The sequence below is a fragment of the Gymnogyps californianus genome, chromosome 6, assembly GCF_018139145.2.
Source record: "Gymnogyps californianus isolate 813 chromosome 6, ASM1813914v2, whole genome shotgun sequence".
NCBI classification, from domain to species: domain Eukaryota; kingdom Metazoa; phylum Chordata; class Aves; order Accipitriformes; family Cathartidae; genus Gymnogyps; species Gymnogyps californianus.
The window spans coordinates 24253700-24397878 of NC_059476.1; the positions used below are offsets into that span (position 1 = coordinate 24253700).

The following is a 144179-nucleotide window of genomic DNA, read 5'->3' on the forward strand; positions in this document are numbered from 1 at the left end:
TCCGCTGCTCAAGCTGCCTCCTTTTTTGCTCTCCCTCTCTCTTTCTCTCTCCTTCACTTTTGCTTTCCCCCTCACTTCATTTCTGAAAGATGTTCCAGCTGCTGCCATTTTCTTAGCCCTGGGGGAGGGGGCATGTTGGATAATCTGTCATTTATTTAGCATTATTCCTGGTTTTTATTATTTTATACAAACAACATGTCTTTTTTTTTTTTTAGATTTAAAAACACCTTCGTACAGCAGAAACAGACACGATGGATCCATGGAAAACAACAGAAAGGCAGCGCCTGGAGCATCAGATGCATGCAGGGTTTCGTGCATTTGGCTGCTGCCTGTTTGTAATTTGTATTTATTTTTTTTTAACGTCAAAACAGACATGACTGTTGCTGTCACTCAGGCACTCCAGAGCTGCTTGCTAAGAAGATATTGCCCTCCAGCTGAGTATCTCCACAAGTTGCTGCAGTCAGGAAGAGGTAGTGTCCGCCCAGAAAGGAGAGGGGAGAACAGGATGGAAGATGGAAGGAAATAAAGCCAAACATTAGCTGTACACAATTAATAAAACACATTTTCTACAGGCTAATTATTCGGTGCAGGCAGAAACCCTTCCCAGCACAACACAGATTGGGGCTCACAAGGAGAGCCCTGAACAGAAGAGGCACACACTTTCCCTTCCACGTGGCTGAGTGCGCCAATGAAAACGAACTACTTGCTAAAATGAATTACTTGCTTGATTGGAGCAGACCTGGGCCCACTATCTAATAGTGACATCCCACTAGTTGAAGAAGTTTCCCAAGGGGTGATCAAAGGCTCTGGTCCTAAGGAACAGTTTCTGCCTCACTTCCCATTGGCTTTTGCCTTGAACTGAAAGATCATTCTTTTTTTTGTTTTCTCTTTTTTTTTTTTTTTTAAGTCTTCAGTAATTTTGTCTCTGAATGTTCTTAATATTTAAACAAATGTATGAGCTTTTCTGCAGTTTTGCAAAGTTATAGCCCTAGTGACTGCTTTTAGCAAAGGCTCCTCCTGGCTAATCTTCTTGTGTCAAATTACTGGATTTATTTTGATCAGTTTTAAGTTTGGGTTTTTTCCATGTTTGTTTAGCATTGTCCTGCCATGAAAGTGTAGCCAAAAATCTTCTTTCTACCATTTCTTCATTTACAAATCTTTGTCGCAAACTCTCTTATTAGTCTTCTCCCTTCTCGGTTCCTATACTCTCTCCTTACACGGAATTCCTCTGATCAACCTCAAACTTCTTTTACGGCTGCAGTTTCCTTTTAAGATGACTTACCCAAAACTGAACTCTGCCTTCCAGGTGAGAACAAACCACTGATTTGTATTTAAGCATTCTTATTCACCTCATTCCTTCTTCATCCTTACCCTTCACTGCACACGGGCCAATGCTGCTCCAAAATGATTCAGTGTGTTCAGATGAGGGCTGCCCACACTGACCTCACTCGTAATTGCACGTGGTTACACCTCCTTCAGAACCCAGAAATGCATGCAAATATTTCAACTTCAATTTAGTTTATAGGTTTTTTAAAATATTGTTTTAACCAACATTTTGTGGTTTGGAAATGGCTTCTGCTCTGCAGTTTTCAGAAACCCTCCAACACATACTTTTGGAGGAGGTGCAACATTTCAGCAGCCAAGTCAAGGAAACATACCTCTTCTGTAGCAGCTAAGACTCTCCATTCCTAAGCTTCCTCAGAACTCCTAGGCATAGCCACTGAGCCATGCCAATCTTTAATTTAATAATTTCTTCTGCATCTTTTTTGGACTAAATCCAGGACAGAAGTCTCCCTCAACACCTCTGATGAAAACTGATGCAAGTAAGTTATTTTTTGTTTCCCTGCAAAGGCTTTATCCTTCTTACTGCCTTACTCCCTGGAAATTCAGCTGATTGTCCGGCTGTCTTGAAAGCTTCCCTGCTTCTGGTGCCCCCAACTGGCTTTTGCTTTTCAAATTCCATCTGTGACCTCTGCAGTTTGCTTGTGACAGTTCACATTCCTTTCCACTGCCTTCAGTAGGGTTGAATCCCTCGTAACACATAAGAATAAAAACTGCTCTTGGCTTAGTCCCAAGTAGTACACAAGACTCAAGTAGCAACTATACTTGAGTGGTTCATCCTCAAATGACCACATTAAAAAAAAGCTTGTCTCCCAGGTGTAGATGTTTTTTGTGTTTGCTCTTAAATAGAGAATCTTTAGTAAAAAGGTCCTAAGATTAGGAAACTTAGATCTTTAAAATGAACGTGACAAACTTCAGCATAAAACAAAAGGAGGCAGAAAAACTTTGTACATCTAACTAAAAGAAACCAGTAAGGCAATAAACAAGAATGCCTAAATGCTGCAGAAGTAAATGGATCTGCTGTCCTTCAGGAGCAAGCAACAACCATTTCTTCACGTCAAATTTTACAATCAAAGTTTCCTCCAATGCTGAATTGTGGCAAGCTAATTGGGGGATATTTTAAATCCTCTGATATTATTTGTTTAGATTTTTTTTCCTCTGAGTTTTCTCAACATTGTATGCTAAATAGCTTCTGCTAATCAGAAAATCGGTAGTAAAATTTATATGAATAAATCTTTGCCCTTATGACGTAGAAATTGTTCTGTATAGATTTTACAATATCCTCTCTAGAATATGACATTCTCATCAAAAAAGTTCTTTGAAATCAGCCCCAGCATGTAAAGGTAGATACCTGACAGCTGGGAAACAGCAAACCTCTTCCTCTCTGCTCTGGATTAGCACTCTGTCTGAGCACAGAGCTGAGTACCTGGGAGGAAGCACTGCTACCAAGGGTAGCTATGCTCTGGAACAACTGCCTGGCACATGACTCCAGTTTGTCAGGAGTAGCAGCTAATCCTACTGAGTCCACAGGACAGGGCTTAGAGAAAGGAACACCAACTGATCCGCAGAAGTTTTTAGCCTACAGGCAACGAAAAATAGTTCTCTCACAGCCAGCTAAACAACCTTGAATACCCAATTCGCACACAGAGCAGCCTTAGCTGTTTGCATGATATACTCCTCCCCTGACAGTCCGTACCCGTATTTGATCCTCACTGGAGAGGTGCTGCAGGAGCTCCAGAGCAATGGTAGTGGACATTCAGCCACTTGCCATCTCGGCGGTGCCAGACGCGGGTCTCTTCAGACTGCGTGGTGCGGGGCCGGCCTTGGCCGTCGATGTACTGTGTCAGGCGGATGTACGCGATGCAGGCAGCATCCTCACCAATGACATGGACGTGAGGGTTCAGGATGGTGGTGTGTATTGGCTTGCTGTTCTTCGACAGTACTGGCAGAACATGCAAACCCATCAGCTTCATTTGACTACTAAGAAGGAACAGCCCCCTGCATCCTCCAACCTCTTTTGTATTCTACTCACCTTCCACTGGATTCTGGGATACAATAAAAATTGCTCCTGCAATTTTCCAGGCAAAATCCAAGCAATTCTTTTCCCTATCACCTGTTGTTCTCCTTAGGAACTGCGCACTTATTATTGCCTAGAATCCCCTGGCCCCTTTGCTCCCACTTCTTCTGCAAAGCATACTCGCCACTTTTTCAACATCAGTGCTGCTGTTTCTTCAGTTACAGGAAAAGATCTTTTAATTACAGAATATTGTTGCAAAGGAGTCAATAATCAAGAGATCTTTAAGCTAGGCCTGCATTAAATATGAACAAGCCTCAGAGAAGTGTAAAAATCACTCCAGAACAGGCTTTTGAGAGACAAAGTCTCTGCATACTTAGAGCACTAGGAATTGCCTATACTAAGGACCTTGACCTAACCCCCAAAATAAAACAAATTGAACAGCTCAGGATTTAAATTTCAATTATCTCATCCTGTGGAGACATCCAGGAAGGGAGGCAAATCCACTAGCATAAATGACAACATTTCTCCCAACTCTTTTTCCTGCCCCAGGCTGACAAGGTGACCCTTGTATCCATGTAAGGGGTTCATTAGGTGTTAGAGATCTGAAACCGTCCAGGGAAAACTCAAAGCACACGCATGACTGATTTGTGCATGACTGTCTTTATGTCTGACCATTTGGTATGTCTAACCCAAACATACATGTTGTTTCCATCAAAATATGCTCATTTTTTCCATTTCTGTATCAGTAGGAAATCTGGTGCCTCAAACTTTTAAAACTCCTGCAGTCCATGCTTACAAAATATTTGCACCAGGCAAATTGTATGCCTACAGTGAAGGGATCTGGGGGTTAGAACTGAAATTGTTGCTGAAAAAGGATTTTGAGAGAGAGCATGCTGGCTCTTATGAATGCATCATAACCCATGCACAATCAAATTCTTGCTGGTTCTGATAGCCACTAAAAACAAGGGCAATTTTCCCCCAAAAATGTGGCATAAAGGAAGATTAGAGAGAAAGCTGTTGGTGTTACCAAATCTACCCACTCACAGTTCTCAAAGTAAAACTTATGGAAATCCATTCCTTCAACCAGGTTCCCCAGTGCTTCAGGTTCAAATGAGGTCAAGCCAGGATCACAGATTTTTCTGCAAAGAAAAGCACCACAGGCTTACAGTCTGCATTTGAGCCCAAGGGCTATTTACACAATGAAGCGCTGGTACGGCATTTGACTCGCACCCTGTGTCCACCTAACTATTCCCCTACTCCATGGAGTAAGTTCCTGGAGGACTCAGTCCTACTGCAACAACACGGAGTTGGTGCTAGTTGGCATTTGACATAAAACAAGCCTCTAGGTTTCTAGCTTTTGTCTTATTCTTTTTCTGCCCATATCACTGCCCTCTCGCCTACACTTCTTACAAAGCCAGGACATTTTGCTTTTGTCGCTCCTGTTGCTGTTTGATACCTGACCTCTACTTGATGTTCATTTAGAGAGCTCTACCATATCCCTACTCCTAACTGATGGAGGCTAAAAAGCATAAAACTTTTTACCATCCCTGACTGAATGACAACTCCTCATACCCAGGAGCCAAAACATCACTTGCACATAAACTGATAAACAACCCGTCAGAAGACATCTGTACTTACGTATAAGCCTCAAAGTCTCCATTGTTGATGGCTTCTATGAGCTGCTCTGTTATCTTAATGATCTCTTGCTTACGCACTGCGAACAAGAAGAAAGAGCAATTTAACTGTGCATAAGACTTCAACGGGAATATGGGGCTAGTGAGTGCTTCCTACAAGCAATTTGCGGAGCACCGTTAGTCTAAGATCTCATAGGATGCTGCTCACTGCATTCTGGAGATATGCAGTAATGACAGCCATCCACATGAGAGTAGAGGGGCAGTGGTATGAAAGGGGAATGGTGATCCCATAATGCAGGGAGAAAATAAATAAAGATGTCATATTTGATTTTTTTCTTCTAGAAAGGTCTAAGGCACCAGAGGTGTCTCCTGAATGACAGCCTGAGGTGCTTCTGAGGAGGCTGACCAATGAATGTCAGTGAACCTGCCAATGTGAAGCACTTGTCTGGCAGCTTAAGATGTGCAAACCCTTCACCATAGTAGTCATATACAAATGGCCACCACACAGAGCAAGCCAATTGGAAAAAGTCTCCCAACAACTCGCCTATCACCATCACCAACACCTCAACTATTACGAATGCTGCAAACAAGCAACTGGGACATGTAGGGATGACTTCCGCAAGCTAGAAAGACAACCACAGCAGGATGGATGGGTTGGATGAACAGGTCCTAGCTATATACTAGTGTGCACTCTTTTCCTCAGGCAGTTAGCTTCTCCCAGTCCCTACAGCACAATTCTTTTCAGCACTCTTGACAACACTGCCATTAATCCAACCCAGCACACTGGACTTCAAGATGAATAAAGACGGGGGCTAGCTGTCTACCGGTATTTGGCCCCTCCCTGGCCAGCACCTCTGCGCTCTCTTCTCTTGGTTTCCCACAGCTGATTGCCCAGGCTCCATCCCTTCTGAGGTGTTCCATCACCCATGCTGATCTCAAGAGTTCTTAACACTTGCAAAGTTTGGGTCGGCTCTGTTAAATAACACAATTCTAGTTCTACGACTATATGTGCACCATATATATGCCTGAGCCTATATGCACACCCTCACACCTCTTCAGCCTTCCCCACACTTTCCCTGTAGGTAGAATATCCTGCACATCATACAAGCATTTAGGAGGTGCTCTAGCATTATCTTCAATGTTACCAAATAATTTACAATTCCTACCATCAGAAGTGAAATTTATCTCCCCTTAGGCATCTAAAATGCAGGTGTCTGAAATGGAACCAGTCGCCTGACTGTTCCTCCTTTAGGTCCTGAAAGAAATAGGCACTTCTGGAAGTCTCACCTGAGGCATCTCAGATGCCTATCATTAGGGGGACGGTGTTTAAATCCAACTTACTGTCTTTAGATGTCCAAGTCAGGGAAGCTGAATTCCACTCTAAATGCCAGAAGATGTTAGTGTGAACTGCCCTCCCCTGTAAACTTTCATCCACATGTGCATCTTATCCCACCATTGATAAGTGCAGCTGAAGAGCAACAAGATGATAATCTCACTGGCTATGAGAGATGTCTGCACCCACTCTAGAAATCAATTAAGAGAATTATACTACCCAGCCAGCCACAGAAACATCTCAGATAGGGGTCAACTGGCTCATAATAGTAAGAGAGCTGGTTTTGCCACTCAGGCTGTATACATTTTCACACACTGAAAGATGTATACAAGGAATGGATCAAAACGACAGTGGGCTATATCGTGAAAAACGTCCTTACAAGCAAGTCGTCTGGAATTGCTTCTGCATGAAGCAGGGCTACTTGTTGGACCTCCCTCCCATGCAGGGCACACATCAATGTGTGCAATGTCCAGAAGATGGAGTCCATGGGAAAGGCTCCATTTGGGATGAGTGAGGAATCCTGCAGACCACAGCCACCATGTGCTGACTCATCTCAAGGAGATTTGCACCCCCTTCCCAAGTGTGACTATGCAGCAGCATCGACCCCATCCTTCAACACACGTCCATTCCATCAGACTGTGCTCGTCTTCTTGCTTTTACTACATGTCCCGAGCTACAACCAGCACACAGGAGGCGATCCACTTTTTCTGAAGGACAGAGCCTTGGGATGTCACGGGGGAAGGCATTCACACCTGCCGCTCCACACGGGGCCTCCTAACTTACACTGCAGAGAAGCACAAAAGGGAGGCAAGCACGCACCGGGATGGATATACAAGTGTGACTCACGGCTATTCTACTGTGTTTTTTGAGTAACCCAAGAGGCAGCCCCGCTACAGCAGCCTGCCAGCACTGCTGCAGCACGACCGCCAACAGGAGACCGCAGATGGGCACACCGCGGGCGCGGCGGGGCCCGCCGCAGCACTTTTAGCGGAGTTCAGTTTGAACACCGGGGCAGCGTTTACAAGCGGGCTCTCCCCGGCGGCGGGAGGGAGCCGGCGGGCCGGCTTCGGGGCACCCGCGCTCCCTCCCGCCTCCCCACGGCCCCGGCCCGCGGCGCCGCGGCGCCCCCCGGCGGCCACCGCTGCTCCCTGCAGCCGGCGCCGCCCGCGGCCGGAGCGGCCCCGGGGCGCGGCGGGCGGAGGCGCGGCGGGGAGGCGGCGGCCCTGCCGTGCCTGCGCCTGGCTGCCAGCAGCCGTGCCTCTCGCCGGTACCAGCTCGCGTCAGCGGTTAGCTCAGAGGGGCGCTCCGTCCCTTCTCGGACGGACGGGGGGTGAGGGGCACAGAGGTGGAGAGAAGAAGGGGGGGAGCTTTACAGCTACGGTAACTAGTATTAGTTGCACTACTCCACTACTGCTACCCAGCTGCTAACTTACACGGTGCACGGTTAAGTACAAAGGGAACTACTGGAGTTAGCAAAGGCTCCGACTGAGCATGCTCTAACTCCAATGTCTGCCCTGGGCTGTCCCAGGCAAGAAGCTTCTCTTCACAAGACTGTGTAGCTGCAAAACAAACGTAAGCATTAAAATAATAAACAAACAAAAACCAGAAAGCAAAATAAAAACCAACAAAGAAGTACAAACACACACAGCCCCAACCCCGGTCGGCACACAGGAGACATCCACATCCCATCAACCTCTACCCGCTCTCCTGCCTCTGTCACACATCAGCTGGGCTGGACACAGCTCAGAGGGGACCACCCTGGCACCAGTGCAGAAGACCCCTCAGAGCACAGTAGGAATCGCACTAATGCTGCTGGAGGTAGTTTGAGGGTGACCCAAAACACTGGTCGGAGTAGTGACAGAGCAGCACGAGGGCAAGTACGAGATGTGAGTGAAAGGGAAAGAAAGTAGGGCATCCAAATCACTGCAAATCTCAACTCGGAGGGGAGCAGGGTGGGAGAATGCTGCCCCACTTGACAGAGAAGTGATTTGGCACTCCTCAGCGTACCAAGCAGGGCCTTGCTATGAGCAAGAGGAAGGAGTTAATAAGAAAGCAGTGATGGACAGTTCACAGCAAAAAGGACTTCAGGAGAGATCATTTCCCTTCCGTTCTGGCTGGGCAAAACACCTTTCCCATTGCACCTCACGAACCAGCAGTTTGACATCCTTAGAGCTACTTCAAAAATAAGTAACAGAGAGGCTCTGACTGCTGCATCATATGAGATACTGGTGCTGTGTGCAGGAAACCAGGGAAGGAAGACAGGAGGAGACAGAAGAGGGCATGCCTGTTCCTTCCTTCCCAGACTGACCTGAACAGAATCAAATACTCCAGATGTTCCCAACTCACATTAAGGATCCTTCTGTTATAGCTTTAAACAGCCAGGCAGCTAGTACGGTATGTCTGTGTAGGGGAAGGGCTGGGAATCCTACCTAGATTTTCTCCAACCTACTAGCTCTTTTCATATCCATTTTCAGAGTTTTCAGCCACAGGCTCCTCTACGGAGGCAGCCAATTCAGGAGAGATCAGGCAGACGGTACCATAACTGGCAGACTAACCATGGTACCAGCTAACTGAGCTAGCAAGACAGACATGCAAGGTAAAGCTCACAACAGAGAAATGCCCCTCAGAGCCAACATTATCCAAGGATTTTCCCTCAGAGCACCTGACAATGGATTCAGAAATGCTGTGGGGTCTTCCAGCAGCCACAGACTCCCTTCCACAGCATCCTTGACGCAGTCTGTAAAAACTGTTTTTCGTTCCTTTTGTACTTCCTGAGCACCATCCATGTCTGGGGTGCTCAGAAGTTCTTGACAAGCGAGACTGAATTCAGCCTTGCGCATCCCCTCCATAAGCAGACCTGCACCACTGACCCCATTTACCACAAGGAAAACTAAGAGATGCAGTGACTTGCCCAAGGAAACCCCAAAAGGCAGTGTCTCTGCAGACCACTCCACGTCTCGCCCAGATGAAAGCAAGGGAATGAAATTAGCTAGGATGAGGTTCAGGTTTTTTTCCAAAAAGGGAAGGAAAGGTTTGGAAATTTTCAGTGTGCGAAGGAGGGTATTTTGCAGGAAGGGAGATGATTTCTTTTTATTCTGGAGTACTGGAAATGAAAAATCAACATTCTGGAAGGAAGTTGAGGAAAGGAAAAATCTTGGGGAAGGAGAAATGGGAGAGGAGGAGGGAGGGGTGGGAAGAAGATGCCGTGAAGCACTGCACCCCTGGACTTACTGGCTGAGAAACAGAGAGAAAGCTGGGACTGCATGGACTCAGTCTGTGTTTTGCTCTCACTGTGCCTCCGTCCTTCAAGCACTGAGCTGCCGTCCCCGGTGGAGAGAGGGGGAGCTAGCATGGCAGGGAATTAAAACACAAACACAAACAAAACACGCAAGTTCAGTAAATAAAAAAAGAGAAAGGAAATAGGAGAACATTAAAGAAACCACAATGCTGGGCACAAAGCATGCAGGAGTATCCTCCAGGGCAAAGCCAAGTAGACAGCTCTACAACACGGACCTGCGGTGCAATTCAGAATGACACAGGGGTGGGGGGGTGGGGGGGGCGCCGCCTTTAGCCCCACCACAGTGGAAAGAACGTATCCCTGAGGCAACTGTCACTGATGGATCAAGATGATGTTTCCTACACCACAGCAGAACAGATCTGCGTAACCTGTTGTCTATTGAAAATAAGAAGTTGGCAGAGGAATTGCACAAGCACTTCCCTTTTCCCAGAGTCATGGCTATGCAGAACACCAAGAACTCCAACACGCCCAAACCTTTTGGTCTATTTAGTTTTGCTTAAGTGCTTGCTTAGCTTAAAACATGGAGGGGCAGGAGCTGAAAAAGAACACTGGTGAACACTGCTACACTTGAAACTGAAGCACTAAAATTACCAGAGCCGGCCATAGCACAAACCATTACTGTGCAAGCTCCTTCCCTCCCAACCACCACTGAAACGCTCCCTTCTGTTAAAATCATAACAAAATTTTCTAGCCTCTGCCAAAAAAAAAAAAAACCCCAACCCTCAGTTTTGATCTGCAGCAATGTAGCCCTATACAATTCTTCATAGATTTAGCCCTGGCCAGCTGTCCTCCATCCCCCCCACCTTCTGTTCCAGTCCTAACCTTCCTCTCCTCACAGCATTCATAGTCCTGACTTAGAGGACCCACTGGCTCAACTGGCTCAAGCCTGGGACCTCTCCAAAGGAGACAAGGTTCTGGACAAATATCTGTTCTGGACGGATATCCAGCAGAGATTAGATAAATCAATTTCATAACCACACTACCAAAACCATCCAGTTCTGTTCCCTTAAACCTAGGTTCTTAAATCATGGCTTACTCTGGCAAAAAGGTGGGAGCTAGAATACTGTCCTGTAGTGAGGTCAGGTCTTATCTGAAACAATACTGCAAAGCTCATTCACTCACTGGCATGTGCTTCTCCTCCCTGTGACTCCTCAGAAGAGGAGCCAGCAGCTTGTGATAAGCCACAGGAAAAGCCTTAGGAACTAGCCCAGCTGACAGCGGTGACACTGCTGCTACACCACAGGGTCAGCATTGACTTTTCCCTGGATATGTAACTTAGCCTGACTACAGGGAGAATGAGAATACCTCTGCCTCAAAATGCAAACTATTAACACATTTGCCTCAGAATACAAACTGCATTCACCCATCCTGAACCTGCTCATTCAGGAAAACGTCTGCTCGTCCTTCTTTAGAAAGGTTAGGAAAAGGACAGCTGCTCAAACAACATGAGCAGATATGGGACTCGGAGCTCCTTCATCTAAAGAGTTTTACAAGCACAGAATATTTATGATATGATCACTGAAAGGTGTGAAATCTCTTCTCAGCCTCTCCCTCTACTGATATCTCAGTCAAGGACATGAAAAATCATTACCATTCAGAGATGACAGGCTGAGAATGATCTTCATCTTAGAAACAAAAATAGACCCAAAGAGAGAAAAATAAAGAGGGAAGCGTGTGCATGTCACTAAAGAGATTCCCAGAAAGGGGTGAGAAGGGAGACTGAGCAGTAACAGAGAGGCTTCAACTCCCTGTAACCTACAGGGAAGCACAAAAACACAACCAGACTCCAAACCTCAAGGGACTGGTAGGGATTTTCCATGCCTAGAAATGGACTGGAGATGAACAGATTATGATATTTGCAAGAAAAGAATTCCAACTCTGAGACAAAAACAAACTAGCTCAGGGCCAACAGTGTTTATATACCACAGAGGCCATGTCAGCTCATTCCCCAACGCATGGCCCCACTGTGACAGGAATGACAGCGTCATGGTGAATTTATGAACTGAGTCAGACACAGAAATCTGGGAAGCTAGTTCAAGGCAATGATCAAATCTCCAGGATCCCCTGCCTGCACTTAACTGTATTAGAAGTTACAGGTAAAACACCTACCTTTCAGATCCTCATCTTCGGTCGTGGTGTTACAGCTCTCTGTGGAACCCTGCATGGCAGAACAGAGCATTACCAGGCATCAGCAGTCGGGAGCATGAGTAGTTTGATTTGTTTGTGAAGAAAGATGTGGAAAAGCGCAAAAACATTGGCAGGGATGGCAGGGAGAGGATGATACAAGGAAGATTTGGATGGAAGCAGGCCAAATATTAAGCAAAGCTTAACAGCATCTCTGCTCAGCTTTTGCGTGTTCAAGCCATCCAAGCCATCCACTCAGAACTTTTACAAGGACAGAAGTTACCAAACTCTGTCAAATGAGATCAAATGGGAGTTGCTTCTGTTTGGAAGAAGAATAGCCACAAGAAGCTAGAGTATGGCTCCTAGGCTTTCTCACAGGAACAGGTCTCAATTTCCAGAAGAAAAAAAAAAAAAACAAACTGCATAAGTGCCTGTATCTTCTCTTCCACCCCACATACAAAAGAGAGTGGTGATTACACACCGCAGTAGGAAAGAGATGATAATATTTGAATAGTTGTCCCTACTCAGCCTCTTCCAGAGATCCACAGCCATACAACACAACCCTCCCAGTCTACTGCCAGCAGTATTCAGGAGCATGCTACAAACCAGACGTCGGAAAGGTAGAAACTGAAGTAAGACACACGAAGACGAGAATGACAAGAAAGAAGCAGAGGTTTCTCTGGCAACTCTCCCATCCCTTACCTTTATGCCATCTGTAGCATTATGGACAACAGTTGTTTGAGGCTCCTAGGAAAGGACGGAAGAATCATTAAACTCCAGTTCCAAAGCATTCTCTCATTTCTTTTCACTCCCCAGCAAGTGGAGAAAAGGTGACTGACCAAAAAAAAAAAATAATCAAACCACAAACTCCAAACAGCACACGTGTGCTTGCGTGCGCACGCACACACTTCCCGCACAGAAGGTTTCCTGAAGAGAAGCTGCACTAAAAGCTACAGTCACAAGGACACAAAGCCCCCAGCTTCCCTGCAATTGCCCCTAATTCCCAATTTGCCTCAGTGAACCAGGCTGGCACAAACGCCAGACAGCAACCGAGCAGCCAGTCTGCGCGCTCTGCAGCCATTTATGAAGTAATGAGCCCTCAGCAGTGTCCTCACTGAAAAATGCTTCAGAAGAGGGAGAGGGGGAGGAAAGGATAATACTGCGCTGGGGCCTTTGTCTCCCAGTTTTTTTGGAAAGTTTGTCAGGTATTTTACCCTAAAAAAGGGACATTCATAATTTCCATAATAAAAAGGGGATAAGCCAGACCACCTCAATGCCTCTCAGAGAGAAGTTGCTAAGGGAACTGGGCTGTGAAAAAAGGAACATTTTTCTAAAAGTCTCTAAAATGAGATCCAATTTCAATAACAACAACAATAATTAATAATTTAGAAAGGCTCCCTCAGTATCAAAACCATCATGAACAAAGCCAGTTAAGGGAAAGCAGAAAATTATGAAGTGTCCCAAGAACGCTTCATCCTACAACAAACAACAAAAATATCAAATCCCACCCTCCCACCCCGCAAAAAATGCCAAATCCAACTCTCCAGAGACACACAACAAAGAGCAGCTACCAGGCCTACGGGTGCTAACTAGCTCCTGCACTCATCCCTTCATTACCAGACAAGGCTTCAGGATCCTGCACCATCTCCTCCCACTGCTGTCACTCTTGCAGGGTGGCTCAGCGAGGGCACCAGGAACTGTGATGGTGCAGTGATGTACACTCACCCACCCACCTCTGTCACCCACTGCACTTCTGCCTGATCTTCTAAGCATACTGAGGCAGACCACACCAAGCTGTGCCATTAAATTTACCAGGCACAGGGCATCCTATGAAGCCCGCTGCACACAGCCCAAACAGAAAATGCTAGCCCAGCAAGTCACTGAGCTGCAGAGGATCAACCACACAACTGAGCAGGCCAAATGGGCCATCAAAGGATTCCTCTAAAAACCCTTTGCCTGTCCTTTCTTCCGTGGTGTCCTGAAGTCCATCCTCCATTTCCTGAGTGTTGGAGAGTGGATGGAGCTTGCCACTCTCTTCTTCCAAACCAGCCTCCCCAAAGCCAGCAGGAACAGTTGAACGGGACACACAGAACTATACAGAGATGGCACACGGGGAAGTCCAGGCAAGCTGCGATCCCCACATCCAACCACAGCTCTGCTCAGCACCCCCACCCCAAAGCCTGTGAGGCTGTGATCAGGCCCCACAGCAGCACAGGGACACAGACAGAACAAAGCCAAAACACAAGCTGAAACAGAGCAGCACAAGCAGCACTCAGGATGGGGGGGGGAAGGAGAGAAGGGGAGAGGACAGAATAAAAATTAAACCAAACAGGAAAAAAAATAGTGGTTGGGGAAGATACCATGGACGTCTGCACTGGGGGTGTTTCTTTTGCAGTGCTTACTATACTGGTTTTGTTGTTGCTCTGTGGCTGAGACAGAAAAACATGGTTTTAGTTCCCCTGCTGGGCAGCAGAGGCAGCAAGAAAATGACAGTATTGCTTCAACCCCAACCATCTCCTCAGACCCTCCCCTCCCCACAGGCTCGATCACCAAGAAGAGGGAGGAGGAAGGAGTGCTGCCCAGGTTGCTGGACATCATTCTTCCCTCAGAAGCAACAGATGTTGTAAGGGATGTACCAAAACCCAAATGTGCATGGACTGCTAGAGCTATATGGAAGGAAAACAGAAGGGAAAAAGGCAGCAGCCCAAAGGGATGGGGAGAATCCTGCAATGAGCATCAACAAAAGTATTTGGTGAAGAAGAATGAGAGATGGCAGCAGTCCTGAGAGAAAGACTACAGAAGTGAGACACACACAATAGTCATGGTGCAGTCTCAAACAGGGGACAAATGGGAGTCACGTCTGAGAAGTCCCAAAGTGTGCAGGAACAGTCCTAGGTATGTGATGATGCTGAGGGTCCCAGGGAATCTACTGATGCAAGAAAAAGTGTGGTCAGCCCTAGAAAATGTAGAGGAAAGGTGAGGTATGGTGTGTTGTGTTCCTGCTGTGACCTGAACAAAGAGACTTCAGGACCAAAATACGGAAAGGGATGGTGGTGGGACACAAGGAAAAGGCCATATAGTTCCCCAAGTAGCAAGTCCTCTGGACGGTGCCTAGTAGTTTTTCATCTTTCCCCTCTTCATTCTCTCTTGTAGCTGTGGTAGAAGAATAAAATCTCCATTTCCTGCATTCACACAGCACAACAGTGGAGCAGTCACCAGCTTGCTGCAAAGAAACACCCCATTGAGTCATATATGTCAGTTACGTCAGGAATGAGCGAAGTCTTATGTTTTTAGGAAGCCAAACCTGTGTCCACTAGTATAGAGTTCCTAGCCCACAAATCCAGGCAGTTGTTGGAGAATTAGGCCCACAGTTACACTGCTGTGTAACCTCCACACCAGGTATATAGCTCTCTTGCTGCCAGACACCAGCAACAATGTCAAAATCAGCACTGCAGGAGCCTCACTCAAACTCCTTGGTTTACAGATCAGGGGTACTAGATGGGAGCTCACAGCAGTGTGACCTCATTGCAGCTGCTCTCCATCCCACCGTTCTTGGGGAGTGCAAACTCATACTGCAAAACATCAGGCCCTCATCACCCGGTAACTACCACAAAGAATGCAGAAGTCAAATGCTGAGCTGGAAAACATCTGCCAAAGGTTTAATTATGTCAACCAGAGACGGATCCTATGAGGTTGAGACTTCACACACACCTACTAATACTTCAGTTTTTCTTCACAAGCAGCATGCCTTGGCTTAGCTATCCCTTTTGGAGAGGGAGAGTGGAGAAATAGAAGAGGAAGATGGGACAGGTGGAGAGGGGAGGAAGTAGAAGATAGAGGCAGGAAAGAATTCTTTAAAAGTCCATGGGGAAAAAAAAAAAAGCATATGACACACTCATCCCCAAAGCTAAGAAAGGAGAAACACTTCACAGATTACTGTTTACTGCCTGTTCCTATACATCCCCACATTGTCCTAAGACTTTGTCCTTCCAAGAGCTTTGCTTCCTGCATGTATTTCCAGCCTGATGGCAGAAGAGATGACAGGCCACTGTGGATGTAAGAGAGGAGCAGATCAACCTGAAAAAATGAATCCCAAGCTATTTTGTGGCATAAACACAACCAAACTTCTGGCAACGCCTGGGTCCACCCCTCCACACAGCACTGAGGTTCCCATACTTCTTCAGAAACAGTGACCTAATGCAGAGATCTATCTTCCAAACCTCTTCCAGTGAGAAGAGCACAGCCCATTTTTCTTAGTCCACTGGGATAAGAACATAAAGTTAGCATGAAAGAAGCTATACAAAAATACTTCCGATTTTTTGGAAGGCTTTGTAACTGAGGCCAAATGGGAAAAAACCCCACCATCCAGGAAGCCACTGTTCTGAAAAAAAGTTAACAGCAGCTTGTTAGGTGTGGGACGTCACCTTACAAAGCGCAAACCCATGCACACCCAAAGCACATAGCCTACCCTCCAGGCTGCAGTGAACACCCAGTTCATCCGCCATACTCTTCCCCAGCCAGTGGGCTGAAGAAGACCAAGTATCATGTTTGCTAGTCCAGAATCACATAGCATTTTACTCCAGGACAGAGTCCCAAGGAAATAAGAGGCAGAAGACTTAGCCTAAGCATTTTTCACAGCTTTCTCAAATGGAGGTACCTGACATACTGAGCTTCCCGCACACGCTTGTGTCTTGCGGCCACCTAACCAACTGCCCTTCCCTGGAAAAGACTGGCCTGCCCTTCCCAGAGCCCCAGGTGGCACAGCCAACTCCCACCACCCCTTCCCCTCCTACTGCCAGCCAACATCACAGTCACTGGGCAGGCTATGATCCTTGGTACTTCACAGCGGTACAGCTCAAGTTAAAAGAGGCTAATTCACCTAAAAAGGTGCCAGGCCCTTCTTAAAATCTATGTAACACAATTAGTTTTGGCACAGCAGTTGGCAGCGCTTCCTGAGCTAGACAAGAGACAGACAGACAGGCACAAACAACACAGAGGGTGCAAGAGAAAGAAAACAGACCAGTGATCATATCGCTAGGGACACACATTTCTAGCCAACTAAAAGAAAGTAAGTACCAACACATAGGTCGTCTCTGGTTATTTAGTCACCTTCACTGCTTCGATGTTTTCTGAGGCTGACACTTACGTGGTTTACATATCCCAGCTGCTTTAAAACAACATGCAGAGGAAATTTAAGTATTGCTAGCAGTGGGCAGAAAAGAAGGGCAAGAAAGGCACAATGAACTCCTGCCCTAGAGTTTCATAAAAGCAGGGCTGGTGAAAAGTCAGTCCCTCACATCAGATTTTCCAAGCGGTACTTTGGGATTACTTTTTTGTGTTTACATAGTTTTAAGGTGTCATTGCAGGAGGAAGAGGAGAAATATCTTCTAGATAGTAATGTAGAAACAAATTATTCTGCTTTCTCAGTAGTACAACATTCCTGTTCCTACCTGCAACAGGGGAGAAATATTTTCCGTTCTTTTTCTGTGTAAAGGAGATAATGCAATAACTAATTTTTTTACTTTAGTTACTGTTCATATCTCAGTGTCAGAGACAAAGGCATCATCTAATGGGCTGTGTATGACTCCTTACAATATGGCACTGGCCAATTTTCTCTCTGATCCCCTGAGAGTGGATTTGACTACTTTTCTGACAAATTCTATGGATGTCAAACATCTGGATGGATGAAAAAAGGAAATGAACAGGAGAGGGGAGGCAGTTACTGGGGATTTGGTCATGCTGGGATACATAAACGAGATCAGGACAAAAGGAAGTTTTGGATTATAAAGGCTCTGACAAACCTTTTCAGTAAGTATGCTAAAAAAAGAAGTGACCAGCAGCTCTGAGCTGCCCGGCGGTGCTGTGCCCACACATTTCATCTGAACAGAGGAGCCCCATCAGTCTCTGCCACATTTGGAGCGACTCCCAGTTTGTTCTACAGTGCAGGGCTCCCATCAAGGATGACGGCACCAACACCAGGCAAAGCACCTGCTCCTCTTTTTGGCACCTCTGCAACAGAATGACAAAGCCCCATGTCCAGGCAAGGCACGCACCTGCTCTGCTGAGCCCAGGAGAACCACTGCCTTTTTTCGTTTCACACTCAGAGCAGGCAAGGTCAAACTGCATTGCCAGCAGTTGATTTTCTGCACAAAATGGGAACTGTATGACTGGCTGGGGGCCAGACGATCACAGGGCCCTTTTAGTGAGGACATGGACCTTTCAGTGCACAATGATCCCCCTCCCCGCCCCCCCCGCCCCCCTGCACAGACATGCTATGTAGGGTGATGAGCACAAGCCGAGCGTGCATGGCATGAGAATGGCGGACGCACGAATCGCAGGCAGCTTACGGGAGGTGCTCACCATCAAATGCACACTGGAGCTCGACTTCCTTTTCTGGACACACCATTGAGAGAGGGAAAGAGAAGGGAAGAGAGGAGATGAGAAGAAAAGCACAGAAACTATTCACACATTAGTGTGCCAGCAAGGGCCCCCCTGCCAATAATGTTCCCCTAGAGGCAGGTATAAGCAGCAGCAGAAATGCATAGACACGTGAGAAGGTCCAGAGAGAAGTCACCATTAAAGAACATGACTACACACCAGGCGAAAGGGCAGGGTTGAAGACCCCCATCCACTCAGATATGGAGGTCAGAACATAGGTGCCCCACACACTGATATAAGGAGAGCAGAAGAGAGAGGAATATATATGCACAAGATGTGGGATGCAGGGGGGTGCCTCTGTGTGCTCTCCCATCTCAGAAAACTGTGCAGCTTCCCCAGCCACACTGAAGAGGTAGGCAGAAAGAGGTGTGTTTGCAACTAGAATCAGAGGGTAGGGAGGAGGGCACAACGCGAGGGGCATCCCCAAGGGCTAAAGAAAGAGGAGGGAACTTCTGTGCATAGCATGGGGAGGAGAAAGGCTCCCTCACACAGAAATTGGGGCTGACTGGAGAGGCAAGGTGCACCCATGCTCAGACACAGAGGAAAGGCAAGAAAGACAGAGGCACTCAACAGCCAGAACACCTTGCACTCTCAGATACTGGGAGGAGAACAAACAGGGAGCAATGCTCAAACACTACCCAACCTTCTTGGACTCTACTCTTATTCAAAGGCATCTTCAGTCATCTTCAAAGACACCTTCACACCAAACCGCACTCTCCAGTAAACCAGGCTCCGCATGCATTTCTCTGCTCTTTCACTACACTCTTAGTGTCACCCTGTCCAATCTGAGCCTGGCAGGTTTTCCAGCATTACAATGCTACCCCTTCCCCCTGCTGTCTCCGCATATATTTTCCATCTGCCCTTCTCCATTGGTACTATCTAGGCTATTTCTCTGCTGCTTACTACAGAGTCTAGCTCAGAGTAGTGTAGGACAGCATGTCCCAGCCAAAAACCACGATGGCGTGGGCTCAGCTACATAGCTCTAGACTCCTGCACACTACCATGGCCCACCTCTGGAGCAGCCCTTGAACTCAGTACAGGCCATGGACTTGTACCTCCCCATTTCATACACTTACTGAGCCTTCACAGCTTTCACTTTGAATATTGCCTTCCTCCCTGCTATCCTCACATCAGAGCTCAAGCACACATACAGACTAGCATGTCTTTGAGAGCAGAAGTGCCCATGTTCACCTCATACCCATAACCACATTCCTAATCACACCATACAGTCCAGACTCACGCAGCCACTGCATGAACAGACTCAAACTAGCAAAGCTTCTGCCTCATCTGATCTTTAATTCCAGTATGGACAGACTCCGAACACTGATCTGTTCAGCATTTGGCTCATGAATCTTCCACTTCATGGAGGCACAACATAGGGCTTGCCATTACCTGGTTTACAAACTTGTGATTCCTCTTATCTTTTAGGACAATTTAGCTTCTCCACAGGCTTTTCCTCAAGCTAGAGCTAAAATAGGATGTACTACCAGTGCATGAATAGAATGCTTAGACCACCAACAACCCAGAGGAATCCTTGTACCCAGTCACAACAGGGAATTTTTAACTGGGAGAAGTGGAAATTCACACCAGCTGAGAAACTGCTACAAAACTTCAGTTTTTATTTTTAGTATATCCTATAAGTTGCAGCAGACAAACAGAGGCTATACAGATACTGCAGGGAAACTTATCTCTAAGGAAGACAGTCTCATTTGAAGTTCATACAGATTTCCAATGAGTTACAGAAACAAGAAAAGGGGCAGAAAATGTTAAGAGACAAGCAAAAGGTTCAATATGAAAGGAGAGTCAACTAAGTCATACTGAAAACAATCACCCTCCTATATTAGAGGCACAAGTAACACTGACACAGGAGGAAACAGAACCCTCTGCAGATCAGAATTTAATTGGAGTACAATCTAAATTTAAAACAGCGTTGGTCTATTAACACGGCATGATGTATTGTAGAATTACTGGCTACTATAATAACAGGCGGAAGAAAAGCTAGCTAGGCAGTATGAAAAGGGTGGGGAGTGAGGTCTGTGTTAAGACCAGAGCATGAAAGTACAATTACAACTCAAGACAGGTTGGATAATGCCAACATGAGGCACCGGCAGTAAGTGCTAAAGCATCAGAACTGAAGTCAAAACATACACAAGGAAATTACTGAAACCAGATCAGTCTCCCAATCCCCTCTAACAGCTGCATCAGAGCCATCTATGTCACCTTCCCAAGGTGACTGAGTGAGCAAAACTTTTTGTTCTTCTTGTAATGCAACTGCAACTTAGCAAAGTAAATAAGATAACAGAAGTTTAGTTACAGACAGAGTTCTCTTTCCCTTCCATAACACAGCTACATCTCTAAGTATTTCTAGGCAGTGCAGAGACGTCGCAGGGAATGCAAAAAAATTGTTAAAGGCAGACATAGCCTATGGTAGAGTACCTTACTGATCACTTTAAGGATTTCCCTACATCTGAGTGACAAAACGTTCTCCCAAAGCAGTACAGACAACATTTTCCTCTCAAACCCAGGGATGAATGTTTGTTAAAGTTCTGTTTCTGTATTTGTGTGAAATTCAGGTGTTCATCTCAAAAGAGGAGCAGATTCTCTACAAAGAAACTTAAGGAAGACTCTCGCTTTAGGTAACAATAAACAGAAGTCAGCAGGTGACAGAAGACAACCTGAAGAATCACTGTCCATTCAGCATAGCAGCAATACTAGAAATGGCAAGTGTAAATCATTCCGAGCACCTATAGAAAATACAACACCCACCAGAAGATGCTATAGGAAGTAGAGTGATTCCAGGCAAGGTTCCATTCACAGTTCTGGGCACTTAACATGGATATCTTCTCACAACAGCTTTTTGCGTTTCTATCTTCTACATGCAGTTCTCCCCTAGTTTGATACTGACAGTATATTTACGTTAAAATATCACACTTGCTGCAACTCCTATTCCAATAGAGAGTATAGTCATTTCAGGACTTAAGGTAGGAAAAAAAAAATGTTGAACTCAAAGCAGATCAGTGAGAGGCAGCAACTAGCAGATTTGAGATCCTATTTCTACTTCTGCTTTAGCCCTTTTGTGTGATGCTGAGCAAATCATTTCATCTTTGTCAATCCATCTTCTCTCTTGCCCTTTGTCAGCTTGTCTATTTAAATTGTAAGCTAAGAGGCAGGGATTTTCTGCTTAGGCATCGCTACAGTGCTAAGCACACTGGACCCTTGATCTCAGTTGGAGTTTCTAGGCGTTACAACAATGCAGTGAAAAAAGTGAATGCATCAAAGGTGGGTAGAAAGTGTTACTGGATGTCAGCACTTAAACAGATCTGAAGTGCTCCCCAAGCATCTTGCATAAAACAGTTCAGCATAAAACTATGCTGTTCAGGTGAACTTGGGTTCTCCTCATTTAGCTTCACCATAACAATCTTTAAACAGCATGGCTTTAAGATCATAACAAGTCCAGATACAGAAATAGGAGCATTAACTCCTGTTGGTCACCGCATGGATATTACTTGACCCTTGCAGATTTCCAGACCCTTGCAGATTTTCTAAGGATTCCCTCTTGGTTCACCTTGCTATTGTGCCTTCTCTGTCTAAGGCACGCTTTCACAAACTGCTTTCCCAGCAGCCATGCCAGCTTACAGAGCATCCTGCCTTCCCCACATACTCTTTACTGGGCAAGGGGCAGGGAAAGCTGCTACCCATCAGGCATAAAATGTACACTTACCACAATACTCCTTACAAACAGCAGAACAAATGGTATTTGGTGCCTCTTTGCAGTTATGTAAGATGAAGGGTAGGCTTTACAACATTAACTTTGTCACACCAAAAATCTGGATTTTTACTTTTTCAGCTGAGTTCTCCTTTCAGCTATGCTATTCAGCTTTTACTGGGAAAGAAAACAGTGTGCAGCAGAGAGACAAGGTAGAAAATCAACAAATTTTGCAGAGCATTGCAAGTGAATGCTGTTAAAATCTCCTGCATCCCATAGCATTCTCCACAAGTTACTATTTACATAGAGTGTTACACTGGGCCTGAAAAACATTATTGATATCGTTTTGTATCCCCTAATCACAAACCAAAGTTCTCAGAAAAAAAAAAAGAAAGAAAAGAAGAAGAAACTGACAAAGAGCTTAGAGAACTAATTTTAAAATACTTACAATTACATACTTAACTAAAAATAGCGCTTTGTGCATTAACAAATTCTGATTATAAAGATGGATCTGACAGGCCCTGCTAGAACTGGAAACACACACATCCTCTCACACCAGTAGGAAGGGAAATTACCCTTTGGGAAAAAAGGGAACACAACTGTTTGAAGTGCTGCCCAGAGAAAAAAAGAAATCAACAGTAGGACTGTAACACTAATTACAGGGAGTCCAGAACCTGACAAGGTCAGAGAAAGGACATTCACCATAAAGTGTCCTTAATCTTAACCCAGGTGTCTGCCCCAGCCCATTCCTTAACCCCTCCCTCACCTTGCAGTGGATGGCAAGTCCAGATTACAGGCAGAAAGGGGATCAAGAAAGCAAGTAGATTTGACATGAAACTATCTAAAGTAAATTTTAAAATGGCAGCTGCACAATGTTGTTCATAAATTTAGAATCTTAAAAAAAAAATACCTGGGACCTACAGTGGTGGCCACAAGATACGTGGTATGTTACATGGCTCTGCAATTCGTCACCCAGTATCTTCTAGCCTCAATTTCTGGATTTGAAAGCAGAAAAGCATGTTCCTTGGAGATAAAACCTGGGCCTTCCTTGTTGCTACTCCATCAGCTTGGATCCAAATTCTGCCTGAAGAAAGTGAGTGCAGCACTACCAAAGGTTTGGTGAGCAGGGACAATTTAAGATTCAAGGCAGTTTAAATCATTCATTATTTAAGATAATGGAAAAGTTCTCAAGTGCCAAGCTGATGAAATATCTACCAATTAGCAGAATTAGTACTTGAAATAGAAGCAGCAGTGCAAAATGAAAGCCAGGAATGCTTCAAATAGATTTTGGAAAGGAATTTGCTAGAGGAGAGGGTCATACACATGGAAATTTATCAAAATAACCCCAGTGTGGACACACCTATATTGAAATTTAAAAAAAAAAGGTTTCCTTCCTGTCCTCCCCTCCTGATTTAAGCTTCCCCCCCCCTCCTCCCAAAATGGTCTGAAGCAAGTAAAATGCATGCATCCCCATTGCTTCAGTGTGTTAGGCTTCCTTCAGCACAGGATTAAAGCCAGTTCCTATAGAAACAAAAATTGTGGGTTTTTTCTTACACGTCAGCTCAACACGACTCACACTAGATGCTCATATCACCACATATGACTAATATATCTTTCCTCTCTCATTTATGCTAAATCAGCAACAACATGATGCATGTTGCATCAGATATTCACCAACACACATTTTCATGGAGTTCTTGGGAATAAAGCATGAGAAAGACATATAGGCCTCACTCAAACTTGCCTAATACTATGTAATAGAAATTCCTACTGTATTTGTCAAATAATGCAGGATTCTAGCACAGATAGCTCTGAATACCAGCCAAAAGGATGGGAAAGTTACCTTGAACAGAAAGTAAATTAAGACAAACTGGTTATGTTTTTTCCTCAATGTGCTTAAAGCCATTAATTTTTACACTAGTGTAATCATCAGTTTGTGGAAGAAATATTCTTTCCATTCTCATCTGCTGTGTGGATATCTGTGGCAACACTCTCATGAACCACAGTCACCCTGGACCAGATAAAGCCAGTGAGGAAACTGAAACATATTTTCTCTCAAATCGCCATAAGGAATTAATTTCCAAGAAGGTTTTAAGAAACAAGCAAACAAAACAAACAAACAAAAACCCAAACCCAACCTCCAAACAAACCAGGAGTCTCCATATCTGGAGGGAACATGAGAAACAGCCTAACTACATGGCATGTGGTCAGCAGCAGACTACAGTTAAAAATACAGCATGCAATGCTTGTTCTAAACCTACATCTGATGTAAAATTATTTATATAGGAAGCGGGAGTGAAAAGGATACCACAAAGCTGAAAATCTGTTTGCTGTTCAAGTCGTGGTATCTGTGCTCTGCACTACTGCAATGGGCAGAAAATCACAGTTTGCTACAAGTAATGCAAGACCAGATGCTCTTAACTCAACCAGTCATTGGTACAAGTTGTTTGTCAGAACTGTCTAGGATGAGAAAATCAGTGGGGCCAAAATTACAAGTTTCCTGCATAAGGAGCAACGCATGAAAAGCAGGCTGGTCACAACGGTGAGGCCACCAACCAGACAGTGACCAGCACAGAGACTGCTGCACAGCAGCCAAATATGCCCGTACTGCTCCAATAAGCAAATGGAAGTGGTAAAAGGCTACGCCTCCACGGGATAACTAATGGGAAGCAGCACTGTACATGTAGGCAGTAAGGGCAAGGAGGGAGATAAGCATGTAGCCATAGAAATCCTACAACGGAAGTGTTAAGGATGTACTACAAACACACGCAGACCACTACCTGCTCTCTATCTTGTCCAAACTTAGCACTGGGGGGAAGCGACCTATACTTTTAAAAGTCTGCATTATTGAACAAGAGGGTTACTCAAAACACCAGCTTTAAGAAGAAATACATAACTTCTTTCTGAGTTTTAAAGCTTATAGAAATGAGGACTCAAAAGCCACACCTGAAGATAGATGCTGTTTGGGGAAAATGGGAAGCTTAAACAACTCTTCAGAGGGCCCTCAGCCCAGGTTGAAAGTGTGCGATGCCCCTCGGGAACACCACTCAGGTTCATACTGCAGAGCAAGACTGCTCTAACACTTAGGAGAAAGGAAGTTGCATGCAGACTCCTGACTGCAGGTCTGCAGTGTCAAGCAGAAGTAGAGAAGAGGTTCCCAGAGGGCAACCCCATTCACCATGTACAGAGAATTCTATGCTCTCTGATCTACCTTTCACTTTATCACAAGTATTCAATTATATATATATCAGGAACAACATATACTGTGAGGAGTTCAAGAATACTTCAAATCAGCTAGAAAAGCAAATCCAGCATTACCCTTTTCACAGAGGAAGACACCGTGTTCTCAATGAACCAAACACCACAAGCTTTCTATGGAGCTGGAAGTCTCTAACATATAGGTCTCCTTGCAACTACATGACCAGGAAGCTGTGCCTCAAAACCCGTGTGCGCATCATCTGTCCATTTCTGGAAGATTTTGACCCAAGTTGTATCACTCCCTGAGAGCCTGTTGGAAATCAAGAATCCTGAGAAGAAAGCCAGTTTTCTCTAGGTAGGTGACAAAAACTATGTAGACATGTTGTTATCTGCTGCTTTTCCAGTTGCTTCTCCCCTACCACATTGGGATTTTGAAGCAAGTATCTGCTGGTTCTCAGTTCACAACATTTGGGATCATCTATTCTTATTCCACTGGGATTTTACTGTAATGTTTTCCATATCAACAGATGTGACAACTCAAACACACCTGCTGTATTAGCGTGCATGTGTTCAATGCATGTCTGTACAAGAGGCAGGCATGTGCAAAGGCACAAAAGCTCACTCTTGCATGCACATTTCAAAGATAAGTATCCTAGGGCAAGAACAGCAGTTCCACGCAGCATTTTGGTCAAAAAACCCCAAAGACTTGGGTGTCATTAGGGCAGAACAAAGCAGAACTGCAAGAATGCAGGTTTTACTAGAGCAGTCCCCAAAATAAACACAATTCCTCTGAAAACACCTCTTTTTCCAGCAGCCTGCTTGTATTGTGAGCCCTCTGGAAACAGAGCCTCATTAAAATGGAAAAGGGCTAAGACAGCAGGAGAGAACAAGCATGCTGGTCCTGCAGTGTGCATGTCAACCCCCCAGCATGGGGAGAATGAAGACTGTCCACAGTGCAAAACCAGGAGATGAACTATTCTGCCTAACAGCTGTGGAGAAAGGTTTGGACTTCAAATGGAGACGCAAGCAAATAAACCAAACCCTACTTTCCCATGTGGAAGACAGTTATCCTTTGGAACAGTTAGGGGAAGACAGTGCTCTAGCCCATAACTGTCTACTCCAGTACCAGATGGTAAAGGGCTACTGCCTGCAACAACATACAGCCTTGGAAATGGCCTGTTTGGCCTCCAGAACTAAAGGATGACCATGCACACAAAGAGTGAAATTGAAGTGGGGAAAAATAATTCCCGTCAGAAGGGAACAGGAGAGTGCCCAGCCCTCAGGGATGTGGACTGAACTCTAACACAAGACTCAGTTTCCATTCTGTCCAAACATGAACATCTGGAGGCTCCTCCTTCCCCACCCGTCTTCCCAGCTCAACGTTCAGCATCTGTCCAAGGTGGGAGACAAAGAGATTTCCATGGGGTCTGCTGGGTGTCATCAGTCATTGACAATTGCTCTGTGCAATTTCAATACCCAGAAGCATTCTGCACTGAACAGAACAGACTAGTCAGAGGCATGTGTCACACTTGAGCAAGTCCTTGGTCTTTCTAAACCACAGCATTGACCAGTTCTCCATACTTCAGAGAAAGGGGAAAAAGAAATCTTGCTGGTACAACAGTGCACTTGGCTAGTTGTGTGATATATAAGGTGCATGTAAGGAAAATTAAGATCCCACCCAGGGCACCATAACAATACACTGAACATAACAATCCCAGCCACAAGACAGGGCTGTGGTTTTACCCTGGAAGGGGATGAGCACCAGAGAAAACGGCTGCCTTCTGTTCAGATGGTGGGAGAGACAGTGAAATGGGAAAGCAAGAACTTACCTTCACTCCGTCTGACTTCTTGTTCAGTAGGCTTTTGGCAGCTGTGGAAAGAAGCAGGAGAAGTAGGTCAGAATTGGTTTCAGGACTATTCTCTCTCTCTCTCTCCACTTCCCTCAAAACTGCACGAGACTTCAGAAGGACAACCATTCTGCTAACTCCTCTCTAACAGCAAGAGACCTCGAAAACAGGCCGACTCACTCATCAAATCCATTCTGATAGCAGAGGGTCATCCATCCTATCTATTGTTCACCTATTTAGGCAAAAATGCTCCCACTTTCATCATCTGAGGAAGTCCAAGTCTGAAATGAGACTTTAGAGCTCCTCTGTTTCAATCCTCCACTCACACACTGTGACCCCATCCAGAAGTACCAGCAGTTACAGGGGGAAAAGCTAAAGAAATCTGCCAGATCTTTGCAAGAGGATAAAGGCTTTACCCTCAAGTGCAACCATTCACATAACAGACTTTACTTATAAAGGAGGCACTGATAACACAGAGGCCTCCTAATCACTGCTATTCACAGTTACTCTAGGGAAACATCTGGATAGCTGAAAGGAAGAGACTGGAAAAGTACAAAAGGCAGTGTCTGATAACTGTTTTAAAAAAAAAAAAAGAGAATTAGAAAAGAGACAGGAACTAGGCTGAATTTCTTCACTGTAAGATAAAGATGCTCTGCTGTGCTCAACTTGAACAACTGGCACTAGCAATGAAAGCGAGAGCATGATAAGCACAGACCGGGAGCCCACAACAAATGCCTGGCAGAAGGCACACTTGGGACTGATGAAGGAGTTGCTCCATCTATTACAGGAAAGTGGTATGTTGACAATGACTGTCAACAGTAAGACCCCATCGACAACCTCAACAAATATAAAACATAGCTTGCCTACTCATGAAGAATGTATTCAGTTGTTGCAACTTCTGTAAACAGCATGCTAGAGACCTACTGGACCAACACACTGATACACCTCTCCTAACCAGCTACTGGGAAGCATATGAGTCTGGGTACTTGACCTGGATTTTAGCTCCAGCAAAGATGAGGCCTAGAGAAAAGGCAAGTCCTAAGACAACGCTCACATGACCGTTGAAATGCTTCACTCCCAAAGACATGCTGACCAACTTGTGCACAGAGTGCTCAGTCTCTCTCTAGAAGCAGCAACGTTAGGCAAAAATGTTTTTGCAATATCCAAGCAACTGTTCCAAGTTTTATGTCAAAAGCATTTTCCACCCTGCCTTCCCTACCACATGAACCTCCAGATATGGATTAACTAGACAATATTAGCTGAGCTGGTGCACATGACTACAGCATCTCCTCACAATAAAGAGGTGGCAGCCCATATAAGTTTATTACAATCTCTGAATTGGTCTTCCTAATTCTAATCTCTGAATTGGTCTTCCTAATTCTACTCCCTAATGCAAGCATAAAGCTAGATCAGGATTTTGTCTTCATTCCTGCTCTCAGAAACCATCCAAGACCACTGGAAGAACCTCATGCAAAGGTTTTCTGAACATGACGTGTCAAAACACAATGGTCTAATGTGCATACATGAAGGTGGGCAAAGTGATCCAAGCAACTCATCTGTCCTCCAACAGTTTCTTTGCTGAGTGTACACATACTAAAGCATTGCAAGACTGAATCTAACAGATAAATTCTTGCCACCTTCAAGGCATGATGAAGACCAGCTTGATTCCACATGCAAGTGAGAAGGAGAACAAGGTGACCACAGGGTCAAAAGAGGTTCACTGTTTATACCACATATACATCAAGGCATCTCACACAACAACCGTTGAAAACAAGAAACTGTTATGGCCTTACAACACTTCAGGAGAAGTAAAGGATTCTGCAACTTAACAAATATCACAAATGGGATATCCTTGAAGTGAAAAAAACCCACCAAACCATCAGAGAAGGGAAACAGCACCACCATATGTCCTGGGAATAACCCGGACACAAGCTGGGAAGCAATATTTTTTCATACTTTCTGCAGTTTCCCCAGAACCTCACATTTGTCTTTGTGGACAGAAGACAGCTAAAATCACGTTCTACAGCATTAAAGCCCCTCTGCACGGCCCAGCACTATATAATGCTGACCCAGTGCTCCCCAGCACAGCCTGCCCATCTAGCCCCCTTCCCTGCTTGTACGTCTGCACGGCACACACTGTTCTCCCACAGGCCTGTCAGTATCCCAGCACTGCAGAAGGAAACTCAGTCTGTGGTTTGTTTAGTTCATGCAGCATACTGTGGTTTGTAAGGACAACTGCAGAGCCCATGAAATGCATTCACACACAAAGATGACTGCAGACACCTCAAGAAAAAGGAAGGCATGCAGATTTACCCGCAGGTCAACCTGTACATGTTACGAGACAGAAATTAAAGGGGATGCAAGTGGAATTTCTGCAGCAAGTGACAGACAAGACTTCCTGCAACAAGAATCATTTTAGAAGACAGGCAGCACCACCCAACATGCAGCTTAGCAAAGGGACAACAGGAGGGGGAAAATCCAAGGACACATAAAGGCAGATTCTTTACTGTTCAGGAAATGGTCTTGTACCCATGCTCTGCAGTTTTCCAGGCATGAGATACTAGTATTTATTTTCACCATCCTTCCCGCTCCCTCTACATGTTAAAGGGATTAAATTCTCTCTTCTCAGTGGAGTTAAGAGTTCCTCTACAATGAAGCAATACAAAGGCATATGCTGCTAACCCGGTAACTTGAAAGCACAGTTCTGTTCCTGGTTTAACAAGACACCCTCCAGTTAATCTCTGAAGAGAAACACAAAAGGCCTCCCCTGCACATACCCCATATACCCCTCCCTCTTCCCACATTTCTCAGTTTTGGCCTCCATAGGAAACAGCCTAGGCTCTGGACCACGCTCCTGGCAGAAACACAAATCCCTAATGCTGAACTCATCAGCAATAAAAACTAGACACTCTGCATGTACCAGAGCCAAGGGGAGGCAGCGGAGGAAGGAATTTCCAACAGGGACTGAAATACCCACTCCAAACACGGCCATGGATAGTGCCTCCCCCCTTGCCAGCCCCACTCCTCCTCTTCCAGAGACAGCAGGCTTTCACCCAGCCTGCCCTGGGTTTGCCCTGTCCCCAGCTGTCAAATCTCAGTTATGTTTCTCATCTCAGTTAAGCTTCCAGAGAGTATTTTTTAGGATGCAGGGATAAACACTAAGATTGTTTTTATTAAGCCTGACTAACTAATGATGCTAGTCTAACAGACAAGCCAAGTTCTGACTTCTAAACACAAGCATTTACACCACAAAGAACTCTGGACTTTGCTGAGACTTGATTATTAAAATAAAAATCATATCATACCAATACAGAATTCCCAATGACACAGAGCTGCAGCTTGTCATCCTCATATTCTCAGTTCAAAGTCAGATTAACGAATTCTCAACTTGATGTCACTTCTGGGGCTCACCACAAACCAAGTGACAGTCAGTATATAGCCAAAGAGGCACCTCTGGCTACCATTACAAACTATGCCCACAAATGCAGTGTAACTTCAAGAACACCTATTTATTAAGGACAAGAGGGAGCAAAGACTGACGCTTAACACTCTGCCATGATGGCTACTTAAGCACAAGTCACTCCAGCAGCGGCCATTTAAACACAGCAGAGTGATTTCACAGAATAGAGGGGAGTTGTTGTCTTGTGTTCCCTACCCTCACTTTGACTTGCTATGGGAACTTGTTGCAATAGCAATTGCACAGGAACGCTATGCACTAAGTGAGAGAGCAATACAAAGACAACCTATCTGCATGGGATAACTGCCTGGCAGAATTGAAACGTGGAGTCTTTCTCTTGCTGAAAAGTTGATTTTTATTTTTTTTTTAATCCTGCTTTGCTATTAACTCCCTCTGCCCCCTAAATGACACCACTGTTCCTGGTGTACCTGAGCAACAGACGAGCAGCAACATTTAACATTTCCCCCCCTCAATGAAAAGCCTTCCATGAGGGCTTCTATTCCTCAGTAAGACTAGAATGATTCTGTTCAAAGAACAGCTACAGGATAAACAAAGGGTCATGAAAACCAGTCAGTCACTTCAAAACACTCTTTTTAAAACCAGCAGAGAGAGAAGGGTAGAACCAGGTGGAAAGGCAGGTAAAAACCCCAACCCATTACACAATGCAAGCCTTTATGTGATCTGGACCCATAGGATCTCTAAACATAGCAGACACCTTCTTTCCTATCCAATTCGTCTCATCAGGCACAGCCAATGCCTAGCACTGTGCACATACTTCCAATGCCTTCGGAAAATCTCAAGGGTAGATACTGTTTGAAGATGCAAACTCATCTCCCAGACATGCCCCAATGGTTTTCAGAGAAAGATTAAAAGAGGCAGCATTAATTAAAACTAAAGCCTGAAATACACAACCCAGTGGTATCCTCTTGGCATGAGCCACAGAGCTCCCAGTTCTCCCACTAGTGAATAATGGAGAAATTGTGTGGGAGCCAGGTGATTTCCTTCTGCTTTTTTCACCTCTGCCAGCCTCAGAAAACCAAAACATTTTACAGCAAGACTATGTACAAAAAGCCAAAAACCAGGAGCCAGCCTGATAGTTTGTGACATTTCAGTTAATGTTTTCAAACACCTTCCTGCCAGTGCAGAAATCTCACATCCTGAAAGACACTCTCTTTGCAGGTATGCATATGTACACACAAACAGGAGCAGAACCTTAAAAGGGTTGAAACAGTCTGAACACCCATCCTAGACTTTCGAGCCTGAATGCCCCAGTCAGTCCCAAATTCAAGAGTTGATAAAAATATGAGAGCACCTTTCTTGCAGCATTACAAAAACTCAATTTCCCGACAAATCAAGAAACGAAGGGGTGAAGGGCAAACACCACAAGAAAAGGCATTCAGAGTTCTCCTGAACTTTAGAGAGAGGAAGATAAAAATAAAGGGAATTATTATAATAATTTAAATCCATTTTTGATGATAAATTAGACTCTCAGTCCATAGTGATAAACATTTAAATGCAGCAGTGAAATCCATGTGATTCTGGGAAGCGGCAAAATGGAAGTTTACTTACTGAAGTACACTACTTCAGCAGGTCCATACTGTAGTAGTTGAGCACCATTCTCTGAAACCCCTGACTGTTTCTTAAGCAACTTAGTAGATACAGAAAAATCACTTAAAAACAACTCAGTTTTTCATTAAATGTGACCTCCTCATCTGCTTTGGAAATGTGGTTCCCAGTGATCTCATACTCATTTATTCAAAGCTCTCTGGAAACATCTTGATAAATTTTTCCCTCCATATTTTCGTCCTTTGAATTCACACCAGGAGGTTAGTGTTCACACGAGTCAGGTGATACAAATTTCTGGTCCTGAATGGGTATCTACATAACTAACACAACACAGCAGAAACTTCAAATATATTACTCACACAATTTTAACTTTACTTTGGTTCAAGGAAAGAACCCAAATTCCAATCTGAGTATAAATATATATATGTATACACACACAAAATAACAAAAATTCAGTTTCACAAGGACTTCTGGAAGGCAGGTATAACAGGACAGTGAAATATTTCAGTACCACTTCAGTATTTGTATTATTTCCTTCTTCTTGCTCTGTGGTCATCTCAAAAACATCTCTGTACAGGTTACACCAAATGTGCACAGGCATATTCAGCCCATATTTACTTAGTTAGAAAGCACTCTGCTCCCTGGATCTGCCTCCAGCCTCTCTCAACCTCACCTATCTAGTTAAAAACCCAAAACTGCACATCGCAGAGTTAATAAGGATCTGTAGAGACATGTAATGAATTGCAGCTATTGTCACAAGCTGCCATAATAGCTCCCTCACAAAACTGACTTGAGCAAGCAGTGACAATTCCCAAGAAAAAAGCTCAGCATCAGTTAAAGATAGAAGTTTCAGGCATAAGGCTTAATTACTTGCAATGTCTGCCTTAGGATCTATTTCGAACACAGGGTAGCACACAGGACTTGTGCTGAACCACTTGAGAGAAGTGAATTTCATAGAGCGTGAAAGCTTGTTGAACAACTCCTCCCCAAATTAACAGTTGTGATCCAGTTAGGAAAAAGAGTGCTAAGAATTTCATGTAGTCCACTCATAAGTCTTGCATAAAAATTAACTTATGAAGAAAAGCCACTTCTCAGCACTTTGTGAAGATGGCTGTTTCTAAGATGAAAACCAATTTTGTCCATCTTTTCACTTAGTTTATAGCAGGCTTACTTACAAAGTTCTATCTACGTAAATGACTCCAGGCACCCTTAAATACTGCAGTTATTAGGAATCTCTGAAAACCTTGCCAACTTTCTCCTAGTAATAAATTTACATTTACTTCTCAGAAGATGATTTAGGTGTTCCTTGCATATGATCTAATTAATTGATTTACCTGACTGAACTTCTATATTCTGTAAGTGAATGCAGATCAGATCAGTGTTTGCTTGGATCATCTGAACATCAAAAGCCACAAGTGAGCACCCAAATCATCCTGTGTATACCCTGGTGTGACTCTAAAGATCCCACAGCAAAGTTTAGATTGAAATGTCCTCTCTTGCAGCTGAGTGAATACCTACCACAGTGTGGACTACAAACCCCTTATTCTAACCAGGTCTCAATTTCCTGACTTATATTGAAAGGAGTGCAACTGTATCTGCTTTTAACAAATAGCTTACAGCTGACCTGAGACACAATCTTTTAAAAAGAACCACAAACAGCCAATATTAAATTATTGAATATACCATAACTGGGGAGAGGAGCCAGATCACATTCCTTTATCTTTAGGAACTGACCTGGGGCAAGAGGCACCTAGCAAGCAACAGATTACTTACAAAAGAACAGAAACTTTTTTTTTTTGCTTTGTAAAAAGTAAGATTTTTTGATGGGGAAAAAAGAGAAAGAGTACTGCTACAGCCTCTTTAAGCATACAATCTGTCACAAGCTAAAACCACACCGTCAAATGAAGGAACTCCACATTACAAAATGTGTAACAGAGATAGGAGAAGACTTCTTTAATTCTGTTCTGATTACTGTTTCCTGCAGATAGTATTATTGTGCCTAATTAAATCGATACCAGGGTTACATGAGCCTTCATTTTCTTCTTGGTTCAAAACATCCGTGAAGAAGCTTTTCAAAGATTTCATCCCCACACAAGAAGCAGCTTCTCTCTTCATAAATCTAGTTCCCTGTCTGCTGGGAACGGGGCTTTTAGAGGCCCACAAAACAGTGTCACCCAATTAGAGAAAATAAAAAACCCTTAAGGTCTTTAGGGAAAGAAACAAGTACTATTTCAGAACTTTTCAAGCACAGTTAGATGACCTGTCATGATAGGAAAAGTCTGAGCTCTACCCAAAGTTCCCACATGGACTTTCTAACTTTTTACTTTCAGTTAGCATGCATTTATTCTTCAATTCCAGCAGATTTATGTATTTCAATTGCAGCAATTAAAAAACCTAAGTAAATAAATAAATAAAAATAATAATAAAGAAAAGTCAAGCTCATATTACACACAGTCGTGCAAAGAAAACAAGAGTAGCTGATCTCCTCACTCTCAAAACACATCAAATTATTAGGAATTGCTACTCTCCACAGAGGCTATAAATGCTTTGCATCTAAATTCACAACATTTCTTTCTAGACAGTTTTTCAGAGTGTCTCATTACCTGGGATCACAGCTTATATTCAAAGCACAACTCAGTGATACTGAGAACCCTGCACTCACTATGGGCCACCTAGGATTTCCTTTTCTTCATCTGTTAACTGAAGCAGATCCAGCAGCTTCAGCCCTTGAGACAGAGAAGAATGAGCAGAGCAAGCCTTTTCCTCCTCGATACTAGCTCAGGGAATAAGTGGATGTATAGGTCACACACCATTAAGGAGAACCCTTCTCTCAGGCATTTCATGTACTCAAAATCTGGGCCACAGGAGATTTTCTTACCCAAGCAATTCTGCAGCTTCATTAGAAGTGACAACATGTGCAGACTAAAAATGAATCTAAAACTGCTGTTTAAAAAAAATAAAAACCCTGACTATTTCAGAATCATCAATTCAGTGAAATAAAAACTAGCTGTGTGAATAGATCAAAACCAGTTCATACCAGCAGAAAGCCCAAGAAAACGTTAATTTTTGTACAGTCCTGCAGAAGCCCTGTTGTTGTGCCATAGCTCCTCAAACAGTTATTTCAGAATCATTCTCAGAAAACAATGTATAATTTTTAAGTCCTGTAATAACACAATCCTGGGACAGGTGAATGGAGAAAATTATTCTGTCCCTTTAAGACCAAACTACCAGAAATGCAGTAAAGAGGAATTGCTGTAGCCACAAGTAGTCCTGACATATTGGCACAGGTTCACCTGAAAGCAAGAACCAAGGAAAAACCATTCTGAAGTTGCTGAGGGTTGCCCCCTCAATTGTAGCTTGATTTCACATCCTTTAATTTTTTTTTTTTTTTTTTAAATCACCATACAGGAGGTTAAAAATGCTGCCTTGATTTCACAAAAGAACATATGCATGAATGAGTACTTTGAATGCTGGGATGATCATTTCACAGAGGTTTTCATTCCAATTAGAAGTTTATTGTAACATCACCCAGAATATAAGTATTGGTATCCAATATTAGTAAATGGCCAGATGAAATTAATACACTTCCATTTCATTCATCATCACTCATAATCCATACAGCAGGCTTTCACTTTAAAGTAACTGTAGTCAGGTGCAATAAAAGTCTGACTCATGCCTTCAACGATTGCCCTTTTTAAAAGGGAAAAAAAAAAATGGCAGAGGGCAAAGAAAGCAAACAATCCCATAAACGAAAAGCACTTGCAAATAGAGGTTTTCCACCCAAATGGAAATGAACACAGATAAGATTGCATCACCTAGGTGTGCTGAGCCAAGACAATCATCTTTCAAAAAGCACCAATTTGCATGTTGAGATTTGTATTTTCAGTAAGTGCACTACGTAATGCAGTTGGGTGGGAGCCAGACTACCCGTTATTAAGCTTAAAAGGATGAAAACCACTTCTGAGACTCCAAGAAGGAAAACTCTAATAGCTAGATGCTTCAGACCCATTTTTGATGAGTCAAAGTAATACAATACCCAAATAGCTCCTGTCCCTATTCTCACCAATAGTATTACTTGCCCTGTGTCCCCACCTCAGGTCTAAAGGAATCACTGCTACTTCATAAGAGTTCTTGACTCCTTGTTTCAGATGTGAAAGCTAACAAATGCCAGCTAGAATTTCCCAAAAATAATCTGATAACAAGATATCATGAGAGGATTGTGGCAGCTGACTTTCCTTCTGTTTTGTACCAGACTACAGCGCCATGTGCTCCTCCCCAAACAAATCACTTCCTATTTCACACTGGTCACCAGCCAAGGCAAAGCAACCACCATTAAACCATGACGAATTGTGAGCATGTTCCCTCCCCTCCTACTCAACCCCAAAATGGTTAAAATATCCCCTGACTCACTCACACAAAACAAAACCAAGAAAGGGATGGGAACAGTGAGAACTCACCTGAAAAATTCCGAGACACAAGCATCGTCGTGAGGATTGCACCCTGTGGGGAAGAGAAAGCAGGGATAACAGACAGTGTCACTCACTTCAGAAAGGGGCTGGGCTGACACTTGGAGAACACAGCGTGTCAGGTGCCAAAGCAGAGGTATCCCAATGCTACCCTGGAAAGTCCTAGTGTATCCAGGATTCCCACATGTGGCTGTTGGACCTGATATGGGACCGCTCAGAGTCCTGCCTTTCTAGAGCAGCAGCTAGAGGTCAGACAAGACAGCCTAGGAAATCTAAAATGGCACTAAGAGTTATGCTTAGACACATAGCTGCTTCATAGCTTTCAAATAGCAGATAGCTGCTTCATGCACAGGCCAGAGGCTTTGCCCTAGCTACAGGCAACTGATACACTATTACTAGGAGGCAGAGAGTGATCAGAACTAAAAGCCCCAGGATTTAAGAACTAGTTGCTCTATTTCAACTCTCTTGCAGAAAGTAGAAGGGGTGATTATGTAGCAGAAGAGGCATGGGAAACTTACAGCTTTGGAGAAAGAAACTACCCGGCTCCTCAATACACTACTTAAGGATCCTGTACTGGAGGACCACGAGGTACTTCACTAACGTTAGTGAGCTAATCATAAAAAAAATATTGTTGCTAGGAAGACATTAACCTCAAATCCAGAGGACTAAAAACAAACTTAAGGCAAACTACCATATACTTACCTTTAGCTTCCTTCTAGCATTGAACTTTCTCAAGCATTCCACAGTCTCCTGCCTGTGCATCATCGAAGCGACAGTGGATCGTTGCTGAAAAACAGGAACAGCAAAAGATCAAGAATATACCGTAACCAAATCAGCCAGAGAAGTTCGCTCCACTTGCACGCAACCGTGACGTACAAGCTGACATGGCCAAGCCTCTCACCACTGCATGGCTGCAAAACACTGCAACCAGTTCATAACTTAAGAACTTAACACGTCTTGCTGTATTGGGAAGTCAAGGTTGACTATTACAGGACTGTGCCCAAGAAACTCTGTGACTGAGGTACAGGTGAGAATCAATGCTCCCTGTCTCTCAGGCACACAAATGGATCAAGACAGTAAGAAGACAAAGTCAAATGAACAAGCATACCCATGGGGGACTGAGTTAGAGGCACTACGGAAAAGATCTGGGTTGCATTAGTTACGGCTCTAAGGGGAAATTCCAAGCAGTACGTGAATACCAGTGAGCAGTAGCCTTGCTGGACATGGCAGCTCCCTGAATATAAGTGCCTGACTACCAGAGGCCTCGGCATCTTTGCATCAGTTTTGCAGAAATAGATTTTCAGTGTGTAAGAGGAAAGATCATATAGCTCTATTGTACCAATGCAAAAACCTGAGCATAACCTCTACCCAGTGATGCACACCTGTCACCCACAGCAGACTGGGATCCCATCAGCTGCAAAAAGAGAACTTCCCAGAAGTGTTGCCAGTCATTGAGAGCACATGGGGAAACCAGAGACTGATGCCAAAGTAGCTGTTGCTCTTGCGTAGAGCCACAAGCCTGAATTCCCTTTACAAGGGCAGTGGGTGAATTACTAACTTGGCAGATCAGCGTGTACAAACCCTCCATTACCTTTCTCCTGCTGGGAAAAAATTCTGCAATACCCAAAAGAACTGTAAACCATGCTCATATTCAGCTAGTTTCATGGGAAGTCTCTGCTTTGATCCTGTTGTCAAAGCTAGTCACCTGCTGCAGTACATATGGCAGTGTGGAGGGACAATGTAGCTAAACTGTCCTCTGACAACTTTGGTGGTCACTGTCCATCCAGCCTCCTTAGGAGCAACAGTGATGTCCAGTTGTTCAATGTGGGCTTTCAAGAGTTAGGACACATACTTCAGAAGTTCAGTGACGCTAAGAAACTCAGTGTCTCAGATAAACTTTTAAGATTTTCTACCACATTTACTTCAGAGGAGCAACACATCTCCAGAAAGAAAACGTTGCACACACAGAGACAGCAGAGCAAATGGAAACAACAGACTCAACAGAGGCAGTTTGGGTGAGAGGCTGAAATGGCTGTGAAGTGAAGTCAAACTCCCCAGAGCTCAGAGGAAGGAAAGCCTCTCTCGAAGCATTCTATATTATGTTGCCACAGGGAGCAAGCTATTGTAATACATACAGCTTTGGTTACAGGCATTAGGACAAAAGTTAAATATACAGGAACTGCTATTGATTACAAGCACGCAAGGAGAAAAAAAAACAGAGATGCAAAGTCTCAGCTAGTGTGAAGTTTTGACTTCCAAGGAACTTGCATCACTTTACAGCAGACACTACACCCCTGTTACACAGATGTTCACATAAGTAAGTTTAAATTGCAAATTTGTTGTTTTGTGGCACAACGAAAAAAACACCACAGTTTCTCAAGAACAAATGAGCAAAGGAACACACTAGACATTCTAGAAAGCAGAAGTATGCTATGGTATTACAAGAGCATCTGGTTAGACTTAGGTGGAACTATTTCATCCTGCCAAGATAAAAGGACACCATTGCTGCCCTCCCCTCGCCCACTCCCAGCTGCATTCTGGGATTTCCTTGCCAACTTTGCAAAAGATGAAAAGTACTTATGTGTGGGGTCTGGCAAGGCAGAAACTACATACACAGAACAGCAAAAGATTTTTTGCTGATTTCAAGCTTACAGCCAGTTAAGCTGCAGCACAGCAGAAATGTTCCGACATTGCAAAGATGCAATGCAACAAAATGAAGTAGAGATGAAGAACAAAATGATCCTAAAATATTTTGTCTGATGCCATACTCCATCTGATGTTTTAGGATGATATGGATTGGAAGAGGAGATGTAGGGGAAACCAGAAACTATGGACAGCCACAAAACTTCTAATAGAATAAGGGATTTTTTTTTTTTCCTACTGTCCTGGTTTCGGCTAGGACAGAGTTAATTTTCTTCCTAGTAGCTAGTATAGTGCTGTGTTTTGGATTTAGTAGGAAAATAATGTTGATAACACACTGATGTTTTTAGTTGTTGCTAAGTAGTGTTTATACTAAGTCAAGGATTTTTCAGCTTCTCATGCCCAGCCAGCAAGAAGGCTGGAGGGGGCACAAGAAGTTGGGAGGGGACACAGCCAGGACAGCTGACCCAAACTGGCCAAAGAGCTATTCCATACCATACAACGTCATGCCCAGTATATAAACTGGGGGAGCTGGCTGGGAGGGGCGGATTGCGGCTTGGGAACTAACTGGGCATCACTCGGCAGGTGGTGAGCAATTGCATTGTGCATCACTTGCTTTGTATAGTCTGATTCTTTTAGTATTACTATTGTCATATTATTATTATCATCATTATTTTTCATCCCTTTCTGTCCTATTAAACTGTCTTTATCTCAAACCACGAGGGGTTTTTTTTTTCTGATTCTCTCCCCCATCCCACTGGGTGGGGGGGGAGTGAGCGAGTGGCTGCGTGGTGCTTAGTTGCCAGCTGGGGTTAAACCACAACACCTACAATGGCAATAAAAGCACCACAGCATGACAAAGTTGGCTTGTTGAAGGTCAGCCTCCAAAAAAAAAAAAAAAAAAAAAAAAATCACAATTTGAAATATTTACAATATTCTGGGTTCCTCTGCAGCTAAGTCTTCTTGACATGTCAGTTCAGGGTAAACCACAAATCAATCTGTAAGAGAGGAAAACACTTACGCAGACCCATGGATGTTTGAGAGCCTGGTCAGCTGTGATGCGCTTTGCTGGGTTTATCGTCAGCATCTGGTTGATCAAATTCTTTGCTTCAGGAGTCACAGTGTCCCACTCAGGTGATGGGAACTGAAAGAGGAAGAAGGAACAGATGATGAACTGAAAATATCTTCTACTAGCAGAATAGATTCTCCCTCCTACACAGCTGAATTCCAGCTTTTGCCCTTTTGATACCAGGGCCAACATATTTGCAAAACACATCAATTTTTGTGAAAACCCACACAAAAATGAAAATCGTACAGAATCCAGCAAATGAATGGTAGGGCAGGACAGCAGGACACACTGTACCATTCACCAGGCACAGGCAGGAAGATTAACATTTTAAAAACCTTTTAGGAATCACTCACACCTTTGAATTGCTTTCACACTTAACAGTCAAAAAAAGTGAAGTTACAGATCTTTTTAACTGAGTTCTGACACGAAAAACATAAGCACTATCTTTTTTATCCCACCTTGCACTTTCTCCAGCATGCTAAAAAGCTATAACAGCATATGCAAAATCACAAACACTTAATACAGCAAAACCTCATGAAAACTGCTAACAGAGAACATTCCACCAGGTATACTTTCCCCACCATAAAGCACAATATCCTGGAACAGTACCAGTCACTGAGGTGTAGCAACCCACCAGCAAGTTGTTAGCAAGCACCTACCATACCAGAAATCATTACTTGGGGAGCAACAGAGATGTAATAGTGGAAGGGAATACAGAAGCATGGAAACAAAGAAAAGAATCTCAAGTATTTCAGCTGCTGATCATCCACGAGGGGTAACTGCTCTCTGCTATAATTCCAGTAATGATAAAGATGAGATATTTATGCCATCCTCCAGATGCTTGCATGTGGTATAGATGACAGCATGCTGAGATTAAACGCAGTACATCTCACTTCTACGAATCTACTGTACAAATACAGGTGAACTTGCGAACACAAAGATAAATGTGCTGTTGGGATAAAGTCCCCTGTCTTTAAGGGGTGGGAAAGACTGATCTATCCTGAGAACATTTCCTTACAGTACTACATTAGTTAGAAAAAGTTTATCTCATCTCTTTTCTCCTGCATTTTGTGCTTTGCTCAGTTGGGTCATAAAAATATATCCACCATATTTGATTTGCATATAATCTTATTTCTGCACTCTCAGGCATCAGCAAGGCATTATACAATTTGTTCCGCAAACGTTGATAGAGACTACTCAAAAATTATGATACTGAGCTTTCAAGCCAGGACACTTCCCCCCACCTGAACTCTGAAGTATTCATGGTAATGCCTTGCAAAACCCCTACCCAACAGCACAAAGTCCAATTCACAGTTGCCACTTCCTCTATGGTCAAGAGAGAACAACAGACCAGTCCAGTGCATACAGGCCCCTCAGTGCTGGGGTAAGGACACCGGGGGCAGACACACCAGTAAAACTTGAGCTGTTTTCTACCAGGCAAAACAGGAGAGGAATCTACTGGAACTCGTCTGGTCCATTATAGGTAAGAATTCAAAAGCAACAGGTAGATAGGAGGCATCAGGCACTTCACTCCTCATGACTTACAGAAAGAGTTAGACATTTAACCCCTGAAGTGCTTTGAAAATCTCCATCGATATAATTAGTGCAAAACCACTTCAAATAAGAACAAGCAACACAGAAACAAGAGCGGCAGAAAGGCAAGAGAAAAACACAAGTCCATTTAAGGCTATCAAGTACAAAGACATCACTTTCCGTTCACTCAGGAAGCCACTGAGCCAGGTCATGGGGTTAGGCAGACCTTTGTTCTCACCAGTACAGCTGCTCTCATGGTCTCAGGCACAGAAGCTGGGAGGTAACTGGGGTCCAGCAGAACCCTAGCTTTTTTTTTTTTCCTCCTTTTTTTTTTTTTTAATACAAACCACAAGACAGTCTACAAAATGAACTCCCCAACTTCCTCTTGATATTCATGCCCACAGGCTTTGAGCTAGGATTTCCAGGAGTTCCTTCTTCCCTACCGAGCCTCTCCTTACATGGAAGAATTTATGTCAAACATTCAAGCTGTGGTACCCAAACCACATTTTACACCACCTTTGCTCCCCAGTACTAACATCCTTGCTATTCCTCTCCTTCAGGCACTTTTTACACCTCAGTTTTGCCATGCTCTGAGAACTGTTCCATGACCTGCTTGCCTTTTTACCAGAGCCTCCAACCCACCACGCTGATTCCCACCAGAAAGCCACCCCTCCAAAGGCCCCTGCCATTCAGTCTTCTCACTGGGCTCCACACTTTCCACAGCTGGAAGAAATTCCACTATGGCACTAAGGAGACCAGAGGCCATAATTTAAGCTATTATTCTACAGAATACTTCCCCATACTTTTAATTACGCCTTGATAAATACAGGCTCCTTCATTCTACCTTCCCTCTGCTCCCCTGAAAGAGTTAGCATTGGCTATGTCTGCAGCACTTCATGGTAAATGCACTAGAAGACACCGTTTCCCACCATCTGCATTTCCAGCTCTGCATTTCCCTAATGACCAGCAACGTCTTGGTGCCCACTGCGATGCTTTCCACATATCCTTTCAGTAGCCCCAAACAGGACTGTATCCCAGGCAGTGAAGACAACGAGGTGTATGAACATGCCAAACATCACTTTGCACAGTAGCTTGGGTCCTGCTGCTGGACACCAAGTAAGATAGTGCCATGTTTTGGATGGCTTCTACACCCATGCAGGTACTCAGCAAGAAAGTGCCCTTACGTCATAGGCTCCGGCTTTGATCTGCTGATAGAGTTTGTGCTGATCTTCATCCCAAAAGGGAGGGTACCCCACTAGTAATATGTACAGAATCACTCCTGGGAGGGAGAGACACAGATATACTATGGTTAGGCTAATATGCCAATTACTCCTTCAGCCCCTCTTCCTTCCCTCTTGACAGTCCCCAAGGCAATGATTGCTCTATATCTTCATTTGCCACCATATTTAGCCTTCCGAGGTAGAAAAAGACAGTACAAACCTCTCCTCTGCTGAACCTCACCCTGGCACTTCATGTTCAGCTCTTAACGCCAGCTGCCAGGAGCTAGAACAAGGTGCATGATGTCCTTCTATCCTCCTCGGGTTATTATGGCTGGTGAGCCACAACTCCCAGCTGCTCTCAGAATAAAATGAAGCCACATCCCCTGGGGTTGCTGGGCAGCAAGGGACTTTTTAGGAAGGACTACATTTTTAGATGCTTACTGTGCATAGTCTTGGGACAAGAATGACACTGACAAAGCTAACACTCCTGGCCTGCAGAGAACCATTTAGTCCATGTCAGGCAACACTGATATCACATACCTTTAAACTTATCAGTCCCAGATATATTTACACTTCATTTTTTCCTTTTAAAAGAATCAGCTCTCTTCAGTATTTCGTCTCCTACATAGTTGGTGTAATAGGAAATTGCTACAGTTATCTAAACAACTGACTCTGCAAAGCATAGACAGGTCCTATCTCTTGAGTCTCAAACATCTGATAGATGGCCTGAGGAAAGGATTAGGAGCCAGAATCAAGTGAGTTCAGGCTCCAATATTAACTCCATCTACACAAGGTGCTTATGCTCAAGCGTGCCTTCATCTCTCCACCCAATAAGAAGGAGCACTGTGCACCCTCCCAGCAATAGGTTATAAGGAATTTCTCTTCTACATGAAACGGTGTTGTTTAAGTGTAAAATGTTTTGACAGAATCTTACCACATGCCCATATATCCACTGGTTTTCCATAAGGATCTTTTCTTAAGACTTCAGGGGAGAGGTAGCCTGGAGTGCCAGCAAACCCTGCCAGGAAATGGATGACATGAAGTACTTACAATACCCAAGCAGAAGAGATCTTGCCATATCACAAAATCCACTAGTGGTAACCAACAAATTCCAAACGCCATTTCCCACCCTTCATCTCATATTTGCTAGAGCTACCTCTTGGTAAGCCAACAGAAAGACCAAAAAAAAAAAAAACAGATGGGATCGAGTGTCTATATATTACAGGAAAAACAGAAAAGAAAGGACCGTGTCAACCAGCTGGGCACAAACTTGTAAGCCAGGCCTTATCTCATTGTTATATATAATGGCTTGGAGTTTGAAAACACAAGACACAGATGGGACACATCCGATTGCCAAATGGTGTAGGCAGACCAGGAGAAACAGCCATCTCTCCAGCATCTCCGCAGCACTGCAGAGTCTCAGAGCTGATGTTTAGCCTGAGAAGGTCTCATTTCTAATTATGTTTTAGCTAAACAAAGATAAGGCCAAATCCAAATGTGCCCGAGGAAGGCCAGGTCAAATGCATTTCTGTAAAACGACCAAACAAAATTCCAGATGTCTACACTCCTGAGTAGTAGGAAACTTCAGATCAGGGTCTAAACTTAGCAGCTGCATTCACCTCCAACACTAGCTTCTACTGTAAACCAAGAAGAAAAATAGAGAAATGCATAGCCATTTTTTCTGTCTTTATTTATCATATTCTTTCCTCTATTGCACCTAGGCTCATGCCGAAGGACCCAGAGGCTGAGATGCTTGGAAAGGAAGCAGCAATGCCAAATACAGACAAGCGTGCTGGAAGAGCTGAGAGAAAGTACTCAGGGAGGGTGCAACTCAACCAGCCACCAGGAAAGCAGGGAGCAAAAGTGGGAAAGCTCAAACACTCTTACCAAACCAGGCCTGCTGCTCTCCCTGGACTTCTATAGCCAGTCCGAAGTCAGCCAGTTTGACAGCAGCACCCTTACATTTACTTGCCAGTAGTAAATTCTCAGGCTGGGGAGAAGAAAGAAAAAAGGGGGTAAGAATAAAAGACTGACATCCTCGTTAAAGCCTCCTACCTCAGTATTGACACCATTAAATTCAATCTGCTGACTGAATTCAGCAGGCATGTACTAAAGCTTTTCAGGTGAAGGCAGAGCAACAGCAACAAACAGCCTTGACCTACAGTGGCAGAAAATCCTCAAGTCTAACACAAATCCTCTGTGGGAGCCAGAGCCTCTCCCAACCCAGCCCATATGTTACATGCTGACACCAGAGGGCACTGGCAGTACAGTTCCTGCAGCACAGAACCCAAAATTTGTTTCTGTCATCCCCGCAGAGAGTAATTGAGGGGGGAGGAAAGGGGGAGAAGATGCAGTGAATACAATCTGCAGTGATGTTTCTCCCCATGACCATTACACAGTCCCCAAGGCACTGGAAAAGTAAATATGATGCTAATAAGAGCTGCCAAATACAGCACCGTAATGCAGGAAGGCATCATCTGGATAGGCAGTAGCTTTCATCCCTTACAGAAAAAGCCTCAGCCTCAAATCGGCATAAGCAGCACAGCAGTGAGTATTCTTGTAAGCTCTTTTTTCATGCTACATATTTACAGCAGTGTAAAATATGCTGTCTTGATACTGCCACCGTCACCTATATGATAAGCAGTCATCTCACTTCCTCAATGTGCCAGGAAAGGGAGACAGACTTTTGCCCCTCACATTTCTGCCTCACATGAACCTCACTCGAATCATAATTCTGTTGTGTTCCAGCAGAGGACTTCAGCAGAAGGCTTAATGCAACTCCAAAAACTGGACTGAGAGTCAGCAGCTTCCTCTGAAGCACCAGAGCAGCTAGTTACACACGACCCTTCAAAACCCCAAAGCCTTTAAGGTGGTGGCTCTTACAGCTCTGCAGGAAACCCAACTTGTAGACAGGCAGCACAAATGTGATTTCTCATCCCAACCCCTTCTGATCATTTGTGCAATTCATATCAACTTGATTTTTTAACCGAGCAAGATGAAAGCCTGGCAATCCAGAAACAGGAGCTCGTCTCGGTTTCACAAACCTGATGAAGGTCTTTTTTGCAGTCTCCTCACCAGTTTCATCACACGGCAACCCTCTATCCCTGTTCTGCCTGACAGGAACAAGATGCTTTGCTCATTCACCTGCCTTAAAGTACTGGGCATGTGCCTTGCTTCTGCTTTGAACGAAGGGAGAACAGCCTTGCCCATCACAGTGCTTGCCATAAGCAGCATGGAAGGAAGGGGAACTGGGTCTCAATACATTTGGATGCCACTGGCTTTTCACTATATGGGAAGTGGAAAAGATTGTGTTAATCAAGCTACACTGATGAAAATTCACCAGTGTAAACAAATCCCTAAAGCAGAAGGCCAATGAAGTCTACTGAAAATCCCTCCCCACTTCAGATCACACCTGGACTTGGCTTGACTACGAAACAGTGAAATTTAGGCCAGGCTTGTGCTAGCTAAGCGCTATTTGCTTCTAAAATACAGCTACAAACACCTTAAGGCTAATTGTGCTTATCCATGTGCATGTTTGCCAACATACGGGTTGTCTCAGGTTTCACATACTTTTTGGTAAGGATGTGAATGCATTCCCTAATTTCTTATGGTCCCTACGGGCAGCTCAACATTTGAAGTTCTTTAAGAGCGTGTCAGCCAAAAGACAGGCTTACAAAAGGGAGGTGCAAAAGACAAAACTTCACTTGAAGCAAGCTCTCCAGTTATTACACAGTGATCCTGAAGGCCAAGCTTTTGGCAAGGAGCTAAATATTAAATAAAGAGCATGGGATCTTTTATTGCTAAAAGAAATGGCTACTCCTCAGGCCTGGATAGTTTCAGTGAATCAGAGCAAGCAACAGAAGAAACACATTAGCTACAGTGGGGAGTGTCTAGCAGCTGATAAGTTCTAAATAAATTCACAACTTTCACACAAACAAAACTGGGGAAGCAAAACACTATATCTGAACACAGGGTGCAAAGGAAAACTTAACCATCCTGCACTGGAAAACGCTATTGATAGTGCCTCTTGGAGGCTGCTTTCTCAAGAGCAGGTGTCAGCTCTAATCCAGAGCAGCCATTCCCCAGTGGATCACTTGCATCTTTTCACAGAGCTCTGAATCAGAAGACCAAAAGTGTTGCATGGGAGTTTGCCAGAAACACTAAGGGTTAACAGCTGTCCACTAGATCAAAACACTGGGAAAACACTGCCACCAAGCTTGCAACATGCTTTTACCTTGCTCTCTGCAAAATATTTTTATACTTTCCCCTTACACATTGTATAACAAACCAAAACCAACACTAGTAGCAGGTGTCATCCTGCATTAATTTAACTGGACTACTGGTGGCCATCACCATTCCCACTTTAGACAGAGAGGGCTGCAGGTCAGGCAGACCTTCCTGCACAAACCTCTTCATTCTGGAGCCTGCCCAGCTCCCAGTACAGCTGGCACTGCGTAGGAAGGGAGTTTAAGTAACTACACTGCGGGGACTCTGGGTCTATAAATGTGTTATAAAGTGGCAAATGGTCAATTCACCCAGTGTTTAACTGGCCAGCAGTTTCAGTTTTAGATTAAAAGCACTTCTACTGATGAGAGAAGAAAGAAACGACATGAAAAATTCTTGTAGTGCATCTCGGCCCTAGCCCAATGGCATGTGTTTGGCAACAGTGCAGAATAAAAATATACATGCTCTGTGCAGACAAACTCATCCTGGCAGATTGAACAGAGATTGCCCCAGGTCTCTAGAGAACTCTTCAATGGCAGACTAGAAAGTGTCCTTCATTATAATGAATCCTACCCAAGTTTCTCTGAAAGCCTACTCCACTCCAAGGTTCACAACTACTCCATCCTGGAGCTGCCTCAGAGAGGCTAAGAGCTGGCAAGGTTCATGAAGACTGAAAACTTCCTTGGGAGTTCAGCACACCCTCTAGAAAACTCTGAAGGAGCGAATTTGTGCTTCAGGATCCCCTGAGCCCAGTTCAAGTAAAAAAAACCCTGCCAGCTGGCAACACAGTATTCCTGTCTTGCCTCTTCCAATGATCCCCTGGCTGCTCTCCTCAGCCTCTGTGGCACGGAGGAAATATTACCTTCAAGTCCCTGTGCACGATATCATGCTGGTGAATGTGATTCACACTCTCCAGTATCTGATGAATACAGTGGCTGCAAGATAAAGGGAGAGACACACAGTGTTATGCACACGCACACATACACTTGGCATCTCATCTCATCCCAGAACTATTTCCCTAACTTTTATATTTGTACCAGGGAGAGTTCAAGACCCCAGGCTGAATCCCTTCATCATGCCCACTGGATGCCACAGCTCAGTACTGTCGCAGCTGGACACCCCCAGCCCCCTCAGCAACAGGATGCTAAACATCCTATCTATAGCAGGACCACAAAGCCTCTCTCCTACCTCCCATCATCTCCTTCCTTTCCTCCCCATCACACTAAGCATCTCACTTGTTCCTTCAGCCAACAGCGCCCACCCCACACAGGAGAACCGAGGCACCCAAGTATCTGCAAACAGCAGCCAAGATTGGGCAAGCAAGACCCAGTCGCTCCAGCAAACATTCAGCTGGGCTAGTCCCAGGCAAAGAATAAACTTTTAGAGAGCAGCAGCCTCCCCCAGCAAATTCAGGATGATGACTCCTGGGTGCCTGCCAGTTTGCAAAGCTTTCAGAGCAGCATCTCAAGCACTTTACATACACAATGTGCGCACACACCCGCTTGCTGGGTGCCTTTTAAGTACAGATCCCACTTAAGGGGTTAGTGATCTGAAAAGCAGACTCATTCCCTGTTAAGTGCAGTGTGCTGTACTCCCCCAGCTCACAGAAAACCCTGTCTCTGCCACTCTTACTGCTGTAACCACAGGGGCAAAAGCAAGATGTTATTTACACCTGTCGCATAAGGACAGCGCAACACACCCATGGGTGAGATTTCTGGTTGAAAACATCTCTTCCACTAAACATTTACTCGGCTCGCAAGGATGAATGTGGAATGGAGTAGAGATTTTGACAACTATGGCTGGGCGGTAAGCACCCAGATGTGGGCAACTCAGATGGGTCTGGGTCCTCACTGCAGGATCAGTCAGTCCCCTCACCGAATTCTACAAATCTCAGGGGAACAAATTTGAAATGAGTGAAATATTTGAGGGAAGGGAAATTGGCTACTGAAAAAGATGGGAAGAGTGCAAGGGGAGGAAGAGGAGAGGAGGTGCAGCACTGTGTATTTGCTACCCCCACCCCTCCAGAGCTGGCAGTACAATCCTTAGGGTCGGAGTCCATGAATATCTCCCCGCTCCCAAAACAAAAATGTATAATTAGAACAGAGCCGAGTCTGAGCGAGAGAGATTTTCTGGCCAAAAATGGCAAAAGTGTGAGGTGTCCCAGGCGAGCCAAGTGCGGCGGATTGGCACGGACCTCACTCCCTCGCTCTCCCAGCCTGCTCTGGAATTCAGCTCGGCATGGGGAGAGAAAGGGAGGAGTTTCACTCTGTCATCTTGTGGGCACTGTAAGACCTGGCCATCTGACAGTCAGAGGGCTGAGCACCCTGAGGAAGGCTCAAAGAGCAACAGACAGTTCTCCTTTTCCCCTAACCCTGCCATAATTTTCCTGAGCAGTGTTGGTCACTGCCAGCTCTTGACCATTTCAGGGAACAGGCACTGGCAAGAGGGACAGGGGGAAGGATGATGATTGATAACCTCAAAACTTCCCAACTTCAAGGCAGAACGGCTTGAGTGACTGCATATCTGTCCGAGATGCTGTGCCTACAACATCTGTACACCCCTCTGAAAGCATCTACAGGGCTCTCAGACCTCTCTGCCAGGAGCTCCAGAGATGATGAGCCCACTGGCCTTCCCCATCAGCAGGCGGCTCACAGTGGAGCGTGTGGTGCAATGCCTCATTTGAAAGCGTCGTGCAATGCCCAGAAGACAGAGGCTGTAAGCGTACCACAGGGAAAGCAAATAAGCGCCCACAGACTCCACAACAGTACCTACACTAACACACCAAGTCATACTCTTTCCTTCCTTTCACTCAGTATGATCTTCCTCACAGTACTGCCTACCAAGCTGACCCTGCAGCAGCACCCACTACTCCCTTCTTACTCCTCTCCTCCCACAGCTCCCCTAATTCCTGCTCCAGCAAGGGTTAGGATAGGATAAGAACACGGGTGCAGAATAAGCAGGGGTGAAATGTCACCATCGGGCCACTCCCAGGCCCTGCTAAAGCAGAACAGGAGCTGCCTAATCCCAGCTTTGATTCCAAATGCTGCATGTCCAGCAGATGGACGGGTCAGAGAACACCCTCAGCTACTGCTGCACAAAGCACCGACCCTGCATAAACAGCAAAGGGACAAGCACAGGCCACTTCAGGAAGCATGGGAGAGAGGGGACACACTCAGAAAAAGAAGGGCATAACTCTAAATTTCTCTCACATTAAAATACAAAGGTTCCTCTCACATATTGTGCCTTTTCTCACTGCACCAACCAGCTCACAGTCAGAAAGGACTTCCATAGAAACATAGCCTTCAAAGCCCCCTCTCCCCCCTGCCCCATAAACCTTTACCTAGACACAGGCAAATTTAATGGGTCTGCCCCACAGCAATGGCACATCACTGGAACCCCTACTAGAAGGTGGCAGAGGCCAAGCAGGCAGCGCTCTCATAGCCACAGGACAGCTCTCCCCTACATCTGCTCACTAAGGACACACTGTCACCACCCACCAGAAAGGTCAGGCAGACAAAGCCGCTAGCAATGGGTCTCCCAGCAAAGAGCACAGCGTCTGCAAGTGGCAAAGACAGCAGCGTCTGCAAGCGGCAAGGGCTAGAGCTGCGGTGAGTCAGGCTGACTGGTGACAATAGTTTACGCTAATAGCAGAAAGAGGAATTGTTTTTTCCAGACAGGGAGCAAGAGTGTCAGAACAAAGCCATGCACAGAACAGCAGTCAGGAAACTCATTCCACTTGCCAGCACACATGGCACATACACAGAAGGGTCTGGAAACAGTCTTACCTGGCATCTGCTTCACTGTAGTATTCTCTGGCAACAATATCCTCAAAGAGCTCCCCACCAGTAACCCTGGAGTGCAAAAGAACAAGGAAGGTTACAGAGCCCGTGCACGTCTAGCTCAGGGCTGCACGGGACGTACGTGGCCACCCGTCTGGGCCCCTTCCTGCAGCCTGTGTGGGGACCTACAGCACAGGGGAGCCAGGGCAGGGCTCCACCACCGACCTGCGGCACAGGGGAGCCAGGGCAGAGCTCCACCACCATGGCACCAGCACTGTGACTGTGCCATGTGATTGACCCCTTGGACTGCCATTTCACCAGCAGTGTACAGGATGCTGCTGACACACTGGGCACGAATTGCCCGTGCACCTCTACAGAGCTCAGTATATGCTAAGCTTGGGCAGAACACCCCTCTTCTGACCCCCTCCAGGCTGCCTCAGAGACAAAAGTCAAACAGCCTGCCTACAGAGGATAGCCATCCTTTGCCATCCCACGCTTACATCTGCTGCCAGGAGCCTTCCTGGTCCATCCCCTACCACACAGTCAATGGATTTTTGTCAAACAGGCTAGATGTATCTACGGGTCTCAAAAGAGAAAAGGAGAATTATATTAATGCAGGTGCTTTTTATTCCACTCTTAGTCAACCATCCACATGCCTGTATCACTGGTGTAGCATCAAAGCCTTAGAAAGACACTTACAGATCAAAGACGAGGTAATGGAAACCTTCTTCTGAAATACTGTCATGGAGCCGCACTGCAAAAACATAATCAAGAAATGGAGATTTACAGAGCATGTAGCAAACATGACACTTCACAAATCAAGCCCATGCACACAGCCAAGTTCTCCCTCAACCCAATCAGTCTATTAATTCCCCGTGCCCTTCGCTTTGTGTGCTCACTTAGTGACCTATTTCCTTCCGTTATCTCAAAGGAACAGATGGGTGTCCTTCACATACATTCACCCCTCCCCAGCGTCAAAACAAACTCTAAATATCTTTGACCTCCTGTTCGTTCTCCTTCTCTAACGCTTCAGTAGCCTCCTTTCACATCTGCCTACTCTTTCCTCCATGCTCATGTTTTGCCATCTCTCCCCACCCATTCTTATTTCCCAAAACAAACCCTTTTCAGAATCTCCAAACAAGCCCCCAACCCAAAAATTGACTTCCAACCCCACCTGCATGTCAGTGCCATTGATCTCCCTTCTGCCTTTCATCTGTAAAGCTCCATGAAATTCCCTCCTTTTACTTCCTTTTCCTCACTTCATTCTGACTTACACTCCAAATCCTTACCCAAAATTCATAGCCAGTTTCTTGTCTCATTTTTTCTGACCTGTTTGTTATCACAGACATATCTGATCACATTCCCCTTCTCAAAATTTCATCGTCTTTCAGCTTCCTTACCTATCCCTGCCTAGTTCTGCTCCTATTGCCTAAATTAACCTTCATCTTTTCCCTTTCCTTGTCCTCTTTAATGTGCAGGATTGGGGTTGCCCCCATGATGGGCCACTATCCCCTGGTATTCTGGGGTCTCTGGGGCTCTGTCCTCCTTTCCCCATGTTACATGTGGCAATAACTATTGTATCTATGCAGCCAGCACAGTGCCATTTCCTCCTGTCTCAATCAAAATTTCAATTTCTTTGATGTTTCTTGGATACCTAGGCACTAATTCTAACCCAAGAGGAGAAACTAAGCCCTTAATTTCATATTGCTACCTACCCCCTACTTTTTCCTTTTCTCCCCTGCTGAAAAACTTCACTATTTTCCCTGCCAGTCAGAGTCACAAGTTAGCAATCCTATTTGACTCAATTCCTAAACGTTCACAACCTGACTAGGATGAGTTGTCTTCTTCACATGACCATCTACAGTCTTTCCCTATTGATTCACCCAACTAAAGCAACTAGCTGAGACTAGACTGAGTCTCAGTCACTGTAACACCTTGTAATCGAGTACTGACCAAAGTAACATTACTGTTCTCATCCCTACAAGAAAAATCTCGCTATTCTGCTCTGTCACTTTAATGGTACCTTTGCCTCTCTTCCCTGTCTTCCATTCTCTTCCACATAAAATACAGGTGACCTGTCTTGACTTTTCCCAACATCATGATTTTCTCTCTGCCAGTACCAAGAGGCCAGTTTGCACCTCTTATTGGCGCATGACGTCAGCTACCATAACTGTCTTGGGAATGTTTCAAACTAGCACTTGGCACACACTCCTACCTCATATGGAACAGCTTTTGCAAATGTTCTCAATGCTCTCCTCTAATCCTCCTTGCAACTCTCCTTTGCTAAGGCACCCTTCCACATGCACGCAAACACACACAAACTCAAAACTGAGAGTAGCACAGATGTGCAGAGACCACTGCCAGTACCTTTCCTGAAAGGATTTCATTCTTTCCTTATTCTTTCCGCCTGTACTTTCCTGTATTTTTCCTGCCTTTATCTACAAGCTCTCGGGGCTGGTCCCTTGATCAATTTCCTTTCCTTAGCACTTCTACTGCATCTAACCGCAGGGGTTTGGGAGGAGCACTCCACCCGGCATAATGCTGCAAACAAGCAAGTACAGCTAGAGTACCAGTACAGCAGGTGTTTCAGGCGCAACATGCTGTTCCTACAGCATGAAAATAGAGACACATCACCTTTAAGAACTATGTTCCTCAAAACACTTGCTGCAAAAAAAAGTTTTCTTCCACTTAAACAGCTTTAGTTGGCTGTGTAATAACCATTGCAATACAACTCTGTGTTTACAAGAAAACTTGCCTCCTGAGCACTTGGCAGAAATCAGCAGAGGTGGCATTACAAAAACACAAGCAAGAAGAAGGGTATTTCCTAGGAGAAAAGATTTCCATTCAAGACTGGAAACAAGATGGGAAGTGGCTGAAATAGACACTTGGAGTCCCAGTGCAGGGCAGTTTTCACTCCTGTGCACAAGACTATTTGAGGTAAATGCAGGAGACAGGCACATGAACAAGAGCTGAGGCCCAGGACACAGGCAAAAGTCTGTGAGGGGACCTTATGAAGATGGAACAGACGGAGAAACTTCAAGGAAAGCTGAATGTGCTAATGCGGTCATGTCTGGTGACGCTTAGTGTGCACGAAAAAGCATTCTCCTTCCTCTGGCACCTGAAAGGTCATTGAAGCGCTGCAAGAAACACCAAGCAGAGAGGAGAGCAGCACGAACGAAATCCTGACAGAGGGGGAGCGCAGCCACCAGCAGGCTGAGAGCAGTGGCCATGAAAAGTGAACAGCAAACACGTCTGCAGGTAGAAGCAAGAAATAGTGAACAATAAACTTTGACGCAAAGATGCGGGCAGCAAATTACATCAGAAAATAAAACATAAATGAGCTGATTGGTGCTATTTCTTTGTCCTGCAGAAAGCAATTTTGTCAGATACATTATGAAAAGGGAAGGAAGTAGCAATTCAGCTGGCAGAGACTGGCAGAGGCAGCAGAAAGAGCCTTCAAGGACAGTAAAACACTATTTGCGTCCTTAGGTGAAGGCACCATGACAGGAGGACAGAGACAGTTCATAAAAACTGACACTGTACATCACCCTAGGGCTGCACAGCAAAAGAAGGCCTTCGAGGCAGGACACAGGTCATTAACTTAACAAGGGAGCTGCTTCCTCGCGACAGCCCAGAGCAATGCTGGAACAAAATCTGCCTGGGATTTAATCTGTTGAGGTAACAAAGCTCAGGGAGTAATGGTAGAACAGCAAAACCCAGAAAAGCTATAGGAAGGATGACAGTGGGCCCTACCACCCTGCATGGGAATAACTAGCAACAGCTCAAAACATTAGGCTTAAAGTGTGGAGGGAGGCAGCAATGACGGGAGTCAAAAAGGATTAAGAAAAGTCTGAATATATCAAAACTCTTGTGACTTTCAATCCCAGCCCACACCTACTTCATACTGATGCCGACGGGAAGAAACAAAAGCAATATCTGGTAGCAGAACAGCAAGAGCACCCAGTGCCCTTTCACCATAACGTTTTGCTTACCTACCCTCCTGCAGAGCCACAAGAGCCCTCCTGACCAGCAAGGATACTGCAATCAGCAGCTCTGATGCCATGGTTCACTCTGCTGACACACAAGTCAAAATGGTCTGCTTTCTAATACAGTGCTAATTACCAGGGACTGTCGGCTTAAAAACATGATCTGCCTTTTCCAAAACCATTCAGCCAGCCCATCAAGTGGCATATATTCAGAAGTAACTCCACCACCTTTAGCTCATGTCAAGGACAAAAGCATTTTAGAAGTTTCTTGGCCTCCTCTCCACTTTGGTTCATAAATGTGATCCAAATTGTGTTAACATTCATCATAAAGATACACAAACATCAGATACCATCTGATACCTCCACCTTCCAGACAGTACAGAGCCCTCTTTGCTTTAAAGAGGTCCTATGCGAGTGCCCTCCACCTGAAGGCAGGACACAGGTTACTGACTGGCCAGTTCCAAGAGTGGGTAACAGGCACCCGAGTACTGGGCTGTCCTCTGTTTCAGATGTTCTCCCACGAAAAGGAGATCCCATTTATTCCACAGGCTGCTGGTCCTGACACACCATCTAACATCTCCATTACTACCACAAGTTCATCTTCAAGCAGTTGAGCAGAGCCCAGATAGACTGCTCATACCTGTGTAACCGGTTGACACAAGAAGGTGAAAAATATAACCATTTGTAGATGCTGGAGGGTAAAGGATTCCCAAAAACTGACTATCCATGATAAGAAAAATTGAGAATTAAAAATAAAAGTATTCACCCAGTTAACTTTTTCTTCAAAAATATTACAGAACCCTTTTTTTTGCTCTCATCAGGGGAGCAGTGACATCTATGTCTAGTGCACCAGGCTAGACAAACACACACATCACAAAGAGAGTCTCAAGTCACAGCAACAGGGAAGTTGCACAACAGCAACACGGGGTCTTCCAAAAGACGACTAAACTACAAAAGAGTCCAGTACTTGCCAAGGAACCTGATCTCACTCCATTCACCAGAAGATGAGGTAGATTATTTCTGTTAACTGATTCTGTCGCTCAGAAGCGGCGATTCAAACCATATTTCCTTCCTAGCCAAACACTCTTAACACAGGGATTCTTACAGATGTAGGGAATCAGTCCCTGCATACTAACTACAGAAAATTAAGCATTTTAGTGAGAAACAGCAATACAGTAACAGTCATGCCACGTGGTTTGCATTCCCTGCCTGAATAAAGTGACCCTGTACAGGCAGCCACAGGTCTCTGATGCCCGAGCATGATATGAAGCAACTGAGCATAAGAGGAAAATCTTCCTCATAACGAACTGTATCAGCCTAACAACCAATGCAAATTGCTGCTGAGTCATGCAAAGCAAGACTCTATGAATGCAAAAGTTGAAGCGAATCATGAAGAAATCAGAAAAGAGCTTTCAATTTTTATAAAAGTCCACCTGAACTACAGGAACATAAAAACATTGAAAAGCAATAGGCATCTCATTTTTAAAAAGTCACATGTAAAAGGCCAATTGATATTGGGGTCACAAATACAGATTATGCCTAGCCTAGATTTGACCCACATCTTCCCTTCACTCTACCCAGTGTGCTGAATATTAGTATCTTTTTACTCTTATGTCAAGCATAACAGGCCAGGAGCATTTATGCCTGCCATATAAGCCCATTCCCCTGTATCCCATATCCACAGCAAACAGCAGAGCAGGGCTGCCCAGGGGCTCAGCCCATGGTTGGGACAGGCAGGCTCTTGTAACAGAGTGGTTTCTAGCAACCTGCTGCAAGTAAATCTCCGCAAGCAAAGTAGTTACCGAAGTCACAGCAAAAGGCAAGTACACAAGCAGAAGAAGAATTTCCTGGGACAATTACCCAGTATCTTCACTTTGCAATTAATCATCTCTGCTTAGGAAAAGGTAACGTGGGCTGAAATATGCTTGCTCCTACATACCAATGGTCTTTGCCTGTTCTTAGGGACAATGTTCAAGCTACAGAGTAGGGTAATCTTGTCTGCTAAATCGAGGTTCACTGATGTTACTACGTGGAAAGCATTTGGATATTATGGGAACATAAAGAACAGTATTAGCCAACTACCTCTGCACCAACACACATCGCGTGCTGTGATTATATAATATCTGGGGCTCTCAAATTAAGTTGCCTGTGTTGCGTACCTGCAGCAGAGCCAATACAAGGTAACAGAGATTTCTGTTTGTCTCCTGGGTCACGGTAATTGCAACACAGTAACTCTTTCACAGAGCCTCAGTAGTGCAAACTCAAAAGTGCTCTGGGATCTTCTGGACTGAACAATGCTATTTAAAGGTCAGCCACTCGTTAGAAACAGCCGCAGCTTCACTTCTCAGCAGTTTCCAACCAGACATCAGACATTTGCCTGTAACATGGAGAAAGGGAGGAGGTAAGAGATACCACAAGAGGCATATTTCAAGAGACAGTGCATGCCAGAAGAAGCAGAATAAGATTGGAGGCTAAAACCTGCCTGATGCCATCTTCCAAAGTTATTCTCCAACACGCCAGGAGATGCTGAAACTACAGATACAAATACACACGGCCCGACAGACTGCAAACTGAACACTATCATCCGTGGCAGCACAAGTGACAAGTGAACTGATGCAGATGGCTACCACCCACTCTCCACTTCCCCAGCTGCTCACCAGCCTGGGCAGCCAAGATGGGAATTGTCCCACCACCTCTGAGCCTGGCTGTGCGCCAGGATGCTTCCCGCATGGTTTGCATCACTCAGGACGCAGGTCCCACGAGGAGCCACCACCAACCTGTGACTGCCTGTGAGCTGGGTGCTCAGCACCCACCCCAGCTGTTTCTCTAATTACATTAAACACGCAGAATTCAGCTGCAGCTGCTCAGGCTGCTTCCAAAAGGACTCTCCTTTTAATTAAAAATTTGCTATTAAAAAGCATTAAATTGTGTAATGCAAATAATCCTCTAGAAATCATCTGTTCCAGCAGCTAATGACCAGCTTTGTTAGAGCAGTAACTAACAGCAGCAGGACAGTTAGCTAACAGGACATAGCATGCTGCTGTTAACCAGCCCCTTAGGAACGTGGACTCTTTCCCTCCTCCTCCTTCCAAATCTGACACAGAGAGGTTACAGTATGCTGGATATGTACCAGCTTGCTGTAAACTCCCCAAGCCCACAGCATTTCACACCAATTGCAGTTTTAAAGCTTTGAAAAATGGAAGAAAAGAAGGGCTTGTTAACACTCTGCTCCGGTTCAGGCAGAACCAAGCTGCTGCAGCCTCTGCAAAGAAAGACAAGGAACAGTCCTAAGGGAGTATGAAAAGGCACACACGCACACAGAGGCGGGGTTTTTTTCCTCCTCACCATTGTTCTCACGGTAACCTTTTTAACACCCCGGCCCTAAAAAATGAGGTTAAAGCGGTGCCCTTTCTGCCATACATGGTGCCAAGTCAGGGGAAATTCCCTTATGCACAGAAATTCACAGCCTAGAAAGAAGCAGTAGGGAGAACAGTATCTTTCCTGTTAAGAAACTGGTCCTTCTGCAGAGGTAAAAAGCAAAAGTAAAAAAAGAAAACACAAAGTATTTTTTAAAAAACATCTCAGTGCCAACTAAATGTTATTTTTCCTTTGAATTTGCAATGTCTGCACTGAAAGGCTGAAGTTCAGCACATGATACATAACATTTAGTATGCCCTACTTAAAGATTACATGAGCCAAAAGAGTGCATTAGCAGGAATATTTCCTACTCTCCTGATAGCAGTGCAATCACAACCATCCAGAATTATTATTAATAATTTCCGATAATCACATACCAGATAAGCAAAGTACTTTTGATAACCACTAGTATTATGACAGCTTTTTCTAAAAACCCCAAGAATAATAACAGGTGAACTTTATTGATATCTCAAAGAAAATACACAGAGAACACCCACTTTATTAGAATTAATAAAATAAAGATAGAGGCCGTCACAAATTTTACATCTCATACAGGCTCTCCAACTTTGCTACACACATTTCTGAGATCAGGGACAAATCAGCCTTTGGTGTTGCAAAGCAGCACTCCTGCCCATGCAGGCAGGTGTTCTGCCTATGCAGGCAGGTGTTCTGCCTGACATCCCCCCAACCTTGCTGTATTAACCTGATTTTCACAACTCCTTTCTCACATTGCCCAGGACAGTCGTGAAACCTTGCCACAGAGGCAAGCTCTGTTCAAAAGGCAGGCTGTCGCTTGCATGATTTCACCAGAGTGCAGCTGTCCCTCTGTTCTGTTCAGTGCTCAGGCAGGGGGAACCCCAAAGAAGGCTCCTTCCATTTCCTCAATGCTGTTCTAACTAAGGGGTGGGGAAAAAAAAAAAAGTAGGGGAATCCTCCTCCTCTGACTTTTGCAGCACCTTTGAGTTTGAGTGCACTGAGTCTGGCCATCATCCCACTTTTTTTTTTTTTTTTTTTTTTTTTTTTAAGGTATTGGCTTGCATACAGATAAATCTCGCAGCTAAAGAGATGAATAATGGAATCCGAATACCTCTCTAGTACAGACCACAAAGGCATACAGAATAAATATATCCCCTGGCAAATAAGAAAATGCAATTGTTACTCCATTCCCAAACTGAGGGGGATTATGGAGAAACATTTTTCTTAAAACTACAGGAAAAGCTATAGGAAGAGGAGGCAGAAAAAGGAGAAAACAAGAAGAGGTAAATAAACAATAGGTAGGGAAAGAAGTAACTGGGAGAATCAGAATAAGAAATAAAAAGCTGGATTGCCTGGGATTTTGGGGAGCCTCCTCTAAGCAAGAGATGCATGGGCACTCACCTAAATCCCTAACAGTGCAGGGACTGGAAATAATAAATGGTAACTTGCAGCTCAAAGGCTCAAACTTTCCAGCAGGAATGCACTCTAGCTGATATTCTGTTTGGGGGTTTTTTGAGTGTTTGGTGGTTGGGTTTTTTTCGGGGGGGGGGGAGGAAGGCGAGGAAGAGGAGAGCAGGTTAAAGGCGTAAGGCCAAGAACATCATTGTTTGGCCTCTTAGGAAGCACAGCAACTTGCTGTCCTCTCAGACAGCCCCATGACACTTGCAAGGAAAAGCTGCTCAGTAACTGAGAAAGCTGTAAAGCATAACTCTTGCTACAAGGTCTCTTCTCCCCCCATCCCCTCCCTTCCCCACACCATCCCCTCTCCGCACCAGTTTCACCCAAGAAAAGGAGCAGTCCCCCAGCAATAGAAATCACAGGGCAGCAGCTTTAAACAGCAGGCCAGGCACAGGAGCATCCCACTTGGAAACCACTGAGTTTCCACAGAGCAGCAAGCGTGGCCAAACCACTGGAGAATCCCCAGCATTTTAACTATTCTTTGCACATAACATCCTTTCTGTCCCAATTGCAAAGGCAGTCTGAATGCCTGCAGCCAAATGAAAACAAGGAAATCTGCTGTTTACAGCAAAACACAGCCTACGGTTTTTTCGTGTTCACTAAGGAAGCAATTCAAATCTCTTGTTAAGGAAAAGGTGATAGGAAAACATTCCAAGCGGCAGCAGGGGGGAAAAAGCGAGGGCTTGCTTATCAAGAGTAGTATCTCAAAATGAGGAATGAGCGAACTTTAAGTTGTGGCTGATACCACTAAGACAACAAATCCAGTATTAGGTCAGACGACTTGATCAATGCACCCCATTTCCCACCAAGGTTAGTTATGAGCTGGATTCTCCAGCTGGGCTGCACACAGAAGCACAGCATCCTTCTTGGTCCTTGCAGCAATTGGCACCTTGATCGTAACCATCATTTAAGGGCACACAAACTGGAGGCCTTTTTTTATACACATCCATCAAAATCACTCCCATGAGACAGAGGTACTAGGAGGACAGACCACTTGTCAAAGGAAATAAAACTGAACTGGGTCAAAAGAAATTCTTCTAATTCATGGGAGATTTCTATACCATTTTTTCCCCATTTTAAATAAGGACGTTTCCAAAATTGTGGTTTATGCTGAGAGAAGCCAACAGATAGAAGTTAAAATAAAAAGAATTCAGGTGCAAGTATATTTTGGAGAAAAAGTCAGGAGCAGGAAAAACCTGAAAAAGCAATAATTCTGATACATGCTGAGGACAGCGTTTCACTACTGCTATAAATTCCCTCAAAGAAATTAACTCTGAAGCAGTTCAGCAAAAGATATGAAGGCAGAAATCAGAAACATAATTTGGCTCTGGCTCTTGGGCTACTACCAGCCTCTCTTGAAATACGTATTTTTATCATTCTAGACCTAAGTGCACGCAGTTCTTCACAGCAAAGGCTGCCATGAGCTGGGACACAATAACCAACCAGAAGTGCTCAGTTTGAACTATGAACAAAAGATATTAAAAGAACTACTTTTGTACAGTTGGGTTAAAAATATCTAAGAAAGAGTACAGATCATCTGGTGACAGGTCCAAAGAGGAGGCACATATTTAGACTGGCATAACAAAGAAAATTTAGAAGAAGGGCAACGCCTAACAACACGGTGGACAAAATCCACGCACAGAGCAGATTTCACGGTGCACTGAACAAGCCACAATCTTACTCTTGTAGGAGAACACAGGAATGCTAGAGAAGAGTTTTCAAAAATATGAATGAGGATTTTTATCACATTTTGCATCATTATTGCTTTGGGAGCCCTAGGACAGGAAAGCTCATGTTCAGCACTGTGCTGAACTTCACATCTGCACTGAACAAGCCTGCAGGAAGATACTGGGGTTCCCAGCTCTGTCACTGCTCTAATATTTGATGGGGAGCAGGAAGCATGGGAAAAACAGAATTCTCCACAAGAGAATCCCCATGTAGTGAATGAATTACAGGACTTAAAAATAAAATACACAGACTGACTGAAATTAAGTTCACAACTAAGCAGAAGACCAAAAGAGCTGTTCCAGTGAGTAAGAGTCGATATTCAACTCATTGTAAGTTTAGCTATACAACAAACAGAAGGCAATGGTGAAGTTTCTTTTATCTTAGCCATTACACAAGCTTCAGTGGCACAATCAGGAAACCATCTGCAAATGAAAGGTCAGGGCTATGAGTGTGCTTACAGAAACCTGCTTCTTTTCTGCAAAGCAGGGACCAAGGGAGAAGAGAGCCATATCATTCTCTTCTACGTGTTCCCAAATACATCCATGTCAAACGCCCACAAGATTTATAGATAAGTGAATCACTGGAACACTGAGTTGTTCAAGAAGTGGAATTCCCCATAGAGCCGTGACTCTTGCCAGCTTCCACAGGCATTTTATCTGCTCACAGACAGTGGGGTTTTAATGATGTTGCCGCTCTTCAACACTCCTGTATCCTCAGAAATGGGTGCCTCTTTTTTGCCTTTAAAACAGGGTGGAGTGAACAGATAACTGATTGACCTCCGTCCAATTCTGCTGTATTTGGTGAGCATGGCTGGCAAATGGTTTCTCTGGACCAGAAAGCAAAATACCCTAGAAAGTTGTCAGGAGGAAAAAAACAAGTTGAAAGCTAGGGAAAGAAGTCCTTCCTCTACTGAACTAAAGTCTGAGGTGACCAGCTATAATGGCACATTCAAATGGATGGTTCGCAATGAGAACACGGTACATATCATGAGTTGGAAATCAGAAAATTTCCTCAAGTCAACTTTCTTCTGTCCAGACAAAAAAACTTACTGCAACACTAAGCTCTTAGAAGGATTACTCCACTCTGATTACCTCGGCCATAATGGGCATCTAAAGACAAGCAAAACACCCAATTACAGAGCAATAGCTTATAATTAGGGCTGAGATTTGATGAAGGCATGTTAGGGTAACTCAGAAAGCGGTCATTTCACAAAGAGTAACAGCAAATGGAAAAATCACCATTCTTTTGTACCTCGAGTAACCTTTATTTTATTGGCGCAGCCATGTTATGGTCAATGTGTTGCAGTCCAGAATCTCCATAGCAGAATCAACTGTCTTGCAGCAAATGGATAAGAACCACAAATTCAACAATAGGTTTGCTTTATATCCAGTGTACAGGCAGGAGAGAAAAGCAGTGTCCTAACTTTCAATCCTCTGCCCCGGACTCACTAGAGGCTCAGGTTACTGTAGAAGAGCAGGACATGCTGCAACGCAGCTTGCAACAAAAACAGTAAGAACAAAACTTAATGGGGAAATTAAAGCAAGTGCAAAATCTGCAGAATTCTTCAGGATTGGTGTGCAGTGTTACTAGCATAGCTCATACTGAGGCAGCACACCAAATATTCATCCAGAAGAGTTTACAACATAGAATGGCAGTAACTAGGTGACTGTAACAGTAACTGCTAATACACATTTCAATACACACAATACACATTTCAAGGAAAAAACCTACCCCTATGTCAGAACAACATGTTTCCTTGACAATGTAACAAGTCCAAGGAATACGGAAGCAGAGGAATGCATGTAGCATCTGGACTTCAGCAAGGCTTCTGACAGCATCTTACTTGCTATTTCCATAAGCAATTTAGAAAAAAAATGTGTATTCAGAACTATCTTACAATCGTGTATACAACTCATTGAAAAAAACATATTCAAAACTGATCAAACTGGAACAATGTATCAAGTGATACCTTCAAGAGTTTGTCCAGACTCCAACAGTATTCAACAGTGTTATTAATTATCTACATGACGCAATATATGGCATTGTTATTAAAGATCACATTACTGTGTGGGGAGTTGCAACCCTATTATACTACCAGAAGATAAATCAAAATGGTCTTGAAAAATTTGGGGGGGAACCCACAGAGTGGATTTCTTCCTATTTGTTTTAATAAAGACAAATGTAATGTATACTTCAATAGGAATCCTCATCTATACAAGATGGAAAAATTATTTGCTTGCCACAAGTTCTGCAGAAAGTAGTCTGGAGCAATACTGCGTCAGAAAACAAACATGCATCAACAATATATTTAAATGGTAAGTTTTACAGGTTGATGTACAAAACAAGAGTATCTTTGGTAGGACAGGTGAAGCAATTCTTCCCCCTCTAGTCAGCACTGACATAGCTTTAGTTGGAATATTATGTCCTGTTTTGGGCATCACATTTCTAGAAAGATATGAAGCAACTGGAGAGAGTCCAAGGAAGGCGGGGGGGGCAGGGGAAGACTGGAGATCTAGAAAACATGACATATGAGAAAAGATTGAAAGAACTGGGTTTGTTTAGTCTGAAGAAAAAGAAGACTAAAAAGAGACATGATAACAGTCTTCAAATATGTAAAAGATTGTTAGAAGAAAGAAAACTACTTTCCACATATACTCCAGACAGAACTAGAAACAACAAGCTAAGATAGCAGCAAAGTATGTTTTTTCTAATGTCTAACTGACAGAAAAATTAAACATTTGAAAGATTGCCACTAGGGGCTGTGGAAGCATTCAAGGTTTTTAAGAACAAACATGCCTGGAACCAGCCAGGTATAAAAGGTTTTCACAGGACTGCTGAATGGACCATAGGACTTCCCGAGGTCTTATTCAACACACTTTGATTCTGTGTTGTAAGCATAAAACTTAATTCCTTTATTGCTATTTGTGACCACCCGTTGAGTTTAGAATGACTAGTCTCTTTATCTTAAAAGAAAAACTGTTCTTTCTAGGAAGACAAGAAATGCTCTGTAGAAAATGCAAGAACCACTGACATTCCCCCAAACTGTCTTTTCCAAACCACAATACAACAGGAGACAAGCATTGCCACTCATTACAGATGAGGAACAAGCTGTAGAATTGAACTAGGAATGTGATATGTTTCTGGTTTTGGTGTGGTTTACGTATAAAAGTGGTTTTCCTCTTGAGTATAAGATTTACTCTATGAGAGGCCTGGCAAGAAAAGATGTAAGAAATGATAAAAAGGAGACATGATGAAAGTGAAGTTAAGGCCAAAATAAAAAGTGATATCACCTACTAAACTAAGTGCAACAAGTCTTATGGGGCAAATTGAAGCTCGACAACTAGCTAATATGAGTTTTAGTTATGCTGAATATTGCCAAGCAATAAATTTACTGGCCAATATATTCACCAGTGCAAATTACTGTAGAAGGTGGCCACTGCTCCTCTCCTCATGCCATACCTCCACAACTACACTCAGATGCAACACAGCTCTTTCTGCTGAAAAGCTAATACTAAGGTGCTTTGCATTTTGTGAGGTCCTGAGCTTGTGGAAATTGCTTCTTCACCACATACAGAATAGGGTACAGATGTTAGTCCACAGGGTATGCTGTAAGGCACCTTCCCTCTCCCAGGTCTTCAGAGGATAGGAGCAAATGATTATGAAGCTGAAAGTCAGGAGACCAGACAGATGCCCTTAAAACATTATCTACACTGACAGATAGGGTTATGCAAAAGAAAGACAATGTAATGCATCACAGGTTTCCCAGACAAGGATATTTAACAGTGGTTTGGTTGAAGGCGGCAGTTTGGTATTTCTTAATGTTTTCTTAAATAAATTAACTCAAATTAGACCTTAGCTAGGATCCTAGAGGCTTTATTTATTTAAAGATTCTAAAAAGGGGATTATTAATGGTCCAAATCTTTTGCTCAAAGCTACTTCCAACAACGTGAAATTTCTCTAAAAGAAAACTTAGGACAAACTTCCATGGTGCATTGGAACTAGATAAAAATCCATGCCCTCTCTCTACAGTTCAGTAAATAATGTAGTTTTGGTTTGAAGTTGTGTCCTACCTTGCCTCCTCCTGTATTTCTAGACAAAACTATTCCCTTTAATCCATTACTCTTTTTTTTTTTTTTTTTTTTTTTGACCACTGCCAAAATGGGCAATTTGGTTTTGGTCTCTTGTTTATAGAGTAAGTGGCCACTGTAATGAGAAGAGCTGACATATTAGCCCACCCTCTTTTAACTTTGGGCACGTCACTGAATACGGCATTTAAATGAATACGTCAAAAAGTGCCAAGAAGAGGAAACAGAAGACAGGTTTGGGGAAAACAAACACAACAGCTCACTCCCATTGCAGAATGCCAGATGAGCAGACAAGGATGATGCATCACCCAAGGAGGAGGGACAGCTCTGCATGGGCGAGTGGACAGGAACACAGCACACTATGGTGAACATCTGAGCCAGGATGCTAAGGAATGGGACAAGGTCATATGCAGAGTTTGTCAAAGAGAGAAACTGAGGTGATTTCAACAGGCAAGTTTGATGAGTTGTTGTGAACATTCAGAATACATCTACTCTCTTACAGCATGCTAGATGAGACACATTACTCCTCTCTCACCCCCATCCCTCTGAGCCCAAGGAGGTTTACCAATATTTGGATGCTTTAGAAGTCGGCAGATTCGAGCTTCACGTTCCAGTTTCTGGTGATCTGAAAGAGAATAAGAAACAAGGCATTAAGCACCACAACTCTGAAATAAGCTCTTGTTCGTATTCAACGGAGAAAGGAACACAGTGACCCAGCATACATCCAGAGGGCTGGGAATTACTGGAACACGACTGTCTCCCAAAACCTCACAGCCATTTCAGGCGAGGGCTATGCAGCCGAGGCTGCAGGAGGACCTCTGCTCCCACTACAGAGCTAGCACTAAACTGATATTCCCTCCTTGCATTCAAAGTGAGTAGCAGCAGAGTCAAAGACACTGCTCTTCCGTCAGCCTCACAAATATGCAAAGCCACTTCCAGTGACACCCCTTCTGAGACTTACCCCCTTCTCCAAGGCTGGAGAGGAGGAAGAAAAGTCTCTGAAGAAATAGCCCACATGAAATGGGAAAAGGACCTGCTTCCACTCCAGAGAAACACTGGGGAAGAAGGGCAGAGTAGGAGGGAGAAATACACAGCTCCTGCTAGTGCACAGCCATCACATGAAGTAGGGAACTCTGCCAGCTCCAGTGAACTGTAAAGGTAACCATACTTCAGTACTCGTGGACAGACTCGCTGATGAAATGCTGATCAAGCACTTCGAGATCTCCAGGCGAGAAGTTCTGCCCAAATGCTAAGTATGCTTATTCCAGCCCAAAGGCAACATCAGTTCGAGCACGACTGTCATCTGAATTAAAGAAAAAAGTATCAAGGAGAGTAAAAAACGGTTTCTCCTCCCTAGAACTGTAACATGCATGAGTGCAAGGAAATGAGAGGGAGCTAGAGCAACTCTGGCCATCTCAGCCAAGAAGCAAGGGGCCTCTTAGCCACTGAGACTCAGACAGGAGATTTTTCACTACAGCAGTGATTGAGTCCTGAACTTTCACTGCAAAGTCCCCATCCTCTCAAGTGAAATGCTCACATCGACAAGCACAGTTTCAGTGAAAGGATCTGAAGGACGCAATCCTTTTAGGCAGCCCTGGCTGCTGCTAAACTCTAGACTTTTGGGGACGCAGATGCCTAGAAAGGGGCAAGAAGCAAGGACTGCCCTTCCTCCCCTGTCCAGCCATCAAAAGAACATAGCAAGGGGAAGCAGCAGTCCCTGCCTGCTCTTGACATTTCTTCTGTAGCACATCTTCAGCACACAAGGCTTGAAAACACACCTTCTCTGCATCCCCTGTGACACACAAGTCTTCTCCACAGGAGTAAGCAGGACCCTTGGCTGGCTGGGCTACTCAGCAGATCACTGGTAGGAATGCAGCATACTCCGATTTATAGGAAATCCACTAGTGACTCCCTTCAGCAAAGCCACACTGCACTGCTCTGCCTGAGAATAGCCTGTGCAGCTCCGTGGTCCCTGCATGACCTTCCCTTACCTTTGTAAAGGAAGGCTTTGGGCAACTGCTCTTTTCCCTATGAGCAGAAGATGGAGACCAAGCCAGACCTCAGCTCAGAACACTCTTCTCTCCCAGGCTGGGAATACCAGCTCAGGGCACTGCAGGATTTCTGTCTTCTTCCCCACTGATGAACCATAGAAAATGTCCCAATTAATACTTTATAAGACTGAGATGTGCTTACATTCTCATCTCTTACTGTTCAGGGATGGGAGAAGGTAAATTACTCCTTTCATCTCTCCTTCCTTCTCAATCCTGGAAATGATTGTTGTTGTTGCATATATTTTACAGCTCTATGCCAGAACCGCTCTCCAATAAAGTAGCGGGCAGCAAGAAAGCCTGGAGAGCTTCCATGCTCCCGAGGAGTGGGTGCAGTGCAAGCACTTTCTCACCTGCATTGCTGGGGAGGGGTGGGGGTGCCTTGGCTTCCCTTTTAGCAGCACCTCTCACAAATCAAGTTTTGCAAAACACAGTTGCAAGGTAACAGACTGCGCTGCATACTCTGCACTCAGGCCAGATTCTCACAGCAGGACAACAGTTTAAGATAAACTATCCACAGCCCGCTTGCACGCCTGGGTCTTGCAAATTCCCCACTTACCCTCCCAGCTCTACTTGGAACTCCTACAGAAGGGGATCCTTCATCCACCCGGATCACGTTGCCCTCATGCGCAGTTACACTTGCTGAGAATCTGTTCCCAAGTACAAGGACACGGGGAAGCAGACAGCAAAAACAGCTGAGCAAAGGGGGAAGGAGAGGTAAGAGCTCACCACGTGCTACTCAGCCACCGAGTCCTGACAGCCAGGACAGACAGCTGACAGGAGCAAGGCTCAAACAAAATGACATAACCATCAAAATGCCACGGGAGATGTAAATCAAGAGCAATTGCTCCCCTGAAATCCTACACCATCATGGAGAGGGAGGGGAGCGGGCAGGGCAGCTAGTGATCGTGGGCAGCAGCCACACCAGAACTTGTGACAAGAGGTCATCACCCCATACCCCATCCCTCCAGCACCACACAGCCTGGCTGGAGACCAGAGGAGGAGTACAGCACTCCGGTCACAAGGTACAGGAAACTATTTCTGGTCAGGGGGAAAGCATACCACACTATTCTGTCTCCAGGGCAACAAAACAGGCAAACTGAAGCACAACTCGCAGAGAGAAAGCACACTCCAGCCCCGGGAGCACCAGCCCGCAGCAGCCAGCCCCCACAACTGAGAGCAGTGAAAGGTCAGGCTGGGCGGGTTTCCTGCCATGGGTCCTGGAGGATCACGGATCCCGTTCCTGCAGGATCACCTGTCCCATTGCAGGCGGCACCAGAACACAGGCCAACCTGTGACTTGAAAATACACCCCCCCCCCCCCCCCCCCCCCAAAGAGAGCCCCTTTTTAAATCTTTCTTCATTGCACAGTGGCCTTTGGCACAGCGTAGGCATTTGACTTTCATTCTAGGGATCAGTGGCAGAGCTGATTTGGTACTTGTGGGGAACAACTCGGTACCTAAATGCATAAGGAATAAACACGGAGCTGCAATTTTTCTACCTTTCTCCAGTCTAACAACAGTTACTCCCAGTATGAGACAGAAAAAACAAAATTCTGCGAGTCCAGCAGAGCAGTCAAAGGCTGGGCTTTAACACATCTCTTATACGGGGTCTCACCAAACCTCAAAAATGCAAAGTATCTTAACTGTATTAGAATAATGATGAAAAGATGACATGGGTTCAGATCCCTGCCTTACCAAGAGCTTGCAAAGCAAATAATTTCTCCTCCTTCTGCCCAAAAGATCAAACTTATTTCTGCAAGCCATTTGCGGAGTGAAGGTATTTATTCTTAATGCACAGTGGAAGTACACCTCATAGCTGACAGAAACACAGCAACACATCTGACCTACCTTACAGGATCCCAGGCCTGGGACATTAGGCCTATTTCCCACCTTTCACAAACTATGAAATTCAACCAGCAATTTCTATAACTTGTCTAAAACACAGTATATCCTTTAGAAGACATAAGGGTTCACATTCAAGACTTCAAGTGATAAATAAAGCCATACACCCACAGAAGTTACTCCAAATGTTAGTTATCCTTCCTGTTAAAATTTAGCACTGCTGTTCCAAGTCTGAATTCATCTACCTCCTGCTTCCAAATATTGGATTTCATTAAGCTCTTTTCCTGCTACGTTACAGAGCTGTCTAGCCCTGAACAATAGCTGATGCTTAAAACTTAAGTACAGGATATTACAAACACTCATCTAATATTCATTTACTGTTTCCCAGCCAAAAAAAGAGAATCTTGCTATTTGGACAATTCTTTCTACAGTCTGAAGCAATGAGTATCTACACAGACAGAAAAGTGCAGTCTACGTAGCTCTTTTGGAGCAAAATTTAAAATGTAAATGCTTAAGGAGATGGTGCTTAAAAACAGCAGGAGAAAACTTTCTCACGTTTGATACACAAACTAAGGTGTGCATATCTATTTCTCTTTATTAGTCCTTTACATGATATGATTTCTGCATCTTGGTTCAGCATGTGAGATTACATTTAACCCAAGTACCTTTAACGTTATTGCTTTCCAAATACTGCGCTAAGTGTTGTTCTAGTAACATTAATCCCAGGTTTCTTCAGAATATACCTGATAAGAAACTGCCTGTTCAGAGAACTGGGATTTCTTTGGGTTCGGTTTTGATTTGTCTAGGGATTTACTTTAATAGAAAACAAGAATGATTGTGTTAGCATCATTCGTGAGAGTTAAGGACTTGTAAAAATGAAACTGCTTCATTTTATACAAACATGCAGTCCATTCACTGGGACAGGACTGCTCATGCACAATGGATGGATAGAAGTGGCCGTGCACAACTAATAACGTCACAGCTGTAAGAATCTCTAACTGAGCAGGTTAAAACAAAACCAACCCTGCCTGAGTACAGAAGACAGCAGACCAAAACCATGATAGTTTGGCCTGTATGTCCTAAATGCATCAAACGTCAGCAAATAAACAGGATAACGTGATGTAAAAGAAAGGCGTACCCAACAGAAATAAAAACCAGAATGCAGACAGCTTTACTTCACAAAAACCTGGCAATCTCCAGCAGTGTGGGGAATATGACTAGTTTTGTACCAATGTGCATTTCTACTCTTTTGTAAGAAAATCCTTTTCATTGTCTGACCACTTCAGTCTGTTACCCCAAAGAGGCAGTGGCAGAGATGGATGAATAACGTAAGACCCAACTTCTGGGCTCCATTCTTCTCCAGGGAATCTGTTCCCGGTTTTCCACTCTAGCCACTACCTGCACGGCTGCTTTGCAGGAGGTTTTTCCTCATCAGGTCTTTCTCCTCCAAGGGTACCTGAGGCCTGGAGGGGAACATTTTCAGACACACAGACAGGGCACAGCACAGGACATCTACAAATCCCAGTAGTCTAGAGCTGTCAAGTGAGAACATTTACATAACAACAACAAAAAAAAAAGAGATGAAGAAAAAGGTCACTGTGCCTCATCAGTCTGTTAGGAAGCTGTGCTGAGGAGAAGGGGCTGCCAGGGAAGCACAGGGAGACCTGTCTGCCTGGAGCCGAGGTACGCTTGCAAAAGGCAGAGTCTGGGGAAAGACACCTGCAACAAACCCGAACAGGAGATCAGTCCCAAGCAAGTGGGGTGAGGGCCGAACTTGAGCCGGGGAGCAGGAGAAGATGGTTAGGTGTCAGGTGCCGACACTGCAACCCTGCACAGGCAGCACACCACGAAACCCTCTTGGCTTCAGACATAGCTACGATGCCCTGACTGACTCTCGCTCCCAAGAGATGCGGAGAGGGGTTTTGTTTCAGCTGCAGGCAGCTGCCACACAAACATGCTTTCCAGCCAGAGTCTTGCCACAAGCTCCTCAAAGGACCAGTGACCGGGGAGGTTGAGAGAGATGTGCCCTTTGCGCCCCATCCCCTCCATCTGCCCAAGGAACACTGACATTTATTGCCCTAGGAACAAACGTCAGCAAAACCACACCTATTTCAGGTAGTTCCTTCTCCTGGCAAGCAGAAGTAGAAGACAGCATTAAAAACTAATTGAAAGAGTGGACAAAACAGTTACTGAAATAAACCAAACGAAGATTTATCAGTGAAAGTGATTAATTTCACACCTACCAGAAAACGAGGTGGAAAAAGTTAATTCTACCATACTTTCTTCAACAAGCATTAGAAACACAGCACTGTTTTGAAATGGTTCCACATGCAAAGGAGCACACCCACTGCAGCATTTACCAGCTTACTTTACCAAACTGCAGCTATACTGAGGTACTGTGGCTAAAGCGCACTCTTTATTTAGTACACCTGCCTTAAGAAGGAAAAAAAAAAAAAAAAAAAAGAGGGGAGGGGGAAGCTTCTAGCACCCTAAAAGTTTAGCCACCCCAATGAGAAGGCAGATTCTTTCCTAAATGCAGCAAAAAGAAGCAGCAACAAAACAAACGCTTAGTTGTGAATCATTTCTGTTTGATGAGAAACTGTGTCATGAAGGAAAAAACCTTGCTCCAGCCTTTACAAATACATAATCTTCCTGCTCTCAACGGGAATATACAATCCGGCTCCTCAATACTACAGTCCACCTGTCTTAATCCTACACTAGGACCATGCTCTATCATTGCTGTTAAAGGAGGCTTGAAGCTATCATTCCTGTGGGAACACATTCTAGATTACATTTCTGAGAATGGGAAGAGTCCGGAAGAGGAATCAAACCCAAAGCAATAAATTCAGTTTGATTGCTGTCATCATGCCAATTCCGGGAGATAGTCAATTGGTGCCAGCTGCTAAGATATCATTTGAGTTGCTTCAAGACAGAAACCGAATTTGCATCAAATACATTTTGTAGTGTGAGACTAGTCTGAGCCTTCAGGTTCCTTCATGCTTTTCTTTGCTTGTTTAAATTTAAACTTCCTCTCTGAGACATTCCCAGCAAAAGAGAGCTAGCTTCCTCATCCCACACTTCAAGCCACAGACTTTCCCCCGTATTCTCTTATTTTTCCAACAAGACTGTGCTACAGAACAGCTGAGATCTCTCAGCGTTTGCAATAGGGTGGCACAGGACAGTATGCCATGCCACACCACCACTTTAAACATGAATACCAGCAAGTCTCAGATCACTACCATTTCCCCTTCTGCAGAAGTTAGTAGGAACAAACAAAAAAAATCATCCTAGGCTTTGAGAATGACCAGAGGCCCCCATAGATTCAGTATATCCTTCTGACAAGAGCTAACAGCATATGCCTAAAGAAAAATATAAAGAAAATAAGCATATAACGACACTTCCCAAACGCTCTCCCTCCCTCCAGCTATTTGCAGCTCAGGACTTTGACATTTCCATTTCAGTGTTTCTACATTGCCACTTCAAAGACCAGCCAAAATTAATAAATCTGTAACAGCATACTACCCCCATTGCAGGCGACATTTCTGAAAGCCGAAGTGTGTTTTCCAGCCTCCCAGTGCAGAACGACCCCAGTGGCACGACATCCCAAGCACAAGGGCAGAGGGGCATCCATCCACTACCACCACCACCACCAGCATCTCTGCTGCAGCAACTACACAAGAGTCATAAAGTCACCAAGGGGAAGACACGGCTGGAGCAAGCAAGTGACGATGAAACAGCGAAGCTCCACTTTTCTCACCCAGTGAAAGCTAGAGAAACAAGACAGTGGTGAAATCCTCATCACTTGCCTTCAGGTACTGACAAAGGAGGAGGTTCAAGTGCCAATAGGAAACAATAACAAATACAAGACCTACTTTCAAGAAATGCCGGCAGACGTACTTTCTGACAAAGCCTTTCCTCTTGCAAAACCACTAATATTATTACCCTGTAACAGCCTTTTCCCACGCTCTCCCAACCTCCCAGAAACAAACAACTCCACGTGTGGAAGTGTAATACTACCTCTAAAAGTACATACACACATGGATCTTAAAGACAGCCAGAAAGCTCACGCAGTTGGTAACAAGCTGTGTTTCCACACACTAGTATCTGTGAACCCCTTGGTATTACTGTACTGGAAAAACAAAACAAACAAAATAAAAGGAACGAACTACGTGAACTTAGAACAGAGTTTCCACTTTTTTGTTCAAGTAATGCAAAAATTAGACTATGAACACCACAGAGTAGAAGTCAAGATGGTTTAAGTAATTATATTTGTATCTCTGATGAGCACCCTGAAGAGTGGGCCAGGGAAATTTATTCTCTTTTCCAATATTTCATTACCTTGTACTTACTTTGCAAAGATAATCTAACTGAAGGCAGATACAAACAGGTGTACAAGAGGGGCAAACGGAAAGAAGGTATTAAAAATACCTAAAAGAGATGGATCTTTTAAAAAAGTCAGTGTGGACCAGTTTCTATGCTTGGTGTCATTCAAAGCTTCCTTTTCTTTTCACATGCATATTTTTCAGCTTATCAGCAAACACCTTGTCCAATATTTTTCTTTGGGTTATCCAGTAGGTGGACCTGGTAAGGGAAGCAGAATTCCTGTCCTCTTGCTTTCAGCAGGAATGCATACCCTGAGTATTACCTATTGTACACATTATAAAGCAAAAGAAAAGCAACCTGATGTGCACATTAAGAGGAAGCGGGGAGCTTGGGCTCTCACAGACACCAGCAACTTTCCAGGAGCTTCAAGAGTCAGAGGAGGTCAAATTACTGAATCATCACAGGCTCACAGCTATAGGTGAGAGTCATCTCCGTCACAATTAACGATGTGAACACACAGGGGTTAAGTGTGCTCAAGCCTGATATGCCATTCTTTGCCTATGAAGGCACAGATAAAGCCAGACTGGGTGTTTTCTCTCTCTCAGAGAGAACTCCCACCATTCAGCTTAGGTTCTTGCCTAACAGCAGATCCCATGGTTTGACCAAAGCCAGCACGGCAAAGCAACGTGAAATCTGAATGCATGTGCATGCACCAGTACATAGAAAGGGAAGAAGCAAGCACCCCAGCCATCCACTGTAGGCATAGTCCTTGGCTTCACATTTGAGATCAACTCAGAATCTGGGCAAGGGACCTCCTTCTAAGCTTGCTACAGCACTCAGAGCAGGCTTTTGTAAACCCCTTGACAAGACATCCCTCCACAGCATCTGCTGCCCCCTCGCCACCTGACCCATCCTTCCCCACAAGCCACAGGGCCCCCAGAGCCCCTGCTCTTCCGGCTGTTTTGAAAGCTGTTCCCAGTCTTATTCAGCCAAAAGCAAGGGGCCAAATAGAGCCCAGTGGATTCAGCCTGAAGCCTCGGTGTCAATGCAGCCACTGAAAAATGAGCCAGCACCATGACTGCATTAGGCAGGCAGAGGGTATCTACCTACAGAACAACTAACACAGGCCAAAGCACCATTCAGGCCCCAGTCAAAGTCTTCAACAGCTCTGACATGACACACATGCCGTCCCTCACGTACAAGCCCTGCTTCTGGTCCACGTCTCCTCTCAGGGCACACCAGTTCCTCTTGCTGGCAAGATAAATGCCTCTTCATCTCCCCGGTCATCCTTCCCATGTTGCCAGTGGGATTTACAAGGCTTGTGCCAACTCTGCTTTATTCTGTGTTTGCTTTTCCTATTAACTAGTTACTTTAGTTACTAAAAACCAGCGAAGAATTTCCAAGAGCCTCTGATCTGAATTTCATTCCCCCTCTTTTTTCTAGCTAGCTATCAGCTTATTCCATGCCACCGTGATGAAGGGAAGTCATAGAGGGAACATCCCTTCCAGGTTTGGTAGTGAACAGGTGGGAAGGAAACGTTTCACCACTGAGGTTACCTTCCAAACTGTGTACTAGGTCAACACCTACGGCCACAGAAGTCAGTACCTACAGTCTGCTGCAATAATCAAGAATTCTACCAACTGACCACTAAAACTACCCACCAATTCACCAACTCCACCTGCTCCATTGGCTACTGCAAAGAGCACCATTTCTTGCTTCTACAAGACTTCTTCCTTGCTCAGGGTGGGATGAAACACAAGGAAAGCCAGTGCTGCAGTGGGAGGTACTGGGAACCATTGCTGCAGCAGCGCATTGTAGCTCCCTCTGAAGCAATACATCCTCCAGTTGACAACAAAAACGCAGCCACCTTCCTCCTGACCTGAAGCAATGGAGATCACCAACCACAAACACTGACAGGCAGCTGTAAGCACAGCAAAGGGCAGGAATTATTTTATCTCGTTTTATCTGCTGTGGCCAGAAGGCGTTAACTGCACCCGCCACAGTCCTGACAGAGGAAGAAGTGTGGTGTAATTGTACTCCCCCTAAGAATGGCGCAACTGCCATGCCGTCCAGCCTGGTGGGGCATTTGCTTCAGGGCCCTCACCAGGTTTGTGATGAGCGCAATGGTGTATTTTAGCTCTCCTTGGGCATATTGGGTTAGTGTAATTTCAAAAGCCTAAGAGAGCCTACATCCCAGAGAAAGGAAGAACTGTGGGATATAAACACAACTAGCAAAAGGAATGAAGTTTTCAAGCCAGAAGATGCTGAGCTCCACAGCTTTGAATGGTCAAACAACTTCCCCTTTCTTGCACCAGAACAGAGCAAAAATTAGTACAACCCTCTGTCGCTGTCACTTCAGACCTCGTATCCTGTAAGAAGACCTTCAGTTCAGAGTACTTGTCTAGTCTAACTCTCAAAACACAGCCCCCCATACCACCTGCACCCCATCCCTGCACCAAAGCCCTCCCCTTCCTTCCCCCTGCCCCACATGCAGCAGCACCCCCCACCTCCTTCCCCCGGTAGGGCTGCGGTTCAGCACGTTCCCCTCCATTTTGCCTCCTGCAGCTTGCACTTTCCTCTGCGGCCCCACATCCTGCAGCACACGTTCCCCCAAGCCCATGTCCTGCTGCACCGCGTCCCCCCAGCTTCCTGCAACTCAGCAGGGAGACATACCCCTTCCCTTCCCCAGCAGCCCCAGCTGCACACAGGGCAGCCCCAGTCCAGCCCTCCCATCCCTTGTTTCCCATCTGCAATGGCACCATTTTTTTTTAAACTGCATTTTACAAGTAAATCACGTGCTCAGCTGCTAGTTTGGGTGCAGAGCCAAGAAAACAGTGCATGGGGGAGGGGAGCTTATGTATTTTTTGTTTCATGTGACCAGCTTACCAGCAACTTCACTGAGACCAAGAGCAGACTCTCTCCCCACACCCCTCCTTCAGCACCAACCCCTTCCCCCAGATGCTCTCACAGCAGAGATGCAGAGTAAATGCACAACACGAGAGTCTGGCATCTCATGTGACTATAGCCAACCTTGAACTCAAAAAAGAGGTGAGACACCAGCCTTGCAGCTCAGCTGATCGTCTGAAGGCTTATGTGCAAGGAGCTAATCTTTCCTATAAAAGAGGGATGGGTCGTGGAAAACTGGTGGTGGGAAAAATTAAAAAATACAGTATTAAAGGTAGGGCAGAGGGGAGGAGCATGCTCTGCTGCTCCACAGATGTTGGGGTGGTTCCTCCTACCCCACTGGAAGCATGAGAGCCCCAAGAAATGCTGCAGTGCAAACAGCATCTGATGTCCTAACATGGCAACTTGAGAGTCCATCTGCATCTCTGAGCACGAGGTCTGGGGCAGTGTTACAGACAGCGTGCTATGGTCTCCCACGCAGAGAAAGGTAGAAGTTGTGGGTTAGGGATTAAGAGGCAGGAGGCTGCAGTTACAATCCTAACTTCCACACACGTAACTACATGTTTTTGGTTAGAAAGCTGGGAGGGGGAGTGTTTCAGATCTAAGATGCTGGCTGTAGAATGTGCGTTTAAATAAACAGCATCCCAACATGCCTTCATAGAGATTAAGAAGGGATAAGTGATTTTTGAAATAAACATACAGTCTAAATTTTAGAGGGGTTCCACACACTTTCTGCAATGAGATGGACAGGACAATATGCACGGCAGTGTCTCTTAGCTCACACAGAGCTGTGCAATAATGTTTTTCTTAGGTGCCCTTTGCAGAGCTCTCTTTAATTGTCCCTAGACCTGCAGACCACAAGCAGAGATTTTGGGAAAATAGAAGTTCTGGCAAATTTCTAGAAGACAGATACTTAAACGGGGGAAAAAAAAATTGTTAGAAAACAAACAAAAAATCCCCATAGCAGAACAACTACTTCCATAGCATCTTTTGTCAGAGAATCTCCAGGTGTGTAACATTTACTATGCAGCCTGAAAACCCTTGAAGCACAAGGTTTTTTTCCCTATCTTTAAAGGTATGGAGGAGAAAAGCAGAGGTACTGAAACCAGAGACCCTGTCAGTGACAAATCTGTGAACAAACTCAGGTCTTTGGAATTTGAGCCTCTCACTACCATGTTTTTCATCCTTCTGCAGAAAGAGAAATGAAGATAGAAACAATGCAGTTCAAATCTAATGGATTTTGAGTAGTCTCTCAAAGCAAAAACTGATAGGGGCAGCATTAGCACTGCTGCGATACCTCATCATATCTCACTCTGGGAAGTATGCAATCCTACCTCAATGCCATACTAGGACCTAATTGATTTTTATTATAAGCTCCAGTGTTCAGAAACGAAAAAAAAAAAAATTTAAAAACCAATATTTAGCCTGTTTGGGTGGAACTGCCATTCAACAAAGCCTGTGTTGCGCTTGACAAGACCACAGCCTGAAAACAACTTCCTTCATGTGGAAGCTCCAGATCTGGCCTGTCTGGCGAGCACAACAGTTTGAAAGTAGTTGCCCTGCCCCATCACCATGCCTGCTTTCAGATTTCCAGGGGAAGACTCACGTGACTTGCATCTTTTCCAAAAAAGCAGCTGTTATGCTACAGTTTTGATTTATTCTCTGGCTGGGTTTATTTCTTGTTTTGATGAATGTTTAATGCTCCTGGCTAGATCAGTTTAGATCTTGTTTGCCTGGGGCCATTTAATGCTGCTACATTACTGTAATACTAATTTTAAGGCCATCTACAGCTTCACCCCCCCAAGTCTTCTGCTATTGTTTGGACCTAAATTAAGTGGTGCATTTTGGCATTGAATTCCACAGCACCATATCAAGACGACAGACACCTACCAAATCTCAAGAGATGGCCAGATTCACTGATTAACAGACAACATACCCACAACAGCAATCCTCAGTGATTAAGTCCACCCCATATACTGATCGACAAACAAAGACTGAGGACCTGGGGTTGAAACCATAGCTCTCATGTTATCTCAAAGCATGCAGATGTGTAAATTGCTGCCTGTCCCAAGCAAAAAATAAGAAGGGAAAGGGAGGTGTGTCAGAAGGAGAAAGACAATGCAGCGAAACAGTTATTAAAGCACTAACATTGATATCTACAAAGCAACTTTCTCTGTTGAGATTGTGTTTTAATCGGGTGGCAGTTAAGAAGTCAAGCCAACATATCTTAAGACTAAATCCTTTTTCTACAGAACATACAAATGAGGAATAGTGGCAGAGAAAGCTTCTCCCACACTACCCACCAGACAGCCTCAGTTCTGACCTAAAAGGAGCACTTCCACCCTACAAACACTACTTTGACCCACACAAGTTGAATTTCAAACCAAAAAAAGACAGTGGAGCATGGTCTCCTATAGCCAGAGCCTGAGAAGACTCTGCAGTCCCATACGAGCTCCGTGGAGCACAATGGTGGGATCCAGACTGCAGCACCCCCTGTTAAAAGAGGCTCCCTAACAGCCACCATTCCCAGCAGACAGCACGGTAAAAAAAAAAAAAAAGTCTCCTTATGCTTCCTTTTTTGCTATCTCTACCTGGGCAGCTGGTCCAGCCAGATGAGACTTGGGACCCTGCTCATCCTATCACCAAAACTGGTATCTCCATTTCAAGGTGAATGCTAGCAAAAGGGATCCCTGCCCCTTCCTCAGCCTCTCTCCTCTTCTTCAGTTCTTCCATCAAGCAGTGTATCCAAATGCTGCAGTCCTTCAGCACTGCAGGCAGAGGACAACTACAGACGTCTGAAAACAGTATATTGTGAAGATATTGCTGCAGCCCCAGCATAGAAATGCATAGCTCACACAGCTCACCAGAAAGCTGAGGAACATGGGAAAACAGAAGTACAGCCCTTTATTTAAAAAAAAAAAAAAAAAAAAAAAAAAGAAAAGAAAAGAAAAGAAAAAAGAAAAAGAAGTATTAATCTGTGCTGTCGGACTGGTCTCTGCAGCAAAAAGAGGTTCCTAGGTCCGATGACTGAGCAGGGGAGGGGGGCAGTGGCAGGGCAGGCGGCACTGTTCGGGGCTTAGGGACAGCGAGTCTCCCAAGCTGCTTATATCCAACATAGCCAGGATCTGAAGCAACAGCAGCCAGCGGGCAGGAAGGCCTAGAAAGCATGTCCTCCAGCCCCTAGCAAATGCAAGCATAAAATGTGCTTCTAAAAGAAAAAACATTAACAGCACTTGTAGCCAGAAACACAGACAGGAGACAAAGATGACTAAAGAAGTGTCCAGAGGGAAGCCAAAGCCACAAGAAAAAGTACGGAGCATGGGAAGGACAGAGCACCCACCAAAAAGAGCGGCGCAAGGAAAATGGCATCACGTGAGAAGAGAAAGCCCAGCTCAGAGATGAGACTCATTGGCCTTGGTGAAAGGGAGCAAAGGACAGCACAGTAGCTGCCCAGGGCAGGCTGTTCTCCTTCATGGGCCATAACCCTCAGCAGCAGCCTGGAGCATTACTGACCACGTCACCCACAGTTCAACAGAAAGGAAGCCTGGTAACCTCTGACGAGTTTACCAATTGTTGTGATTACAAAGTAAACAGTTTTACATTTTACAATTATTTAAAGAATTTCCTGTACTTCATGCTGTCCCCACATTCATTCTTCCACCACACCATGAAACATGTTTCTCTATTCAGCTGGAGCAAAGCCACCAGACTCTCCAGCCACCACAGCCAAGGTGGTGCCCAGAGAGGGCATTCAGCCTAACAACATCAGCCATCATCCAAAACAGTGACCAAACACTGATTAGCTTAGGAAGTTTCTGCCTCCGGCCCATCTGCTTGTTCTCACCTCCTCAGCCGAGTCCAGTGCCAGATCAGCTGTTTGGATGGCAGCCCTATGAGCAGGGAAGGAGAAGAGAGCCAGAACAGGCAATTTTAAGTCTTCTCTGAAGTCAATTGAGCTTCCAAGGCAGTTGATAAAATTAACAACCTTAACAGAAACTGCCCACTGCAAACAGCAACCAAATAAAGCTGCTTGCTCCCAAATGGCTGATGACCAAGCCACAGCTGCGATGGGGGGCCGGGGGTTGGGGGGGAGAGAGGAAAAGCACATATGAATCCTTGAGTGAGTCACTTGCTCCCTGCATCCCTGCTGGCCTAGATAAACGCTGCTGCCAGTTGATGATAGGTGCCGCAAACCAACTCTCAAGCCCACAGCATCCCTGCTGCTCGTCTCCTGGCAGGCACAGAGTCTGCACTGAACAACGCAATCTCTGTGCAAGTGTGCAAGCAGGAGAGGTAGTCACAACAGCCATTAGGTCTCTGAGGTTCCCGTATGGCTCCGATAGACTTTTATGTCTCCTCTTGTCCTTGCTTGCTTTCAGAAGTCACCCCTCAAGGGCTGGGATCTCAGGCAGGTGAGGATGCAATATAAAGCTCCCCCTTTTAGATGAGGAAAAAGATTGAAAAAAATGTGAAAGCAAATAGATAATAAAATAAAAATAGTGAAGACGACACCGTGCAGGAAGTTGCTCCTCATCCCTGTACTGGCATTAGTTTGTTTACAGTGCTGGCTGCTTACTTGTACCATCCGAGCAACAAGTTCTGATGGATCACATCAGGACTGCCTTACCTCAATGCTGAAGTTTAGGAAGAAGGCAGCAGTAAAAGCCTGCTAACTACCCAAAGCACAAAATGCATTGGAATTAAGAGCAAATCATATCAAGTCTAAATCACGTGTGCAATGTCTCCCCTACAGATGCACCAAGGACAGGGAACTGGTTTAAAACAGACACTCCAGCTAGTTAGGTCTCTACAACACAAAAGAAAGCCTCAAGTGCTGTAATACTGAGGCACCACAGCTGCAAATCCTGCATTAAAGTCATTCAATGTTTTAAGAATGGAGGGTTTTAAGTAAGTCCTGTAATGCCTAACACAATCCCTACGGGAGAGCTATTAAAGTTTTAACTATCCTCACCCATTGAGTATGTGACAGATTTCTTTCCCCCCACTTCATAAGTGTACAAACACGCCCGAAGGAATAGGGGGAGAAAAGGAAAAGTACCTCGAAGCAACAGAGAGGGTCTTCATTTTCTGCATCTGCAATGCTGGCATATATGCTGGATGCTGAGGATTTCAGCAACAGAAGCTGGCTAGCTGATATTCACACCAAGAAGAAAGGGTCAGGCCACAAACTAAGTTTCAGGCTAATTACGTTAAACTTTGCAATTTGTAAATTCCATCTTCCATGTCACACAGCTCTGCAAACTTCCCCCATGACTCTTGGTTGTGAAATGACAAAACACACAGGACCCTGGGTAAAAAATGGTTGTTCTCACAGTTATAATTGCCTGAGATAGCACTGGCTTCTCCTCCAAACCGTTATCATAAGCAGTTCAGGCAATGCAAAGAAATAAAAGAACAGCTTCTCCTTTGCCTAATCCATCTATTCCTCTGGCCTGAAGACATATCTTACAGTGATTTTCCCACTCCCTACCACAAAAAAACCCCATCATTTAAGATGCACCTGCAAAGCTTCCTTGTCTATAACTTTTAAGACATGAGATGGAAGGATTACAGTGTTGTCACACATGGCTAAAAGCAAGGAATATGCACAGAAGAGAGATCAGCACAAGGCAGAAAGTAAGATGCTGCATAGGGCACTTGTCTCAACCAAGAGTATGGTAACAGCAAATCCTACCAAGTATACGTAAATGCAATAGCTTCATAAAGGGTCACTGATATAACTAAATCTTGAGGAAAGGTCAACAGTTTAAACTACTTGTGCAGTCTTTCTACAGCCCTCTAAACAGGCAGGATTGCTTGAATGCTTTGATACCAGGTTTCCCTAAGGAAACTGCAGCCAAAACAAGCATATCTGAACCCATTTACTGCAATACTAACAAGTGAAGAGGAAAGAGATGATCATTTCTGCAGCCTTCAGACCAACACAGCTGACATGGAGCACCAGAGCAAGAGAATGAATGAAACAGAGCGGTCGAGACATGAAGTGCTGCCTACCCTACCCTAAGACAGGCAAAGCAAATTGACTATTCTAGTCACGAGAGTACTCTGTCCAGTCTCCAGCTGGGTACTCCACCAGCCCACTGATTCTCCTGAAGCACCCAGTGCTGCTACCCCTTCCAAGCAACCGTCTGGCTAGTAATGCCCATGTGCCAAAAACCAGGCCAGCCCAAGACATGATGTATTCATTAGGCCTCTAAACTCTCCTGAAAATGCAAAGACATCCCACCTCAAAAAGACCTGTCTCCCACCCAGCTCTGGCAAAAGTATCCTAAAACACAGCAAATCCCTGCTGTAAAAGAAAGTGGTCCAGGGACTAAATGAACTATGGATAGCCAGAGGAAAGCAGCTTCCCATTCTACTGCACTCCAAAATATCACATAGAAACACTGCAATGGACAAATCATCCAGTGGACTTGGAGATCTGGAAATACTTTATTTCCTTCTATCAGTCAACTTGGTCCATCCAATACCACTCTAGTGTAATCTCTGCTTAACTTCCCTGAGCATCTGGCTTCTGAGCACAGAACATACGTCACGTGCCCTAGTGTTTATACATCTGTGCTAGAGGCAGATTTATATCAGCTGGCTCAGGTCCTGCTTGTGCAATCGATCACCCTTTGTCATATTTGAAAGTGGCATTTCTTTAGCCTAACTCTGGGACCTAGGGCAAGAGATTCCTCACCGAGCTGTCAAGGAGCCCAAGAACTCAGATATAAAAGGTCTCTGGGAGGAGGAAGTCACTAGGATTGTTAAGCCTGCGTGGAACAGAGCAAGGGCCTATGTTCTTCGGAGAAAGAAACATTTTTAGGAGGAACAGCTTGATGCTGTTCTGCCACCAGCAATTATGCTAGGTTTTAAATAGCAAATATGTTTCCTTTTAGTGACCAGAGTTTGATTTAATGTCTGATTCCAGCACAGATTTCTTGCTTTTGAAGTCCAAGTTTCCCTCTTAAACTCCTCCCACCTCACCATACTTGTGGACTTCTTCCTTACTTCACATTAACTAATAGATTTGTGCTTTTAAATAAAACAATTTTTCATTTTGAAACAAACTGAAAAGGCCTATAGAAGAAAATGCACTTTGGCTCTTTATAGCGAAGTCAGCAAGTAACTTCGTATAAATCTTAATTCAGAAATTACCCAAAAGACAGCTGAGGGTCACTGCTGATGACCTGTGGAAGTCAGGCATACACATGGCACTTGGCTATCTCCACTTCTGCAAGCACCCAGGAGACCTGCGAGAGCAAGTGTAGGCAAAAGCAAGCAGCCGCCCTGCCACAAGAGTAGCAACTGAGGCCAGCTATAAGCTGGATATAAGGAGGGGGTGGGGAAAGGCTGCAGTGAAGACCTGGTGTCATACCAGGACAGGCAGGGAGAGCAACCGAATAGAACAGGTCATGATCTGGCTGGGGGGAAGGGCAGGATGGGAGCTGCAGAGCAAAAGAGAGAAAACGAGGCACCCTCCTGCCAAAGGACTAAAAAAAAAAAAAAAAAAAAATAAAATAACCAACCCAAACCCTTAAAGTAAAAAAAAGACAATTTCTTGAAAATTCTTTTTTGTAACATTGCAGTGACATGTAAACTACTGTTCTAGCAGCCATAGAAATGCCAGATGAATGCAACAGAGACTGGTTTGCACACAGAGGGAAGGAGGAAGATGCATTTGATGGCATCCTCCAAAGAGGACACATGGTCTCACCAAGTACTGCTCTCCATTGCTCCCTCCAGGAGGTTCAGAAGGCAGAGCTGGAAGGACAGTATTTGATGGCAGTAAGACACCCTTTCCTGTCCTTGCTGCCTTGAAAATAGCAATATATTTGAGGTGTAAAACAAACTGACCAAACTTACAAACAGTTTTCTAGACTTCTTTTCAGAAAAGGTCAGTGTGACAAGCTCAGACAGGCTTTTATCGAATCTGCTTGCCAAATCCAAGACAGCACTGAGGAGCATTCTTGTTCAAGTCCCTTACGGATCTGTCTCCAATGATGAATAACCTTTGGGACCATGGAAGCAATTCAGAGAACAGGGTTCAGAGAACTTGTGTGTTACAATTTTTCTATTTGATATACAATTTCCACCTAAAACTAAGCCTTCTATTGAACTACAAGTTCTACTTTTTAATAACGCACTTACCAAACATATGAGTAGTATCTCCATACACATCTTGGTGAATATTGTTTCTGGTTCTTTTGGGTAGCTTGTTAGCATACTGTGTGTATCTGCGAGGGCCAGATAGCACAGCACTAGAATGATAAGCTTTCTTCAAGAGCTTTTAGCAAGCCCACAAGCGTCCTAACCTGCAGGCTGGAAGCTGTCTGTTGGTAGAGTGCCAAGAGAAAAATGGGATGCCCCTTCGCAAGGGCCAGACACACAGTCAGGAGCAAGCATCTGAGCACAGTCCAAACGTGACCTCTGACGCTGTCAAAGGTTTTATCAAAAAAGTTAAAGCAAGGTTTGATTCTCCTGCATTGTGGACATGACACAGGTTCCAGTATGAGAAGCAAAGATCAGCACATGGAACAGAAGGTAGGTTTAGGAGCACGCCATGACCCTAACAAAAATGAATATACAAATTACCATCTGGAATTAAGTTTCACACAAGGAAAGGGGGCAATAAGCTGCCTTTTGTAAAAGCGCTACACCCCCTGCTACACCACTGATAAGAGTGAAATAGAACAAGAGGGAAGAGATCCCATCAGCAGCCTTACTCTGAGCAACTGCTTTTATTTTAGCAAGACAGGAGGGGAAGGGAAAAAAAAAAAAGCCTAAAGCCTTCATTAGTCACTGATAGGATAAGTTGTATTTACAAAGAGTGCATTAGTCATCCACTGGTTTTGTTCCAGAGGGAGCAGAGAGCTCTGTCTTCCCGGCTTCCACGGGAGACAAGGCCTCCATGCCTGAAAGTGCAGCCGCCGCACACTTCATTCCAAAAAGCGCTCATCGCAGCACAAGGTCCCCACATCCCTCCACCCAGGTGCTGCCTTCTGCTCTCTGACGGACACCAGGTAGGAAGACACAGGTGGAAAACAGATCCTTCTGATTAGTTTTGGCCTACACTGCCTCTCAGGGCTCAGTCTATTAAACACAGATCAAAACAGCACTGCCAGCTCTGGTGGGAGGAAGATGAAGGAAAATACTGAGGCTGCAGCTTCTCTAGTAGCTGTCACTGCTTACATGAAAGCTCATCCACAAAGGAGGATAAGAGTGCAAGGCAAGCAATTCAGAGGCACTGCGAAGACAGACGCTCTTCTTTTCCTCCCTAAAGTTGCAGCATGCTGTGGAAAGCCTAAAATACACAGACACCCCACCCTAGCCAGTGCAGTTAGAAGTGTCTGGACTACAATGTACTTCTGCACAGCTTCTGTGCATTCCCCAGCTCTCTGAGTGCACATCATCCCCAGCAGTCAGACAGGAATTGTCTTTTCCTGCACATCTCCTCCCCGTGTGCTGGCTATGGCCACCAGGAAAGGCTGCGGCAAGCAGGATCTGCCCCTCAGTGTGGAGGGAGCACCAAGGAAATGCAGTGGCTGTTTCTCCACTGGCACCTGCAGAGAGGTTCACATGCTAGGGAGCTGGAGGGTCAGGCAGGCTGGGGAATGCAAGACTTGTCACAGAATAAATATGCTGTCCCTTCAAATGCTGAGCTGTTATCAAATCTTCAAGAGCTTCTGAGCTGCAGGGAATCTGCCTCCAGCTCATCGAGAAATTCTGGGAAGTTCTAGAACCCCTGAGAAGAGGGCTGCCAGCTTAGTGCATGTTTTACTGCTACTGTCCTACAAATCTATTCATTCCTGTTAAAAAAAAAAAAAAAAAAAATCAAACCTGTAACCACACTCACGTCTGCCCTGCTAACAGTGATTTTGCTGCCTCCTCCCCCCGCCCAGCCACTCATTCATCTTCACACAAAATAGCAAAGGGATTACGCAGATGTTGCTTTGCTATCCTGACCTTCTTAACCTATGCCCACGTGCCATCAGTGATGTTGTGCGTTCACCAACCCATCATCCATACGTCAGAGGCTAACTCCCTTCTGGCTGCAGCCTCATTCAGAAGCTGGGTGGTAATTCTCATCTACTGCTACACAGCTTAACAGGAGCAGAGACAGGAACTATCACCCTCCCTGCACAAGTGGGAAGCAAGGTCCAGAGCACAACACACTAGTTGTAAACCACAACTGAAAAGGAGAAGGACAACACAGGCAGCATACCCAGAGTTGTATCCAACTGAGGGGCAGCAGGAACACTGGAAAACTGAATGCTCAGAGAGGAGGTCCACAGCAGGGACACTGTAGAGCATCTGTGGATGTGTGCCTGGGGAACAGTAAGGGGGAGAGGGAACTGCACCATGAGGGACAGGATTTCACTCTAGCATCCAGCAGAAGCAGCAGCTCAAATGGAGCTGAGGCTACTGCAAAGGAACCACAGAAGGTGGCTGGGCCATCAGTTTGCATACAAGCTGTTTCCTACTCCTGGGTGAAAGTGTCTGTCTAATCCAGAAAGAGAGGCTGCACAAGTCCTGCAGAACAGGTCAGCAAGGATTTTCACAGTCATCACTTGACCACACTATGGACACAGGAAAGTTGCATCCCACCCAGCGAGGATAAACTACCTTCACTGTCCAACACCCAGCTTCAGAGAGCCTGAGAAGAGGTGCTAAGGGCAGCCTAGAATAAATCCATGGTGATGTCCAGAGCGAGGGAACAAACACCCTTATGATTCAGAACACTAGCTTGATAGATCTACAGCTGGGGAGGTTCCAGGTGAACAGGAGGAAAGACTCTTAAACTTGCTCAGCAAACTGGAGGAAACATAGCAGACACAGGACCAGGTGGCAGGGGAATGTCTCTGGCAGGGACGAGAGGATAATTTCTGCATGGCCATCACTGCAATGATCACAGACAGCATCGTTGGTGAGCCTTGTGTCAAGACCCAAGCACCAGCAAAATGCAGTTGTCAACACCTGTCCACTATCATCCAAAACACAGGCAAGCAGCAGGTATCTGTTATTTCGATTCCAAGAATCACACCAAAGGTGGTCTTGGGCTCAGCCCTGCTGTCCCCACAGTTCTCCTCTATCTTCTGCAGGACTCCAGGCACCTGTCCTGGGGAGCTTCAGGGCTGACACATCCACAGGGCAGAGCAGAGTCACCTTCCCAAGAACAATTTTCTCTGGAGCTTTGGGGAAAAAAAAAAAAAAATCAAGGCCTCTTCAAACCAAAATCCCCCAGACAAACCACAATTCAGCTGCTGAGACTTACAAACCAACATAGCTAACAGCTCCCAGAGTTTTCCAGGGTGTGTAACTGTGGTTAGGAATACATCTGCCACAGCTGCATGTCTATTCCTTTGGCAGGAAAGGTGTGTGGATGAGCAAAGCAAAGCATGATGCAGCACACATGGGTTACTGGGCTTTTTGGTCACTTTCCTAGTTTTTAGATCCCTTTTTCACATTTCAGAAGCCAGGAAAGTCACAGTAATTCCCCATGCACACCACAGCCACAGTACTAACTTTCTTGACCTCCAGAGCATTAAACACACCACCATCCCTAACACACCACAGTTAGCACAGACATAGGCTATCAAAACCCCAGGCTTCCCACTGCCCTCTCTTTGCTGCTCTGCCTTGAACGGACAGATGGGTGGCTCTCACCAGCATCTTCCATCCACCTGCCTCATCACCTCGACTAAGAGAGGGGACAGAAATCACCCTTCCCTATGATCTGATGATGACGCATCCAGCAATGCAGACAAGCTGTTGCCTATAAGGACTCAAGTGGTCACACAGGTTTTTCTCCATAGGGTTAGGTGCTGGAAAAGTTCCAGGAGGCTGGGCTTTAGTGAACAAGACCCTGCGCAAGGGGATACCATAAGCAGCTGTTCTCTGGGAAGCCAAGACTTTCGCTTTAAAAGTGCAGCAGCAGAGTGAGAGCTGGAGTAAAATTGAAGTGATAAGCAAACTGCATAACAATTTCCTTTGGAGCTAGCACACACAAGCAGGAGACAGACATCCAGCTTCTGATATTCTTCCTGCTGGGCACCTCCTGTCCTTGCAAAAGAGCCTCAAAGCTTTATGGAGATGTCTACTCTGCAATCAAAGGTTTAATCGCAGCATGAATAGACATATCCATGTTAGCACTATACTCACTAGCAGGAGTAGTAATAGCAGGATTCATGGACTTTAACGCAAATTGTACCAGCCTGCTGGGGACCTACATATGTGCTTAAGTTGCTAGCCCACACTGAAATCCACACCACTGTGACTTCAATGCTATTATCTCTACACTACTGAGAATAAAGTTAGTGAAGTATGTCCTTCATGCTGCAATCACACCTTCTGCTACACTGCCAGAAGAGAGACCAAGCTCTCTCTTCATCAGCTTCAGATACTCAGTACTTGTTTATAGACTAGGAGAAGTGCGATAAGAGGAACAGAGAGAAAGAGGGAAAAAATACAGACACAAGGTGAGAGATTTCTAATTACGCTTTGTTTGTCCAGTCCTGCGCATTTTCCCACTCAAACACTGAACACATCCAGAGACAAGTTCTACACTAATAATAATAATAAAATAATAGAAAGACATATCAAAAGGGAGAGACACATGAAGAGCAGCTCCGGGAACTCTCAGCACATGTGGGTGAAGCGATTACACTTCATATCTCACAACTCCACTGCCCACAGCCAATTCCTTTTTCGGTGCAATGAGCAAGCAGCGTCAATCTCCAGCTCAATGGGTGCAGAGATTTACAGATATGCACACAGTAGTTCCCCTTACAGTGGTCTCTGAGCACAAGCTACCAGCATCCACAGGTGCCCTGCTCTCCCACACTAGCTCTGCATTTAAAAACTAGCACTACAAGGGAGGAAACGAACAGAAGCCAGCTTTGCATTAAGTTTTAGAGCCTCCAGAGAAGATCCAGGTAAGTTCAGTCACACACAGGACTAACTTGTTCCCACAGGGCTGGTTCCCTCAGCACGCTGGCAGCACTACCTCCACATTCAAAAAACTGTGGTCATCCCCTTCAGCTGCCTTTTTACATCACATCACCCAGCAGATGGGACAATACTGGTAGTTACTTTGTTCAGCTTATGCCTCAACTCTCCACTTGAGCATGCTATCCCTAGGTTGAGTTAATGTTCTCCCAGATCTGACAGTCAGAAGTGCTTTCAAATTGTATCAGAGAAGAGAGTGCCAAGAAAAACAGGAGGCCTCAAACACCTCAAATGCTTCATCCTTTCCCTTCCAAATGGCAGGTATCAGAAAGAAAAGAGGTTTTTAAAAATCTGTTTCTGAATTTTGTAAAGATTGGGCCGCCCTCAAAGACACATGTGTGGGAACAAAAATGAGGGTACAGAACTGAAAAAAGCTTTGGACCAGGAAGGTCAGAAGAATGACACTAACTGAGCCATTATCAACAGGACTGAACTCCATCCGAGTTAAGCACGTGCTTGTTGTATCACCAGCACACTGCCAGGAGGTCAGGAGTCTGAGCCTTACTCAAATTACAAGCTACGGCTGGCTACCTGAGGCCACTGAGCCAAGGAAACTGAGAAGCAGATCAGCCATCATCACATAGTGCTACCAGCTTTGGATGTGTGTTTTGGGACTTCTGGAACAATGAAGTCCATGAGGGCTCAAGTGTACTGTTGCTGGAAGACGAGCAAGTCCCCACCAGTTTCTTGTCTTTCCTTCATTTCTTGTCCACAAGCAAAACCCTCAAAATACATAATTAAAAAAATAATCTACCCTGTTAACAAAGTAAAGAACAGCTGAACACACTCCTTTCTTCCCTTAAAATTCACATGGTGTAAATCTGTGCAAAAGACTCCCTGAAGCTGGAGACGCACATGCTAACAGGAAAAGCACAGAAAACAAAGAGCTGGAACCCTAGGATCTCCAAACTAGTTCATTTTGCAGGATCAGAGGTAGCTGGGAAAGAGGGCACGAGAAAGAAGGGGAAGAACAAAACACCCTATTCGGTCTGCACCACCACCAGCCCACTACTGGGCACAGAAGTACTCACCAGTACTCCCATATCCACTACGTTGCCATGTCAGGAAAGCAAGTAAAAAAGGAAGCCTGAGAATGAGTAGACAAACTGTTATTAGAGTCCTACAATATAAATGAGAGAGACCAGTGACCTCGCCCAAGAATTCAACAGGATACTTTAAAAGCTCACCAAAGTGGACAGACTTTCTCAGTTGCTACAGAAAGCTTATACAAAATAATCCTGTTAGTTTGTTTCAGAACTCTTCCTGAGGGAACAGGGGGAAAGGTGGTGTGGTGATAGGACCCGAGAAAAAGAATGGATGTTCCCTGAAAAGCCCTGATGGCAAAGGCACCGTGGTGGAAAGTAACAGCCTGCCCAGCTTGCCTTCATTGCAGACAAAACATGCTGCCCTGCCTGCGCATGCAAACCCACGCATATGGAGGGCATTCCTCCCAGCTCCAGCGCTTAATACTGAAAAGGTTAGAATGACATCCCACTGGGGTACGGAGGGGACATCATTTTCTGCCTGATGGTCCAGGAAAAGCTGCATTTTGAGATGCATGAAGGCAGAGGCAGCAGCTGAGAGGGAAGGCCTAGGGAGATTAACATGTTTATCTCCTCGCTTAATTCTCTTACCGGCCAATGGTTTCAGCCTGATGGCAGCAACAGGACTAAAAATAAGAACTCAGGCATTACCAGTGACTCACCGTGTGGGCAATGACACTGTGAGGGATCACAGAGAAACCCGCTCCCACTGCTGGAGCCTAGCTCTCGAATTGTAAGAAATGACTTCCCAAAGAGACAAGGGAGATGCAACGTAGAGATCTCTTAATTCAAGCAATCTTAAGACTGTGGGCCACTCTCTTCAACCATGCAGTGGCTTTAAATAGATAATTGGAGCAGTCTCAGACACAAATTTTGGGTTCAATACCTGTGCCTCAGAGAGTGAAACTCAGGCTTGTATGAGAGGGAGCAAACAACGCCATCAGATCAAGTCCACACTTTCAGAACATTCAAATTCCCTGCTAGAGGCAATGCTAGCCACTGCTGGTCTTTGTTTCTGTCTGGATCACGTCTACCAGTAACCGCATTTCACATGCACAGCAATTCCTGCATGTTGCATTAAAAGAGTTCCTACAGCAAGGACAAGCACACACCAACAAAGCTAGCACCACAGCAAGACACCGTTCAGACTGAAGAACCTCCTGCTCCCTCCAAAAAGCCCGTCTACCCTTCAGATGGTTTTTTAGTAATTCAGCTGTATAGAGATGCAGAGGCATCTCAGATTCCTTAGCTAAGCTACTAGAATTGAGGATTCCAGTAGTACAGCTGTATGAGCTAAAGGTCCCACCATAGCACTGATTCCACTCATCATCTTCCCCAAAAGGCCACAGGTAAGATAAAGCCAGATCTTTTGGAGTATCTCTAGGAAGAAAGAGATCGCTCTTCTGGCACTGCCTGTGGTGCAGATTGTCTAACAGAAGATACAGGAGGTCCCTTTGTTTTAACGCTGGCAGTCACTGCAGTCCCATCCTTCCCCTGCCTGTTTCCTAATGACCCTGCATCCTCTTTGTTTCTGGTGCTGGCGTGAGCATTTGTGCAGCAGTGCACTGAACTGGATGGCTGAACTGATCCATCATTAACCTGGTTCACCACGTAACTATATAAAGTATTTGTGCTGGTGCAAGGAGGGAACAAACGGTCAGAAGAAAGGCTGCCTCTTTCAGCAGCAGCACACAGCTCACACTGGCTGCGACTGCTCATGAAGCTACGGGGTACAATTTCACTATCCTTTGCTATGATACTCCAAGAATTAGTGCCCACAAGTGGTTTATGTCAGACTGTATGATGTTCTAGTCTTCTGACTGAATTAGTCTACCTCTAATTTCCAATCCATCATGAGACACAACCGTTCATCAGAGCTCCCCCTTTGTAACTCCTGGCACTCATGTAAGAGGTCATCATTTTTATAAGTACAGAATGCAGATCAATCTTTACCATCCCCTCATCACATATTGAGGAAAAATACCCAGTTTAGCAGATTAAAAAAAGTGGAATGAGAATAAAGCAATTTATTTGAAAATCACAAAGAGTCAGCAGTACAGCCAGGACTTGCAGAGCCCTAAATCCTGCACCTAAAAGAAAGAAGAAAAACCCCAGTCATGTAATATTGGGATATCGCATGAGATCTGGATTATAGCAAGGCAAATATGACATTGCTATTGCGACAGCACTGCTTTAGAGATGGGCTGTTCAGCAGCTAGTGAAACACACTGATTTCCCAAGAAGCAATTATGCAGTTGGCTGCTTACAGTCAGAACCAAGGACCTCGCCAATGACAACAGACAGTGTCTGATACCCATCAGGTTGTCTACTGCTCTTCAACAGGGACAGCCAAAACCAGAGTGTACCAACTCCCAAATCTACACATAGCTCCCATCCACTCAATATTCTGGAGAACTTGCAATGAGCAGCACCTCCTCCTTTATCTACGAGCATACAGAGCAATTCTCTCTCTAGCTCTAGCTGATCAGGAAACCAGCAGGCCAGAGCACTGAAGAATTTACATGACCTGAAGTTAAAACTGGAGACTGTTAAAGCTCCCAGTTTGCCCTACAAGAACAGAACGGAGACCACACATCAAGAATTAATCAAGTATTGGAACGTTAGGACACTTGACTTGGTGACTAAAAGAAATGGAAGCTTTAAGGGGAAAATAACTTAGACAGCAACATATCTAGAAAAGCACATCACTGATTGCTTATGGGAGAAACTTTTATTTATTACAGCCTATACATAACTCCGCAGTGTAAGAAAATAAAAAAAATCACAAAGATGGTACCAGAGGAACAAAGAAAGTGAAGACAGGTCTGGGGAAAGCAGTTACCAAATTGCCATGGCAGGTATGGGAGGAAGGAGTTTCAGAAGGAAGAGCCAGGTGACACCACCAAGAGCCGCTGTGCCAGCCTCACACTGATGGCAGCCTGCACTACTGTGGGCTAAGATAAACCCGTCTTGGCCTCTCTGAGCAGCAGCACAGGGAAGACAAGATAAGCATTCAGTCCAGAGAGGGAAAACACCCAGATTTCCAGGAAAAGAGGAGATTTTGAGGAGTTTGTTTCGTTTATCAAACAAGCAGGTTCCCCACATAGGAGGACCTGCAACAGCTCGTTCTCGGAAGTCAGAGGAGGAAGAAGGTAGTGTATCTCAGAAAACCAAACGCCTGCAGCTCTAAGGTGCTTTTCCAGTCTTCTCTGCCTCCTGCCAAGTTTAAACGTATTTTGCCCTGTCCAAGGCAGCTATTCTGACAAGAGCCTGTCCTTAGGGACTTCTGGTTGCCTTCATGATACCAAGATGCATCCTTGAGTCTTAACCACTGGGCAAAATCAGTTCGTAGCTCTGTGGTGATCAGATGCTCTCAGGAATATAATTCAGACAAGAGAAACAATGAGTCATATTTGGGCAGAAATACAATATAGACCACAGATATTTATTTTGTACTGATGAACACAGGAAGATGCAAGTTAAACCTGGCTGCTTCCCTTTGTTCCTCACACTTTCAAAGAGCAATAACTACCTCTACCCCCCAAAAGACAGCTTTATTATTTCTTCTGATTTTATGCTGAAGCATCATATTCCCAACATGTTAACTGTCTTCTTCATGTCTGAATTACTCAATAGGATCATTCAGGTTCCGCTCCAATTTGAGATACAGCCTTGTTCTGGGATTTCCCAGCTCATGACTGCAATTCAGTGGTCCTGTCAGCACGGTCAGCTTGGGATGTACTTTGAGATCCTTCAGCATTTGAAATCTTATTACAAAGATAAAATATTTGCTCCTGATTTAGTTCATAAGATTCTGCTTAGTAAAGCTCTGAGAGCATCATTACACCATCTCTAAGCATCTACCTCAGTAGAGACTGGAGTGACCCAAAACATGACAGCTTATTAGCAAATATTTCACATGTACGTTACAGGAAAGATTCTTCCACTCAGCACGTGAATTGTTACAGTCTCCATTTATCACGTAGAAAATACACGTTACCATATAGACAGGTCATGACTAAGCATCAAGAAGAACAATTTGAAATGCCCTTCAAATAAAATACAGATCCAGATTGTTCGTACTGGCTGCAAAAAGAACACCCAGCATTTCCTACGACACCTTATAGCACTGGATTTTCAGGTGCTTTAAACAGCAATTAATTTGGCCTAATAGCACCAGCAATAAAAGGAGAATACACCATTTTGCAGAAGCACAATCTGAGACTTGAAATAGTCTGCATTTTAAAAGGTTGAGGCCCAATATGGCTTTCTGCTTTTCCATAGATGCTGCCTGCCCAACAATCAGATTTGCTTTGATTAGACTTCAGCTACTCCTGAAAGAATGGAGACTGACAAAAGGGAAAAAAGAAAAAAAGAAGAGGGCTATTGGGTTTTCTGTCTGAATTTAATACCAAAACTGAACAAACACCTGAATGCAATGACTTGCTTATCATTACACAAGCTACAAGTAAGGCAAGATCAGACAACAGATAGCTCACCATCTTTTACCCTCTTTTTAAGGAAAAGGGCAATATTGCCTCAGAGATACCCATTTGCTATAGGCACTTTTAATAAAGGGCACTTTGTCCTATAAATGGCACCTCCTCTTCAACACCAGCTACTTACAAACTAAGCTCTAATATCCAAACTTTAAATGCATCTTGAAGTGGCACCCAGCCATTTATACTGACCCACTCTAGTCAAAAGACGTTCCAGACATCTTGAAAGAGATGGCAGGTTATGACAAACTGTGTCTTGTCTTCCCCGTGCTCTTCTGTACATTTTTCAAAAGTCATAGGAAGAGAGGAGAAGGACATGAAGTGGCAGCTACTGCAAAAGACATTATCTCTTAGCGAAGGATTCATAGATGTAAAAGCTTTCCTTCTCTACCAGCCAACAGTTAACCCAGTAGCGTGAGTAATAAAACTCTGGGCTGCAGCACTGAATGACCAAGCCAATGAAGAGATAGAGGAAAAACATTTATCTAGACCCAGTAGAAAAGACACATTTAAAAAAAAAAAAAAAAAAAAAGGTAATACTTAAGTTCTGATCCAAAAAAATTGTTTTACAAAATACCTGGAAGCTTAAAAAATTGCAGAATTAATACTGTCTGTGCAAACTGGTGATTACAGAATATATGATTAAATGTCTGATTCCAAGGAATACCCAAAAAATCTGATTTTCAGCAATACTGGGTATGCCAAGACAAATTAGGCCCAGCAGAAGCATTGGTGCTCAGTGCTTCCATCTGTAAAACAGACAAACTAAGGAGAGCAAGTGGCAACTATAAGGTCCAAGTTTTAGCACAAGCTCACATCATGGTGTTCAGCTTTGCAACTGCTTTTTCCCCTCCCTTTTTTAACACCATATTAGAACATATTAAAGCCTAGGGGAATCTTCTCAGTTTTGATTTTTCAGTAAAGAAATTCCAACCTTTTCAAACACAACAGCTTAAGAAAACAGAGCACAGGCATATCCTTGCATTTCTGGGTCAAACTCACAAATCTTGGCCTTTTGGCAATGTACAGCAGGAGAGCAAGACCTGGAAAAGAAAAGCTGCCCAAAACGCATGCACACAAACCTGGCACTGTTGAGTGTTTTTGGCCATCAGGCCACAAAACATTTTGCACCAAGAGCTAATTTCTCCTCTCAACTACACAGCAGCGCTCTGGACAGCCCCATTAGTGGTCTGCTCCCCATCGCCCTGCCAGCCACTTCCTCCTCCACACACTGGCCCGCTTCCTGTTCAACAAGCTCGCGGCTCTACTGGGGATGCAGCAGCTCGCCACGCAGCATCTTTCTTGGCTCCCTTTTAACTGAAGCCGCTAGCCAATGCTCCTGCACACCCTAGGCATCCACCAGTTTCTGATTTCTGTATGTAAACAGCTTCAGAAGTCTGCTTTCTTTTCAAGCAGTTCAGTTTCTCTCACAGACAGCTCAACAGTCCCTACAGTAGGGTTTGAGTGCTCAATGGCAAACACTCCAACCCCCCTCTTCCGCGAAGGGCAGATATGTGAGTACAATAACACATCCTGAAAAATTACATGAACCCCCCAAAGCCCCTCTACCTCCACATGGAAGATGCAATTGCTAGAGACAAGGGCAAGGTGGTTTGAAATGCTTTCATTATAGCACAGAAATGGCTCCTTTGAGAGCAGACACTGCTTAGCAGCAGCAGCAGCAGCAGAAGAGACAGAGGAATCACCACTGAGCTAGCCACTAGCTATCCATCTAGGACCACTAAGCTTCAAGCACATGATCCTGCCACAAATGGCAGTTAACAGGAGGGTGCCTTATTAGAAGATGAAGTCCAATTAAAACCCTAAATGGTCTGGTACCATTAGCTTGAGTTGGCAGCCAGGGCATAGAACCAAGAAATCAAGTCTGTCTCCAGCAATCAATGCTGCCCCCAAAATGGGAGAAGAAACATCCCCTTTATGTGTAAACATCCCCTCTGTCCTGAAACCTGCCCACTTTGTCCCACAGCATGGAAGTTCTCCCAATATACAGAACATCTATAACCACAGAAAGTCATAATTCTTAAGAAAAACTTAGCACAATCAGAGGAGTAAGAGAACAACTAGATATATCCTTTTCAATGAAGATGGACAAGCTGTTCCCATATTAGGGGAAGCTATTCCAAGCCTGCAGAGTGGCATGACAGGCTGTCCTATCTCAAAAGGAAATTATTAGAATGGACGTGTGGGTACAGTACCGAGTGGGAAGACACTAAGGCAGAGATAAAGGGAGCTTCCACTTCTCTAGACTTTCCCTGGAATGCCTTACTATTTATTCATATGAACAGACATCATCCAGCTCCTAAGCAGGAATGTGAGGGGTTTTTTGTATTTCAAATCCAATATAGTTGTTGCCAATCCTCCCCTTTCCTTAAGCAGAATTATTCACATATTGAAAAGCAATGCATATCCTTTCCAACTAAAACAGCACATGATGCGGAGGTGGCAACACACTACAACACAAACATAGCCAGATGAATAATTATGTAAAAACATCACTTTCCTACTCCACGCAACTGCTCTGTGTTGCTGACTCAGATGTGTTCATTCCAGCAGACAAAAAGCTGGGTTTTACTACTGCTACTCCCGCTGAGGCTTGGGAAAGCAAAGTCAAGCCTACACCAGTCTCAGCTAGGCTCAGTCTGGGAAGCTCTTTAGCACTAGAAGCCCCAGCCCTGCAAATCCCCAGTGGGAACTGCAGATCATGGGCACATTTGTAGGAGAATAATTAGTTTCAGAGCCAAGACTGTGCTCCTCCCCCACCCCCTAAATTAAATAAGCCAAGAAAGAGTACGCAGCCATCCAGTCATTCTTGGAGAATCATTTTTCTGACTAGGTCTGCACTTTAAGGATGCCATTTTTCATTATTGTTAATAGGTCTCATTAACTAGAAGGTCTTAAGCACAAGACCATTACTAAATGCAGTTTACATTGCACAAAAGCAATGCCCTTATTGTGGCAAGGGCAGGAGGGAAGGAAACAGTTTGCCTTTCCATAAGCACCGATAATTCAAAACCAAGTACTATTTGCCCTTCGTTTGGGTTCACAGTTATTCCGAATTAATTGAGAGTTAAGAGAAGGATGGTTTTAAAGATCTCCAGTTTGCAATTATGGTATACCTCATGACTTAAAAACAAACAACATTTCATTTTAAAACACAGCAATTGGGGAAAAAAAAAACCCAACCAACACACTTCCTCTTTTTTACTTACGAAAAACTTTCAGAGCTTTTTGGGGTTAGTGATCACATCATGGATTTATAAAGATATGCGACTAGATCCTTAAATTTCAGGCATATAAGCAACTTAAAGGAATAAAAATATATTAGTTTTTTTTCCCCTCAAACAGCCAGACTCTGGATAGTGAACTCTCACTTCAGCTGAAAGTCTGAAACGATGTGTGTTCTTGGAAGCCTAAAAGAGAAGGCTGTACAAGAATTTCACTTTTATGAAGCTACAGAGCCGCTGAGCACAGGGGAAGCTGGCATGCTTCTTGCTAGAAGAGCCAGCCCAGGCAATAGTTAAAACCCACTCTCAAGAGTCAGAGATTTGTTGCAGTGTTTCAGTGCTCCACAAAACCTGCAGAATTACCAGGGCTTTCAGTTAGTAATACAGTTGATATCCCTACGACTTGTGCATTGAATCGGCTAATAACTTACAATATTTTCCATGGAGAAGGCTTGACATCATACTCTTCCTGCTTTCAATTCAAATATTATAGAATCATAGAATGGTTTGCGTTGGAAGGGACCTTAAAGATCATCTAGTTCCAATCCCCCTGCCATATTGCTTAAATCAACTTGAATTTCTAGTCAGGAACAGACACCTTGTTTGTTTGGAGGCAACTGGAAATTCATCCGCAGAGAGAAGCAGAACAATGTTTATAGCTCCAGTGTAAAAAGTTATTTCCATCCACGTGCCACATCCAAGCAGTTCACAGGACTGAGCCTGGGAGGACTGTGCTTCACATCCTCCTTCACAGTATTAGCATTCCTCTTCATAGGAGCTAAAAAACTGGGGGGGGGGGAAATGCTTCCTAAGTATCTTTTATGTAGACCTGCACCACACAGAACTTCTAAAACAGCATCATGGGGTGCTACATTACTGGTTCTTGGGGCTTTCCCTTTGCTATCTTCTCCCCTGCCCTCCACCAAAAAAAACCCCAACAAACTAGCAGAAAAATTCACTGCAACCTGGAGGCCAAGAAGTTACATGCAATAGTGCTACCATAGGTCCATGCACCAACCTTAGTCCTCAGCAGCATTAAATGTTATTCTAACATGCTAAAGACTAAGAAAACAAAGCTCAAGTGCAAACAAAGACAAATGCAATTTCCAAAAGCAGAGTACTTCCAAAAGTACTACCAACGGGCAGTACTGTCAGCTCCTAAATTTAATATACACTCATTACCAGACCACTAATTCATTTTGTCTCGCATTCCGTAACCAATGGTGGCTGAAATCTGCTAATTCAGGTAGAATAGCAAGAATTCAACTTACAACATGCTGGAACATTAGGATAGCCAGATGGCAGAAAAGACAGACTGAAAAAGGATAGTGGCTGGATGTCCTTTGTTGTTTTTTTTCTAAAAAATCAAGCTATAGGATGGCTCACTCCCAATGCTGGAGTCAAACCTCTATTCTGCTTCCCCCATCTTCCACTCTCCTGCTGTGATGCTAGGAAAGGGTGTATCTCCAAAGGGAAGCTTGTATTCTTCTCTGAAGTTATGGAGAAAACTATCACTTAAAAAAAAAAACCAAAAAACAAAACACAGATATATGTGTACAGGATGACTGGGACAGTCCTGAAAAAGGGGAGAAGGGATTAATCTCCCAGTGCCAAACACAAATAACCTGAAGAAATAAGTCTGTAAGCCCTTTACTTTTTAAAAAGAATTCCTCTCCAAATATGCTGACTTTAATTACACACAAGTTTCTCATCCTTTTTTCCAATCTATGATATTTGTCTCAAGGCAGAAAGTTTGAAATGAATTATTGAAAAGATAAATTTTCAATTCGTTGCATAACCACATTTGTCTCTTATTACAGAAAGGGCACACAAGAACATCTAACTAGTTTTCACAGCACATTTTAATTAACCTTAATCACATTCCACCTCTCTCTAGTATTTTCCTTTTCCCTCTGCTCCTCCCCTCATATGGATACTCCTTCCAACACCTCCACAGCATGGTTTCTAACTGCCTTCTAAATAAAACCTGAATCACGCTATTTGAAATGAGAGCAGTATCCCCAGCACACATGCTATTAAGTGTAGAATAGTTTTCTGGTCATTCCCTCCCATTTTTTATTCCCTCCCCTGAACCAGCTTTCAGTTAATGACAGGTCTTCAGCTCTGTCCCATAACTTCTCATTTTTCCTTCTGATGAGCTAACAGTAATCTTCTTAAACGCATCCAAGATTTTATTCCTCCCTGGGTGGCAAAGGATGTTCTACTCTTGAAGACTTCATATTAGTTTGACATTATCATATGATCAAGAGGGCTTGCAGCAGTATACCTTGTGCATCTACAGCTGCTTCCTTTGGAAAAACTTCAAGTGCCTTAACCATACATAAATGTGAATGTTTACAAATTCTCCAGGAGGTAGGAAACCTTTGCACAAAGAGACTGATTAGTTAGTCAAAGAGACATAGCAAGTGGGGAGCAGGAACTGTTTCCTGACGGCATCCCATAATCTAAATTTTGACAACTGAGTCAGTTACTTATTCAGATCCTGAAATGCAGCCAAATTTAGAATTTACCTAAATTCTTGTCATAAGACTGCTCTTATTTTCACTCTTAGGTACAGCTGCTGATCCTAGAGATCAAAGTTTTCATTTTTGCCACCTTACTTTTACCCACTTCAGAAAGCAACCCATTGCAGATGTTACTGTCCCCATTCCTGTAACTATGACTGAAGAAAGGAAACAATTTTATATCTTCATAATTTTATATGTCTTCATGAACACAGACACACACACAAAAATCATGTGCTGTTTATTGTCATCTGTATAAGAGCCTTCTGTATCAACAGCAATTACCTCTAGTTTTCAAACCTTCTCTTATCACCTGGAAAAATAACAGAAAGGTAGAGAGTCCAAAGGCATGCCCAACAGAACATATTTCAGAGCTGTATTCCATAAACAATAAGCAAATCAGAGGGAAAAGTAGTACAAGGAACACACCAAAATCTTACTCCTACAACCAGCAAACTAGATTACAACTCCTCTTAATACTACATGCTTTAGCCCACGTTATTTTCCTGCCAAATGCCCACAGTCTTTTTTCTACCTACACTCTTCTTATCACTGTTATAGCAAAGTATATGATTTGGACTCTTTTCCTAACTCGTCATGGCTTATTGCCAAGTGTTCTGGAAAGCACTTTAAAATTTGCATCTCTCCAAGTATTTCCAAGTGTAAAACAGGGCTAATACTTCCCTGCCCAGTAGTGGTACTGGGAGGATAAAGGATGCTTAATGAAAGCTATTGATGCATTACGTAGTTGATGGGGGGAACAACAAAGCAAGACCGAGGGTACATGGCTAAAAAAAAGCTGCAGGAACACTTTCCCGGTGGCGCAGAGGAGCACAGTGCAGTGGAAGGACCTTCTTTCAGGTAGGGGAAAACAAGTTTTGGGAAGACAAGGAGTGGCGGAAATCAAACTCCTGGAGAACAAGACTAAACACCCATCCCTTTCCACAGGAGAGAGCAAATCCCCAACAAAACCTTGGGAAAAACCCTACTTGGAAGAGGAAGTCCCTGGCATTGACTCCACCAACATATGAACAGAAATCATAAGGCTGTCCTGTGCAGGAGGGGCTACATAGGGTCCTTCTCATACAACACCCATACACTTCAATTCAGCCATCGCTGTTAGGGCTGTCCAAGCCTGCAGATCTACTGCATCCAGCCCCGAGTTTTCCAACAACACATCTGTATGATATGGCCCTTGAATAAAATGCTATATTATAATGAAACCACTGGTCATCAAACAGTTGGATTTCTTTTGAATGAACCAAGGAAATCTATGTTTGAACCCAAATGATGGAAGGTCAGGAGGGAAACAAAACCACAGAATTTCTGCATGCTCCTAATACTGGTATTCAGCAGAACGCCATTCTTCACTGCACTAGACACACTGGGGGGCCTGTGTCCATGCAACAACAAGCCTATATTCATCGCTTATTTTTTAGCTATTCCAACCAGTGGAGAGAGGGAAGGATGCTGGAAATGCTGCCTTGATTTGGGATTTGAGGGACATGAATGAGAGAAGTAAACTAAATGGAAAATCTTCTCGAGGGCACAGATGAATGGTTCTGTACCCAAGTGCTGAATGACTCCTCTCCAAAAGAGAAATACCTCTGTCAAAATACGCTCTTCTGACAAGAAAAAATACCAAGTCTCAGAAGATTAGAATAATTAAAAAAAAAAAAAAAAAAGGTCAAACCATCTATTTTAAGACTAAGTTCCCCTAGTGATAGTAGGATAACCTTAAATTAAGCTGAGCAAGCTGTAAATACAGAGCAGGCTACCAAGAAATTTCGGTGAGAGAAGACTTAAAATGCACATATGCGCCACACCAGATATCACCTATAGCAGAGCCACCAAAACACTTCTATACAAAAGGGCAAAAGGCACCATGTATTAGTATGTCCACACAGCAGTTAGGAACACGAGGCGGGGTGGGGGGAGAAGAGACAGCGTGGCTGCCTCCAGCTCCTGAAGAGTCCAAAAACTTGATCCTGTGTATGCAAAGTGCTCAGGTACATCCAAGTATTGTATAGCGAGACAATACTTAGAAGTGATACAGCAGGAAGACATTTTAAGAGGAAAAGTTACCACTCACTAAAGCAACTTTAAATGTAAGGATTACTTAAAAACATACACAAAACTGCTTCTAAGCACTGACAACTTTGAAGATGCTGTCTAGTCAGGGAGGAGTGTGTCCCAATCTTTCTGTAACCAGGCTCCCCTTTGGGCAGCTGGCAAGGCTCCACATTGCATGGGCACAGCGCCCACCGCCTTGAGACTGCTGCCACCATCCCTGCACCACAGCCACCCGGCTTCCCTGTCCCAACGGCATCAGGCCTGAAAACTAAGTCAATACTCCCCGCTACCTTGATCCAAAGCCACTCAGGGGTCTCTGCTCCCCATGCCCTCTTCCAGGAGTACAATACAGGCACGCAAGAGCTATCTCCACACCACCGGTCTGGTGCACTAATACACCGCTCCACATGCACTTTTCTCAGTCCCAACTGCAGGAGATCCTGGTTCCCAGAGCTACACCCAAGCAACCACTTCCATGGCTGCTCCAAGAAACCTATCTGGAAACCAAATGCCTTCCCATCCCCACCACTTCAATAATTACTTACTGAAGGGCTCTTCTGAGCTTGGTTTCCTGATCCAAGGGGTGAGACAGAAATGGAAAGAGACCTGCTGTGATACAGAGAAGGGAACAGACAACTCCAGAGAAAGAGGCAGGTGCTCCTTAAGGCAACACTGGCACCAGAGACTACGTATTGTCAACCCATGGCCTCATTCAGCTGGGCTCTGTAATTTGCCTGTATTACATTCATGCTTTGCTAGCTATAGCTGCCACAAAAATCGACTTTTTCAGGTGTTGCAAGCTGCAGATCTGGGGTGGGAGAGGTGTTTAAAAAGAATAAGCGCACACTTTCTCCTCTAGTCTAGACCAGGCATTTGGCAGCAACCCAGTGCAACCTAATACATCCAGTACAAGGAGCAAATTGCCTGTTAGGGACAGCCCTGTACACCGACACACAGCTCTGCAGCACTGACATCCCTATGTACAAAAAAGAAAAAGGGCAGAAAAACTCCAGTGCAACCAAAGAAAGGCTTTTTTTTCCCTTTCCTTTTTAATTTTTTTTTTTCCCCTGGGCCAATTCAGTTGCAACATAATCTATCACCCTGGAAGCTCAGTGTGCTTTTCACAGGGAGTCATGCTGCACAGTCATTGTGGCTGTCTCCCTAATCACAGGTGATGTAGTGGTAAGGGACTCATGTCCCCCATGAAAACCCTTACAACAGAAAGATCAGGCATGCTAGCAATGAGTTGGGAGTCCTTTCTGCATCTCAGTGACATTTTCATCACCATAACTGGCCACGGGTAGAATATCCCAGGAAGCAAACCCTAAAAATAACTTCTTACAACAAGGCAGCCAGTCCCCCGGCAAAAGAGGAGGGAACATTGCTTATACATGGTTAGCACAATTCGGTTATTACGAGAGGGACAACGAATGCCCAGGCAAACAGGAGAGGCATAGAGGAAACAGAGAAGGAAAAGCAGGTGGTGAATCATACACCAATTTCTCCTGCATCACCAATGACTGTCAATAGGAGATGCTTTCCCAAGTGGAAATAAAGAAACGAATGTAAAAACCCAGAACCAAGTCTACCCAGAATACTTTTAAATGCAGTGAATGAGGGAGCCTTGCCTGCTAAGCACCAGAGTGAAAAGGAGCGTGCACTCTCCCCAGTTGCAGCCACCTCTAAGAAAGGTCCTGTGGGGCCCTCTCCAGCTCTGGCCCATGGAGCTCCAGGTATCCCTGCGGGTCCCTGTGCAAAGGCATCACGCTTCCCAGCTACTTAACTGTAGAAACCACGGAGGACTTTGTTCGCCAGAATATCCTCAGAAACTCGTGGCTGGGGAACCAGCAAGCAATCCTACAAGTGCTCCCAGGCATGGCTGATACCCAGGCGGTCTTTCAAAGGGCTTCTGCACACTGACAAAGCAGAGGGGCAGGGGAAGAATAGAGTAGCAAGCCATCCACTCCTCAGTCACATGCTCAAAGCCACACACTCTCCAGCCAGCCTCCCTGATATGTGCTTGAGGGGCTGCAACCCTTGCAGAGCTCCCCCTCAGACAGCGCGTCTGCCCCACTTGCAGCAGGGCTACTGCAGCATGTGGCCCCTCTCATCCTCCTGATACCAAGTCACTCAGCAGCAGTCCCCAGCCTGCCAGGTACAACACCTGCAGAGCCGTGGCACTCCAGCTGACTCCACCTGTGGGCTTCCTCCCTAGCATCACAGCATCCCCACAGGTCACCAGCATCATCCCCTTGCACCAGCAAGTGGTCGCTCTGACAGCCCGCTCTGCAACGGAGGAGGGCACAGTAATAAACTTGCGACTCATGGGGCCTCTGTGCACTTCTGAGTCACGTGCAGAAGCTCACAAGCTCCGAATTGTAACAGGACATCCTGTGTGAGAAGGGAGTGTGCAATAAAGACATCCTGACAGGATCGGCCCTAAGCAAACACCTGGTTAGACTCTGATGGAGTGAGGAGGGGAAAAGCATGACAGGATTTTCCAGCTCCAGGGCTGCTGCCCGTTGTGCTTTTCCACATGTTTTCTAGCTCCTGAGCAGCTGGTGCAGACACAGGCACAGAAAGGAGGGGCTCCTAGCATCAGCACTGTGCTGCCACCCCTTTCTCCTCCTCCTCCTGCAAAAACTCTTTCTGAACAAGTTTCCCTGTGCTATGGGGAGGACCCAGCCACAACTGCAGACACCAGGCTTGCCTGCGCTCACTCCCTCTTGATTTACAGAACTTTCCCACTAACAGCTGCATTGCAGATGAACCCTCTTAAAGTGGACATGCAGTAAGCGAGACAGCAGGGCACAGAGCTGCTCCGAAGGCAACGCAGCCATACCAGCGACCTCTCCGCTGCACACACAGCGACTGCGACCTGTGCAAGAACTCCAGCGTCTCTGTCTCGATCCCACTATGCATAGAGGGTCCTGAAGTGCACAGCTTAAAGAGAAATCCCACAAAGTGAGCTCGTTTCTGGACATGAGCTCCTTTCTTCTCCCCATCAGCTGATCACATCAGGTGCCGGTGGGTTTGGATGAACCAGCTAAATAAATATCAGACTACAGCTGGTTAGCAGACAAGGTAACAGTGTGGCAGGGAGGCAAGTCTCAGCAGTGCCAAGTCACTGCAATGCAGGATCCAGGAATTCAGAGATGCAGAAGGAAGAATATGAATTCCTCTGGCTCAGTCAAGCTGCATGTTTCCTTGTTCCCAAGCTGGCCCCCACCACCCCTTCAGATAAGCTAACTGCATCGGTGAGACCTAAGTTTTGTTTCCAAGATGGGGAAGGAGTTTTAGCTGTGTTTTTCACATGAGAAAAAACTTCAGCAGTTAACATTTCATATTTTGTCAGTGAGATGAGCAGGCTGAAAAGCCTAAGAAAGCCAAGAAACTTCTTGACCATTTGTGAGGTGGCGGGAGGGAAAGCTTTTTAAGCTCAGCTTCGGGACTACTGAAGAAACTAAGTGTACACAGCCACAAAGAGTTAACGAGGCATAATGCGCTTCCTTAAAGCCGGGTAACCAGCTCTGCGGCAACATAAACTGCTAGCAGCAGCCCGAGTCACCTGGACTTGTCAGCAATATTTGATAATACTACCTTGTTCCTCTTTTTTCACATCTCTGATGCTGAACTTTGCTGTCTGGAGAAGACAAACAAGTGCATTATGAGAGCTCGACTCCCAGTCTGCTGCTGTAGAAGTGCTTCCACACAAAGGACGAGCTGACCAACGCTTCACTCCTCTACATCATCCTTATTAAGTGCAAAAGCAATTCAGACAGACAGAGAAGGCCGTGGATCATTGCTCTGCACTGATCAGGCAACAATGAAAATTTTAATCCGGGCAACTTCATAACAAGCAGTAGACGCAACACAATATCCTATCTGCAGAGCTGGCAGATTCTAGGCCTGATGACATACAAGTCAAACAAAAATGGGCAGAGCTGGAAGTCACTTTTCAATCCTGCAGTCCAAAAATCAGGAATATTTAAAGTAACACAAGAGCTATGAATCACTACTTTAACTTGCACTGAAGAAGCACATCCGTCACAATTGAGCTTTGTCTCTGCACTGGCACCAGTTATAAAATAAAGCTGCGCAACTTCAACTCTTCTAATCTCTCCGACACAATCTCAACAGAGGACATTTGATACCCAAAGCTAACATGGAGAGGCCCCGAGGCAGGCAAAATTAAACTTAACAGCATACCAGCTCTTTGGGCAAACAACAGAAAGAACTCCTGCTTGGCATCACCAGGCTATACTCTCTATTAGCCTCCAAGAACAACCTTCCAGCAAGTCCCTGTGGGTTACAGGGGGCACTAAAGACAACTTCCTTCTTCCACATCTATTTTTTCCTCCAGCCACCCTGGGTGATTTCTTGGCCCATCACCCATGAAATGTTATATGCTTTGACACAAGGGGGTAGGAGGAAAAAAAGAAAAAAACCAAGATACACATGGACATTGTCAGAATGGCAGCTGCTCCACTACAGTAGAAATGCTAAGTATATTTGTCAGGCACTGGAGACCAATACAAGAAGAGGTTTAACAAGCTGTTGTCCCTGCAAAAGCTTCCAGGGCACCCATGCTATTTGAAATGTGCATCTAGTAAGTACGTCCCAGAGAAAGCACTGGACTACCCCCTCTGAAGTCACATTTCAAGTCAGGTGTATGACATCGGGTCTCTAGCAGCAAGCACAGCAGCAAGATCACCACACACACACCTCACATCTCCAGAGCTGCAGGGAACTTTACACACTGACTACATTCTGCTGCACAGACAAGGAGACCCCTCACTCAGAAGCAAGACCACCAACTGTAGACCCCTCTGGAACGTACGGCAGATTTGGAACAAAGCAACAGGTTAAGGGATTAATCTCCTTCAAGAGAGAAGTCAGAGTAAAACTCACCTTCTTGAGTTACCTTATGCTCAGTCCCACCTGTAAAAGAAGAGGGCTCAGAGGACGGGAAAAAAACAGTGCACTTCAGTTTAAAGATTTCTAGCTCTTCTCCCTGCTTTTTTCACCTCAGACTTCAGGCTGTGTCAGACCGCTTCTCCTTTTCCCACTGCTCCCCTGGGACTAAGAAAACCTCCTCCTTCAAAGGAGAGTTGTCTTCAACATCAAGAAATGACATCTCGCTCTTCACGGCTATCACTTACCACAGTCTACACCAACTGACTTACCAGAGATGACACAGTAACAACAGAAGATAAAGCACATCCAAATACTGAGTTACTCCACTAGACAAGCTGCAACCTACACCAGCTAACTCAGGTGCCTAGAAGAGGAGTGGAAGCGAGGGAAGGGAAAGGAGAGAATCCTTTCCACAAGCTTTCAGGAACTGGCCTTGGAGCCGTAACTTCCTTGTTCTCACTCATGGCCTGTATTCACAGGGGCTTAAAAAGCCCACTGGGATTTGGGCTAGTGGGAAAGACCTATACCATTAATTTCCATAGATATTAATGTCTCATTTCATAAATAAATGTTTTAAGTTGAAGAAGCCCTTCTAGAGAGAAACTAGTTTTAACTACCACAATTCTATCTTACTAAGTCTGCAGACAAACATTTTATGCTAGTATGTGTATTGCTGCTCAGAGGTTTGCCAGGCACGACCAGGTAAGTCTTTCCTGAAGCAACCTGCAAAAAGGTACCATGATAACTTGTAGTACTGCAAACCACCAAGTGGTACCACCTTTTCAGCTATGGGGCACTGAGACTTTGGGCACTGAGGGCAAAGACCTCACCAGCTCCTCGCTCCCCAGCCAACTGCAAATCACTAATTCTTTTAGGACCAGTCCTTATAATGGTCAACCTCCACAAAGGAGGCTGCAGCACAGGGTAGTGACAGGACTTTCCTCAGACTCCAGTGGAGGGAAAACTGCCCAAACCTAGCCTCTCCCACGCGCTACCTGCCCACCACCCGGGCCTTCCCCACTATGCTATCAGCTCTGATATGCAGGGACACCACTCCAGCTCTGGGAAGGGAAACCATCAGGGACAAAAGTAGTATGCAGGGTCAAGACCAGTACTAGCCCTAATAGTGCTGACATGGTTTTGCATCAGACGTTTTCAATGACAACAGCCTTGCGTTATCGATAACACTAGTGCAGGCTGGTTAGCTTCACGTTCGATAGTCTGAAACCTGCAGGCAATGCTGAAACTTGATTATTTGCACCAACTCTGATGCGGAAAAGCTCTAAGCACAGGTAGAGAACTAGAGTTATTTGTGGGTATAGGGAATAGAAAAAAAGGCCGAAAAAAGAAAGAGACACTATCTTTTCCCACTTCTTGCGTTTCATCAGCCAAAACAATGCAACTCCTGCCAATTTACCCAGTGAAAGCAGGGTGCATTCACCCCCTCTTCAAAGAGAGAATCTGTCAGACCAGTCTTGCCCAGAGTTTCGACTGGAGGAGGAATGCCAGTCCGCATTCCCCCCTGCCACCCCAGTGGCTATAGGAGAGCGAGCCTGGTATTTCTCACTGGGATGCTGTCCTTCGTTAATACATCATCACCCGCCCTCCTCCTTCTCCTCCCCTCCCTTCCCTCCTATGAGAAAGTTTAATCCTTTGGCTCACACGCATCTGGTAAATTTTTCAGTCCCTGTTTGCCACTGTCATCATGGCAACAGCCCCCCAGAGATAACCCAGCAGCTCTGCCACAGCAGGCAGGCTGCCGCTCCCTGCACTCTCTGCTATTTAACTTTTGGCTCGGTAAGCCTGCAAAGAGCTATGCCCACTCCCAGGCTCATCTTTGCGGGCACCTTCCTTCCCTAGAGATATGTTTGCATGGGATTTGTTTTTCTTTTAAATTAACTGTGTCTTCATTCCCACAATGCCTACTCTTTTCTCCGAGACACTCTCAGCTCAATTTTTGGGACTCTGACATAATCACACTAACAGCAGCACTGCAAAAAGACATGCTACCTTTGCTGCCCCGGAGAAAAAGGGTCTTGTGTTTAATAGCCAAATCACCTGTGCCTTCTAGCAAAGAGAAAAGATTAGCTAGCACCCTTCTCAGAAGCAGGACACTAACCTGGACTTGTCCCAGTGTCACTGCTAAGCAGACTCCAGACTAGACAGCCCAGGGCTGTGGGTGCTTGGATGATGGCTAACTCAAGACAGGAACTTTGGATTGAAGCAGCAGGACAGCAGGTCACCGCTTTGGAGACATATGTAACTCACGCTCTCAGGAACATAACACGAAAGTGCTGAGAGTACAGTATCACATCTATATGCACACGCACACACACACACACACATTCTCTGAAAGGTCATCACATTTACTCAACTCACATCCCAGAGACGGGGAATTCTCCTTCTGACTCTGCCAGGAGCAGAGCGAGACGGATCCTGACACCAGGAGTAAAGCCACAGTTATCTCCTCCTTTCCTGACCCCGTCATAAAAAGGCAAGATACAACATTAACCAGCTCTCCTTACATCTCTGAATTATTCTCAGAGCCATCGTTAATTAGCTGCTTGCACCAACCACCGTCTTCCCCAGTCTGCTCATCTAACAGGTGGGAGCAACAGGAATTCTGCAATATTCTCTGAGAGGAAAGGAGGAGGATAAAGCAGCATTACTAAAGGGATATTTTCAATCAAAGCATTACAGATTAATACAATTACTGGTTAAAGTAACCGATCCACAAGAGACAAATGAACATTCAAAACAAATTCAAAATTAAAACAGAAAGAAAGGGAGCCAGAGAGTAACAGGTGGAAAAAGCTATGAGGAATCAAAATCTAACAGCTATAGACTCAGTTTCCCCAGAAAGCTAAATCCATGACCCACTGATCTTCAGCTACCCTCAGCATTCAAAAAGCTGACTTCTAAGATCCTGCCGGCCCATTTCTTCAGAAGTATTCTGCTACTGTTCTCCAAAAATCATGTAGGTTGTAATACCAGAATGCTTGGGGAGCCGTAACAGAAGTATACAGTGATATTTAAATAGACAGTAAATTTAAGAAGGTACAAAAAGGAACCTGAGGTCAGCCAAACTCATAGGACCCCATATTTTGAAGCATTAAGCTTATTGTCAGTAAGGGCCAGTAGGAACTACAGTTGTTTAAGTTACAGCTTGACCTTTCCTCCATATGCTAAAAAAAAAAATTCAGTGAGCACTTCAAAATTTTAAGAACGCATTTGTCCATCAGAAAGCAATGTACCTCTGCTTTCCCCAAGATGACTGCTTTGAGCACTGACATCACTTCTGCTGCAGGCAAACACACAACGAGGTGAGATACTCCACATTTCTTTTTACAACATTCAAGGCTTCTTACCTGTGCTGGTGATCCTGGTGCCAGCTGATATTGCCCTCTTCCCCCGGTCAAGCCAACAGCAATAGCTTACTCTACAGTCAAACACTGGCAAATTAACATTTTTTTGTAAAGTCTATTATCTTGGTGAAAATCAGGAGGTTTCAAGAACAGAGGAAAGAAGAAGAAACACCTGAAACACCAAAACAGGTGATAGGCCAGAATTAATGAAAAGGGGGGTGATGCTCTGGTTGTCAGCATTGTGAAACAGATAGATGGTGCTCACAGGTGGCACAGTGGAGAGAGATTTTTACACTAGCATGCTTCCCTTTTAAAAATTGTCTTCACCCAATTTGCAGGGCCAGAAAAACTAAAATACTTCCAGGGCGTGGAAGGGAACAAAAAGACTGTCATAGTCCTCTCTTAGAACAGTGGTGTTAACCCACTGTTGTGGGGTGGGGAGGTGTACTCTTCTTCAGAAATTTCTTTATGATCCACGGGTGAGTCTTCCTCTGGCAGTGATGGGTTTGGTACTGTCCAGAGAAGGATTAAATTTGGAGGCAGTGAAATTTCCATGCTACACCCCAAAACCAACAAAAATACCCCATAGCTTTTGTATTGGATCCCTCTTACAAGAAATTCAAGTAGCTCTCCCTGCCCCAGATATCTAGTGTGCGCAACATCCTGCTTTTCATTGGAGGGACACCTGGAAATATTTCAATTGTGGCTCGCTGATCACAGTAAATGCTCTAGAGCCGAGCGCTTCGGGACACGTGCAGGAGTTAGTCTAATCACATCTCTGCCATACACAAATCCAGTTTATATTGGGAAAACAAGAAACCTGACTCTCTCGCCAAGCCCCCTTCTCCAACCTCACGCAGAGGCAGTACAAACTCCTGCCCAATCTGTGTGCCCACTTCCCCCCTCCTCATTGTTAATGCTGGAAATTTAATACTCAATGTGACCACTGAGAAGACAGACACGAGCTGAAATCCTGTCTGCTCTGTTCTAGCGCCTTTATAAAATATACAGCGTAAACTGAGAGGCAACCTAGGGTAACCCCAACCATCACTGACATCCACAGCAGAAGGAAGCCAGTTTCTGGCCATAGCGAGCCACAGCAAGAGCAAGGCTTCCACCGGTTGCCACCCCGCCAATCTCTGCCGGCTCTCATGCCAGGGCCCTCTCCTGCCCGTATCAATGTGTTGGGACAGGTGAAAAGCCAGGCTGACCCTCGGCGGCGCCCCACCAAGCTCCCAGCCCCAGCCTCTCCTCCAAGGTCATGGTCTCTGCTTTTACAAATACCCCTCCTCTTCTCCAAACACCTCTTCCAGTGAAATTTCCCCTGGTGACATATACCGCTTGAACCCCTCTTCCCCTAAGTGGGGCTGCAGGCGGAGGTGGGGGGAAAGAGGAGGGGGAGGCAGGCTGCTGGCGGGAGGTAGACGGCCGCAGTTTCTGACATCAGCTGAGCAGCCACCCCCTGCCGCACGCATGTCTGCTGCGGCGCAGAGCAGAGAGTTCAGCCACTCGCTATCCACGCACCCACCCCACTGACCAATTCATCTCCTGCAGGTCCCTTCCCGCAGCACCCAGCCCCTTACATTCACCCTGCCAGGCAGCCCCCAGCCACACACCCCGCTCTGGGGGGCATGCAGCACTCTCTGCTCCCTACAACCCTCCATGTGTGCAAGGACCTCCAAAAAAATCCCCAGCCATCACTGCAGCCAATCTCCTGTATATGCTCCCTAATCACAGCATCTCTCAGACTCCTTGCAGGCGGCAGAAGGGAGGGGGAGGAGGAGGAGGAGGAGGAGCTGGGGCACAGGGAAGCTCTTCACACTCAGCCAAAGGCCCACCCTGCGGGAAGGGCAGCTCCTCTCCCACACCAAATGACCAGACCTGATTTGGCTGCTCAGCAAGTACAGCTGAGCCGACACAGTTTGATTTGCTGTCCTCTGCAAGAAAGGACATTTGTCCTCAACATACAAACACAGGCACACACAGAGGACACCTATTACAGGACATTTCTACATGAGTTCGGATTTGCGCTTCAGCCATCTATGACCGGTGTGCTGGGCTTTCCTTGCTTTCACACAGAGCCCATTTGCCAGGCTGCAGTGCACCACCACTGCATGCATCTAATTCAAGCGGGTGTGCTATAGTCCACAGGGGACTTTAAACCTGGCAGCCACAAGAGCAGTCCAAAAGAGTCCTAACTCAAACACCAGCTAAGAACGTTTACAGAGCAGCTCAAGATAGAGGTTAGGGACTGATGCTGCTAAACCTCCTCTGCAGCATTCAAGCTCAATGTTTCAGTGTCCAGGGAAACTACTACTGACACCTCCAACAAAACATACTGTAAAGCCTAAATCAGCAACCACTATGGAACCGAAAGCCAGGAGAAGAGAGGTGTATGAGAAAAAGCTGAGTTGGAAGCGTGAAGAGAGAGCTTTTTTCCTTTTGGGGTTTAATACACAGAAGTAATTCCCTGCTCCTCCCACAATCCACATAATCTCCTACAGGAACAACAACAAAATAACTGGGTAGACTGCAAATTTTGATCTGGTTTACAAATTTGGAAAGACGGAGAGCAGGGAGAGAATCCACCTCTTTATTCCACAGGCAAGAGCAAAGCCACAATAAGGAGAAAGCAGTGAAGCAGTCTAACTTCCAAGACAGCTGCTTTTCATTTTTTCATTAAGAGATGTCACTCGCAAGAGTTGAAAGATACAGATTTTCAGCAGCAAATGAAATTTAACAATAGATGTAATGTACAGAGATTCCTCCCCCACCCCGCCCCTAAAAAACAAGGGCCAAAAATCCTACACAGGGTGGTAGGATCACTATAGTCTTTGGTACAAACAATATCCTAAAAATTATCACAGGATAGAGCTCTGCCCACCTCTTCCCAGTGCAAGACTATCTCTTAAAGTATATGCTAGAGAGTCAAATCCTAGATATTTCCCTACTGCTCCTAAAGCTACTGCTTCTCTCTTGATCCTTTTGACAACTGCAAGCAATTTTACTTTATTTGAACTTCAGTGCTGCCCAGGAACTGAGGCACTACTTGCTATGAATTTTCATGTTCAAAAAGTATTTTGGTGACACCCACAAGACAACTTCCAAAAAATTACAGTTATTACTTCCCTCTACCCGTAGCTCTGGTAAAAGCCTGTGCGTTCAATCCCATAGGAATTTCAGATGACTGAAGCATTGTATTTCCCCCATGTGTAATAACCACTGCTCTTATATGTCAGCTGAATGCTGACTAAGGTGAAGTCTGTTTCCCCTCCCTTTCCACAAGCATTTGGCCCCTATTTAGCATTAAAGTTCTTGGCATACTCTTCACTGGGCAGTCTTAAGCATCAACACAATACGAATACTAGCAAATACTTCATTAAAGCTGAAATATGAATTTTAATCTAGACCAGCTCTTACTGACATGATTTATTTAAAAAGAGAGAGAACAGGCATCCAAAAGTCATAGACAATAGAGAAACAGAGACTCTCCTCTCAACATCTGACTTACTTTACAAAGGGTGAAGCTTAATAGACTGAAGTTGTTAGGACCACCCTTCACAAAGACCAGCACCACATTCATCCTCCTTGCTTTCACAGAGAAGCCCTGTAACAGCACCATGCCTCTTCAACTCTTTACTGCTTTAAGAAAACAGTTTGATAAACATGTCAAGTAATACAGAACCCTTTAAATGCATACAATTCACCCTGAAGCATTTCTCTTCCTCCTTTTCAGCTACATACAGCAAGCTATTCAGCACTTCCCAGTCAGCTATCTAGTATTTCTTCATCAAGAGTCTTGAAAAATAAAGGTAACAAGAAGTACTGCGGAAGGAGAGCAAGGCTTTGTTACCATTTCCCTGGACATAACCAAGGGAAGCACTACAGCAGGCAAAACTTCTGTGAAGCAGCAATGGGCTAGACATACTTCTCAGCAGCAGCAAGACGCTGGTTCTTGAAGTAGCAGGTACTACATCAGGTATCTACACAGGTTCAAATTCTGCTAGAGAAGGTACAAAAATGTAGCTATGCTTAAGATGGAGAGGGGCAGGGTGTCCCCACACGAGGGAATATTCTGGCGCCGTGATCAAGCCTAGAAGAAAACCAACAACGCGGGAGGCAGGTCAGGAGGGTGGGTTAACCTGCGCAACAGACAGGCATGTAGTTGGGTGCACAGGGGAGCCCCGTGCATATGTATTGCCGGGCAGAGACATGGCCTCCCCGGGGAGAAGCGCCAGCTTGGGGAAAGGAAGCATCAGGCAACATATATCCAGGATACTGCAGAATTAATGCCGTAATTCTCCTCCTGTGGGAGACAGCTTTCTAAAATGCCTTTCCCTGAGACTTTCATTTTCAGGTTGCTGAATTGAATCTCCCTAATCACTGCTTTACAGCTGCAATGTCTAAATAGCATGCATTTTTCCTTCAGCGCTTTAAAGACCTATTCCAAGGTGAATTCACTAAGTTCCTATCAAAATATTCAGTCCCTTTTTGTACTAACCACTTGAGCTATCAGCAAACACAGCTGGAATAACTGAGGAACCTACATATTCAGCTGAAGTCACCATCCACTTTTCACTGTAAATGCAGATTCTTTAATCCTCAGATAAGACTTCAACGAAACCTGATCAGTCCCTTGTTTCTGATATTCTTCTGTACTAGCAGAAACATCCATTTCCTTTCTTGGCTCTCCCCACACTTGCCCTCTACCTAACCAACACCTTTGTCAGTAAATCATTGCCAGCTGCCTCGAGTTATGCAGCTCAGGACCAGGCTAGTATCCTCAATGTATTTTATTTATAGGAAGGTATGAAATCTAGGAAGTAAGTAGTAGATCAAAACATGGCCTGTATTCACCCATACTTACTTTTTCTACTTGCTGGGTCATAAAACTGTCATCACCTTAATATGAAAAACAATTAGAATCTATATATTGCTCCCTCTGTAACTCATTAGGTGCCTAAACACTTAAAAACTGACTCAATCAGTCTTTCTGCTACTTTTGGACTTCTGCTAACATGTTTCTGAATTTTGTTTCAACTATATTCATCCTGCACGTTTCCCCATTTTTCTTATCTCCAGAGTTAACTTCAATACCACCTCCTTTGTAAGAAAATGGTTTCTCGTTTGTGATCAGTTTATCAAGCTACCCTCTCCCTTCTCTAAGCAGGCTTGTGCCCACTAGCATCTGAGAAGATGGCTCTCCTGAGCTTTAGTCCTCACTACAGGATGGACAGGGAACTCTGCGGAGTGAACGCAGCATTAATGGCCATCAGCAAAGCAAAGCCACCCTTCAAACCTCTCCCATATTAAGTTGAACTAATTTTGAACTCAAGAGATTGGATATCCCACCTACATCAGCGGGCACTGTCACCTGACCGTGGAGGGGACACCAATTCTCACAGGATCTGCAGCCACCTCCTAAACAATCTAGGGCTTCACTGGTTGGTCCCCAACGTGACCTCACTCAGGCTAGATACCGAAACAACACATTATCACACATGCTTACTTCCACAAGTCAAAAAAAAAAAAAAAAAAAAAAAAAATCAACCTTCACAGCACAGCGCACTCTACTTCTGACACTACTTCTCCATGCAAACTACAGTAAATGGAAATGTATTCTTCACTTCTAAGTGAAGAAGCAGACAGTCAAGGGCCTAATACATTAACTTGGTCAAATCTGAAAGGCCTCTAAGGACTTACATCTTGTCTTGTTCACCTCTTCTAGAAACAGTCACCTCTGGCATCTCAACTTGTTGCACTCTGCTTTCAGCATCTTTTACTGCAGTTCTGTTTCTCTCATTCTCCCCCTCATCCACCCCACCCGCGAAGCAACTTTAATCCCTGTAAGGGATTCCCTACACACTAGAAGATACACATTCCCTGCATACTACAAGGCACACTACCTTTTGTGCATACGTACGTCCCTGGAAACCAGAAGACCAACAGCCTGGGGGAAGAGTTAAGATTTTTTCTCTTTTCATAAGACTACAGTCTGGTTTCAGGTTCTGGAAGTCTCCAGGACTAATGAAAGCAAAAAATAATTGTTCTAATTTGTTGAGAAGCCAAATTTGCAAGATTCCTCCATGCAACCTACTTCTGCCTTTGGAGGCAAACTTGTTCGTTTCCAAACGCACCACCTTCAACTACAGCATGAAAGGAGCAAGGCATATAGCATCCATCCTTCAAAAAAAATAATCACATCTGTTCTGGTAAGACAGATCTCCTAGGTAGAAAAGACATTCAGCAAAACCAGTCTGCAACACTTCTCTTTATTATGACTGATTGGTACACACACACATAGATAAATCTTCTATAAACATACCTCTAGCTCAGCTTGTAGAAGAAAGATCTCAAAAAGAAAAAAAGATAACATCACAGAGTATCCACTTCCAGATACAGGAATTTTTCTATCATCCTATGCTACCTCCTTTCAATCTCCTCTCTGCCACACAACTCAATTATTTTGTAACGCTGAAATAATAACTGAGACAAGCAACGTCAGATCCCTTAAACTTATTACAGCTTCAACTCCAGTGAAATATCTTCTGTTAATAAAAGGAAGAAGGGTAGATCAAGACACTAACCTCTGGCTGACAGTTTTTTGGTGTTGATGATTTTTGCAGCATATTCCTGTGACGAACTTTTCTTTACGCATCTGCGGACCACAGAGAAGGCTCCCCTAGAAGAAAAACAAAGAGGATAGGAGCTATGAAACTGAAAATGAGAATACAATAGCAGCAATTTCTATCCCCAGAGCGGACCAGATTAAGGACAGGGCAGAAGACATACAGAGGAGGGAAACAACACATGAGAATCTGATGAACAGTGCATGCTGTCTGATCAGCAAATAAAACCTAGTCTATATGGTACTCCAGCCTCCTGAAGACCCCTGAAGCCCCCTCACAGATTAGGCAGTAAGACCAGCACACTGTGCAGGGAGAGAGACTATATGGGCACAGAAACAGGACATGAAGGGGTTGATGAACGGGAGACAAGCAGCCCAGAACAACACTGCAAACATTAGCCGTTAAGTCCATCTCCCGAAGTATCCCCAGCAGTTACATCAGACAACCAGGACTCATTTCTCCCACATTCAAGTGCCAGCTTGGTCACAAAATTGCTGCAACACTTTGCAGAAGTTACTAGTTCTCTCACATCTCTCTACCCACCTGCAAAATGGGGATAAGCATGTACCTATTAATGAAGTGAGTAGGAAGCTACGAGGCTTTGTACATTTTCTCAAGCTGGAACTATTGATATTATTACAACTATTCCAAAGAGCCACTTGGAGAAGAGGTCTGAGAGAGAGGGAAGAAGGATTTCTGTGAGGAAAAAAGAGATAATACAACAGAGACCAAGGTGAAAAGATAGGGACTCAAAATCTACAGGACTACACAGATGAGCGCTTGAAAGCAGTCTCTTCTTTTTAAAAAAAAAACAACAACAAAACAACAAAACAGGGTGGGAAAAGAATAACAACTAGCTTTACAGGAAAGATCTGAAAAGGGGAAAAGGACAAATAAGAGAAAACTGGCAGAAAATTCCAAGTCCTTCAGACCAGGAACGCAAACCCGTGTCTATGGACACATGTACATATTTAAAGTATAAGAAAGGGGAAGAGAAGCTGCACAGGGCCCCCCAAGACAGTTAGCCCTACAGAGAGCCTAAAATAGCATGAATCCTCCCAATACTGCAGAGTCCTGCCTTTTTCTCCCCTTCCTCAACCTCTGCATACAAACCAATAAGCAGCAAGGTAAGCACCAGCAGCAGGGTCCGGGCTTGGTGACACACAGCTGCAGCAGTGTGGGGAGGGACGGGGACACAGGGCTGGAGAGAAGAAATGCAGCAGAGCCCCGCAGTTGGTGCAGGAAGGGAGGGAGGGGGAAAGCAGCAGCACCCAGGAAAGCAGTGTCCCCATAATCCTACCCTGGCCGTTGCTATGCTGCTCTCCTGTCCCACAGGGTCCCCCTGCAAAGCCCTGTCCTAGGGTGCAGCAGCAGGTCTGCCAATGCAGAGACAAGTGCGGAGAGAGGAAGGGGAGAGGGAGGGAGAAACGCGGTGCAGCAGCACCTGGTCCTTTCACAGGGACAAGGAAGTGGGGACTGAAGCATCGCAGAGTGGCAGTAACAGTGCCGTGTCCCAGCGCAGAAACAGTTGAAGGGAACGGCAGCGGGTAGCGGGGAGGCGGCGTGGGGAGGAGAACCCGGCAGCCTGGTCCTGAGGAGGGCAAGGGGGGGAAGAGAGGAAATCCCGGGGTGCAACAGGAGCGCGCAACCCCCATCCAGCGGCGGGGACGACCCAGGGGCGCAGAACCACCTTTCCCTCCAGCGGCGGTGCCGCTGGGGCGGACGGGGGGTTGGAGAGCAGGATTACAGCGCGGCATCTAATCCTCCTCCGGCTCCCGGGAGAGCCGGGGCGCCGGCACAGGGCTCCCGGCAGCGCCGGCGGGTCCCGGGGCGGGCGGCGGGGCGCGGCGCGGGGCGCGCAGCGGGCTCCGTACTTGCCAAGCTCCTCGTAGAGCTGGTACTCGTCGGTGAAGCGGGTGCACGTTGCCGTGGTGGCCATGTTCGGGCTGCGGGAGGCTCAGCGCCGCTGGGGCATGGGGCAGGGCGGCCGGGACGGGCCGGGCGGGCGCGCTTGCTCGGCGGCCTCCCTCCTGGCTCGGCGGGGCGGCGCGGGTTCCCCCCGCGCCCGGCTCGGCGCTCCCCGCTCCGCCGTGCACAGTCACCGCTCGCCAGGGAGGGGAAGGAGGCTGAGCCTGGCCAGCACCGCGAGAACTGGCTCGGAGACACCCCGCGCCGGCCCCCTCCCTCCGCCCCTCCGCCGGCCCCGGCCCGCCGCGGGGTGTGGCCGCCGGGGGCGCTCCCGGGGCGCCCGCAGCGCCGCCGCCCGCGCGGGGGCTGCAGCCGGGGCGCGGCCGCTTCCCCCCGCCCGCGGCCGCCGGAGCGGGCACTGCAGTCAGCGCCCGCGCCCCCGCCCCCGCGCACGGAGGGCGGGCAGACTGCGGCGGGCTCGCCCCCCTCCTCCACCCGCTCCGCTCCGCTCCGCAAGCGGCGGGGAGGCTGCAGGCCCGGGAGGAGACCCCCGGCCGGGCGCACCGTGGGGTATTTCTCTTACTTCCCCCGCGGGGGCGCCGGGCTGGGGCTGCAGCGCCTGGGGCGGGGAGAGCCGCGGCCGGATAAACTTCCTGCGTGCAGCGGGAGGGGAGGAGAGGGGAGGCCGCCACCGCCCCGCCGCCCTCCCCCGGGCGCACGTCAGCGGGGCTAGCGCCGGGCTGGCAGCGCCGGGCGACCTGGCTCCCTGCGTGCCCCGGCCCGCGAGCTGCCGCCCCGCACGCAGCAGCCGCCGCGCTCCGTCCCGGCCGCTCTGTGCGTGCTCCGGCCGGCGGAGGAGGAGGAGGCGCGGGGAGGAAGAAGAGGCAGCTCCCGACCGCCGCCCCCCGCCCTGGCCGCAGTCTGAGGCCACCGCCCAGCGCAGGGGACCCGGCACGCTGCCTTGCCCCCCGCGAGAGGGGGAAGCGGAGCCCCAAGTCCTCCTCCCGATCCGCCTCAAAGTTGGGCCCGGCGCGGTCCCGAGCGGGCAGCGCTGTCAGGCTGCCCGACCTTGGGGGGTGCGTGTGGAAGTCCCCGAGGAAATGAACCATCTGGTGTAGAGGTAGAGCGGTAACACGCGAAATGTCTTGAAACTGCTAAAGAACGAGACCCGGCATTCACACACACGTATGGTTTATGGTGATGGGACTTGGATGCAGAAGACAAACAGAAATCATCAGTCTCCAACTGCAAAAGAAAACAAACCAGCCTCTGTTCTCTCTCTAATAGCATACCATCTGAGAGTGCTGTCTGCAGTGCATTTATAAGCAAGTATATTTTCACCACTTACTTAAGTGAGTCTGTCTCTCTCTGAACAATTGCCAAATCTGCTTAATATGCAGATTTATATAGGGCAGTCACTGATCCAGCCAGAGAGGGAAGGACTGCTCTGGCCTCTCCTGCGCGAGTGGGAGCATGGCTGTGTTAAGAACATGCAGAGACAGATGAGCATACCATAAGCCAGGAGCAGTATTAAACTGATCTGAAAATGAAAAGTACTGTATAAGTACCATGCATTCCTGCTCTGTGACTGGACTACGAAACAGTCGTGTTATTCAATCACATGAAAAGCAGTGACAGCAGCCACCAGCACATCCCCCCGACTCCCCATCTCCAGGTGAAATGCAGCCAGCCCAGTGCTGCAAAGTCTACACCTAAGTGAGTGATGCAGTAGGCAAAAATTCACCCAGCCTATGCAGAAAGTAGATAGATAGCAAAAGTAGGACAACATAACAGTAGCATTACAAAAAGCAATACTTCTAGAAGGTGATTGTGAAACAACAGCATTCTGCATCTTACACCATGCCAACATTTAAACCTGGAAACCTGCTGGCCCAGCAGAATAATTCAGTGAACCAACAAATGATCTATCCAACAGGTGCCAATCAGTGAATCTGCCTCCTGCCAAGTTAAAACTGCTCCAACAGCCTCATTCAGTGGTCCACCAGTTTCTCTAACGGCTAGAAGAGTTGCAGGCAAGGAGGAAAGCAATCTGACAACCCATGGTCCTTACCAGGGGAATCGGCTGATAACATGGAACTCAAGTGGGAGACTGTAGATGCAGGGGTGGGCAATGTGGCTGATGATACACAACCTGCAGTGCACTTCCACCATCCAAAATGACATTAGATGTGCTTTGTGCAGGAAAGGTGAGCTGTTAAGTTTGTGCTGTGGTTGCACCAGGTGATGTAGTCAAGATATATGCAACCCAGTCCCCTATGTTAAAATGTACCCAGCAACTGGAACAGGACTCTGTTCCGCTCTTTGTTCCTCAACACAAAAACTGAGGGTGGATGTTTAAGACCAGATTTTAGCACACTGTGCTGAATGAGCAGCCAGAGGGAGAGAATCTAACTTTTGTGCATTTGTCCTGTGTTCCTACAAACCGAGGAAAGATGATGAAGATGGAAAGGGGTACAAGCCACGACAAAGAAATACAGCAACAGGAGAGGTTTACCTAAAGCTATGTGTTAAACTGAGTGAGACTCTGCAGTTGAAAACTGTTTTAACTGGACTCATGGACTGTTCTGTGCCCTACACGAAGCACCTCATGATATTTAAGAAGCCCTAATTGCAGTGGTGTCATTAAAATACATGAGGAACATAAAAAGAGGGAGACAGAAGAGGAAGTTTCTCATCTTCAAGTGTTACAAGGAAAAGTGAGATCTGGAAATCAGGGGACAGAGAAGCAAGTGTGGGAGAAAAGCTAACCATGTGTTATGCATAGCAAGTGCTACAGAAACAGATTGCTAACTGAGAAACTTGTGTTAAGCGAGAAGTGGGATATAAATTGAGTGACAGACTTGATTAAACCAAGTACTGAGTGGGAGACTAAATTATGGGAGTAGAGTTTTCAAAAGGAATGTAGACAAAATGAAGCAGGAGGAGGGGTGGCAATATGGATAAGAGTATTGTGTCAACAGAAAGAAATATTGATGTTCTGGCAGTCTACTTGTACTGAGAGTAAAACTGCAAACAGAGGTGAATCTTGAACGGTGCCTGGTCAGAATAATGTTGTAGGGACCAGAAAATATCTGAACAGTAAGAAATGGTTTTGAGAGAGCTTGTGCGCTAGTAATGGGAGATTCAGCTAATGAACAGTAAGGGAGATTCTGACCTCAGTTACGCAGGACTGAAATCTGGAAGTAATGCCGTGCTTTTAGTATTAGCCAGCTGCAGATTTCACATTAGCAGAGCAGCAGTTTTGGTCTCTTTCTTTTGAAGTAGCACAGGTTGGCTTATACAGTACACTGAACTGTCAGGGATCTGTCAGGGATTAATCTGATTTTAATAACTGGAGCTGAGTAAGAGGCACTAAAGAAAGTAAGTAAAATGCAAAGGATTTAATGCAAAGCCCATGGGCATAAATGGACATTTCCTCTGATGTTAATGGACTTTGGATCAGGCGCCATCTGACCATGGAGCCTAAGGTCAGCTTTGGCATGTTGAAGAATGTCTGTGGGAAGACAATAACACGAAAGTGTTGGTCTTTAGGGAAGCAGAGTGAAGGACTACAAAATGAGTTCACAGAAACTAACTGGAATTCAACCCACTGTGGAAAATGGGAAGGATGCTGGAGAAGCTGCACGATAGCGTCTTTCCAGCAAGGTTGAATAAGCCAAAGGGCAGCATGTATCAGTGTGCTGAGCGGAGCAGCGCTGGCTAGTGCCAGATATGAAGAGAAGGCGATAGCAAAAATAAAGGACCTGGGAAGGGTAAGAATGGGTGGAGTTAGAAATCAGTCTGGGAGAGTGAAGGCGAGAAGCAAAAAAGAAATAAGCAACGAATGAAATGAGTGGGCATATTTTTTAAATAGACATTCTGTGGTTGTCTGCCATTAACTTGAGGTCCCACAAAAAATCAAGTAATTTTCTTCTCTATGCCTCTGCTGTCCAGTCTGTCTCTTTAGAGTGAGTAACTCCAGGTAGGTCTTATCACTCACAAGGCATTTACAGGACATAAAATTCAACCTGCCGTGCTCTTATGTGGGGCTTCCTGGCACTACTTCAGTATAGTAGCAAATGAAAATACAAAACAAAACACCCAAACCTCTAGAATTGTGTGAAATATTGCATTGTCTTAAAATGAGGAATTTTTTGGCAAGTGAAAGTGAGGAAAAGTGTTAAAATTCTTAACAATTATTTTGCTTCAGACTCTACAAAGAAAAATGCAAAGAGTTACCTAAATCAAGCATCATTTTATCATGACTGTCCACAGACTCACTGTCATGTACACAGAAAAAAACCCCTTCTTTTCATAGGTGATTATTCATGTTGGCTATACAATACAAGATCTCTCAAAAATTTTTTTACTTTATCAATTGTTAAGTATCTACCAGAAAAATCAAGTTCCTTTAATGTGCCTGGTTGGTCTCTTGCTTCTCCCAAAATGAGGTTCATTTGTTACCTCTGAAAAATCATAATTCAAATAAGCCTAAGTGGATTTGTAGGTGTAGCTGATAAAAATAAAAAGTAGCGTGCATAGAAAGAAGGTTGGAAAGAGAGGAACTTTTTAGCGAGTGAATATAAAATTTATATTTAAAATAAACGTTAGAGTTCTGGAGAGAAGCAAACATTAAATTACCCTATTAGTACAGACTATTCAGCCATCCATCTAGTTTAGTGTCTTGTCTTCAGTAGTGACCTATTCCAGATGATAAATGTGAGGGAGGGGGAACAGGAGGGAATGAAAGGAAGACACAGAAGGAGAAGGGAAAGGAATCAAAACAGGCCAATAAAGAGATCCATATAACTATAACCCACGTGCATACTGCACACTACTTGATTAGAGAGTGGCTTTCCTCCTGACCCCAAGCTGATGATCAAAATATGCCCTGGAGCACAAGGATTGGTAGCCCTTGTACTTTTGATCCTAGCTTGTGTCAGTGCATATGCTATTCTGTTTCATGTCAATGCCTAATCCTTTTTGATACTTACTAAGCTATTTAAGTCAATAATATCCCATGGCACCGAGTGTCGCATGTTAATTATATGGCTCATAAAACATATAACCTGATATCATTGCAAATTTGTTCTATTTTAATGTCACTGAGTGCTCTCTCCTGTTACGAGACAGGGTCAGTAGGTATGTCCAAATGGCCAGCCCTGTTCTGTACATCTCCGCTCTTCAGTGTTGTGGGTCACTGCCCCAGAGGGAGTTCAGACAAAGGAGGGGGCAGCTGCGGTCTGGCAGGGTCTCAGTGCCTGGGTGCCCCAGGCAGGCCCTGTGTACCTGCTGGCAGCCTGCCTGGTTCCCCAGCTCCCCCAGTGACTCATGGGGACACATGCCTTTCACTGCGACTTTTGCAAGCCGCCTAGACATGAGGTATTTTCCTCTCAGCTTGAAGTGCTTGTGACTTTGGATTTCAGAAGCACAGGTTAGGTCACCAACTAGGAAAGGCAAGCATTTGGTACAAATTCAGCTCATTGAGCTGCCATAAGCTCACTCCACACAGTCTTTTCTCTGGAGCCTTCTCCTACCTTTACTGAGGGATCAATACCAGGTTTATTGACTGATTTCGCAGCCTGTTCTGGATTCAGGCACAAGTACCCATAATATAGGCAAAGCCTGGTGGAAGATAACACATGGACGGTCTTGAAGAGCTGAGTACTTCACCCACAGACCCACACAGAAGGGGCTGCAGCAGCCTGATTTTATATTTCTCATCTCATGAAAATCCAAGTCCTTCCAATACTAGCCTGAGCTCTAGGTTAGAAACTGAGTGAGCTCCAGAAGAGTAGCCTTTCCAGCTGCCTCTTTGAAGCTTTCTTTGCTAGAGAGACACCGCTAAACAATTTCTGAATGCTGAGCTGCAATATCTACTGGCTGGTCTCTCAACTGATCAGTTCCACAAAAAAAATTATGCTTCTATCATATCTAAACTATCCTTTGAAATGTATCAGTAAGACCCTATAGAAAACACCAGCAAGGATTACGGAAATCAGACAAATGTTCTGAGCAGTAAAAACAATTTCCTCTAGTTCTGTATCTATAGCGATATTAATAATATTGCATTCAAAGAATTTCAAGTTTTCCTTCCTATCTTCTTGAAACTGGCCAATGTCAATTGTTAATCAGGTGAAGAGCAGGGTTTCCCACCATTTATATGGCAAGAAGGTCATGTTCCATGAATTCCTCTAATAATTATCCAGTAACAATAACTCTTATATTAAAATCACCCTCAGATGAGCTTAGCCTCAAAATGTTTCATGTCTATTGCCTCCCTTGGTGGGTGGACGACAGAGAAGCAGATTTTCCTGCTTCACCGGAGCAAGTGAACGGATCTGTGTGTCCAGTGCCGAGTGTAGCTTAATACTGACTCTAGGCGGCTCTGCTGTCACTGAACGGTTACTGCGTGGGTATACGATAGTGAGGAAACGTCTTGAACATTCATTTGAATATGGCCATCGCGGTGGAATGTCCAGGGGCTATTTTAAGATTCACACTGTTTGTTTAAACAAGATTGCATGACTCAATGACTGTTACATAAAGGATGAACACAGATTTCTCCCTATATCCCAGATATCTGCACCAACTTAAAATATTGTATGACATTATACATACACCATACTGAATGGTATTGATTACTGAATGAGTACTGAAAACTAATGCCACATCCTGGGGTGGGGTCTCCCTCTTTTTTTAAATAAGGTCTCTGTCAAGGGGAAGGCTAATACTGCAAAAAAGATGATGGATGGACAGTCCTTATGAGCTGAATGCTGTCTTTCACAGTGTTGAGAAGAATATGAACAAGCAACTCCCTCATTGCTGTGGGTCACCCATAACCAAAAGGAATGAGAAATGAGCAGTTTGGTTTCTGTGGATCAGTCATTGCCATCTATTGCTACTGCTAAAAAAGACTTCCATTTAGTGCCAGCTACAACAAATTTTGTTTCTTTGCTTTTTAAAATGGAGCACAGATCACTGGGAAAACCTCCAAACTCTCACCACCAAAGTCATCATAACATTTGACCATTACTAGCTCTGTTTGAATTCAACTTAAATTAAAAATAAAATTCATGTATCTCACACTATCCATCTTGCAATTCCTTCCTCTTGTCATCTCAGTTGAATTTATGGCACAGTCCTTGGGGAGATAGTAAACTTTTTCCATTAATTTCTCAGTTAGCTCTTGATTTAAATGGCTGTGGATTATTGTCCTAGAATAAGAGTACTAGACACCACCTACACTGAAGTGTATGCAGACACTTGAGATTACAAAGAGACCAAATCATTCCCTTGGGGAATCTGCCGTCATACAGTATCTTGAAAAATCAATCTCAAACTGCAGTCCCTTCAGAACAAGGTTCTTGTTTGGTAAAATACTGTGCACGTCTGGTAGCATGTGATAGACTGATCAGTTTGAACTGCATCAGCTCTCAAATCATAACACCCTACCAATTAAACATCAAACCAAGACCGGAGTTATTTAATGCTATCACAAAAAGAGAAAGTTATTAAAAAAAAGATACAGGGTTTTGCTTTCTTCCAACTTAAATATAACTTAATAGCATTCCATAAAGCTTGATTATTTTTGTCAAACTTGCAGTTTGAAAGTTTTGGGTTTTGAAGAGAAGCACCCTGTGCTCCTTACCCAAGTGGGAGTGCAGCATTATAATATGCAAAATGACAGATCCCAGCACTGGGATTCTCAGTCCTTTTTCTCCTGAGAGATTACTCTGAATCTGGGAGACCTCACAAGCAACATTTAATCATCACAGCCTCCTGGACCATTATAAACCATGAAGTAGTATACTTCCACATCACAAACGTCACTGCCATAATTGGCATGAACTGGCCCCTCCTGGCCGTCTCAGGAAGTCAAGGTTTACAGAGCCTGCGCTTTCCTGTCATCACCAGGCAGAAGTCCTTTCAATTTAAGACTAAGGCAGGAAGGGTGTATTTTCACTAACAATGTCCATGGTACAAGTACAAAGGAGAAGATGCAGAAGCAATTAGTCTCTAAAGTATTTCACCATTACTTTCACCAGCACTAAACTCTAAAATAACACCTGTTAGCAGAAAATACTGGTTTTCATTTTTTCACCTCTGAATCCTCTTGGTCCAGTGCTTCATCTCCTTGGTTTAAACAGTAACTGTTTAAACATGACCTTGACATTTTTAAAGGAGCCTGTAAAACCTCTCTGCTGTAAAACAGCCAGATTAACATTTATGCATAGTTAAAAAAAATAAACACTTTAACCAAAATTGCTTCAATGTTTATGTGAGGGGAGAGATGGCTCACAGGACTCTTCAAAGAACATTGGCAGCAATTTCCTACCCTGAGTAAAATAAATTAATTAACACACACATCCTGTTTAACATCAAAAGAAAATCTGGCTCCAAGGAACAATCCAAAGGAGAGGGCCTGTGAGTGTTTACAAACACAGCCTGAGCCAACAAGTGCAGCAAGAGGGTATTTGGGAACCACAGCGAAGCCTCCACCCAGTAGCTGGACTCTCCAGTTTCTCCAGGGTTCAGTTCTGCCTGCGTATGATGAACAGAGAACACAGTGAGAAAGATGGGCCTGATTTCCCAGCCAGAGCAATAGTAAAACAGTGATTTACACTCCCCATTAACAGCCACAAAACCTGTGGGAATAAGTGAAGTAAATCATGTTTTACAATGAGAGAAATGAGGCGGAGAGCAGGACAGTGACTCTCTCATGACCTCATGGGAGTGCAGCTGCCACGGAAAGGCAGAATTCAGGTCACTCAACCAACATGAACAGACGCAGATGCTTTCCTATTGATCTTGATTTTGTGTGAAGGTAATGCAGTGGTGCCACTCTGAATTAAACATTAAACACCAGATTTCTCCCCAAAACTGTGCCTTCAGCATGGAGTCCCATTCACAATTAAAAACCCACTAAACCTTTGTTATGCTCCTGCGACACTTTTCTGTGGAGTGACTGCAAATGTTACTGCTTTCTGTGCCTCCTTCTGAGTGTACTTTGTTCCTTGTATCTTGTTAAAAATAAAATGCAAAAGAAAAAAAGATGGTTCTTGACAGGTTAAAAAAATTACACCCAAGATCTGTCAGTTTGGGTTGGGATCCCCATTAAGAATCCACCACTGTGAGTCTGCAGTGACACAGACTTCCTGCCTTTGAAGGGCAGGAGGCAAATACACCTGACTGTGTGGAAACACAAATATTTGCACATTCAGAAGCCCTCAAAGTATCTAAAGGAATTTTGGGAGGAGTGTATTATTTCCATATTTACTGACCTTATGTTACATTCAAAAAGTACTAGTGAAAAATACATAACAGCAGCAGAATAAGATGCTAGCTCGTGGCTGTTTCTTGAATACTTGTAAATCACAGAAGTGCAGGCGAATGCATGAAGCAGAACTGTGTTTCTGGTCACGAAGATGTGGATAAGGTGACTCACGCTGAGGTGTGCATATGTACATGCAACTGGATGGTGCATAGCCTATGTGTATGTATGTTCTACAGTCCCATAAATGGGAACAAAAGCAGAGAGATACCATAAACTATGCAAGGAAAGATGAAATGCAGTTTTACATACATGTTCCAAGACAAAAAAAAAAGACAGAATGTGTAAAGGCCAAGGATCCAGAGACAATGGGGAGGAACGGACTTAAAGTGAGCTCCCTACCGCAAAGAAGGATAGGCTAGTGGGTGCGTCAGAGAAAGAGTGACAAAGCATTTTATGTTTACATGAGAAAATAAATGCTGTCGATACAATTATGGGCCAAATTTCATTTAGCTTTTGGCTCTGAGTGAGTTTGGAAGAGGACGTGCAGTCTGTGATCCCATGCAGCTGTAGCACTGGTCTGTCATTCTCAAGGGAAGAGCAAGCTCCCCGTGGAAATCACACCTGCTGGCTGTAAATAAAATCCACAGAACTAACATCTGTCTCAGCTTTGGTATCTGTCTCTGCTCCTAGGCAGGCACGGAGGTAGGTGAAAGCACAGTCTGGACTGTCCCTGACTCCACTGGATGGCCCCCAAGCCCAGGGCTGGGATGGTGTCGGCCCAGGGACCGGGGTAATTCATTTGACAAATGAATGATGCCAGTTGAGGACTTGAAAATCCTATTCGTAGCTTAAACTTGCCTTCGGCAAGGGGGAACAGAGGAGTTACTTGTATTGCATGTCACTAGAAATACCATTACAGAGTGAAATTCAGAAGTTTTATAGGCACACACAAAACTTTTGGAGCTCCCATATGATTCCATTTCTCTTGCTTTGAGGATAGCTTCATATCATGCCCATGTTTTTTTGTCCACAACTTAGACACTCTCTAAACCTAAACATTGCCTATTTATTTCAATCTGTATCTTCATCCTTTTGTCTAAAGGGTATGATCCTCTTGTTCCTTTGGGATGGTATCCACTTCTTGGTAACTGGAACAGTTCCTTTAGCATTTTCTAAAGCATATTTACCAAGACTGATATCACAAAGCTGGCTGCCTAGACCACCAATTTTTGGGGCACATGTGGCTGTCCAATACCACTGACAACAAACCTGCTTTACTACAAGTAACGTTTGTTCTTTTCTGTATATGAAACATTGTGATGGACACAGTTTTGAGCTATAATTACCACCCAGCTGATTTAGAGATGTGGCCTTCTTAAGGACACCATGCACACTTTGTGCATTAAATTTATATGTACTTGTTTGTCCACCTGCTAACAGGCCAAACCTCACAGAAATTTATCTGATTGCCAGAGACTAGGATCTAGCCTCCTGTGTTTGCAACGCCTTTCTCGAGCTAAAACTTTGTTAGTTACAAAGTGTATAGCCAGTAAAATAGCAAGTGTTGTATTAAGTGAAAAGGATACTTATTATCAATGGTTTCTGGTTACCTGTAGTCTACCATCCCATCATTTTAGCAAAATGTTTTACTCAAACACACACCACATGGTTCCTCTGGCCTTAGGCTAGTACAAATGCAAGGCCCAGCAACAACGACATTCAGAATTCAAGTTTCCAGCATAACTTCTCCAAATGCCAGCACAGGCTGACAGTCAACAACGTCCTGCACGTGCTGGGCTTGTGTGCAACCCTGTCCACATGAGTTGCTTCTGGAGCTGTTGTTGCTTCTGGAACTGTTTTAGGAACAGGAGCAGAGGACAAGCGACATTCAGGACTTGCCTGTGGCTTTCAGCACCACCTTGGAAGCACACGTGCCCTTTGGGAATGATGCTTGTGGGGACCCATCCCCATGTGAGTCCATCCAGCACAACTGAGAGGGAAGAGAAGCACTGCTGACTACTTAGTCTGTGAAGGCCAGCCTGTAATGTACATGGGAAGTTTTGTAACAGTAGAGATTTAAGAAGCAGCAGGGAAAAATATGCAAGCTACACACAGTTGAAACAGATGCGGGACATCTGAGTGGAAGGTAAGGAAGAGAAAAAGTTTCAGTGACTACAAGAACAGTCCTGCTACTACTGACTCAAAAAAAAAAAGGCCACTGTGGAAGAAATAGCAATCCGTTGCCAATGCAATTTAGCATTTATAAAACAAGCATCAGTATGGCAAATCTCAAGCCCTACAGACGGCAGTGAAAAGGGAACGTCATCATGAGATCACAGTACACAAAACCATGAAAGACAGTCCAAACCAAATGGCTTCTAATTTGTTCCTTAACAGTCAAAAAACATTAGTAGAAAGGAAGAGAGCCTCGGCTGAGCTGCGTGCTGCACTGGAAGAGTTTCGATCACCAGTCAGGTATTTGAGCTGCTCAGATGTCCTCAGGAAAGCATCGCCGAGGGATGCCTGGCGGCAGCAGCTGCCCTCGCCCTGCGGAGCTGCTGCCAAGCCTGACCGCGAAGGCGGCAGTGAGTGCTCCCTGCGAAGGTAACTTACCTGCAGCCCTGGCTCCGGCTGGGTAACTGAACACATAAATCTCTCCCGAGTGTAAAGGCTCCAGGTGCCAAGATCTCTAGACTGCCTGAGGATTAAAACCACATCCACAACAGTAATTTTAGACTACTTAATCCTGTGGTTTAATTAGCTAAGAAAACACTTCCGGTTTAAGGGGTTATGAATTACCCACATAGCAAAACTATATTCCTTTTGATCAGCTTCAGCTGTGTGTCTGTCTCCTACTCTTGACACTACAATTTCTGCTTTTGTTGTCCTCTGCGCCTGTAAAAACCTCTTTGTGCTCATTTGCCAGTGCTCCCTTGTTAAAGTCTAACCTTACAATAGGATCTTGAAGCAGGTGACCCTGCCTTCTCATCATAAATCATTTCCTCTACTAAACAGTTATTGTGCCTTCTTGGAGGTAAACAGAGCTCTTTGGAGATGGGCTACTTATTTGCACAGGTCAGCAAGTATTTACATAGTGATGTACGACAATAAAATGGGATAAGTGATGCCTGGACATCGTTACATAGGCAGAACTCCTAATCAAGGCAAAAAACTATTAAGAGAAAGGACTCAGAACAAATTTATCTCTCCCTCTTCTGTGTCATTTACCTCAATGGAGAAACCAGAAACCATCATTTAGATTCAGTTTACTAGGTTTAAAGATATTTTTGGCACTTATGTAATTATCTCTATCCCTTGGTATTTTTTAACTATTTAAAGGAGAATTGACAGATACCCATGAATATATTTGAGGAAAACACCTGATTTATACAAGATAGCCAAGTACGTATTTTCAAATTTAATTTCTAAGAATCTATTTAAAACAATCTTTTAATACTACATATAAAAAGGAGGGGGAAAAACACAAGAGAATATGTGGAAGCATAGCCCACCATCCCATCATAATTCACTTAAGTAATTTTTCCTGAAAATTACTGCAGATTTAACATCAGGCTGGGCTAGCTATGAGGTACTCATTCTTTTTCTGTCCATCTCAGAAAGCTCCTGCTGCAAAAAGTTTCTAAGCATGAGGATGTACTACAACAAACAAACCAATCTATCTCAATTATTAATTTCTTGTGTTTTTCAGAAAATAATGATACTATACTTTGTTTGTATATACACTGTGACAGAGGAGAAGTCAAAGACCCAAAGCATACCTTTCAGCACCTAGGAGAAGTCTACTGTGAATTAAGGTTTTCCAGGCTGAAGGTGCCACTTGCTTCTGTCACGTGTCACACTAAAGGCAGGAGAACCTCTAACCACTGGTTTTAGCAGTTTGCCTAGACAACCTTTACTGAAAGCCCAACCTCCATGAAGGGTATCTCTATAGGGTCCCTCCAAATAGCTCTCTAGTAGGAGAGGGTAATAAGGGAAAAATCAACATGCCTATGTATTGAGAAAAAAAAAGAAAAAAATACTGCAAAGGTATCTAAAGTAAAAAGAGACAAAACTCTGGGAACTGGAGGTGGTGGTGGGGGAAGCATTTACTTAATTACTCAGTTAATGGCCCCGCTGTTAATGAGTACAGGAGGCGTAAAGAGCCAGACTAGATCCGATGGGGAGCTAGTTCCAGCATAAGAGGAATTCTTGAAACAACAAGCACACAGTTTGCACTTGAGAAAAAAAGGTGATCATGGTTACTGTAATTACACAAGCGCACACTGCCCCCACAAGGCAGCATCCCACACTTTTCCACTCTTGTTGCTTTTTTCCGCTGCTTCTCATTTGCCTGCACTAACATTTATTGCAGATAAATGTCAAGTGATGCTCGTGGGGAAAAAAATCCCAGCTTCATGTATGAAGTGATGGACTCTGAGCTGATCATTACTATTCACAAGTAAGAAGGGCAACAAGGACAGCCAAATATATGGAACGCCACTCTAACAGAGAAGATTAAGTAAACTGGGACTTTTCAGATTAGAAAGGAAACAGATGAAAGTGATGTGAAACTTGCATATAAAATAACAAGGGGGTTCAGAGGAAGAAAGAAGAGAAACCAACAGTGATAAATGCCATAAACATACACTTTCCATTAAGAAGCTAGTCCTGGTATTTTCCCCTGGAATTCACCAAGCCAAGTAGCTTTAGACTTGCTAGGTGAGTATCAGGCTAATAGGTCTTAGAACAACAGGGTGACATGGTCCTCCAGAGTTCCTCACATCCCTGCTGCCACCCTGGGCTCCCCAAAAGCACATCAGAGCCAGTCTTACCTACAGAAACACGCTCCTCCCTGAGTGGTCCACCCTGACCTCCACCAACTCATAAGCAGCACTCACCACCATTCCTACCCCATAGCCTGAGCCTTGGGGTATGAAGGTGGCATGCACTGGGCAGAACTGAGCTGGTGCTTCCTGAAGGAGTTGGGTAAGATCTCATGATCCCAAACAGGGCTCTGAATGCTCCCTCCGGCCGTCAGCTGGGCCTGCACAAATTGATCACAACCCTCAGCAGAGGTATGCAGCCCTTGAGAGAACCAAGGGAACCCATCTGAAGATATCAAAGTGGCTGCCACCTTCAGAGCAATTTTTTGCGTGATCTTCTCACTTGGTTTATATTTATTGATATATTCTTTTCCTCTGAAACCTGAAAGAGCTTTAAAGCCTTTTCCAACCTTCCCCTTGGCAGAACACACGTATATCTGCAGTAATGCAATTCCCTTTGCCATTTCCTAACAGGCTTAAAATGTTAAATTTTGGTCCCACAAGATACTTTGCTGTAAACAGGCCTTGGTGCTTTCATAAATCCACTGTTCAGTAATAGCACAAGCAGCGCTGTTGGAACAGTAAAGGGGAGCGATCCAGAGGGATGCCTGACATACGTGAGCCGGATGTTATAAAGACTAGAGCAATCTGAGAAGCCCAACAGCAAGTACCTTGCATATACCTGGAACAGTGATGGAAACACCCGGACGCGAGCGCGAAACCCACTTGGCAACAGACGGCAGGAGAACGCGGGCCGGGGCGGGGGGAGCTTGGGGCCAGGCCGTGTCGGGCGGCGGCCGCCAGGGGGCGCCCCCGCCCGGTTCCGCCTCCCCACCCCGCCGCCCGCTCGGCGCGGCCCGCGTCTGAGCGGAGGGAGCCCGCGGCCCGGGCGGGAGCGCGCCCCTGCCAGTCAGCTGGGCGAGGCGGCCTGGCACCCGAGGTGCCTTGCAGACTGTTTTGTGTCTCTGCTCAGGTGCGGCCCAGGCCACAAAAGCAGTTAGTTACTTTTATGGGTAAGGTATTCAAAATCTTACAGGGCAGAGACTTGAGCTGTACTTTGTGTCCTTATCAGTCTGTGAAATTTTACTCAAAAAATTTAAGGACAGAACCCGTTCAAACTTGTTCGAATATTTACACTGACAGAAACATTTAAAATAAGATAAATGGGTTTATGCAAGCTGTAAAAATTACATTGGTTTGGATTTTCTGCTATCCTAACAGCAGCTCAAGGTTCCTGTAAACCTAAAATCCAAGCTTTGCCCCAGTTCAGCCCCAAGCACAGACAGTAGTGTAGATGATGAGAATTCAGCACCTACCTACACCATAAGGCTTGGTATGGCTCTGAGGTATATGAGGGAACGTCTGGGTGTGGTGCTTGCCTTCCTTGAACAAATCACTGTTCTTCACAGTCTAATTCTTGCAAGGCACCGGCAAGTAATCAACAAATCCAATCAAAACCGGGAATCTCCTGCACGACACTTAATTGCAGACTCAATGAGAAGGAGGAATTGATCAAAGAGCAAAGGGATAATACAACATGAGACGCGGCACATTTCTGTGGCAACATCCAGTTTAAATGTAACACAGGCTGAGAGAGCTCATCATTCTTGAAAAGTTATTTTCAAATAAAGGATCTGTTTGTGAACTAAGGCACCTTGCAAGAGTTGTGACCAGTAAGACAAGACCAACACCATCAGACAATTTACATTTGTAAATATGGGCCTGGAGTTGTCAGATTTTCAGTTGCTCGCTCCACGGTGGCTTCAGATGAGCCCTACACTTCTTGCTTCTATTTCTTTATTTGCAAGACGGTGATAGCACTTATTTCTCCTATAAATCACGTACAGGGCTATGACTGACAACTGGTATATAAAGAATGAAGACTTGTTAACAGTCACTGAAGTTATGCCAACTAACAACCCCGCAAATTCATTCTGGTCTTGCTGTGGGTGTATTCGTTTAGCTAATGAATATCAGTGTGTGGGATTAACCAGACAAACCTGTAGCCGGTGAGAAATGAATACTATGCAGGGTGTGCATCCCTCTCAGGAATCCATGATTAATACTTGTTTCTACTAGAGTTTATGCTTTCCATAAACTCCAGAATAATAAGCCCCAGTTTGCTCAGGGGACTTAATTTTTCTAAATTCAATACTCTGGAGGTTGTGGCTCCCCAGGTGGCTTACAAAGGACAAACAACAAATTGGGAGAAAATCACTTTTGCTGTGTTGAACCTAGATGTGCATCCCCATTGCAAACAGGAGGAGGGGCTGTTGTTTGCAGTTCAGAGTTCCCAGGGCTGTTTGCCACGGCCAAGGGAAATGTTTGTTACGGCTGTAATATGTTACGTGCTGTTGATTTTAATTGCTTTTCAAAATGTGAAGACAACTGTGATATTTGGAAGAGACGGGTGAGCTGCACTAATAAGCTCTGTTCTGCAGCAGATCTAGTTCACACTGTGCCATGCAGGCTTCTCTACAAAGTTTTGCCAGTACCCTGGGGAGTGGGGAAGGAAAGGAAAGATCTTAGGCATGCCCTACCCAGCCAAAGAAGTGAGCCTGATTAACTGTTTATCTTGGAGCTGTATCAACAGAGGCGTATGTCCTTTCTTATAAGATCCTACAGTAAAAGCAGCTAGCTATTTTTACAGAGCTATGGAGCTACTACATTAAGCCTTATTGTGAGTAAAAGCAACACTGAACATCAGATTTGGCAAAAGTTATTTGGTCCAATTGAGAACTGTCTTGGGAATTAGTGGCTTAGTACTTGCGTTAGAAACGGGTAGCCAGCAATGCACCTTGCATTGGGCTCAGAGGGGTTCCTCAAATCTTTGGGAACACTCCAGTTCCAGGCTAATGTCCATCTGGAGGCTGTTCCCAAAACGTTTCAGACCCCGGTCCCAGCTGGTGATGTATGAAGGAAATTCATTGCTTCCTTCCGCTAGGCAATCGGTATTTTGGGATTTTGACTCACCTAGAAGTGGGTTGGAGGTGCAGTGGGGGTGCTGATTACAGCTGGGTGCTCTTGAGTGATGGGAAATGGTGCAATCTGCTTCATCCAGCCGCTTGGAATCCAATTGCGTAGGCTTCTTCCTGGGACTCCTTAGAGTCTCAGCCCCAAACGTGGAGTGCGTTCCTCACTAGCAAGAGATGAGCCAAATGAGAATGACATGTTAGAGGGTTAGGAAGCTTTGCCTCAGCAAAGCTGTACTGCACAGACCCCACAGCCAGCTTTTTTTTACAGCTGTGAGCAAACCAAGCACTAAAATGAGAAAAAAACATCAGCAAGGCAACTAGTGGAAACTGGCAGATTCAAATAGAGCAATGGAGCAAAGCTAGTGCTCTCATCCTGTCACTCCTAGATAACCGGATGCTTTACAATAAAACTGGATGTAAACATGATTTTCAATCATGGATCCCAGTTTCTGTTCCTCCATAAGAGCTATGTGTGACTTCTCTGTACGCAAGTTGCTTAGCTCAAACTGCTGCACCAGAAGTTACATGTTTATTTACAAGCACAAGTGGGTCACAAATACAGACTGATTTTCAGAAATGCTTGAGTTCCCAGTAATTTCAAAGCAAGCTGTGGATGTTCATTATCTCTGGGGAAAAAATAGAAAGAAAATCAGCCTGCTTTCATGTGCCAAATATTAATTCTTGGAAGACTGACCTCACACATGCTCGCTCACCTCTTGTTTGAACTCTCTGAGACCTGTTTTCCTCTGAATTATGTAAATAATAATGATATCTTTCCTTGTAATTTGGCTGAATAATACTATGTAAATACTAGATATGGTTAACTGCTGTCCTCCTCACACATCAGAAACAGGCAAATCATTAATTTCACCATTTCTAAAGATTTTGTCTTTTCAACTGTTTTAATTTGACAAATAGGTTGTACCGAAAAAACACTTGCAGTTACATACCTTGCTGAAATTATAGCCAAAGCCATAGCCTTACTGACATGAACATTGTCTGCGAATAAACAGGCACTTTGGGTTTCTTTGCATAAACAGCTAGATGCAGGTCTGAACAAACAGACAAGTCCGTGCCGGCCACCTTCACCACCCAGTCCCAGGTGCCAGTGCAACACTGGCCTGTGCAAGTTCTACCTGCCAGGGCCCTGCGTGCACCTCCCCTGCCCCAGGGTTTAGCTGCCTGTGCTCCAGGTCTGGGCTGATAGTGCTTGGCTGTACTCTGTGTTCAGACTGGGAAGCCGAGGCCTGCCCTGCTTTTGCACAGGAGCAGCGCTGAAGCTGAGACCCTCGGCCTCGGTCCTTGCCCAAGCTGTGTTGAGGGTAGACACATCCATGGTCTCGTACCTCCCTGCCCTGCTGACCTCCTGGCCTGACCTCAGACGTGCCACTACGGGCTCACCTGGCAGCTGGGCGCTTGGGTGAGGCTGGTTACCCTCACTGTGCCTGCCCTGCTCGCCATGCTGGCTGACTGCAGTCCAGCCGGTGCAGGCACAGCCCTGCCTGCCCTGGGCTGAGTCCCTGCTGCCAGCTCACCTCCCTGGGGGAGCGCCTGCCCCTGCTGCTCCCTAGCACCCCAGGCTTTGGAGCAGCCCTATCCCCTTCTCACAAAGGGATCAGAGCTGCAAGAAAAAGGTTTCCTGGTTATTTGTTATCTTGGACAAACAAGTACATTTGACTGCTTTGGGTGAGCAGAAGCCACTTCATACTTCTATGCCTATGATGACCTAGCTTAAACTTTATCGTGAATCAATCCAAAAATTTGTGGTTAGATGGCAAGTTTTCCCAGAAACTCTGCTCTTAGAAGGCAGCTGCCTAGCTGATGCTCACAAATGAACTAACTATGACTGGGAAACACACAACGAAATTTCCTGTAATCTAAAATGGAGGCTGCTGAGTGCTTTCAGCGCACGTACACACCACCAGCTCCTTGCCGCACACAGCTAGCTAGCGTGCTGTGGAGGTCTGTAGAGGTGTAGTGTGTACAACCCCTGACTCACCGAGACAGTCCGAGTCAGTCTGAAACAAACCTGCCTTGCCCATTACACTGGTAGGGCCCAGGGTAATAAACACACCGCCCTGGCATCTGGGCCATGTTGGCCTGCCTTTGCTAGGGCGGATGGAGCAATGCTAATGAATGCCAACCAACATTCACCTTGTGTCATCCAACCCCAGTTAAACACGCTCAGGAGAGAAAGCAAAGTTGTAACTCACTGTTGTAGGCAATACATTATATACTGTTTAAAGAAGAAAAGGCAGGTGGAAAATCCTCTTCACTGGCTCAGTAAGGAGATACTCGTTGTCATTATACCGCATAGAGGTAAGATTCAAAACAAATCTACTGCCAGCTAACCATTTAGACATAGACACTTAGCAATGTTACTTCACTTACTTAGCTTGTACTTTTTGAGGGAAGGCATTGGGTCCTCTGCTTGTCTTGTGTTTGTACAGTAATTAGCACAATGGGGCTTTGATCTATAACCAATGTTCAATAGCTGAGGCATTTAAGAGATACTAGAAAATTGCCCAGTGCAACTGGCAGATAAACTCACCGCTTGTTACAGGACAGACTAAGGATGGGATAGGACAAAGACAGTAACTTTGAAAGAAAGGTAGAGGCAAAATGGTAGGATAGTTTTGTGCTGTGCCTACACCCTATGTGATCTGAATAAAAAAAGAAAGCTTTTGAATAGTTGCTCTGTTTTAAAAAACAGACATTAATTACCATATTAATCTAAAGGGAGAATAATGGAATCTAGAATGACCTTTGTTTTTCCAAGTAGTTTAAAAAAAGCTAGTCCTCCTTTTGGGTAAATACAGTAGTCAAGAATCAAAACTTTACAATATTAATGGTGTAACCCAAAGCAAAAAAATATGTTATTTCAGGCCCATGTCTACCTGTAATACACTGAAATAATCTCAGCCATTGCATGATGATTCATTGCTAGGATTTTCCATATTATTAGTTTTACTCTGATTTATTAATTTTCTATATTTATACTTTTATAACACATTTTGGTGTTTCTGAGGCCAAACATTTTGTTTCCAGTGTCTTCTCTAACTAGTCATAGTTGAATGATGTGACCAATTAAAAATGGATTATGCTGCATGGGGTATTTCCATTATGTCTTCAGCCTGTGCCTAATAGCACTGTTTTTCTTACTACAAAATATTTTGGTTTTCTTGAAGAAGTCCAGTGACAGAGATGAAAACAAAGATTAAATTATCCAAACACAGATGCTCAAAAGCAAACATACAAGAATCTCAGTATAAGGATCCTTAGAAAAGTAATGCCTTAATTTGCTAGGGAACAAATATTAAGAATATCAGATTAAGGGGACATGCCGAGCCTCAGATTTTGTCCCTGGTTTTTGAAGGAAGCCACTTCATAAAATCCTGTCTCTTAAAATGACCGATTTTCTTTGTGAAACAGCGACAGGCTTTTTGCCTCATTTCATCATTTGGGAAGGCGCTCCAGACCAATAGCTGTGATCGTCAGAGAACTTCTTTCAATTTCCAGCCCAAACATACTCACAACCAGTGGACACTGTCTGTACAGTCTGTTCCAGGGGTTCCCCTAAGTGACATTTCTTGCATAAATAGCTTCTGCCATGTAAATGCCAATGGACACGTACATCTTTTCCATCCAGTCATCTTTGTGACCTAAATAATTCTTCCAATCTCTTCAAACAGTAGTATACCCTCCACTCATTCGGTGCCCAGCTCCCTACAAACTCACCTATACATACCCTTGTTTACTGCTTTTTGTTTCCTTGGATCCTCTGGTCTTGTCTCTGTATTTTTTAGCTTTTTGCCTGAGTAAACACTGCATACATTGTTAGCAGATTCACCAGCTATGTGCAAAGGAAGGAAGGAAGCCTCCTCCCAGCCTTTAGCTGTACACTAGGCCTTCGTCCTCTTCTCACAGAGGAGAAGCTGCAGGTGATGTGGCACATGAACAGAGTTCAGCTGGGGAAGAGATCTTCAACTCCACAGACTGACACTTGTTGAGCCTGACAGACAGCTATCATTTCTGACTATTAACAGAATTTGCAGCTACCCGCATTAAAAGATCATGTTTTAAGATGTTGATTCAGGGAATTGATTTGAATATATTTGAATAGATTTGGTTGGCACTGAAAATATATAATGTCTCTACAAAACATCACAAGAATCATAAGAACAGACAAACCTTAAATTAGTGGGATGGACATTTTAAATAACCCAACAATAATGAAAGTGCTTAAAGCCAACGTGTGAGTCAGTGGCAGAGCTGGTACTAAAACTTAGCTTTGCAGCTCATGAATCAAGTGTCCCTACAAGGCATAAAACTGGCTTCTACAGTAAAGCAGCTTATGTGTGTTTTCAGGGTGAGAGAAGAGATTGGAAACTGTGCCAATCACCTAACTCTCAGTTACCAGCCAGGCCAAAAGGCAGGACGCCAAACTGGGTACATCAAATACTTTCGTCTATGATGACACTCCTAAAAGCACGTGAAATATATAACTGTCTTAACAGATTCTGTAATGGACTAGACCTCTCGTTATCCAGGCAACTTGAGTAGGTGTGTCATTTATAACTAGCTACCTGTGAATTTCCCAGTTCATCAAAAGCAATTTTTTTATTAGCTCCTCAGCATTCCCTCATTCTTGTCTTAGCCTGAAGAAAAGGAAAACCCCACACTGACATGAGAGCAGGAAAACAGGCACAATAGAAAGCACATCATTGCTCAATGAATTGGGAAAGGAATGAGAATACCTGTCTCATAGCTTTTTGTTTACAAGGTCCTTCCTCCAACACTACTTAGAGTGTGTGTACTTGCCCTGCTTTTCCAATTATCAGGCACTAAGTAACCAAGGAGTAGATTCAAGCAGGAAGCTGAGGAGGGTAATTTTTCATGTCCACTCTGTGTTTATGAATAGGATCTGTGTCCCTGTGTTTTGTCTAACTATGAGTTAAATTGTCACTTATAGGTATAAGCTAACTTTATATAACCCAGATTTAAAGTGACTGAATCTGTTTACACTTGAAGCTGCAGCAGCTTCATTAAATGGGTTCAGCATTCAGCTAAACTAACCGTACCTTTCTGCTTGCTGACCTTCTCCAATACAGATATCCCGCAATAAAGTAAAGCACCATAAATGTAAAATGATTGAACACAGTGAATATGTTCTTTGCATACCCATGTCCTAAGGCACTTTCTGCCTTAGGAAAAGAAAAAAAGAACTGAAGAATACCTCAGAATTCATTACGCATTAAAGAATTTCAATGACTCATTCGTTTTAATAGCATGATCTACAGATGGTTGGTCAAATAGGTAGGCATTCCTTCTCAAAGGCTGACATGGTATGAAAAATTATTTAATCACACTGCAGTGACTTCTGAAGGCAACTGTTTTTCCAGCAGCCCATAACCTTTCCTTAGTTCTATAGGAACATGCTAACTCTCACCACAAACAAATGCAAGGCCTGAGAACGGGTGTAAGGATAAATTAAGTAAGTAAAGTTGTAAGTAGCTGATCAGTTGAGCACAGAGATTGTGGTTTCTCTAGAGTCACTTACTCAAGCCACTGTCAGTAATGAAACTGGAATGCAATATCACATAGCATGTGAATCAGCACTGTCAAAGATGTTCACCTTTACACTGATAGTTGTGTACAAAGATGCTAGCCTGCAGCCAGAGTCTCAGTCTCTGCAGAAGAAAAGGAATCATTCGTTGCTTTTCCCATTAGAGCTATCCTTCCCCTATAACATTCAAGCTCAAATTTCAATTTCAGACACACTAAAGCACAAAGAGTGTCGATATGTCTGAGTCCCGTTTCCTTACAATTCCATTACCAGTTTTCAGGAATAGATTTGGATTAAATTATCTGCACCACCAACATTCTTCCCAGCAGAGTAGAAGGTGGGACTAGACCTGGTCTTCTGGCTGGTTTCCATCCACAGAACAGATTGAGAGCTCCGAATATAGTTGGCACATTACCAGGTATTCAGCATATTATGATATACTGCTACTCTATATTCATGAATTCCCAAACAGAAGAATGTACTTGCAATACATCTGTGTCTTCCCATCTGCAACAAACTAGCTCTTTGAAGGTTAAACAGTACTTAAGGGAGGACGGAGATAAGCCATCCTATAAAGGGAGCCTTTAATCAGCAATAAATACAATGAAGGAAAGTAAGATCATCCTGTTGGAAAGCAGTGTGAAAGGAAACATGGAACCATTTCCTCCTAAAACCACACACTCACCATGCTATTCATTCCCAGGGCAAGTATTTAGCTGCAGCTGCTAAGAGTCACATTATCAGTCACATTATCAGTTACGTTATAAGGTGAGATCAACTCCTACTGCTTCCTATGGAGCTCATGCAAAAACTTGATAGGAAACAAACCAAAGGCAAAGACGTTTGAAAAGTCGGGAGAGAGTTTCCAAAGATGCACCTGCATTTTGGTGCTTTTTTCCCAGCTGTACTTATGCCATAGACAACAGAAACCTATGCAAGCAAGGTAAGGCCACTTTACCAATTATTTCTGTGAGCAGTGCCAGAGAATTGAGCAGGAAATGCACTGAGAACTGGCAGGAGGAAAGGCCATCTTCCTGTTTAATAAGAATGCTGCCTGACACAAACACTTCATTCAAGAGCCTCATGGCTGCAGAGGTTAAAATGCCCCAGAGACGGAAGGACACTGAATAACTTAGGGTTTGGCAAATTCACCTCCTGAACGTTGTTGGTTGCCAAGAAATCTCATTCTGATTCACAAGCAGCCATATGTATTGTTCTACGAAAGGATGTGAATATGTGTAGTACTTGCATTGATGGCCCTTAAAAGCAGTTAAAAATTTCCAGCAGTTTTAGTAGATTTCTATCTGGCCTGAAGAATAGTTCCGGTTTGCAGAAGAGACCTCCTTAGGCTCTCTGAATGCCACTTGTCCAAAAAGACCTGGCGGGTGGCCTGCCTGGGAAAAAGAGAGCAAAAGCACGGAAGCGGAGGTGACCTGGTAATGTGTCAGCAAGGAGTGGCAGGCCTGAAAAAGATAGTATGGAGCCAAATGGGATAGAGGCATATAATCAAAGCCTACTTTGCTGCAACAGTTGTGCCCTGCAGAGCTCTTTTTTTTAATCCTGTGCAGCAGGAACCCTGAGGAAACACCACCTGACCTTGCCAGGGCTGATGCTTGGTGATTGACAGTGCTGTTGACACAACTGTCAGGTTATTTCATCACAAAA

At 44.8% G+C, this 144179-nt stretch overlaps 1 protein-coding gene across 5 annotated transcripts; it reads right to left on the reverse strand.

The window, feature by feature from the left end:
- Nucleotides 1-388: 388 nt before the first annotated feature.
- On the reverse strand, nucleotides 389-119991 carry CAMK2G (calcium/calmodulin dependent protein kinase II gamma). Of its 5 annotated transcripts, XM_050898897.1 has the most exons (22): nucleotides 119840-119991; nucleotides 117924-118018; nucleotides 66106-66165; nucleotides 51590-51644; nucleotides 50897-50962; nucleotides 47974-48046; nucleotides 44775-44877; nucleotides 43822-43905; nucleotides 42852-42946; nucleotides 40087-40209; nucleotides 37128-37211; nucleotides 36417-36459; nucleotides 26919-26959; nucleotides 18108-18140; nucleotides 14108-14170; nucleotides 12450-12494; nucleotides 11733-11781; nucleotides 9557-9670; nucleotides 4997-5072; nucleotides 4403-4497; nucleotides 3038-3283; nucleotides 389-454 (listed from the first exon to the last, which is right to left on the reverse strand). In XM_050898897.1, the coding sequence occupies exons 1-21, from the start codon at nucleotides 119902-119904 to the stop codon at nucleotides 3051-3053; spliced, it is 1695 nt and encodes a 564-aa protein (XP_050754854.1). In that variant the 5' UTR covers nucleotides 119905-119991; the 3' UTR covers nucleotides 389-454; nucleotides 3038-3050. The 5 variants fall into 5 exon arrangements, with proteins under 5 accessions (XP_050754854.1, XP_050754853.1, XP_050754855.1 ...); XM_050898896.1 differs by lacking the exon at nucleotides 18108-18140 and having other exon boundaries at nucleotides 14108-14176; XM_050898898.1 differs by lacking the exons at nucleotides 14108-14170; nucleotides 18108-18140.
- Nucleotides 119992-144179: the final 24188 nt, after the last annotated feature.

Excerpts from the sequence above, each read along its gene's own strand:
- CAMK2G (XM_050898897.1), bottom strand. The coding sequence starts at position 119,904 with ATGGCCACCACGGCAACGTGCACCCGCTTCACCGACGAGTACCAGCTC. Across the intron at positions 14,171-18,107 it reads GCTCCAGTGTGCATTTGATG|AGCAACAACAAAACCAGTAT; the intron begins GTGAGCACCTCC and ends TCTCAGCCACAG. Across the intron at positions 11,782-12,449 it reads ATGCTACAGATGGCATAAAG|GGTTCCACAGAGAGCTGTAA; the intron begins GTAAGGGATGGG and ends TCTGCCATGCAG.